The sequence below is a fragment of the Anolis sagrei genome, chromosome 1, assembly GCF_037176765.1.
Source record: "Anolis sagrei isolate rAnoSag1 chromosome 1, rAnoSag1.mat, whole genome shotgun sequence".
In the NCBI taxonomy this organism is placed as follows: domain Eukaryota; kingdom Metazoa; phylum Chordata; class Lepidosauria; order Squamata; family Dactyloidae; genus Anolis; species Anolis sagrei.
The window spans coordinates 174,007,406-174,151,584 of record NC_090021.1 but is presented as its reverse complement, the minus strand read 5'-3'; the positions used below and the strand labels follow the sequence as shown (position 1 = coordinate 174,151,584).

Below are 144,179 nucleotides of genomic sequence, written 5' to 3'. Positions count from 1 at the left end.
CCAATGCTTCCTCTTCATCCTGGAAAGAAGTGACGAGCGGAGTGCCACAAACAGGGCTCTGTCCTGGGCCTGGTCCTGCTCAACATCTTATTAATGACTTAGACGAAGGGTTAGAAGGCAGGATCATCAAGTTTGCAGACGACACCAAATTGGGAGGGATAGCCAATACTCCAGAGGATAGGAGCAGGATTCAAAACGATCTTGACAGATTAGAGAGATGGGCCAAAACTAACAAAATGAAGTTCAACAGGGACAAATGCAAGATACTCCACTTAGGCAGAAAAAACGAAATGCAAAGATACAGAATGGGGGACGCCTGGCTCGAGAGCAGTACGTGTGAAAAAGATCTTGGAGTCCTTGTAGACAACAAGTTAAACATGAGCCAACAATGTGATGTGGTGGCAAAAAAAGCCAATGGGATTTTGGCCTGCATCAATAGGAGCCTAGTGTCTAGATCTAGGGAAGTCATGCTACCCCTCTATTCCACTTTGGTTAGATCACACCTGGAATATTGTGTCCAATTCTGGGCATCACAATTCAAGAGAGATATTGACAAGCTGGAATGTGTACAGAGGAGGGTGACTAAAATGATCAAGGGTCTGGAGAACAAGTCCTATGAGGAGCGGCTTAAGGAGCTGGGCATGTTTAGCCTGAAGAAGAGAAGGCTGAGAGGAGATATGATAGCCATGTATAAATATGTGAGAGGAAGCCACAAGGAGGAAGGAGCAAGCTTGTTTTCTGCTTCCTTGGAGAGTAGGACGCGGAACAATGGCTTCAAACTTCAAGAGAGGAGATTTCATCTGAACATGAGGAAGAACTTCCTGACTGTGAGAGCCGTTCAGCAGTGGAACTCTCTGCCCCGGAGTGCGGTGGAGGCTCCTTCTTTGGAAGCTTTTAAACAGAGGCTGGATGGCCATCTGTCAGGGGTGATTTGAATGCAATATTCCTGTTTCTTGGCAGGGGGTTGGACTGGATGGCCCATGAGGTCTCTTCCAACTCTTTGATTCTATGATTCTATGATTCGGTAGCTGTAAAATGAGGGAGAAAGGAGCCCCTGAAGTTTCCCCTCTTGCAGGGCTGGCTCTCTGAAACTCCCTTAAAGGTGATTGAGTTTATGCCTTCCTACATTTCACAGATGAAAACTGGGACAAATGTGTCCAACCAACATCAAGAGTGGCAAGTTGGCAATTTTTACTAATGAGGAAAAATACACAAGGCAGGAGAGTTTGCTGAAGATGAAGAAATGGAATCTGCCCTCCCTCCCAGCCACTCCTCTACTCCAATAAACCTTTTAATAGCCATATTTCTTCCCCAGGCTTTGCAAATTGGTGGCAACCCCAGCCTGCAAACACCAAATTAAAAAGCAAAGCACAGAAAGAGGATTCATATGAAAAAGCACACTCGTGTTCCATTGAAATTGCTCCCCACAGGACATAGGATGGTGTCTGCCTCCGTTACTGGTTGCATCTACTAGTTCCATTTTTATCCTACAGAGAAAAATATTTAAATTAGAAAAACCTATCAAACACTCAATATATAAATTTATTAATTGACCCATTTACGTCCCTTTGTCCCATTCTGAGAAAAAGACACCTGCTTGTTGCTAATACAAAGTGAAAAGTGTGAACCTTGCAAAGTGTTGAGAAGTTCCAAATTAGTTTGAAACTCTTTTGCTTCTCCATGGAACGGTTTCAAGGAGAAATTGATCGGCTGGGTTGCAAGATGCAAAATAATCCGTCAATTTAGCCACTTTCTAGCTCTTGCCATTTTTCTACTTCAATTTCCAGAGAGCACGTCCTGACTCACTCTTTTGCAGAAGTGCCCTTTGGATTTAGCAATTCATACGGTGAAAGCAGAACTGATGAACCACAAGCTCCTTGTGCTGCTGACTTTAATTAAAAATGCCATGTCTAACTCTAGCAGATGTTCCTGCAGTTGAGAGTAGACTAATAATTTAATGCTATATAATGTGGTGCTGAGTCTACTGCTGCTTAGGCCAAGAACGTAACAGATCGTGGTTTTTTAAAACATCCTTTTGTGATCCAATCCCTCGCTGCACAACTTTTTAAATTTTGCTGTTCTAATAGAGCTGAACAAATTGTGGACTAAACTGAGTTTAGTAAGCAGTGGCTCTTTGAGTTTAACTCTGGGACTTAAAAATCTCAGAACAAGAAGTGCCAAGAACATTTACTCCAGTGTTTCTCAACCTGGGGGTCAGGACCCCTGGGGGGGTCATGCGGGGGTGTCAGAGGGGTCACCAAAGACCATCAGAAAACACAGTATTTTCTGTTGGTCATGGGGGTTCTGTATGGGAAGTTGGCCCAATTCTCTCATTGGTGGGGTTCAGGATGCTCTTTGTAGATGAACTATAAATCCCAGCAACTGCAACTTCCAAATGTCAAGGTCTATTTTCCCCAAACTTCATCAGTGTTCACATTTGGGCATATTGAGTATTCGTGCCAAGTTTGGTCCAGATCCATCACTGTCTGAGTCCATAGTGCTCTCTGGATTTAGGTGAACTATAAGTCTAAGCGTGGAGGAGCCGAGGAGCCTTCTAATCAAGGTGAAAGAAGAAAGCGCAAAAGCTGGGTTGCAGTTAAAAATAAAAAAAACCCAAGATTAGGGCAACAAGAATGATTGACAACTGGGAAATAGAGGGAGAAAACATGGAGGCCTTGACAGACTTTGTATTTCTAGGTGCAAAGATTACTGCAGACGCAGACTGCAGCCAGGAAATCAGGAGATGCTTACTTCTTGGGAGGAGAGCAATCTTTATAAAATAGTGAAGAGTAGAGACATCACACTGGCAACAAAGATCCACATAGTCAAAGCAATGGTATTCCCCTTAGTCACCTACGAATGTGAGAGCTGGACCATAGGGAAGGCTGAGCGAAGGAAGATAGATGCTTTTGAGCTGTGGTGTTGGAGGAAAGTTCTGAGAGTGCCTTGGACTGCGAGAAGATCCAACCAGTCCATAGTTCAGGAAATAAAGCCCGACTGCTCATTGGAGGGAAGGATACTAGAGACAAAGTTGAAGTATTTTGGCCACATCATGAGGAGACAGCAAAGCCTAGAGAAGACAATTATGCTGGGGAAAATGGAAGGAAAAAGGAAGAGGGGCCGACCAAGGGCAAGATGGATGGATGGGTTCCTCAAAGTGACTGGATTGACCTTGAAGGAGCTGGGGGTGGTGACGACCGACAGGGAGCTCTGGCGTGGACTGGTCCATGAAGTCACGAAGAGTCGGAAACTACTGAATGAAGGAGCAACAACATAACTCCAAAACTCTAGGTCAATGCTCACCAAACCCTTCCCGTGTTTTCTGTTGATCATGGGAGTTCTGTGTGCCAAGATTGGTTCAATTCCATTGTGTGTGGAGTTCAGAATGCTCTTTGATTGTAGGTGAACAACTACAACTCCCAAATTACAAAATCAACCCCCACTCCAACCCCACCAGTATTCAAATTTGCGCGTATTGGGTATTTGTGCCAAATTTGGTCCCATGAATGAAAATACATCCTGCATATCAGATATTCACATTACCATTCATAACAGTAGCAAAATGACAGTTATGAAGTGGCAACGAAAATAATGGTATGGTTGGGGGTCCCCACAACATGGGGAACTGTATTAATGGCATTTGGAAGGTTGAGAAACACTGATTTAGTCTAAACAGGACCACCCTGCTTATTCATGTACAACTGCTGGATTTCAGTCTGAAGATGATGTCTTTGATAGTAAATGAAAGACAAATGCCTAAATCAACTGGGTCAACTTAAAAACCCACGGGTCGGGTCCAGCCCACCATGTCATTTTATGTGGCCCTCCAGATGCTGGGACTATGACTCCTGAATTCCTCATCATTAGACAGCATGACTAGACCAGATTCGAGCTGTGAGATAGTAACATCTTAAAAGCTGAAGTTTGTTCTGTTTCATCAGGATCTGGGATTTGCATTTAAATTCACAGCTTGTGGATATGATGTCTGACTTTAAGATGTTGTTTCACCTTTCTCCAATGGCAGAGCCGCAAGTATGGTTGTGTCCCAGTTCTCACTATCCTCAGTCTGCATGGCGGATAATTAGAAGTGATGGGAGCAGTCATTTAATAACACATGGGGATCCAAATTGAGTCGCCTGAGGGCTGAGAAAAGCGGTATATAAATAAATAAAATAAAATAAATAAATAAAAACCGAAAACCACTGACCACTATGTTAAAAAGAACAGGTTGATCCTCTATCCACAGATTCTCTGCCCCCTTCTGCACAGCTGTATAAAATCCAGTTTATCTGTTTTGAATTGGATTATATGGCAGTGTAGACTCAGATAATGTGGATTATCTGCCTTGATATTCTGGATTATATGGCAATGTAGAAGGGGCCTTAGGGGTCTTCTACACTGCCATATAAAACAGAATATCAAGGCAGATAATCCACATTATCTACTTTGAACTGGATTATCTGGCAGTGTAGATTCATATAATCTAGTTCAAAACAGAAAATGTGGATTATCTTCCTTGATATTCTGGATTATATGGCAGTGTAGAAGAGCTCTAAAACTATGGATGCAACTATGAGTACTCAGTCATATAACCAAGGGACCTTCCAGACAGGCCTCATATTCCATTCATCCAATTCTTTTTTTTTCTTAGTAAAGGTAAAGGTAGTCCCCTGACATTAAGTCCAGTCATGTCTGACTCTGGGGTGTGGTGCTCATCTCCATTTCTAAGCCGAAGAGCCAGCGTTGTCCGTAGACACCTCCAAGGTCATGTGGCCGGCATGACTGCATGGAACGCCGTTTTTTTCTTAGCAAGGAGCAAAAGTGTGATATAGCTTCCTGCAGGTGATGGAGGAGCACCATCACCTCCAGACAATTTCACCCTAGGTCTGGAAGCTCTGTCGAACTGGCTACGTGCTAGCAGACTGAAGGTGAACCCGACAAAGACTGAGATTCTCTGGCATGGCCGCCCGGCAGGTCTGACCCACCTTCGACGGTGAGCCCTATCTCCATCGACCACTGTTATGATCTTAGGTGTCGTCCTGGATTCACAGTTGACAATGGAAGCTCAGGTCACTGCTGCCAGCAAACAGGCCTTTTTCCATCTACGACAAGCGAGGCAACTGGCATCCTACCTATCTGACGAGGCTCTGGCAACTGTCATCCTTGCCACGGTCATGTCTAGGCTGGACTATTGCAACGCCCTGTATGTTGGCCTTCCGATGTCTACGACCCGATTATATGGCTCCGTATGGTTCAGAATGCGGCAGCCAGGCTACTCACAAGAACATCCATGAAATGCCATATAACACCAGTGTTGCGGCATTTGCATTGGCTTCCAACTGAGTACCATGGTCTGTATAAGATGTTAGTTCTGACCTTTAAAATTCTTTATGGCCAGGGTCCATTGTACCTTAGGGACCACCTCTCCTTCTCCCATCATCGGAGGTCGCAACGACCAGCCCAACGCAACTTACTCTATATACCGGGTCCTAGAGAAGTGCACTTGGAAAGGACCAGATGCAGGGCTTTTTCTACTTCTGCCCCTGCCTTGTGGAATTCCTTGCCGCCCTACATGAGAGCCATGCGTGACTTAGGGCCTTTTACTCTAGCACTTAAGAGCTGGCTTTTTACTAGAGCATTCGATCTCTGTTAATTTTTAAATTCTGTATGTATGTATTTTATCTTTTATAATTTAGCTGTAAATCGCCTAGAGCATTCTCGGATGGAGGGCGATTAATAAGTAATTAAATATGATGATGATGATATGAAAAATCAAAGTAGTGTTATTTTGTTCTTTGTACAGTTGGCCCTTCACATCTGCAGGCTTTGCTTTTGCAGATTTGATTATTCACAGATTTGATGTAAATGTTTTCTAGGGGCCCTTCCACACAGCTATATAGCTCATAATATCAAGGCAAACAATCCATAATAACTGTTTTGAACTGGAATTTCTGAGTCCACATTGCAGTATAATCCAGTTCAATGTGGATTTTATACAGTTGTGTGGAACGGCTCTCAGTCCTCCAGTGTGACCAAGGAGTCAAGACTTCTGGTCACACTGGAGGACTTGCAGTGTCAGATATCTCAATTCCAACTTGTGTAATTCTGGTGGAGTCTTCTTGGAAGGATCACACAGAGAAGCACAAAGGGTGAAGATATCAATGTGTTTATTGTTCAGAATACAAGAGTCTTGGACTACTGGTCTCCTACATAGTTCTAACTACAATATCATAAATCCCTCACTCAAGAATTCTGGTGCCTGGAGGTTGCCCCTTTCCCATCTCAGAGGCCAATACACTAGCTGGAGGAACCAAGAAGACATGAATGAGGTGCATGCACTAGCATGCTGATATTTCATTCTTGGTCATCCAGGCTTCTGGCCTACTGTTGTGTTGCAGATGCCACAGGCCATCTAGTAGATTTGCAGATGAAATGAGCTCCTCCAAGCCAATGATCTTTTGGTTTAACTAGGATTAACAGTGTGTTTGTTTACTGAACTAACACCCCAACTTTCTGCCAAAAAGGACAGTCAGAGCTTATCTACTGGACCCTGCACTTCCACTTTTAACAACTTGATTTGCAGAAATCTGTAGGGGCTAATTTCACACTTCACAACTGTAGTCCTATGATTGTGTTTCAACTTGCAGCTCTTCATACTAAGGCAGTGGTTCTCAACCTTCCTAATGCTACGACCCCTTAATGGAGGTCTTCATGTTGTGGTGACCCCCAACCATAAAACTACCATAACTGTCATTTTGCTACTGTTATGAATCCTAATGTAAATATCCAATATGCAGGATGTATTTTCATTCACTGGATAAAATTTTGCACAAATAGTCGATATGCCCAAATGTGAATACTGGTGGGATTTTTTTTTTTGGGGGGGGGGTTGATTTTGTCATTTGGGAGTTGTAGTTTCTGGGATTTATAGTAACCCACAGTCAAAGAGCATTCTGAACTCCACCAACCAAACTTGGCACAAAGAACTGGAAACAGGAAATACTGGAAGGGTTTGGTGGGTATTGACCTTGAGTTTTGGAGTTGTAGTTCACCTACATCCAGAGAGCACTGTGGACTCAATGAGGGATCTAGACCAAACTTGGCACAAATACTCAATATACCCAAATGTGAACACTGATGGAGTTTGGGGAAATGAGACCTTGACATTGGGAGTTGTAGTTGCTGGGATTTATAGTTCACCTACAATCAAAGAGCGTTCTGAGTCCCCAATGATAGAATTGGGCCAAACTTCCCACACAGAATCCTCATGAACAACAGTAAATAGTGTGTTTTCTGGTGGTCTTTGGCGACTCCTCTGACACCCCCCTCTTGACACCCCCAGGGGTCCTGACTCCAGGTTGAGAAATGCTGTTTGAAGGATTCCTAGACTGATAGTTTGACCAGAACATCTCAGAAGATCTCTGGCTGAGAATTCAAAATTTCAACTCAGAAACTGCAAATCCATAGGATAGTACCCTGGAAGTTAAAGTGGTATTTGTGGAACTATAATTGTATAGAATGAAAGGCCCTCAGCATTTTGTGGCATGAAAATGAATGTTTTCCTTGTAAATGAATCTCCATGTAGTAAAAAAAAAACCTCCAAAAAAGCACTGTCTACTCTTTTCAGCATAATCAATCCCCCTACATTGCCTAGGGCAGCCTTCTTTAATCTGGTGCTCTCTTTAGATGTGTGACATTACAGCTCCCATTGTACACAACTAACACAGCTATAAAGTTTCTTGTGGTGATGAGAATCCCGCATTGGATTTTTCACACCATTTTCTCAGTATGCGGAATCCATAGCTAGATGTTGACAGAATGGATAATTGATTTAGAGGTTCTGTTATGTCCTTGAACTAGAAATATGAAGGGGGAAAATGTAAAACTGTATTCTTTTTAAAAAGTTTGGGCAGCATTGGTTTCTGTTGAATTAACCGAAGTTTTGCTATAGAGGTCAATGACTATAAAGTGCTCAAAACATACTCATTTTATTTATCCTGTGAAATATTGCACTTTTCAGAGGTATCAGTGTTGTTGGCTGATTCATAATAGAAAAGAACATTGTTTTAAAAATGTTGCTCAATATCTGATTTAGCAACGACAACAAAAACCCCAACCTTTTCCCTTCTTCCACATGATTAGGAAGCAGAAAGCGATTGACCTGTCAAACCATAAGTACTTGCTTTTGTTTATCATCATCTTTCTTATTATACCCTATACTGGGATGTGATAAATACTATAATAACCACAACCTTATTGAGCATCGAAGAACTTGGGGCAATAAATAATAATTCTGGTTGTATATTTGTACTAATTATATGTGTGGCATTTAAGACAGCTACCCTTTTCATTCGAAGATACTGTGCAGTTTCCAGAGGTTGAGCCATTCTGTTTGTTTTTGAAAGAGAGCAAATGTCTTTGTCCCATATGTGCATCTTCATCTCTCCATACCATCTCAGAGCCATTACCAGTACCCAAAGAGGTCCTGTTGATACCTGCCCTTTGCAATGAGGCATAAGCTTTGCACTTGTCACCAGAGGATTCCCTTCATCAAGAACCTACATCCCTGCCTTCTCAGTTGGTACCTGTTGTAGAGAAGTGCAGGACATTCAAGGGTTGTACTCATGCTTCATGAATAGAGTTCACTTTCACCACTAGATCACCACACCCAATCTTGTTTTGATAGGGAATAACTAGTTTTATTTAAATATTTTTCCATTTATTTATTTATTTATTTATTTATTTATTTATTTATTTATTTACAGTATTTATATTCTGCCCTTCTCACCCCGCAGGGAACTCAGGGCAGATTACAGTGTACATATATATGGCAAACATTCAATGCCAATTTTTGACATACAAACATATACAGACATACACAGAGGCTATATAACTTTTTCTGGCCGCCAGGGGAGCTGTTGCTTTTATCGTCCATCTGCGAAGCTGATGAAGCACTTCCGCATTCCCCGCATGCTTCCCCGCTGGAATGCTTTGCTGGAGTCTTCTTTTACGGCCTCATAAATCAGTTAATTTAGCCTCCCCACACTTTAAGGTGGTACCTAATTTTCCTACTTGACAGATGCAACTGTCTTTCGGGTTGCAAAGGTTGACAACAGGCTACACACAATTGGTTGGAAACCCACTCCAACCCGGGCTGGCTTCGAACTCATGACCTTTTGGTCAGAGTGATCTTAATGCAGCTGATACTCAGCCAGCTGCGCCACAATTCCTTCTTTAGATTAAAAATAGGCTCCAGAAAAAACAGAATTGCTTGATTCATGAATTCATGAGGCATAGTTATCTCACTATATCACACCAGTAGGAAACTGTTTTTACTAGCTTTCTGTCACATAACAAATGGATTTTAAAATACTCACGTCTTGTAAAGGCCAAAATTGCTTTGCCTGTGCTTTAAATACTGCATAAACCAAATTTAGTGATCTATTTACTTTTTACTCCCTACTTGTCTCCATCGTTTCCACTTACGCTTGTCACTGCCTAAGATAATTCAGTAAGAGGACATGCCTTGTGTTTTTAATATCTGAAACCTTTTAACCTTATACAATTAGGGGCAATGGATCACCAGAAGATTTTATATTTTTCCTGAATGAAAATGTTTTTTTTTATCTCTCAGCTGCTTTGCCATTTGATTTGTTTTGCATTTAACTTGTGTTTCATGAAAAGGTAAATGCTTTTGCCCAATTAGGAGTAGTCACACATGCAGGACCCCAAATATATTTCTTATTTCTTACCGTCAAACAAAGAGGGCAAATTTGCTTGTTTTATGAATCTCTTTGCCATGCTACAGATCCAAATGCTATGTTTATGAATCTGTGTTACTGTTAGAGACCCTAAATTGGGTCTTCTTAGGTCCGTGCAGTCACGGGAACACGTAAGGAAGGAGACAGTCCCAAAAGAGCTAAAAAAACAAGGTTTATTTTTAATTTCTTCATGAAGAAGAGGGACAGCCTGGTAGCATGCGCAGATGCTACCCTTCAAGTGACTGCCGTGTCGTCTTGGCTTTTGACCACCAAATATATAACCTCAAGTAAACAAGAACATTTTTTTGTCATGGAAAGTACTCTCTTTCCAGTCCCTCTCCCTTGACCTTTTGATGGAAAGTACCTTCTTGTACATGCAGACTCTGCACTTTACTACAACCTTTGAAATTAACCACAACACATCCTGTGTAAGAAAGTACCTTCTTGTAGCTCTACATGTCACATCTTGTTTCTTAAAAGCATTTTCTTCCGTATTGCTCTTTTAAGTCAGAGAAAGGGTATGTCTCTCTTTTGCTGTTAATTTCATTCAATACCCCTTGCTTAGCATCCTTCATTACCAGCATGTTACTCCTTCTTGATATATGGAATGAGTCCTTACAAATTCCTGATCATTATGACAAAGCTTCTTTCTTGTCATTTAGGCAGAAGATGACTCAGTCTTCAGCTTTGCAACATATTTAATTAACTGCTGAAACTGTAAAACTGCTCTCAAAGTAAAATTCAGTATTTGTTGCATAAAAAAGCAAGTACATTACAAATCTCCAAATGAGAGAAATCTTCACAGCACTAAAACAGAGCCAAATACCACTGTAGGGGTTATGTTTACCCTGCTGTTTACAGTCAAACTAAACATGAAGAGGACATTAATGGCTCTGGAGTGGGATCAAAAATAAACAGCAAAAGAGGCATAGAGGTGATGGAAGGTGGATGCTCCGCAACTTTCCAAAGTGCATGCCTTTTCTCCCTGAAACCAACTCAGAAGCTGTATCTAGGCTACAGTGAGACAAAAACCCACAAAAAGTTGCCATCTATATATATATAAATGCTCTGTGCATAATGACTACTTTAATAACAAAAGAACCAATAAACGAAATCACACCAAATTTGGCAACAAAATGTCTCACAACACAAGGAGTGACCATCATTCAAAAATTATGATTTTTTCATTTGGGAGTTGTAGTTGCTGGGATTTATAGTTCTCCCACTATCAAAGAGCATTCTGAACTCCATCAACAATGGAACTGAACCAAACTTGGCACACAGAACTCCCATGACCAACAGAAAATAGTGGAAGGGTTTGGTGGACCTTGAGTTTGGGAGTTGTAGTTCACCTACATCCAGAGAGCACTGTGGGCTCACACAATGATGGATCTGGACCAAACTTGGCACAAGCACTCAATACGCCCAAATATGAACACAGATGGAGTTTGGGGAAAATAGACCTTGACATTTGGGAGTTGTAGCCACTGGGATTCACAGTTCACCTACAATCAAAGAGCATTCTGAACCCCACGAATGATAGAATCGGGATAACCTTCCCACACAGAACCCCCATGACCAACAGAAAATACTTAAGGCCATCCAGTCCAACTCCCTTCACCAGGGAAAGAAAACGTAATCAAAGTCCTCCTGACCAAGAGCCATCCAGCTATAGATATAGATGGATAGATAGATAGATAGGTATGATTCACACACAGAGAGATATAGTATCATAGATTTGAAAGGGACCCCTAAAGAAGGACAATGATATGTTGCATGTTCCAGGGTGGGCAAACCAGACACTCTCTACATCAAAACTGACAAAGAAACAGAAAGATATACTGTTTATCCACAAGCATAAAAGACATTACATATATTAGAAACCAACACTTTCTCAATACTATATTTTCCAGATCAACACACTGGGCCATAGCAACGCGTGGCAGGGGACGGCTAGTACATTATATTTACATGTGAACAAGTTGGACATCAGAGTTGATCCAGCCATTAGGTTAAGTGAGGCAACCACCTCACTTATGTCATTCACTCACTTATTCATATCATGTCTTTTTCCCAGCCCTGCAACCAAATAATGTATAGTTTACAAAAGTTAAAACAGATATGGAAAAACTACTTTAATTAAAAGTGGACCATTGGGAGGGGGGCATGGAAGCATTCTGTAGTTCAGATTTTTTTAAAAATGTGCCTTTTTTAAAACAACAATCCAGGAACAGCTCCTGGCTTTACTGAAGGCTTTACATCAATAAACCTAGAATATCAGTAAGGCTATAGAGATGATATAATAAATATGCATTGTCTGAATGCATCCACCCCTACTTCCCACCTCGTAATCTAAGATCATCCGGGGAGGCCCTGCTTTTGCTCCCGTCAACAGCACAGATGCGCCTGGCAGGAACAAGAGACGGGGCCTTCTTGGCTGTGGCCCCCCGCCTATGGAACACACTTTCAGAAACACAATGACTGGAACGGCGATTCGACGGACGAGACTGTTTTATTGTTTTAATGATTGTTTTATTTCTCATTGATGTATTTTTAAATTTAATTTAGGTCTAATTGTAGTGTATAATTGTAATTGTTTGTACTGGCATTGAATTTTTGCCATGACTTATGTGTAAACCGCTTTGAGTCCCCTCGGAGTGAGAAAAGTGGTATACAAATGCTGTAAATAAATAAATCTATATAAATAAAAATGTAATGTTCATTTTGGGATTAACAGAACTCAAAAACCACTGGATGAATTGTCACCAAATTTGGACACACGACACCTAACAACCCAATGTATGTCCTTCACTCAGAAAAACTGATTTTATCATTTGGGAGTTGTAGTTGCTGGGATTTATAGTTCAACTACAATCAAAGACCATGCTGAACCCCACCAACGATGGAATTGAACCAAATTTGGCACAGAGTTCTCCCATGACCAACAGAAAATACTGGAAGGGTTTAGTGGGTATTGACATTGAGTTTTGGAGTTGTAGTTCACCTACATCCAGAGAGCACTGTGGACTCAAACAATGATGGATCTGGATCAAACTCTACACGAATACTCAATATGCCCAAATGTGAACACTGGTGGAGCTTGGGGAAAATAGAATCTTGACATTTGGGAGTTGTAGTTGCTGGGATTTATAGTTCACCTACAAGAACAGAGCATTCTGAACCCCAGCAATGATAGAATTGGGCCAAACCTCCCACACAGAATCCCCATGTGGGCCACAGCAACGTGTGGCAGGGGACGGCTAGTGAATAATATAATATATACAATTACAATTTTAATAAACTTTTACATGTTTCATAAATTTCAAACAAGTAACTTCTGAAATTATAAATTAAATTATTATTTTTCTCAAATAAGAAATTACAAACATCAAATATCAAATCCAGTTTTCCACAGTTGCTATCTGTAATACAGATGTTTTGTTTCAGGTACCAATGTTAGACCCAGTTCAAGAAAACTGTTTCCTTTTGTGAGAGTGAGCAAAAGCAAATTTTCTCAGATGGCAAAATGAAAGGTTTCCAGCACACTGCACATAAATACATTCAAGAAAGCCCACCCCTTGTGGAGTCCTCCATTCTCATCAGGAGTGAAAAATTCAAAAGATAAGAGGCCACTAAAAATTTATTCATCATGTTAAGTCTCTTCTCTCTTTCGAGGTTGAAACTAGGGAGTGGAACACTTATGGTTATGTATTGATTTATTAAGACAAATATAATAAAGTCTAGCTCTTATAAGAAAAAGCTTCAACCGACTTTGCAGACTAATCTCAGTGCCCCACTGCTATTTCAAAGAGTACTTGCTTACTTTTGTATTCTTCAGCTTTTTTTTGAAGATGTTTTGGAAACTGGAAACCTGTTGTTCAGTCCCAAGGATTGCAAAAAAAAAAAAAAAAGAAAAAAAAAAGATACACTTTCTGAGGAAGAAAGCAAAAGGGGGCTCCAAACTCTTTTTGTCTGCGTTTCTAATATATCATCATCATCATCATCATCATCATCATCTAATTACTTATTAATTGCCCTCCATCCAAGATGCTCTAGGTGATTTACAAGCTAAATTGTAAAGGATAAAAATACATACATACAGATATTGATAAAATTAACATAGATCAAAAGCTCTAGTAAAAAGCCAGGTCTTAAGTGCTAGAGTAAAAGGCCCTAACTCACGCATGGCTCTCATATAGGGCGGCAAGGAATTCAATAAGGCAGGGGCAGAAATAGAAAAAGCTCTGCGTCTGGTCCTTTCCAAGTGCACTTCTCTAGGGCCCGGTATATAAAGTAAGTCACGTTGGGATGGTCGTTGCGACCTCCGATGATGGGAGAATGAGAGACGGCCCCTAAGATACGATGGACCCTGGCCGTAAAGAATTTTAAAGGTCAGAACTAGCATCTTATATAGACCACGGTAATCAGTTGGAAGCCAATGCAAATGCCGCAGCACTGGTATTATATGGCATTTCATGGGCGTTCTTGTGAGTAACCTGGCTGCCGCATTCTGAACAATACAAAGCTTTCGGGTCGTAGACATCGGAAGGCCAACATACAGGGCGTTGCAATAGTCCAGCCTAGACGTGACCGTGGCATGGGTGACTGTTGCCAGAGCCTCATCAGATAGGTAGGGTGCCAATTGCCTCGCTTGTCGCAGATGGAAAAAGGCCTGTTTGCTGGCGGCAGACCTGAGCTTCCATTGTCAGCTGCGAATCCAAAACGACACCCAAGCTCTTAATGGTAGGCGAAGGAGATAGGGCAGCACCATCGAAGGTGGGTAGCAAATGGGTCAGACCAATCGAGCGTCTATGCCAGAGAATCTCAGTCTTCGCCGGGTTCACCTTCAGTCTACTAGCACGTACCCAGTTCGACAGAGCCTCCAGACATAAGGTGAAATTGTCTGGTATTGACGTTGCTCCAGGCTCCAAACGCAGAAGGAATTGGGTGTCATCCGCATATATGAGCCTGCATACAAAAACTTCAGCACATCCTTCATCATTTCACATATCCAAATCAGGACACATATGCTAAGCAGACTCGGGACCTTATCACACTAGGAAATACTTCATTTATGACACTGTTTGAGAATAATTTCTGAATGGGTCCCATCACATGACGTTTGGTCCATTTAGTCAGTGTTCCGTCGGAATCCGTCGTAGAAATGAATTATGAGGCTTGAATGAAAAGTAATGCCTCTACCTTTGTAACTCCTCAACAGATGACAGTACTGGTATGCAGCAGGTACTGGCTTGTTCAGTAGACTCTCCTCTACAGTTCCATTTTGGCAGGAAGCCTTAGCATTGAATGGTTGTGTTGTTAAAGTGCGAAGTATGGAACCCTGCACAGATGGTCGGTCAATGCGACTTACGCAACGTGCAGTCATTGAATTCTTGACATCAGAAGGTGTCATCTCAACATCTTCAAACTTACTTGCCCAATGACACACAGTACTCACATCAACACAATCACCATAAACAGCTTGCATTCTCTGATGAATCTCCTTTGGGGTGACACCTTCTGCTGTCAAGATTTCAATGACTGGACGTTCCTTAAGTTGCATTGACCGACTCTCTGCACAGGGTTCCATACTTCGCACTTTAACAACACAACCATTCAATGTTCAATGTGCTCACTTTGCACCTTTTGTTTTCAAAGGAATGACAAAAGGGAACAAACATTATATGATACGATCCATCAAGATTCGTGTGCAAATGAGGTTTTTGGTTGTGTCAGGAGCAACTTGAGAAACTGCAAGTCGCTTCTGGTGTGAGAGAATTGGCCATCTGCAAGGACGTTGCCCAGGGGACGCCCAGATGATTTGATGTTTTTATCATCCTTGTGGGAGGCTTCTCTCATGTCCCCGTATGAGGAGCTGGAGCTGATAGAGGGAGCTCATCCGCCTCTCCCCGGATTCGAACCTGCGACCTGTTGGTCTTCAGTCCTGCCAGCACAGGGGTTTAACCCACTGCGCCACCGGGGGCTCCTTGCAAATGAGGTAAGAGGCAAAATATCCTTTAATGTGATCAGGTCCAGTGATACCTTGAGTTAAGAGCTTAATTTGTTCTGTAACTGAATTAACTCAAATTTCTCTTATCTCAAAGCAGATTTTCCCACTGAAATGCTATTAATCTATTCCCCCCTCATTTTGTTACATGTTTTTAAATAAGAAAATGTACTTTATAAATAACAAATAGTGTATAAATGCACATTCATATGAAACAATAAAAAAGAAAGATCAAGTTTAAAATGGAAGAACCACAAAGTTGTGGCAAGGAAGCAGCTTTGATGCACCAAAATGTGTAATAGCACAGCACAATCTACACATTCACATGGAACAATAAAAAGGGAAGATCAATTTTAAAATGGTAGAAGCACAAAGTTGTAGCAAGGAATCACAAAGCACAAAATGAGGAGGCAAAAGCATCTTTTTTTTTCATACTGTATTCATTCCAGCCTCCCTCCCCTTCTTTCTCTCTCTTCATGAAGCCAAACATACCAGGAGTAAAAACCAAGTAACCCAAAGTTCCTCAAAACAGTCAGGAGCAAAGTGGACAGTAATCTCTCAAAGCACATAAGAGCACGAGGCATGGAGGCTGCTCCCTTGAAGCCCTAAAGCTCCCTTTGGTGCTAGCTCTTAACTAAAATACTGCTCTTATGTTAAAGCAAAATCTGGGCCTAGAAATAACTCTTAACTCAAAACAGTCTTAAGTTGGAGTGCTTTTAAGTTGAGGTTCCACTGTACTTTCTTTCATGATGATAGGCAACATGGACCAGCTACTGGCATCACACAATTATAATGCCACACTTCTGGATGGGCAGTGTAACTCCTCTTTACCCACTGTGCAGCTTCCACCAGCTTTTTTATTTTCTTATTATTTTTAAGGCACTTAAAGAACAGAGGAAGCCAACACAGAAGCCAAGAGATTTTATTGCAAGGAGGTAGGTCCAAGGACCATAGCTTGATCAGGAGCTTGACAAGCTTTGAGAGCTTCATTGTGGAGAGGTGGCAAACCGGCAATGGATATCACACAATGTTGTGCTGTTTGATAGAAACTATCATCAAAGATGAGGATCTGGTGCTGTGCTGGTTTGCCACTTCCATGTGATAAAGTCCCCAGACAATGGTTAAAGTGGCAAACGTTATTAATGAGGAAGAACACAGTAGGATAGGCTGTAGCAATTCACTTATGCCTGAGTCTTTTAGGAAAGACAAGATTTCTCCCTCCTCACTTCTCCTTTCTCCCTGCTGTGTTAAGTGGCTGCAAACTACTGCACTTTGAACTCACTTTGCAACAACTGAACTAAGCTGAAGACAAAAAGGAAAAGTGCAAGGAAGGGGGGAAGAAATAGGAAACTTTAAGAGCTGCTGAAAAAACCAGATGACAAAAGATTAATCAGGTATGTCCTTGCCAATTTGGGACAATTACAGGGTCTGTATGTGCCTTCATGTTTCCCATCAACTTACGGTAGGGGTTTCTTAGGTGAGGAAAACTCAGAAGTAATTGTAACAGTTGTTTCCTCTGAAATATGGCCTATACCACCTGGTGTTCATAGGTGGTGTCCCATCCAAGTACAGATCCCGTATCCATGGGGGAAAAAAACCCTACTAAAATGAACAATTTCCAGCAAAAGGATACCTGGGAATCCAGAAAATGCTAAAGAGGATATATTTTTTCAGAAGTGTGTAACTGAAATGGCATGTATTGGTCCCATGGATATGGAAGTCACACTGTACTAACCAGAAGTGATCCTGCTCAGCTTCCAGGATCAGATGGGATCTGATGCTTTAAAGTTATGAGATAGCAATCAATGGTCAGACAAAAATAACTACACATTTTCAATGTGTACATTTACGGTGACAATTTATGAAGTTTATATGAACTCACTGCTGAAATATGGCAGTACATACATTTGAAACATATAATATAAATATTATTCAACCCAACTAAACTAAATGGTATTGTGGTCAACCTTAGTTTAAAGATATTTAACATTTTTTTTTTGAAAAAAGAGAGGGAAATATTGAGAAAAATAGGACAGTTATACTAATATCTTAAAACTAGTGAGCATACCCAATGGAGACAATGCCTGCTTCCACAAAATATCTTAATTTCTCATGGATCAAAGAGAAAGCATATATATTCAATCACTAAGACATGGCAGAAGGACCGCATGGTGCAGTGGTTTGAGTGTTGGACTATGACTCTGTGGAAACCTTTCTCAATAAATCTGGCCAAGAAAACCCCAATATAGGATTGCTGATTGCAAAGCATCTAAGAACAACAAGAAGATAATGAACAAAGGTCACACCTCTGCTGAATGGATTATCTACCAGTCACGGTTTTGTACAAGTTTACAATTTCTCAGTGAAACTATAACCTCAACTCATTGGTGATACTATTTACTATTTTTGCACATTATTATTTATCCCAGGATGAAAGACAATTGAATCCACACATTCCATCTTCATAAAACATGAAGGAAGGAGAAAGATTGTTCACAATTTTGTACTTTGCTGTTTACTTCCAGGACAACCTTTGGCTATGTAGACAAATGCTAAAGTGAGAGCTCTGGTAGGTACCCCAAAGAAGAAAGTACTGTATATACAAAGCTATTGTAGCATGGTAGCCTACATGTTTATTTGAAACCTTAATTAGTGTTCCAGTGAGTTGGAGGAGACATGCTTTGAGGCACTATATATATTCAAGGGCAAGTTTAAAGTCAAAATTATGGGGCAACGTCATCAAGAAATCTGCCAATTGAGGCGCGGATTCAAACCAGCCCCCATTTTGACCAATCAGGGAGGGGAGTGGGCAGAGTGGGAAGGTTTGAATAGCTGTCAAGTGTATAAAGTCTTATGTCTCTATATTCATGGGATGCATATATTTTGGTGCTCGCTTTACACGTATCCTTCTGGCTAGATTGAGAATAAACTTTTGTTGCTGCTTTCAACCTTGGTGAGTGTGCTTTTCAATTTGGGAAAATCAGGTTTAGCATAATGCTTGCCAGGCAGGACTCTCCGTAACCACAGTCCTTATTCTAAATTCGACCATGCTAAAAACATGGTTATGTAACCCGTTCATCTATGGTCGCAGTTTGATACCACTTTAAGTGACATGGCTCAATTCTATGGAATCATGGAGGTTTATTTTACAAGGTCTTTCATCTTCTTTGCCAAAGAGTACTGGTCCTTGACCAAACTGCAAGTCCTAGGATTCCATAGCATTCAGCCATGGCACCTAAAGTGATGTTAATTCTGCAGTGCAGATACATCCTTACTCATTAACTACCATACCTATTGATCCCAGTCAGCATTGTAAATTTGGGAGATAATGGGAGCTGTAGTCCATTGGAGGAGATCCTTGAGACAAGTACAAAGGATCCAGCCAGTGTCAAATGATCAAAATCTTCAGTGTGTACATATGTTGACTTTCTGCCCAGAGAGGCAGTGCAAAAAATCCTTTTTTCTACCTATAATTTCACATCAAATTGTGTTCTCGGAGTAAGTTATGCAAATCAGCACACTTATGCAAATAGCTCTAAATCTCTCATTTTCTTACCTTAACTGATTTTGCATAGCAGGGCTAGTTCAAAAACAAGATGATACATTCCAGCGCTTCGTGTGTGAGTGGTATGAAGAATGTAAAGGCTTTAATTTAAATGTTGCAGATAAGGGGGTTTGGCCCACGGAGATTTCAAAGGGAGACCACCTGGAATACATATGTAAGCTTCTCTTGACTCCTTGAATGCAGAACAGGACATAATTCATTTCTTAAAGTGTTAGTTTGAATTCACATCAAACACTCAACACTTTCCTCTTTCAAAACCTTGCTAAACTGCAGATGTTGTTTTGACAAAATACAGCAAGAAAATGGAACTTGTGAACTCCTTCTTTGTTGGATTGGAACTGTCATTTCTCACAATCGGTGATGCTGGATATGGCTAATTATAGACTAATAACTCACTCTTCCCTGTTTTGGAGCTACTAGCAGCTCTGCACAAGGCCCCTTATTTTATGTCAACCTATACTGCATACATGAGAAGCCAAAGAGAGACAAAACCAGCAATTTATCTTGGTGCTTAAATTAGTATTGATACAGTCTCTGTTGTAGTAGAGTCCGTTGGCAACACTGCAACCGGTAGTAGGAGTGTCAGAGGAGGGAAAAGAGGTATTCAGGAGTTAGACGAGGAACAGCAGAGGAAGAGGATCCGGGAGATACTTCTGTCACCCACTGACGAAGAGTCCTTCGAAGGGTTTTCCAAGAATGAAATGAGTGAGGAGGAGGGAGATACAGTAGATGTGAATAGGGGAACTAAGAGGATTACTCGGGAGCAGGAATCAGATGAGGAGCGACAAAGAAGAGGAGGATTTCATGGGTTTTTCTGGGAATTATGGGTCTGGGAGTGATAGGGACGAGGAGGAATTACTGGATTGGACCAACGTCTAGTGACACATTTGCGGGGTTTTCTGGTGGCGGGGATTGGCAATGAACAGAAAATATATATCGTGATTGGTTGGGGGGGGGGGCAAAATACTGCTTGCTTACCATTGAAAATTACGTAGGGCCGCCTCTGCATACAGCCCTAAACAAGCTCTACCGCCCCCACCCCTGATTTTCTGGTCTGTGTGTTGGCTAGAGATGGGAAGTCTGGAAAACAATGAAAAATGGGGGGGGGGGGTTGGAAAATGGGGGGGGGGACATAGGACCCCTCTCCATTTTTTGTTTTTCCCCAGGCCTTCCCATCACACGAAGACTTTAAAGTGGGCAGCCCTGCATTTTTGCTGCCTGCAGAATTCTGGGAAATGTAGTTTGAGAAGGCAAAGAACCCTGTAGCTGAGAATTCAAAAGGTTCCCACCCTAAACTACATTTTCCAGAATCCTGTAGGTGGCAGAAATGCGGGGTTGCTAGCTTTAAAAGCCTGGTGTGTTAATGTACTAAGATTCGTTTTAGTCTGACCTCTTAGGAAGTCACCAAAGGAATTTCCCTCACATGGCTCTGCTACTGTGTGGGGAAATAAGTAACTAGTACAGCCTCTTGTTGGCTGTTTTATATTGGCAAACGTTATGTTATGTTGAAAGGAATGCACAAATTTGGATGTGTAATTGCAATTTATTTATTTATTTATTTATTATTCAAACTTTTATTGTAGAGCTGTAACTATATTGAACTCAATGGTTTTGCATTGATGTGACACTGGGGGCTGTGTGGTTGGAGTGTGGAGGAACATGTGTGCTGGGGAAAGCATTTAGTTTCTTTGTACAATTTACAATGATAATAAAGCTATTCTATTCCATTTTATTTTATTCTATACAGTTGTAGAGTTGGAAGAGAACCTCAGGCCATCTAGTCAAACCAATTCTGCCATGCAGAAACACATTATCAAAGCACTCCTGATTTTATTTATTTATTTATTTATTTATAATTCAAACTTATATGCTGCCACTCCCCTTGGGCTCGGAGCGGCTTACAAGAACAGGCTAAAATCTAACACAATTTTAAAACAATTTAAAACAATTTAAAAACAGCAATATCAAAGATCAAAGGCCTGTCGAAACAGATATGTCTTACATGCCCTGCGGAAAGCTGACAAGTCCCGCAAGGCATGAACTTCAGGTGGCAGAGTATTCCAGAGTGATGGTGCCACTGCTGTAAAGGCTCTGCGTCTGGTTGCTGTTAGATGCAAGGTCTTGACACTGGGAATATCCAATAGATCTTGGTCCTCAGAATGGAGGGATCTCTGGGGTTGGTAGGGGGTGAGGCGGTCCCTCAGGTACATCGGCCCCAGACCATGCAAGGCCTTAAAGGTGAGTACCATCACTTTGAAAGTGATCCGGTGCTCAATTGGTAACCAATGCAGCTGTAGTAAGATTGGTGTTATGTGGCATCTCATCGGAATCCCCGCAAGAAGCCAAGCAGCTGCATTTTGTACCAACTTGAGCTTCCGGATCACCGACAGAGGAAGGCCAATGTAGAGGGCGTTACAGTAGTCCAGTCTTGAGATGACCGTAGCCTTGATCACTGTAGCTAGGTCGTCCATGGACAAGTAGGGGGCCAGCCATCTAGCCTGCCACAGATGAAAAAAGGCGGTTCTGCTAACAGCGGAGACCTGGGCCTCCATCGTCAGCAGAGGGTCCAAAAGGACTCCCAGGCCCTTTACCAACGATGACGGGTGTAGCGCCTCGCCATCCAGGGTAGGCAGCTGGATATCTCCACTGCCTGGTTGACCCAGCCATAGGATCTCCGTCTTTGCTGGATTCACTCTCAACCTGCTGGCACGCAGCCATCCAGTAACGGCCTCGAGGCACTGATGGAAATAATCAGGTGCAGAATCTGGTCGGCCTACTAGCTGGGACTACTAGCTGGATAATTCTAGAAATCTGAGTCCAAAAAGTTACTTTTACAAATTCTATCCCAATAACGCAAAATACAAAGGGAACACAACCGGAATGCCAGTGCTCTCAGCTGGTGGGGTGGCAGGGAAACGTAAAAGGAAGCCACTTGTATATTTTCCTGACAGCTGTTTTTAATGTCTTTTGTCAACCAAATTTTGCTGCTCCACATCATGCCCTTCTTTTATGATGAGGCTCCCTCCAAGAATAACTTGCTCGCTCTAATCACGTTTGCGTAGATTTATGACTTGATGCTTATTCACTGGTAGGACTTTGCGACATGAAATGTCAGTGAGCCTGTTATAAATTGCTTCTGGCACCCCTATTCTATCTTTTATTTGGCTCATAGTATTTCTACCTGAAAGTGATAAATCCCCACTATAACTGCTTTATGTGCTTCAGTAATTACACTCTACAGAAGGGGTGTGTGTGCAGAGAGTTCAACAGACATATCTTTTTAAAAACAGCAAGCAATAAAGAGCAGAGGAATGAGTTGAGCCCTGAAATGTTATTGAGCAAAAACAATGGCCAGTGAAACATCTATGTCACAAAGGTTTGATAAATGAGTGGAATATTGGGGGGTGGGGTGGGGGCTTGATATTATGGAGTCTTAGGAGTTTACACCTGGCACGGGTACTCACATTCACATCCTACACATTAGACAAAGGGTCCTCAAACTAAGGCCCGGGGGCCGGATACGGCCCTCCAAGGTCATTTACCCAGCCCTCGCTCAGGGTCAACCTAAGTCTGAAATGACTTGAAAGCACACAACAACAATAACAACAATCCTATCTCATCATCCAAAAGCAGGCCCACACTTCCCATTGAAATACTAATAAGTTTACATTTGTTAAAATTGTTCTTCATTTTAATTGTTGTATTAAGTGTTTCTTGCAGTACAAATAAGCCATGTGCAGTGTGCATAGGAATTCATTCATGTGTTTTTCAAATTATAATCCGGCCCTCCACCAGTTTGAGGGACTGTGACCTGTGGACACAGGTCACAGGACCCCTGCATGATTAGACCAATCCTTAGAAGTAATTTTTAGAGATGAAATCTATTGCCTGCGGTGAATAAATTATGACTAAACTGCTATTAATCTGGCTTTGGGAGAGTCGTAGATTTCTCCTCCCTTCCCCATGGTTGGTAGAGTTTACCATCCACTTTGGACCCAAGTAGTTTATGCATGCTTATCTATCTGTTTGTACTACAAAGGCTGTTGCTAGGTGTCACTGGATTGACTGTTGCTAGGTTAAGTGGCCATCTGTGATGTCACTGGTAAAGAAAGATGACATGTGCATGAGGGAAAGGGAGGGAGGAAGGATGGAGAAGTATATCCACATGGTATTGTAATTGAGCAATAATGAGTTCTGACTGAAGCACATGCACTTTAGAAGGTTAAAAAATAAATTAGCATTGAATTTTAGCTGCTTTATGAGTATCCTGATACACTGCATGGAAGCTAAAGCTGGGCTTGTGAAAAATATGTTTGTGGTTATATCTAACTGCAGGTTTTTTTATATATAAAAACAATAACTTTCTGCTGAAACACTGGACAAAACACATTACGAACAGTCATTTTGGTGTTATCACCTCTGATGGTGTCACATTTCCTGAACCTTCTAGTGATGTTGGTAATAATGATGATGATGAGAATGTCCCAATGGATCAGAAGGTTCAAGAGGTACAATAGCCTTAAGACCTGCTATATAATCTAGTTCAGAACCTGGCATAGAAGATAGAAGATCCCCTGCTGTTTCTGTTATCATCCACATTTTGTGTGTTGATTTAGTAGGTAGATAAAAATGAATCAGAACAGCAGGGCTACAAATGGATTTAGTCATGCAGCCTTTGGGATTGCTGACTATGACCATTTGTACTTTTATCTATTGTACACAGGGACGGCCCCAGGTAATTTTCAGGGGTAAGCACACCCCTGGAGACTAAAACGCGGAACAATGGCTTCAAACTACAAGAGAGGAGATTCCATCTGAACATGAGGAAGAACTTCCTGACTGCGAGAGCCGTTCAGCAGTGGAACTCTCTGCCCCGGAGTGTGGTGGAGTGTGGTGGAGGCGCCTTATTTGGAAGCTTTTAAACAGAGGCTGGATAGCCATCTGTCAGGGGTGATTTGAATGCAATATTCCTGCTTCTTGACAGGGGGTTGGACTGGATGGCCCATGAGGTCTCTTCCAACTCTTTGATTCTATGATTCCCTAGATCAGTGGTTCTCAACCTGGGGGTCGGGACCCCTGGAGGGGTCGCAAGGGGGTGTCAGGGGGGTCACCAAAGACCACCAGAAAACACAATATTTTCTGTTGGTCATGGAAGTTGTGTGTGGGAAGTTTGGCCCAATTTAATCGTTGGTAGGGTTCAGAATGCTCTTTGATTGTAGGTGAACTATAAATCCCAGCAACTACAACTCCCACAGGACAAAATCAATACCCCCCCCCCCAACCCCACCAGTATTCAAATTTGGGTGTATTGGGTATTTGTGCCAAATTTGGTCCAGTGTATGAAAATACATCCTGCATATCAGATATTTACATTACTATTAATAACAGTAATGTAATGTAAATATCTGATATGCAGGATGTATTTTCATACACTGGACCAAATTTGGCACAAATACCCAATACACCCAAATTTGAATAATGGTGGGATTGGGGGGGGGGGGAGGGGGTATTGATTTTGTCCTGTGGGAGTTGTAGTTGCTGGGATTTATAGTTCACTTACAATCAAAGAGCATTCTGAACTCCATCAATAATGGAATTGAACCAAACTTGGCACACAGAACTCCCATGATGAGCAGAAAATATTGGAAGGATTTGGTAGCCATTGACCTTGAGTTTGGGAGTTGTAGTTCACCTACATCCAGAGAGCACTGTGGCTCAAACAATGATGGATCTGGACTAAACTTGGCACAAGAACTCAATACGCCCAAATATGAACACAGATGGAGTTTGGGGGAAATAGACCTTGACATTTGGGAGTTGTAGTCAATGGGATTCACAATTCACCTACAATCAAAGAGCATTCTGAACCCCACGAATGACAGAATTGGGGCAAACTTCCCACACAGAACCCCCAACAGAAAATACTTAAGGCCATCCAATCCAACTCCCTTCATCAGGGCAAGAAAATGTAATCAAAGTCCTCCTGAGAAAGAGCCATCCAGCCATAGATAGATAGATATGATTCACACAGAGAGAGATATAGTATCATAGATATGAAAGGGACCCCTGAAGAAGGACAATGATATGTTGCATGTTCCAGGGTGTGCAAACCAGACACTCTCCACATCAACACTAACAAACAGCAAGAAATATTTTTTACCCATTGCATATATCAGAAACCAACACTTTCTCGTTACTTTATTTTCCAGATCAACAGGCTGGGCCACAGCAACGCGTGGCAGGGGACAGCTAGTATTTATACATGGCTATCATATCTCCTCTCAGCCTTCTCTTCTTCAGGCTAAACATGCCCAGCTCCTTAAGCCGCTCCTCATGGGGCTCGTTCTCCAGACCCTTGATCATTTTAGTCACCCTCCTCTGGACACATTCCAGCTTGTCAATATCTCTCTTGAATTGTGGTGCCCAGAATTGGACACAATATTCCAGGTGTGGTCTAACCAAAGCAGAATAGAAGGGTAGCATTACTTCCCTAGATCTAGACACTATGCTCCTTTTGATGCAGGCCAAAATCCCATTGGGAAAAGTCCCACTTGCTGGCTGTGGGGATTCTGGGAACTGTAGTCCTTCCCCAAAGTGAGTCATTTCCCCCTCCCACTCAGAAGTGTAATCTAAAAGGAGGCAGTCTTCCGAAAGGGACTCCTTGAAAAGATCAGAGCGGGAAATGGGAATGCTGGGCCGATCCCGCCCTCTTGAGCTGCTTGCAAGTGACTGCTTCCGCCTTGGAGAAGCTGCGTCCTGGAGAGGCGCGCGCGCGGCAAAGTTTGAACCAGTCTGTGCGGGGATCAGAGTCGCGTGGCCAGAGCTGTGAGCGCGAGCTTCTTAAGATGCGTCTCTCGGCGCTCCGGGTCCGCTCCGGGAACCAGCCCTCCTCCTCCTCCCCCTCCGTCGCGCGCATGGAGCAGCCCTGGAAGGAAACCCGGGCCGCTCTGGGAAGGCTCCGCGAGAGCCTGGGCTGCTCCCGATGGTAACAAACCCATGGATGTGGGAGGGCGGGGCTTCTCAAAGGGGAACTCAGTTTGGGAAAGTGTGGCCTGCTTTCAAAACAACATAGATGTTTCCTATCTATCCAGCATGAGCAACTTTGGCCCAACAGACTTCAACTCCCAGAAATCCCAGCCTGTTTACCAGCTGTGAGGAATTGTGGGAGTTGAAGTCCAAACCACTTGGGGGCTGAGGTTTGCCCATTCCGCTATACAGTATTGTAAATAGATAAACAAACAAACCAAACAAGGGGTCCTTCTACATTGTTATATAACCCAGGGTGTTTCCACACAGCCCAATATCACAGAATATCAAGGCAGAAAATCCCACAGTATCTGCTTTGAACTGGGTTATCTGAGTCCACACTCAGATAAAGTGGGATTTTCTGCCTTGAGATTCTGGGATATAGGGCTGTGTGGAAGAAACCTGGGTTATCTGAGTCCACACTGCCACATATTCCAGTTCAGAGCAGAAAATGGGATTTTATTCAGCTGTGTAGAAGGGGCCCCAGGTGATCGAAGCAGATAATCCACATTATCTGCTTTGAACTGGATTATCTGAGTCTACACTGCCATATAATCCAGTTCAAAGCAAAAAATCTGGATGACAATACGACTGACGAGACTTTATTATTTATTGTTTTAATGATTACTTATGTACTGTCTAATTATGATTTATGTTTAATTGTGGTTTTATTATTGTGGTTATGGTTTGGCAGCGTGTCAGTGTCCAATGTATGGCACTGAAGTTTTGTCAGTTATGTGTAAACTGCTTTGAGTCTCCCTAGAGCTGCTGAGCTTGTTGACCAAAAGGTCGCAGGTTCGATTCCAGGGAGCAGCGTGAGCTTCCGCTGTCAGCCCCAGCTTCTGCCAACCTAGCAGTTCGAAAACTTGCAAATGTGAGTAGATCAATAGGTACTGCTCCGACGGGAAGGTAACGGCGCTCCATGCAGTCATGCTGGCCACATGACCTTGGAGGTGTCTACAGACAACGCTGACTTTGGCTTAGAAATGGAGAAGAGCACCACACCCCAGAGTCAGACATGACTGGACTTAATGTCAGGAGACATCCTTTACCTTTACCAGAAGGGGCCAGCTATTAAACTAATGCCCCTTCTACACTGCCCTATATCCCAGGATCTGATCCCAGGTTATCTGTTCTAAACTGGATTATATGTATCTCCAGGAGCCCCCGGTGGCGCAGTGGGTTAAAGCGCTGAGCTGCTGAACTTGTTGACCGAAAGGTCAAAGGTTCCATTCTGGGGAGCAACATGAGCTTCCACTGTCAGCCCCAGCTTCTGCAAACCTAGCAGTTCAAAAACATGCAAATGTGAGTAGAGCAATAGGTACCGGTCCGGCAGGAAGGTAACGGTGCTCCATGCAGTCATGCTGGCCACATAACCTTGGAGGTGTCTACGGACAACGCTGACTCTTCGACTTAGAAATGGAGATGAGAACCGCACCCCAGAGTTGGACACAGCTGGAGAACCTTTACCTTTTTATATGTATCTCCACTGTCAGATAATCTGGGATGAGCAAATTTGAGATCAGATCCTGGGATTAAGGGCCCTTCTAGATTGGCCCTATATCCCAGAATCTGATCCCAGGTTTTCTGCTTGAAACTGGATTGTATGAGTCCGTGCTGCCAGATAATCCGGGGTAAACAAAAAGCCTGGGATCAAATCCTGGGATGATGATGATAAAAACAAAGTATGGATTGTTGATGTTACCATCTGCCTGCGACAAAGAACTGGTGGGATCACAAGTCCGATAAAGTTACAGAGAATGAACATGTTAAGTTACTCTGGACTTCCGAATTCAGACAGACAGAGTTTTGGAGCACAATACACACAACTGTGTTAAAAAACAAAGTATGGGTTGTCGATGTTGCCATCCCAGGCGACAGCAGGATTGAAGAGAAACAACTGGAAAAGCTGACACAATACGAAGGTTTACAGATCGAACTGCAAAGACTCTGTCACAAGCCAGTAAAGGTGGTCCCAGTGGTGATCGGCACACTGGGTGCAGTGCCTAAAGGCCTTGGCCTGCACTTAAACACAATCAACACTGACAAGATTACCATCTGCCAGCTGCAGAAGGCCACCTTACTGGGATCTGCATGCATTATTCGCCGTTACATCACACAGTCCTAGACACTTGGGAAATGCCCGACGTGTGATCCAGCACAACAGCTAGTAGAGTGTTTGCTGTGGACTCATCTTGTTGTGTTTCTAATAATAATAACAATAATAATAATAATAATAATGGAAACAATAAACATCGACAAAATCACGATCTCTCAACTGCAAAAGGCCACCTTACTTGGATCTGCGCTTATCATTCGAAAATACATCACACAGTCCTAGACGCTTGGGAAGTGTTCGACTTGTGATTTTGTGATACGAAATCCAGCATATAGATCTCGTTTGCTGTGACATACTGTTCTTTTGTGTCAATAATAATAATAATAATAATAATAATGGACAGATTAAAACACAGGTCATGAGTTTAAAATTCAGATTCAATCTGGCAGTCACCCAAAGTATCTAAGGCCTCTTCTACACTGCCACATAAAATCCAGATTATCTGTTTTGTACTCGATTATATGGCAATATACATATAATCTAGTTCAAAGCAAATAATGTTAATTATTTGATAATCTGGAATATAGCAGTGTAGAAGGGGTCAAAATCAAAGGTTTGAGTGATTTTATCTGCAGTATTATGTAAATTCCTTACAGTAGGCTATTGATTCATCCCTGTTCTTTACTTGCAGGACAGAGTATGGCTGTTTTAATTGGAGGGGGAATTATAATTTATATTAATACATTGAATTTGTTTAAAATATTAAAGAAACAATGTTTTCTCTAGGTCGTGTTCCACAGATGATTGTAATTCATCTCTGTTATTTTTTTTTCATTCGACAGTGATGGCATTCTGAAGATGCCTGTGAACATAGGAGGCTGTGAACATGTCTTTTGCCTGTAAGTCATAACTATTGAGAAAATGTCTCATCCTGGTACCCTAATACTTTCCCAAACACCTCCCAGTTGTAGTGTGCTTTTTAGTCTGTGATTTTATTCTGCCCATTTCCTGACTGTTTTTAATCTGTGGCTGTTTTGAAACACTCTGCTTCTCTGATTTTTCTTTATTTGTTTATCTCCCCAGTCTTTGTGTGCTTTATTTTAATCTCTGTAATCTGCTTTCTGCATTTTGTTAACAGAAAAACGCGTTATCCTGTTTATGATATCTCAGTCTATGAAATAATCTCTTCCATCAGCCAACTTTTCTTAAAGGCAGTAAAATACGGAGCATCGCTAGGTATACGAATGAATGGTTTCAACAATAGGATGAATTGTTGCAGTGGTTAGCAGCTGACTAATAAATTACATGGATTAGTTGTTGTTTAGCCACTCAGGATATTGCTTAAACAAAGTAATTCAAGTATTTGCATCAAAATCTAATCTAGATTGCACAAGAGTATGCATATTTTAAATCAGTGCAAAATCATTTCATAACAAAATGTGTCAATCATCTGTCTGAATATATTCTTTTTCACATATGTCACCCTGGCTTTTCTGGCCATCCCTGATATCAAACCTTTGATTTATCTATGACTAGCTGTCCCCTGCCGCGCGTTGCTGTGGCCCAGTCTGGTGATCTGGAAAATAAAGTTATGGTTTCTAATATATGTAATTCCGTTATGCTTGTGGGTAAGCAGTATTTCTTGCTGTTTCTTTGTCAGTGTTGATGTGGAGATTGTCTGGTTTGCCCACCCTGGAACATGCGACATATAATTGTTCTTCTTTAGGGGTCTCTCTCAAATCTATGATATTATATCTCCATGTGTGAATCATATATATCTATCTCTATCTATGGCTGGATGGCTCTTTGTCTGGAGGGCTTTGTTGATGTTTTATTGTCCTGGTGAAGGGAGTTGGACTGGATGGCCTTAAGTATGGTGGTTCTGTGTGGGAAGTTTGCCCCAATTCTGTCATTGGTGGGGTTCAGCATGCTCTTTGATTGTAGGTGAACTATACATCCCAGAAACTGCAACTCCCAAATGTCAGGGTCTATTTTCTCCAAACTCCACCAGTATTCACATTTGGGCAAATTGAGGATTCGTGCAAAGTTTGGTCCAGATCCATCATTGTTTGAGTCCAAAGTGCTCTCTGGATGTAGGTGAACTACAACTCCCAAACTCAAGGTCAATGCCCACCAAACCCTTGTAGTATTTTCTGTTGGCCATGGGAGTCCTGTGCCCCAAGATTGGTTCAATTCCATCATTGGTGGAGTTCAGAATGATCTTTGATTGTAGGTGAACTATAAATCCCAGCAACTACCACTTCCAAATGACAAAATAAATTTTTTTGAGTGAAGGACATAAATTGGGTTGTTAGGTGTATCGTGTCCAAATTTGGTGTCAGTTCCCCCAGTGGTTTTTGAGTTCTGTGAATACCACAAACGGACATTACATTTTTATTTATATAGATTTTGGAAGTGTTCTTGAACATGGCATTTTGAGATTCGTTTAAAGGGGTGTGTGAGTGACTACACTAAAAGATAGCGATTAAACCTATTCTCTGGGACATCTGGCAACATTTATCATCACTCCTTTTGTGGAAACTTTCCAGAGTAACTCCAGCTGCAGCTCTGTCTTTTTGGCTTTATTGCTAAATTGGTGAGAGAACACTTTCACTGTGTCCTTAAACTATTGTGCGCTTATATTTGTGGCCAGGCATGTGGGCAGCATGAGAGGTTTGGATTGCCTTGTGTTCATTCAACAGACCTGCTCATGAAGTCATATGTTTGATGAAATGCAAGTTCAGGATTGCCGGTGATCTGGGAAGGTAGAAATGCAAGAGAGATGATGATATGGGATGAGGGAGAGCTGTATTTTATATGAATACTCAATGCTGTCCTGTAGTGACTATTCTGTCGGTATGTTATGAACATAACAACACAGCACACATGCTCATTAGGTCCAAGTGTCTGGGATTCATCTCTGGATATCGGACTCTTCCTTATTAATATTATTATTTTTAAAACCATTATGTTTTTCTAAAAACTTAGGATTCAAAGCTCATGGGTAAATATGGCTGACCACGAAGTAATCAGTTGGCACATCAATATCCCAGTATTCTCTGACAAAAAAAAAGAACATGCTTTGCTTGCTACCAGTTTAGATTTTCAGCAAGATTTTGTCCCTCTAAATGAGGTCTTAACCTCTATTACAAACTCCTGGTGGTACTACAGTGATTTTAAAGCCAATCATTCCAAGGACATACTCAAGGGTCAGAATGTGCCAGGATTCAGGAAGTGTATCATGACTCATGCCTATAGGAAATTTTCAAAACTTACCTGTGGCCAAACAGGAGTGCCAAGAAAATCATTTCCATCCCAGCCTCCAGAAAGAGACCTTGGTGGCCAGAATCCTTATGATCCTGTTACAACCATTGCATTGTTCTCACACAACTCCCTTGTGCATCAAAATAATCTGATCCTTCCCTCCCTTATTCCAGCACATTGAGTACACTCTGCATTGCAATTTTGGACTGACTTCTCTTCAAAAGTAACTGCAGTTGACTGAACTCCCTTACAAGTAGTCAAGAGCACTGCAGCGAAAGCATCGTCAATCGTTTCTAACCACATGAAACTTATTAACAAGGGCAAAGAGCAGAACTGAGCTTTGCTTTCCAGGCCAAGAAAACTCATCTTGTTAGAGCACCTGCTTATTCAACACTGCCTTCTAATGTAACCACCAGGGGACAAATGCACTACAGTCACTTTCCTAAGATATCTGCGAAAAGCAAAAGCAGTCTATTAACAGCAAGCTAAAAAATGCAAGGTGCATAATTATCTGCTGATTCAGGAAGAGAGTGCTGAAGTTGGTCAATCCCTTCCTCAGTTCTCTCCAGATGTTGAACGTTCTCTGAAGGCAGAGAAATTGCATCTCAGGCAACAATTCTGTTTTCATATTAACACTCTTTGAGAACGGAAAGAAATTTCCACTACTTAAGAGGTGCTACTGCTTTGTGAAAAGATATACACCCTCTCCTGTGACAAATGCAAAGCCCTTATTCAGTAGCCTTGATATTTGATTTTATTTATCAAATAAAAGACCTTGAAAACTGTATATTGGAAAATGAAAAGGAAATGAGTATGACTGGGATTTTCAGAGTAAAAAAAGTAAAATGTTTGTGGGTTAAACAGCAAAGTTTTAAAAGTACAAGTTTACTGATTCTAGCCATTCTTCCACTTAATGTACAATGTGTTATGTGACCATTTATCCAATTTCTGCTTGCTTCATCTATAGTGTTGCCCCTATGATGCACTTTCCTCCATCCTAAACTGAAAGCCTACCCCACTGTTTATTCTTTTTGGGTCTCCCTCAATTACATATTTTCTTTCCTACCTCATCCAGGGTTTTATCATTTTAACTTGTCCATTTCACCTGCCCATTTTGGTTCGATTTTATATTGTGTTAATTTGTTTTATTTATTTTATTTTGCTACTGTACGTATTTTATTTTCATGTGATTTTTGTTGTCTGCATTCTGTATTTTATTTTGTTGTATTGTATCTTTGGGCTTGGCCTCATGTTATCCGCCCCAAGTCCCCTTTGGGGAGATGGTGGCCGGGTATAAATAAAGATGATGGTGATGATGATGATTATTAGTGTAAATATGGAGCCCCCGGTGGTGCAGTGGGTTAAACCCCTGTGCCGGCAGGACTGAAGACCGACAGGTCGCAGCTTCAAATCCGGGGAGAGGCGGATGAGCTCCCTCTATCAGCTCCAGCTCCTCATGCGGGGACATGAGAGAAGCCTCCCACATCAAATCATCTGGGCGTTCCCTGGGCAACGTTCTTGCAGACGGCCAATTCTCTCATATCAGAAGCGACTTGCAGTTTCTCAAGTTGCTCCTGACACGACCAAAAAAAAACAAAAACAAAACTCTTTTCACCCCTTCATGTCACAAGCTGATGGTCCTCCATGTGAAAATCCTGTGGTTTTATTTCATTTACAGGACATGTGTGGGTGACTGCATTGGCACGGCTTGTCCAGTGTGTCACATGCCAGCTATGGTACAAGATGTGAAGGTAAACAGGCAGCTGGACAATATCATCAAACTGTACAGCAAACTGCAGAATCTACAGGGCACTGACTTTTCAGGTAAGTGAAATAAATACTGTGACTGTTTGTAATGTGGTAGAGACAGGAAGACAGGGAACTGGAGACTGGGGTGATATAAAGATATATCTGAAAGGCAATCTAACACAGTCCTGGGAATTTTAAGCAGAATATGAATGACTAGGTTCTTCACCGTTTTCAAATCCACTGAGGATCTTCTTTGGAATAGAGGGGAAAGGCTAATGCAGTATTTATATCTGCAATTCACCAGGATCTCTGCTGAATTTAGATGAAAATGTCACGTTTTGCAGGTGTCTGTTGGACTGCTGCTTGACACAGTGCTGTAGAACAACCCGCTTTCCACATTCTTGTGCTTCTTTAAGGTGCCCGGCATTGCTTTCCCCATTACATGTTAAAAAAATGAACTCCTTTTCACAGGTCATTCCCCTGTTGTAGTCATGCAAACCCAGTAGTTAGGTAAGCATATTCTCTATGTTGTAGCCATTTGGATTTTGACATTAGAAGAGTTTATAGATAACTCGGTGTATTATACATCTGGATGTAGGGTTGCAGTATCATATATTCTGGCGTATAAGACTACTTTTTAACCTAAGAAAATCTTCTCCAAAGTCAGGGGTTGTCTTATACGTGGGAGTAGTCTTATACCTGTGTCCGGGAGGGTTTTTACACAATTGAGACTCATGCGCCAACTGCGACCATACCTCGCAAAGGCTGATCTGGTCGGGGTGGTCCATGCCTTGGTCACCACTAGATTGGACTACTGTAATGCGCTCTACGTGGGGCTGCCCTTGAAAACGGCTTGGAAATTTCAACTGGTCCAACGGGCGGCGGCCAGGATGTTAACTAGTGTTCCTTATAGAGAGAGGTCAACCCTCCTGTTCAAGGAGCTCCATTGGCTGCCGTTGATTTTCCGATCCCAATTCAAGGTGCAGGTGCTTCCCTACAAAGCCCTAAACGGTTTGGGACCAGCCTACCTGCATGACCGCATCTCCGTTTATGAACCCACGCGTTCTCTTCGTTCATCCGGAGAGGCCCTGCTCGCAATTCCACCTGCGTCGCAGGCGCGTTTGGTGGGGACGTGAGACAGGGCCTTCTCTGTGGTAGCCTCCCGACTTTGGAACACCCTCCCCAAAGACATCAGACAGTTCCCTACGTTGGCAGTCTTTAGGAAGAACTTGAAGACCTGGCTGTTCCTATGTGCCTTTCCAGAATAGGAAAACTCCAGCAATATGTCCCAGAAGCACTTTATTAGAGTTTAAGATTGCCTGCTCACTGCACTTACCCTAAAATCCGACATACCACCCGTCACACCCAGCACTTTTAATCTGTACCCATTACTTTTGGCCCGGCCCTAGTTTTATCGTGTTCTGCTGTACTGTTTTTGTTGTTCTGATATTGCTTTAATTGTTTTTGATTTGCTTTAAGTTGTGTATTTGTTATGCTATTGTTGTATTGAGGCCTTGGCCTTTGTAAGCCGCATCGAGTCCTTTGGGAGATGCTAGCGGGGTACAAATAAAGTTAATAATAATAATAATAATAATAATAATAATACCTGGGAGTAGACTTATGCATGGGAGTCGTCTTATATGCCGGAAGTTGTCTTAAAGAGCGGGTGCTGAAACTTCCAATCTGGATTGGAGAATCTGTGTTTCCTGCATATTGTGGGGGGAGTTCAAAAATGGCAGGAGCCACGTCCCTGCCGTATGCAGCTACTGTATGAAAACATTAAGGGCGACGCTGTACAAGTACGGTAGAAGGAAATCCATTCATCAGGATTCGTGGACTTAAGGAGGTCCTGATGGTGAGGTGAAGGGGTGCTGCATCGGGAAGGTGTAAGTGAAGGGTGGAACAAGCGGCAGGCGTCTGGGGAGCCCGGGGTATGGAAAAAAGAGACAGAGTGGCTCTGCCCCCCCCCAAAAACTCACCTCTTTTACCTGTCTGACCCGCCCTTATATCCTATTACTATACCTCCTCCTCTGCCTCTCAGATCTCACTCCTGAAGACTGCAGTTAAGTGGTGCAGGTGCGCATGTGTAAGATCTGAGAAGCAGAGAAGGAGGTACAGTAATAGGAAAATTACCATACTGAAATCAAATCAGATACTTTTTAATTTTTTATTTGTTGGAAGAGGGGTAGTCTTATACAGCGAGTATATCCCAAACTCTATATTTTAACTGGAAAACTTGGGGGTCGTCTTATACGCCCAGTCGTCTTATATCCCGGAATATACGGTAAGTAAAAAATGACTTGTAGGCCCACAACAACAAGATATTTCAAGTTATAACATCACTTTCATGAATGAAACATGGCAGTCTGCAAAGTAAATATAATATAAGTCATAATATGACTACAATCAGATTGTAGAGAAAATCTTGTGAAGAAAAGAAAAGTGTTTTGAGCCTTTTTTGGGAGAGATAAAGCGGAGTATAAATAAACATCATAATCATCTTACAGGCAGAGATGCATTCTTGCCACAAACACTTTACTTTCTTCAGTGTATCCAGTTTCTTCATGCATCTTCTGTGCTGCGCTCCTAGTTGTACATGACTTTTGTGGAGAGTGATAGATACAGATCTGTTTACTTTGTTTGATTTGTGATGGAGAAACTGAGTATTATCAGAAAAACTTGAGAAGTGCGGTTTGTTTGTTATCCGTAATAAGAACAGTCAAATTTGCTTGGTAATATCACCAAAATCCTTTTTCCCTATTGCTGCTAGACTGAGTAAATTAATATTGGATAATCCTTCTTCCATTGCCCATGAAGCTCACTGGGTGGGCTTAGTCAAGTCATGCTGTCTGATGAAACAGCCACGCTGATGAAAGGGGAATAATTTCCTGTAATTTGCTTCAAAAGTTTATTAAAGCAGAATGGGTTACAAATACAGAAATGAGATGACGAGGCCAAGTTAAGAAATGAAAGAATTCACTGTACCCCTGAGAAAATATGGTCCGCTGTACTATTCACTTACACAAGTGGGGATTCTACAAAAGTTCACACTCTTCCTATATATCATTTCAGTGGATTAAAAAATAACATATGGCACTTTTGAATATTCAGCATCTTTATTAATGACTTGGATGAAGGTTTAGAGGGCATACTTATCAAGTTTGTAGATGATACCAAATTGAGAGGGATAGCTAATACTCCAGAGGACAAGAGCAGAATTCAAAATGACCTTAACAGATTAGAGAGCTGGGCCAAAACTAACAACGTGAATTTCAACAAGAAGTGCAGGATACTTCACTTAGGCAGAAAAAAAGAAATGCAAAGATACAGGAAGGGCTCAACAACAGTACATTACAGGGAGCGGTCAACCCCCCTGTTTAAGGAGCTCCATTGGCTGTCGTTCATTTTCTGGTCCCAATTCAAGGTGCAGGTTCTTACCTACAACGCCCTGAACGGTTTAGGACCTGCCTACCTACATGACCACATTTCTGTGTAAGAATCCACGCGATCTCTACGATCATCTGGAGAGGCCCTGCTCTCGCTTCCGCCCCCTTCTCAGGTGCGATTTGGGGGAATGTGGGAGAGGGCCTTCTCTGTGGTGGCCCCCCGACTCTGAAACTCACTTTCTAAGGATATTAGGCAAGCCCCCACATTAGCAGTCTTTAGGAGGAGCCTGAAAACGTGGCTGTTCCAGTGTGCCTTCCTTGAATGAAGGAAATAATTCCCAGCAAAATGGCCTCAGAAGCACTTTAACTACTTATGGTTTTTATTGTGTTACTGATGTTAATTGTAATGAATTTTTTTTACCTGTGTTAAATGTTTTTAATGTTTAAATTATTTTTGTACTGTTGTGGGCATCGAATTGTGCCATTTTGTAAACCGCCATGAGTCGTCCTCGGGCTGAGAATGGCGGTATTGAAGCATAGTAAATAAATAAATAAATTCTCATTGGGTTGCTCTCCCTTCTTTTCTTTTAAAACCCTCCTACCAGATACATCCTACCTCTGTTCATGCCCAGCATTTATTTTTAAAATTTTAAATTATTACATTTTGCCTGGCCATAGGTCCTTGCACATTATTGTTTATATGTGAGTTATATTAATTGTATGTTTTTGCTTATTGTATTTTGTTTTATTGATGTGTTGTCGGGCTTGGCCTCATGCAAGCCGCTCCGAGTCCCCTTGGGGAGATGGTGGCGGGGTATAAATAAAGTTTTATTATTACATGTGAAAAAGATCTTGAAGTCTTTGTGGACAACAAGCTGAACATGAGCCAACGATATGATGCAGCAGCTTAAAAAGCCAATGGGATTTTGAGCTGCATACAAAGGAGTATAGTGTCTAGATCAGGGGTCCCCAAACTATGGCCCGCTGGCCAGACCCGGCCCCCCGAGGGCATTTATCCGGCCCGCGGGGTGTGGAGAAGCGGCAGGCAACGCGGCCCCAAAGCTGCGCCGCCTACCACCTCCCCCGCCTTCTCCCAGCTTCAGGACGGGGCGAGACCCCATCCTGAAGCTGGGAGAAGGCAGGCCCGGTTGGGGAGGGGGCAGGCGGTGCGGGCCCAGACCCACGCTGCCTGCCACCTCCCCGCCTTCTCCTGGCTTCAGGACGGGGCGAGAGACCATCCTGAAGCTGGGAGAAGGCAGGCCCGGTTGGGGAGGGGGCAGGCGGTGCGGGCCCAGACCCGCGCTGCCTGCCACCTCCCTGCCTTCTCCCGGCTTCAGGATGGGGCGAGATGAGACTTGAGAAGATACATGATTACCATGCATAAATATGTGAAAGGATGCAACAAGGAAGAGGGAGCAAGCTTGTTTTCTGCTGCCCTGGGGACAAGAACTCAATGGGGCAATGGATTCAAATTATAGGAAAGGAGATTTCACCAGAACATTAGGAAGAACTTCCTGACTGTAAGAATGGTTAAACAGTGGACCTCTTCCTCGGAGTGTAGTGGAGACTCCTTCTTTGAAAGCTTTTAAACAAAGCCTGAGTGGCCATCACTCAGGAGTGCTTTGATTGTACTTTTCCTGCATGGCAGAATGGTGTTGGACTGGATGGCCTATGTGGTCTTCTCCAACTCTATGAGATCCGATTCTCCTTGATTTGGCCTTCCACTCTCTTGGGCACTATAGTGCAACCATCCTTTTAAAGACGCATCTGGGCATTTTCAATCAATTATGCAGCACTTTTACTGCTTATTACAGGATGTTATATTCTGTCCTTCAAGTAATAAATCCCCAGGTTTTTGTTGTGATTCTTTGCATGAGAGCTGACTAATTTGGGAAGGAGAGTTTATGAGACTTATGTGCTTACTATGGAAAGCAGGCTGCAGTTTTTGTACAAATTTCTGTGGTCTGATGTTATGCAATTGAAGCATTCATTGCCATGTGTTCATAAGATAGTCTGCTGATCTAATCTCTGAGCTATTTATTTATTGTGTCAGGAACGAACCAAAACAGTTGTATTGCATTAAAAACAGACAAACAAACAAACAAAACACAAAATTTGCAGACTTGGTATTCTATTAAATGTCCTTTGACCAGTATCTGGCCACTTGGAGTGCCTCTGGTGTTGCTGCAAGAAGGCCCTCCATTGTGCATGTAGCAGGGCTCAGGTTGCATTGCAGTAAGTGGTCTGTGGTTTGCTCTTCTCCATGCTCGCATGTCATGGATTCCACTTTGTAGCCCCATTTCTTAAGGTTGGCTCTGCATCTCGTGGTGCCAGAGCGCAGTCTGTTCAGCACCTTCCAAGTCGCCTAGTTTTCTGTGTGCCCAGGAGGGAGTCTCTCATTTGGTATCAGCCATTTATTGAGGTTCTGGGTTTGTGCCTGCCACTTTTGGACTCTCGCTTGTTGAGGTGTTCCAGCAAGTGTCTCTGTAGATCTAAGAAAACTATTTCTTGATTTAAGTCGTTGGTGTGCTGGCTGATACCCAAACAGAGGATGGGCCGGAGATGTCACTGCCTTGGTCCTTTTACTATTGGTTGCTACACCCTGGCAGATGTCAGGTGGTGCAATACTGGCTAAACAGTGTAATTTCTCCAGTGATGTAGGGCGCAGACACCCCGTGATAATGCGGCATGTCTCATTAAGAGCCACATCCACTGTTTTAGTGTGGTGAGATGTGTTCCACACTGGGCATGCATACTCAGCAGAAGAGTAGCATAGCACAAGGACAGATGTCTTCACTGTGTCTGGTTGTGATCCCCAGGTTGTGCCAGTCAGCCAGAAGTGACCAGAAGCTGAGCTGAGTCTATCCTATTGAGTGAGGCGAGCAGGTTCTTTGGTAACTGAAATTGTATCCTTAGGGAGCAGTTGGTACCTCGAAATACATCTCTGAAATAGTTTCAGAATCAAATAATGGTGGCCACTTACCTTAGCAGATCAAATTATACCTCCTACTAGTAGTATTTTTTACAGGTGAGGCTTACAGAGTCATAATTATATCCAGTAATGGCTTTACACTTTACACTGCATTTACTGCAGTCCTCCATCATATCTCCTATATTATAAACTGAGACAATTGAGACGAGTGCTCTTTGCAACAAACTCCATCCCTGCCTATCCAGGCTTCTCAGTGATAAGGGAAGATAGAAGTTGTAGTCAAATAGCATCTGAAGGATCACATATTGCTAATTCATGTGTGATCCTGCAATCATTAATATCTTCTTTAGAAAACTGAAATGGCAATGCTTTTTCTTCTTTTAGAGTGGTATCCTCTGGGGTTTGGTTCCAGGACCCTTTGTGGATCCCAAAATCCATGGATGTTTAAGTTATATTATATAAAATGGTGTAGTAAAATTGTGTCCCATATATAAAATCACAAAGTCACAGATCTCTGAAGAATTCCAGCCACAGAAGCAGGCAAAATGTCATGAGAAAATGCTACTGGAACATAGTCATACAGCCTGAAAAACTCACAGCAAACCCACAAAGGTAAGTGGGTTGTTGTAGGTTTTTCGGGCTGTATGGCCATGGTCTAGAGGCATTCTCTCCTGACGTTTCACCTGCATCTATGGCAAGCATCCTCAGAGGTAGTGAGGTCTGTTGGAACTAGGAAAAAGTGTTTATATATCTGTGGAATGACCAGGGTGAGACAAAGGACTCTTGTCTGCTGGAGCTAGGTGTGAATGTTTCAACTGATCACCTAGCTCCAGCAGACAAGAGTCCTTTGTCCCACCCTGGTCATTCCACAGATATATAAACCCTTTTTCCTAGTTCCAACAGACCTCACTACCTTTGAGGATGCTTGCCATAGATGCAGGTGAAACGTCAGGAGAGAATGCCTCTAGACCATGGCCATACAGTCCGAAAAAACCTACAAAAACCCAGTGATTCCGGCCATGAAAGCCTTTCACAATCCACAAAGATAAGGTTTACTTTGTGGATTATTTAAAAATCTAGCCATGGATGGTTGAATCTGTGGATATGAAGGGCTAGCCATGTTTATATCCCATCTTTCTCCCAGATTAGGTCTCAAGGCATTAATAACATGTTAACACATCCAGGTAAAAACATGTAAAATTAGGATCAAAGCCATCTTAAATAGCCACAGAATTAAGACTATTTGCAGTGTTACTTGAAAACAAACACTGAAACAGTACAGCATATAAAACGCCCTTTTGTTAAAGTTTCCAAAGGTAACTGGTGCTGGAAAAGGAATGTATGAAGGAGCCAGTCTAGCTTCCCTAGGGAGGGAGTTCCAGAGTGTGGGAGCAGCACAGAGAAGGTCTTCTCCCACGTTCCCACACGCTGTGTCTGTGAAGGCAGTTGGTAGAGAAACATGGCTTTTCTGGAGATCTCCAGAGCTGGTGGAGGCTCATGTAGGAAGATTTTATTTTATCCTGGGCTGATGCTGTAAAGAATCTTTGATCCTATTGCTGCCTGAGAAGACCTAGTAACATCATCACGAATCTCAGGCTCATTCACCTGCTTTCTTCTAATGCAAGGTGTGCTATCACCTACAAGCACAGTGTCTTTGAACTTTCTGCACAGGAAAATTGGCTTGTTCACAGCTCAAAAGGTGCAAACCATGTGATTTTTTAAACACATCATCCAGCAGTCCTAGGCAGCCAATAGTGAAGAGTTGCAATCTAAAAACTCCTTGTTGTTCATTCGTTCAGTCATTTCCGACTCTTCATTACCTCAAGAACCAGCCCACAGCAGAGCTCCCTGTAGGCCGTCACCACCCCCAGCTCCTTCAAGGGCAAGCCAGTCACTTCAAGGATACCATCCATCCATCTTGCCCATTGGTCGGCCCCTCTTCCTTTTTCCTTCCATTTTCTTCAGCATCATTGTCTTCTATAAGCATTCCTGTCTTTTCATTATGTGGCCAAAATACTTTATCTTTGCCTCTACTATCCTTCCCTCCAATGAGCAGTCGGGCTTTATTTCCTGAAGTATGGACTGGTTGGATCTTCTTGCAGTCCAAGGCACTCTCAGAGCTTTCATCCAACACCACAGTTCAAAAGCATCTATCTTCCTTCGCTCAGCCTTCCCTATGGACCAGCTCTCACATCCATAGGTTACTACGTGGAATACCATTGCTTTGACTATGCGGATCTTCGTTGCCAATGTGATGTCTCTACTCTTCAGTATTTTATCAAGATTGGTCATTGTTCTCCTTCCAAGAAGTAAGCGTCTCCTGATTTCCTGGCTGCAGTCTGCGTCTGCAGTAATTTTTGCACCTAGAAATACAAAGTCTGTCACGGCCTCCATGTTTTCTCCCTCTATTTGCCAGTTATCAATCATTCTTGTTGCCATAATCTTGGTTTTTTTTATGTTTAGCTGTAACCCAGCTTTTGCACTTCCTTTTTTTATTAGGCTCCTCAGCTCCTCCTTGCTTTCGGCCATCAAAGTGGTGTCATCTGCATATCTAAGGTTGTTAATATTTATTCCAGCAATTTTTACCCGAGCCTTGCATTAATCAAGCCCCGCACATCGCATGATGTGTTCTGCATACAAGTTGAATAGGTTGGGTGAGAGTATACAACCCTGCCGTACACTTTTCCCAATCTTAAACCAGTCTGTTGTTCTAAAAACACCAGGAGAGCTGTATTGCTCTGCTCAAAATAATGCATTGTTCTTTTGGTAGTGAGCTGAAAGTTATAATGTTCCAACAGAAATAATTGAATAAGAATTAATAACAGAGTGCTTCTGTTCCTTTTGTTGAATAGAGATGGACTTGTCCCACACCTAGAGATGGAAAGACCTGGAAAAATGGGGGGGGGGGATCCTGTTTTCCCCCAATTTTTCCACCCCCCCCCCCAGGTTTTCCCATCTCTACCCACAACATATATTAATTCATTTATTAGTGATGGTTTCTCATATTCTGAATCACAATTGCACGTATTTAATACATACATAATTACATTTGAGCAGTCGGAGGCTACATTTGACACCTCTTTGCCATTTTATCCTTCTCTGTTTTCTCTCCTCTACATTCACATGAATATACAGGGTGTGCGAATGATCTTTATAATTTACTTTCTCTATAGAGATGAAATTGCAAAGATAATTTTTCGGACACACTGTCTATGAGGAGAGGCAAGGAGATGAATCCATACATCAAGTGAAACTAAAATTGCTAGTGTTTAAGATGACGCAAGTCTCTTTATTCTTCCTTTAAAATCATTACAGATCCTATTATGTGTGTGGATAGTAGCCAATGTATCTGATATACCTTTCAGAACTGTTTACTTCAAGATTGATTCGTCTTTGGAAGTATAATCTATGACAAAGCCTGAGATTGAATCCATATCTTTCCTTTGCAGTTGTGTGCTTGTGCACTTTTCGCATTATCGGAATGACATGTTTGACCCACGTATGAGTTTTTCTCTGGCAGAATGAATTAAAAAATGCTGTCTGCTAATCTGAAGCCTCTGTTGAAAATCTGAATTCAGTCGCTTTGTCTCTTTGAATTTGGATGTTACCTTCTTAAGATGACTGCATGGCATCTTGAAAATTAAAGCTGAGAAGTCAAGTGTTAGGAAACTGTCTTCAGGTGACAGTCACAATACATTAATTAAGTAATTGGAACAGGAAGATTTATTTTAATTTACATTTAATTAAATTCAGAGTTGGGCAGATTTAAATGTCGTCCCTGATGAGCTAGTATTGAACTAAAGTGCTGCAGGTTTAACCAAAAAGGCTACGTTTTGTCAAAAATTGTAGCCTGGGTTTTTGCTGACATGAAGGCTTACTTGCCAATGTAATGACTTACAGAAAACGTGCAATTCTGGCTGTACTTCCAATAACAAGAAACCAGAATAGGAAGCAGTGTGTATAACCATCTTTCAAGCTGGTGGGAAAGCCAGCCCAGGTTCAGCACTTGAATGAATGAATATTAGAATGCTTCCAGAAAAGTGAGAATTTGCAAGGCAAATTTTATCACCCTTTAATGGTAGCTTGCAAATCTAGTTTACAGGCAGTCCCCAGGTTATGCAGAAGATGGGTTCTGTACATTTGTTCTTAAGTTGAATTTGTATGTAAGTTGGAACAGGTACATTTTCTAAGTGTAACACCAGTCTCATTCTCTCTCTCCCCCCCCTCTCTCTCTGTGTATATCTATATCTATCTATCTATCTATCTATCTATCTATCTATCTATCTATCTATACTAGCCGTCACCTGCCACGCGTTGCTGTGGCTCACATGGGGGTTCTGTGTGGGAGGTTTGGCCCAATTCTATCGTTGGTGGGGTTCAGAATGCTCTGTGATTATAGGTGAACTATAAATCCCAACAACTACAACTCGCAAATGTCAAGATTCTATTTTCCCCAAACTCCACCAGTGTTCACATCTGGGCATATTGAGCATTCTTGTAGAGTTTCGTCCAGATCCATCATTGTTTGAGTCCACATTGTTTGAGTCTACAGTGATCTCTGGATGTAGGCGAACCACAACTCCAAAACCAAAGGACACTGCTCACCAAACCCTTCCAGTATTTTCTGTTGGTCATGGAAGAACAGTGTGTCAAGTTTGGTTCAATTCCATCGTTGGTGAGGTTCAGATTGTAGGTGGTAGCTGATCAAGGCTGTTAGTAACATCTTACTCAACAAGTCATTCTCCACTTGTCTGTGAGTAACAATTCTTGTTTGACACTGAGAGCTGTTCAGCCCTGGAGTGTGGTGGAGGCTCCTTCTTTGGAGGTTTTTAAACAGAGGCTGGATGGCCATCTGTCAGGGATGCTTTGAATGCAATATTCCTGCTTCTTGGCAGGAGATTGGACTGGATGGCCCATGAGGTCTCTTCCAACTCTAGGATTCTATGATTTATTTATTTATTTATTTATTTACCTTACTTATATACCGCTGTTCTCAGCCCGAAGGCGACTCACAGCGGTTCACAACAAATCCGAACAGCAAAAATTCAGTGCTACAGTATAGAAACAGTTAACAACCTAACACATTACACAATTAATAAACAGTTACTACAATACTCATTCACTGTCGCCTCGTCATCAAAAACATGTTCCAGATTCGTCATCCATTGTTCCATTCCAGTGTTCATTAACCAATCATTGCACTAATTATTGGAACGCCTGCTCAAACAGCCAGGTCTTCACTTTTTTGCGGAATACCATTAGAGATGGTGCTAGTCTAATGTCCGTAGAAAGGGCGTTCCACAGCCGAGGAGCCACCACCGAGAAGGCCCTATCTCTCGTCCCCGCCAGCCGAGCTTGAGAAGCAGGCGGGATCGAAAGCAGGGCCTCCCCGGAAGATCTCAAAGTCCTGGTGGGTTCATAGGCAGAGATGCAGTTGGATAGGTAGCTTGGGCCCGAACCGTTTAGGGCTTTAAAGGCCAACGCCAGCACTTTGAATTCAGCCTGGTAGCAGATCGGTAGCCAGTGGAGTTGGCGCAACAGGGGGTTGTATGCTCCCTGCGCTCCGCTCCTGTTAAAATCATGGCTGCCGAGCGTTGGACTAGTTGGAGCTTCCGAGCTGTCTTCAAAGGCAACCCCACGTATGATTCTATGATCTCTTCTCTCTTCAATATGTCCAAGTCCTCTCCCTCTTTTTCTGTCACCTAGAGATGGTAAACATCTCTTTCAAATTATTGTCATTATTGTATTTGTCATTTCCATGCTCAGCAAGGCTTTTTATTCTGCCATCTTTGAAAGTATCCTTTCTGAGTGAACCTTGTTACCGGCATTTACTCCAAAGTGTATAATTATTGTAATTAAGGTGGGTAATTAGGAAAAAACTTGGTGAATTGAGAGACATAATATGTAGTATCCTGGAGATAAATGAACTCTGATTTACAATAATGTTTCCCTCTCTTTGTGAAATGAGCTTCTCAACAATTTTAGCTCCCTCCAACCCTTGGTTCTGTGTTCTTTAAAGAGAGGCCATTGTCTGCCATGAACTTTTCTGACAACTACTTGCAATCTATCTTATTCTTCATAACACAGCCTTACAGTAGTGAAGTGCTGGGATGATTTTTCTGATTCTTAGACAAAATGTACAGGTGCGGGCTACTTCCAGTTAAGCAGATGCTGGTCCAGGTGGAGAGGACAAAGAAAATTAGGCACTACAGGCATCCCAATTTTGTTTCTGTTGGTTGCGATGCAGGGGCGATGATTTTGACCTCTTTCAGTTACGGATGGTGCGGCATCACATGTGTGCAATAAGGGTTTTCATAATGGCTCAAAGCAAGTGTCTGAATAGCTGGAAATTTCTTCTAATTTTTATTCCCCCAACGCTGAATGCTTAACATACAAACTAATCATTCTTTGGTGAAGGCGCTAATGTTGAACAGATGGTATCAAAGCACTTCCCTTTTGGTTTTTAATAAGGGACTGGTTTGTCAAAGAGATTTCTCAACTTCTGTTCTGAAAACCCATAATAGAGAATAATTTTAGTGATGCACAATGTGCATCATTACATTCTTTTGATACAGATTAATGATCGTTCAACCACTTTTTGTAATTGCTGCTCCCCCTCCCCCCACTCCAATGGCTTGTTACAGGGAAATCATAGAGCAGTGTTATAACTATACATCTTTCTACATCTCAAATGTTGCCTCTTTGGAGGTATAGTCTGCTCTAGACATTCACTGTGATTAGAGGCGCAGGACCGGCATAGAAGTGGAAAATCACAAATACAATGTTGCTATTTGATTTATCTAAGACAGGGGTCCTCAAACTTTTTAAACAGAGGGCCGGGTCACAGTCCCTCAAACTGTTGGAGGGCCGGATTATAATTTGGAAAAAAATGAATGAATTCCAAATGCACACTGCACATATCTTTTTTGTAGTGCAAGAAAACACCTAAAAACAAAGCAATAATTAAAATGAAGAACAATTTTAACAATTTTTTTTTGTCATGTCAGGAGCGACCTGAGAAACTGCAAGTCGCTTCCGCTGTGAGAGAATTGTCCGTCTGCAAGGATGTTGCCTAGGGGACGCCCAGATGATTTGATGTTTTATCATCCTTGTGGGAGGCTTCTCTCATGTCCCCGCATGAGGAGCTGGAGTTGATAGAGGGAGCTCATCCATGCTCTCCCCGGATTTGAACCTGCGACCTGTCGGTCTTCAGTCCTGCCAGCATAGAGGTTTAACCCACTGCGCCACCAGGGCTCCTATTTTTAACAAATATAAACTTATTAGTATTTCAATGGGAAGTGTGGGCCTGCTTTTGGCTCATGAGATAGGATTGTTGTTGCATGCTTTTCAAGTGGTTTCAGACTTAGGTTGACTCTGAGCGAGGGCCAGGTAAATGACCTTGGAGGGCCGTATACGGCCCCCGGGCCTTAGTTTGAGGACCCCTGATCTAAGAGAACATATATCTGGGAATTACAGGAACAAGCTGTCCATAGTTTGGGGAGGGGGGGAGGGCAGATTTGGTCAAGCACTCTTTCCAATACCACTCATGCAGAAACAAACCACTGTCTTTGCTGTACCCAAACCGGATACATTCCTGCTAGCACCTCAACGGTGGTACAGCTGGCTGGGAGTCAGCTGCATTAAGATCACTACTGACCTAGGTAATGAGTTCGAAGCCAACCCAGGTCGGAGTGAGTGTCTGACCAATTTGTGTAGCTTGCTGTCGACCTTTGCAGCCCAAAAGATAGTTGCATCTGTCAAGTAGGAAATTTAGGTACCGCCAACGCGGGGAGGCTAATTTAACTAATTTACGATTCCATAAAAATCTCCAGCAAGCCTGCAAAGAATGTGGAAGTACTTCATCAGTGTCACAAATGGACAGTGAAGCAACAGCTCCCCTGGTGGCCAGAATACCCTCATGAAAAAGTTGGAATGTTAAATTGCCTCTGTGTCTGTCTATATATGTTGTGTGTCTATGGCATTGAATGTTTGTCATGTATATGTACTTTGTAATTCATCCTGAGTCCCCTGTGGCGTGAGAAGGGCAGAACAGAAATACTGTAAATATATAAATAAATAAATAGCTGTCTTGCAACTAAAAAGAGACGTTCAGTTATTTAGTTGAACTCTAGCTATGATGTTGATGTTCAGTACTATAGCTTTTTGGGGTGAGGGCACTTCTATAATGCCAGTAAAGCTTTTCAGTATACTATATTGTTGCCATGTGCTGACTTATTGCAACTATTGAGTTGAGTTTTTCATAAGGATTTATTGGCAAGATTTGTTCATAGAATCATAGAATCAAAGAGTTGGAAGAGACCTCATGGGCCATCCAGTCCAACCCCCTGCCAAGAAGCAGGAATATTGCATTCAAATCACCCCTGACAGATGGCCATCCAGCCTCTGTTTAAAAGCTTCCAAAGAAGGAGCCTCCACCACGCTCCGGGGCAGAGAGTTCCAATGCTGAACGGCTCTCACAGTCAGGAAATTCTTCCTCATGTTCAGATGGAATCTCCTTTCTTGTAGTTTGAAGCCATTGTTCCGCCTCCTAGTCTCCAGGGAAGCAGAAAAAAAGCTTGCTCCCTCCTCCCTGTGGCTTCCTCTCACATATTTATACATGGCTATCATATCTCCTCTCAGCCTTCTGTTCTTCAGGCTAAACATGCCCAGCTCCTTAAGCCGCTCCTCATAGGGCTTGTTCTCCAGACCCTTGATCATTTTGATCAAGAGACGTTCAGTTATCTAGTTGAACTCTAGCTATGAGGCTGATGTTCAGTACTATAGCATTTTGGGGGTGAGGATACTTCTATAATCCCAGTAAAGCTTTTCAGTATACTATATTGTTGCTGTATACTAACTTATTGTAACTATTGAGTTGAGTTTTTCATAAGGATTTATTGGCAAGATTTGTTCATTGCGGTTTTATCTTTACCGTCTTCTGAAGTTGAATGAGTGTGACTTCCCTGGGTTCACCCAGCAATTTCCATGACCAATTAAAGATACAAACCTGCGCTCAAAGCATATTGGGTCTCATTAGAAAATACTAATTGTGAGCACATCTTCTAAGAGAGGACTCGTATGTGGCCAAAAGAGGGCACTAGCCATACACAATAGGGAGTAGCCACTAAAAATGTAAGTAAAAAACAAAATTAAGGGGACTCTTCTATAGCCCTTCTGTAAATGTAGTAGGCTCGGTACATCCAGAGTGTGGCAGAATAGGAAGCATAAAATCTCAGGCATGGGAAATGAAACATAGCTGGCAGTCTGCAGCCCTGAAGAGGAGCGCTTCACACTCAAGTATTTTATTACAGGTCCCACTTGCGATGGTAAAATGCTGGAATTCATCATGAAATGTAACTGTATAAGTGCTGTCATAGTTATTTATTACCCTACTTCTCTTTCAACTCAAAGTGTATCCTGAAGGAAGAAAGGGAAGAGAAACAAGTAGTAATAGTGAGAGTGCTTTTCAAATATCTTGCAGATTTGCAAATATATACCTACAAAATTTGATTTCAGACATGACTTATGCCTGACACCAAATTCAGGTGTTACTCCTATTTGCTTGTTCGTTCTAGCCTCGCCAGTTGATTGTGAAGAAAGGTTTTTCTGTATTGTCGAAGGCTTTCATGGCTGGAATCACTAGGTTCTTGTGGGCTTTTTCGGGCTATAGAGCCATGTTCTAGAGGCATTTCTCCTGACGTTTCGCCTGCATCTATGGCAAGCATCCTCAGAGGTAGTGAGGTCTGTTGGAATTAGGACAATGGGTTTATATATCTGTGGAATGGCTGGGGTGGGGCAAGGAGCTCTTCCCTGCTGCAGTTAGGTGTGAATGTTTCAGCTGATCACCTTCATTAGCATTTGAAGGCCTGCCTGAGCCTGGGAAAATCTCTTGCTGGGGGGTGTTAATCTGTGCCTGGTTGCTTCCTCTCTGTTGTGCTGTTGTAATTTTAGAGTTTTTTAATACTGGTAGCCAGATTTTGTTCATTTTCATGGTCTCCTCCTTTCTGTTGAAATTGTCCACATGCTTGTGGATTTCAATGGCTTCTCTGTGTACTCTGACATGGTGGTTGTTGGTGTGGTCCAGCATTTCTGTGTTCTCAAATAATATGCTGTGTCCAGGCTGGTTCATCAGGTGCTCTGCTATGACTGACTTCTCTGGTTGAAGTAGTCTGCAGTGCCTTTCATGTTCCTTGATGCGTGTCTGGGCGCTGCGTTTGGTGGTCCCTATGTAAATGAACAAAATCTGGCTACCAGTATTAAAAAAACTCTAAAATTACAACAGCAAAACAACAGAGAGGAAGAAACCAGGCACAGATTAACACCTCCCAGCAAGAGATATTCCCAGGCTCAGGCAGGCCTTCAAATGCTAATGAAGGTGATCAGTTGAAACATTCACACCTAGCTGCAGCAGGGAAGAGCTCCTTGCCCCACCCCAGCCATTCCACAGATATATAAACCCATTGTCCTAATTCCAACAGACCTCACTACCTCTGAGGATGCTTGCCATAGATGCAGGCGAAACGTCAGGAGAAATGCCTCTAGAACATGGCTCTATAGCCCAGAAGAACCTAAAGGTTTTTCTGTTTGGTCTTGAGCTTGTTTTAACCAAAGCTCAGCGTCATGCCCGAATTAAGTCACTGGGTACGTAATGAGAGTTTGAAATCTTAAACATAAGCCAATAGATATTGGAGAGATCTCTTGGGTTTGGTGACCGCTGTCTAAATTCTCTGGAAAGCTAAAGAACACCATATCCATACTGCTGGCAAATAAAAACAAAGCTGAGCTGGCATTTCTCTAACAGGATTTGTTTTTCTTCCCTGAGCCGGTTTTCCTCTGTTCAGCTTCATGGATGTGAATATTTATATCAAGGTAAATATTTTGCAATTAATCTTGTCAAAGTGTAAACAGAGAAGAAGGCAAGAGTAAATATCATCTGTGGAGTGTTTTCTTCCTCAATCTGTCGGCAATCAAGCTTTCTAGATGCTATTGTTAGACTAAAATTAGACCTTGGATTTGCACATTGGTGATAGGTTTTCCATTACTGTGCGTGCTTTTGATTCTGTAGCTCTAAGCAAGCTGAGCAGAAGCAGTCTTTTAATGGACAAGCTGCAGCACACTATTAGGATATTTGAATTTTCTCGATTAATTAATTGGCCATCATTTCCTAAGGCTCTTTTTATTTTTGGAGTGGACAATAACTTATTGGTGCAATTTTCCCTCTCCAGACTCTCAAATTATACACTAATTGGAAAAGAATGAGATTTGCATTTAGTCTAACACATTGAATTTCACAGAGGAAATCAAGAAAACTTCAGTTGTGATGCCCTATGCTCTGTTAATTTTCTTTGCAATTTTTTCATTTATATTTTGATAATATGGATTTTTATCTTTCCCCTGCTGGGAGATTTATACATTCTACTCCATCAATTGTGGAAAGGGGTTAAAAACTCATTATATACTTTAAAAAAAGAAAAAAGAAAATTATAGCTGAATTTTTAATGCAGTGAGGTAGAAGTAATGTTAACTACATTTAGTCTCGAGGGCTACAGTTTTTTAAAAGTATTACACATTTTGGTTTGCATGCCTGCTCCCAGAATGTTAAGCATCTAAAATCCTCCTAAGCATAATGTTTCAGCATATCTCATGTTCTTTTTCTTAATTTTTGTGTTTGGAGGATCACTTGGGTGCTCAGAATATGAATGGCAACAGCAGGTGCTCCCTGGAGCAGTACACAGAGTTGTGAGATTTCTCTTGGGTCCCAACTCCTTCCATATTGGTGTTTGTCTTGAACTTTTTTTTTTGGTCGTGTCAGGAGCAAGTCGCTTCTGGTGTGAGAGAATTGGCAGTCTGCAAGGATGTTGCCCAGGGAACGCCTGGATGATTTGATGTTTTTATCATCCTTGTGGGAGGCTTCTCTCATGTCCCCGCATGAGGAGCTGGAGCTGATAGAGGGAGCTCATCCACCTCTCCCCGGATTCGAACCTGCGACCTGTCGGTCTTCTGTCCTGCCGGCACAGGGGTTTAATCCACTGCGCCACCGGGGGCTCCTGACTTGAACTGGATCAAGGGTGTTGAGTCAAAAAGTAACTGGATTTAAATAGCTGGATCTTGTTCACATAAAATAAAAATTGAAGGTTTGGTTAGACCACACCTGGAATATTGTGTCCAATTCTGGGCACCACAATTGAAGAGAGATATTGACAAGGTGGAATGTGTCCAGAGGAGGGCGACTAAAACGATCAAGGGTCTGGAGAACAAGCCCTATGAGGAGCGGCTTAAGGAGCTGGGCATGTTTAGCCTGAAGAAGAGAAAGCTGAGAGGAGATATGATAGCCATGTATAAATATGTGAGAGGAAGCCACAGGGAGGAGGGAGCAAGCTTGTTTTCTGCTTCCCTGTAGACTAGGAAGCGGAACAATGGCTTCAAACTACAAGAGAGGAGATTCCATCTGAACATTAGGAAGAACTTCCTGACTGTGAGAGCCGTTCAGCAGTGGAACTCTCTGCCCTGGAGTATGGTGGAGGGTCCTTCTTTGGAAGCTTTTAAACAGAGGCTGGATGGCCATCTGTCAGGGGTGATTTGAATGCAATATTCCTGCTTCTTGGCAAGGGGTTGGACTGGATGGCCTATGAGGTCTCTTCCAACTCTTTGATTCTATGATTCTAAGGCTCTGTTGTATGGCAATCTGTTTTAAGATTAAAGTAAAGTTGTGTCCGACTCTGGGTGATGTTTCTCCTCTCCATTTCTAAGCCAAAGAGCCAGTATTGTCTGTAGCCGCCTCCACAGTCATGTGGCCAGCATGACTGCATGGAGCGCTGTTACCTTCCTGCCAAGGTGGTATTTATTTATTTATTTATCATTTACATTATTTATATCTCGCCCATATCAGCCCGCAGGCGACTCAGGGCGATCTACATATCGGCACAATTTGATGCCATCAATACATTTTATTTATTTATTTATTATTCGAACTTATATGCTGCCACTCCCCTGGGGCTGAGAGTGGCTTACAAAAACAGGCTAAAATCTAACACAATTTAAAAACAATTTAAAACAATTTAAAAACAGCAATATTAAAAGTCAAAGGCCTGACGAAACATATATGTCTTACATGCCCTGCAGAAAGCTGATAAGTCCCACAATACATTCAAAAAGCAAAAACAATTAAGTGCATTTAGACAAAAAAGACAATGCAATAACAGTTTAAAAAGAGCTATATCCTCTCGTTCCAATCCTCATCCGTGTCATCATCTTGGCCGTTCCTGGGTCATTCTCCATCTCAAGCTTGAGTACCTATTGATCTACTCACATTTGCATGTTTTCAAACTACTCGATTGGCAGAATCTGTTTTAGTGAACCTAATAATTGCCATCTTGCCAATAGCTGATATCTCCTCATTATCTTTATTGTTTGCAAGCTCTGTTATATGTTTTAGGCTAGAAATGCTGTAACTGCGACATGTGTCCGGGGCCAACAACTAGAATTCATGATTTCATAACAAATCCTCTTAAACAACAAACAAGCTCTAATGATATGATTGTGTATTAGTGATATGTTGGTTTTTTCGTTATGGCTTTATTGTAAATTGTCTTTTATACGTTGTACACCGCCGTGAGTCACCCTAGGGCTGAGAACGGCGGTCAACAAATGCAGCAAATAAATAATAAATAAATAAAATAAATAATGACATTCCGTACTGCTCACATAGACCTCAGAGAAGTATTACTATGTATTCAATATTTATTTATTTATTTATTTACTTCATTTATATACCGCTTTTCTCAGCCCTCAGGCAACTCAAAGCGGTTAACAACAGCAAAAATCAATGCAAAACATCATAAAACGATTATGGGACAGTTAAAACAATAGCATCATCCACAATTAAACATCAATATGATAATCATTAGCATCTCATCAGTAAAATCAGAATCCAATCTCATCATCTGTTAATCCGTGTTCCTATATTCATTACACTGCTTAATCCAATGCTTGTTCGAAGAGCCAGGTCTTCACTTTCCTCCGAAATGCCATAGAGATGGGGCTGATCTGATATCTATAGAAAGGGCATTCCACAGCCGAGGGGCCACCACTGAGAAGGCCCTGTCTCTCGTTCCCACCAGGTGCGCCTGTGATGCAGGCAGGACTGAGAGCAGGGCCTCCACAGATGATCTTAATGTCCTAGTTGGTTCATAGGAGGAGATGCGTTCAGAGAGGTAAGTAGGGCGAGAACCAATACACTTTGTTGTCTGCATAACTCGGAAGTTCTGTGAGATATTGATGCTTGGAATAAACTTTGTCTATCTTGATCAGTGGGGTGAGTAGTCAGGACTTGAAAGAAGGTGCTGCAGTTTTGCAGTTCCTTTAGCCAAAGTTATTGTTTTCCTGATCAGTTTCAGGGCTCATTCAGCTCCATGTTTCTCTTGGAAAATACCGTAGGGCTGATATCCCCGCCCTACTCAACATGTAAGGCAATTTACACATAACTTTGAAAGTAAACAAGCCAGCCAATATAATTGTTTGTTGTGGTTTTACCTGCCCACCTTTTAATCTCGTTGGCTGTTCCAGTGTGCCTTCCCAGAATAATGATCCCATAGCACTTGGTCCTCCAAAGCATTTTACATTTCTTTAGGTCTGCTCTTATGCCCTTCCGCAAACACCACTATCTCCTTTTTGTCTATGTCCCATCATTATTTCCAATTTTAACTGTACATTTTGCCTTCCCACTGTTTTTAATTGTGTGTTGTCTTATTGATAATGTTGTATATTTTTATTGTCTATGTTTTTTATTTTAATTTTAATTGCTTGTACTGTTGTTTATTGTCTGTATTGTTGTATTTGGGCTTGGCCTCATGTAAGCCGCACCGAGTCCCTTGGGGAGATGGTAGCCAGGTACAAATAAAGTGTTATTTTTTATTGTTATTATTTTTTTCCTTCCAGATTCAAGAGATAATCTGTCTACTCCAGAAGAGATGCCTAGTGTGCCAGAAACAAAGAAGGAGATCAAAATGTGGTTCAGTCCTCGTAGTAGGAAGATGAGATTTACTTTGGCGAGGAAGCCGCAGAAATCTGAGACAGTCATGGAAAAAGCTAGCCAATCTCATGCCTTGACTTCCACATATGATTTCGTTTCTTCCCCTCCTTCTCAAGAGACTTCCAAAGCGGTTAAGAAATGTCAACCAAAAAAGAAGAAGCTGAGGAAAAAGACTTTAAAAGATGTCAATCAACAGTGGGGACTGCTTGGAGGAGGAAGGAAGGACTGCTCAAGTGAAACCAGGGAACCCTTAGTGTCATTTTGCAGTCAAACTATGGTTATCCCAAGTCCAGACTCTAAAGGCACATCTGAGCAAAGGCCTGTAATGGCTGAGAGCGAGGGTGAACTTGGCACAGGTGGTAGTACATCTGTGATAACTACACCAAAGAGGGACAAAAATAAGTTGTCTAGTATGGGTGATTCCACTGAAGAGTTCTTGACTTCAAAGGAGTGTCTCTCTTCTGGAAACAGTGCAACTAAACGTGGCAGACAACTGATGGCATCTCCTACTCCTTTACCTAAACGTCACAGAAAAAGGGAGAACATTTCTGGGAGATCACCTTCATTGAAAGAGTTGCCAGGGCCGTCACCCCAAAATCTCAGGGGCAACACCTCTCCCACTTTTGATTCTGTAAGATCTTCTCAACTGAGTGTCACACCAACATCGAGATACTCTGAAGACTTTCAACATGCAAGTGGTGAAACATTTCCAGGAACACCATTGAAGTCTAGTAATGCTGCTCAAAAAGGGACACAGCAAACAGAGCCTTTATGCAAGAAATCTCCTCGTAACTTGTCTTTGAAAAGAAATCATAAAGGGGAAACGCTGCTCCACGTCGCTTCCATTGAGGTAAGGCAAACTATGTTTCATTCAAGAGAGCAGAGATCTCTGGAATATGAATACTTTTGCCTTTCAGAAGATTTAGAGTTGAGCAATAGCTCTTAGTGTCTGAATCCATGTACAGATGTTTGAGGAGCATCATAACTCATTTCTAGAAGTAGGGAAATGCTTGTTGTAAGCAATGTACCATTATGTAGTTTAAATACCCAAAGATGAAGTCTGTGTAGCCTGAGCAGCCTTTATCTGGAATTCCAAAATCTGAAATATTTCAAAACTTAAATTATCTATGTGGGCTGCTGATATTTGTTTTCTGGTTGTTTATTTGTACACAAACTGTTAATACACAAAATTATTATAATACTAGCCGTCCCCTGCCACACGTTGCTGTGGCCCAGTCTGGTGATCTGGAAAATAATGAGAAATTTCTTTATGCTTGTGGGTAAACAGAGTTTCTTGCTGTTTCTTTATCAGTGTTGATGTGGAGATTGTCTGGTTTGCCTACTCTAGAACATGCAACATATCACTGTCCTTCTTTAGGGGTCCCTTTCAAATCTATGATACTATATCTTTGTGTGTGTGAATCATGTATATCGATCTATATCTATGGCTGGTGGCTCTTTGTCAGGAGGTCTTTGATTAAGTTTTCTTTCCCTGGTGAAGGGAGTTGGACTGGGTGACCTAAAGTATTTTCTATTGGTCATGGGGGTTCTGTGTGGGAAGTTTGGCCCAATTCTGTTGTTGGTAGGGGTCAGAATGATCTTTGATTGTAGGTGAACTATGAATACCAGTAACTACAACTCCCAAATGTCAAGGTCTATTTGCCTCATACTCCATTTGTGTGCATATTTGGGCATATTGAGTGTTCGTGCCAAGTTTGGTCCAGATCCATCATTGTTTGAGTCCACAGTGCTCTCTGGATGTAGGTGAACTACAACTCCAAAACTCAAGGTCAGTGCCCACCAAACTCTTCCAATATTCTCTGTTTGTCATGGGAGTTCTGTGTGCCAAGATTGATTCAATTCCATCATTGGTGGAGTTCAGAATGCTCTTTGATTGTAGGTGAACTATAAATTGCAGCAACTACAACTCCCAAATGACAAAATCGTTTTTTTTAGTGAAGGACATACATTGGCCTTTCCCAATCTTGAACCAGCCAGTTGTTCAGTGGTCAGTTCTTACTGTTGCTACTTGGTCCTTGTACAGATTCCTCAGGAATGCCCATCCCACCAAGAACTTGCCACAATTTATTATGATCCACACAGTCAAAGGCTTTAGAATGGATTCCTGACGGCTCTTGGGGAGTTTCCCGCCACCTCGGTAGGTGATCATGTCGAGGCCTTGGTCGCTCTCTGGAATGGGGAGATGACCAGGGCAATTGACAGGATCGCTCCGGAACGTCCCCTCTCAAGTAACCGAGCTAAACCAGCCCCTTGGTTCACTGAGGAGCTGGCAGCGATGAAGCGAAGGAAGAGGGTTCTAGAGAGCGTGTGGCGCTCGGACCCAAGCGAGCCAAACCGAACACGGTTTGTGTCCTTTTTAAGGGCATATGCCGCGGCAATAAAAGCCGCAAAGAAAACTTTCTTTGCGGCCACTATTGCGTCTGCAAAAAACCGTCCGGCGGAGTTGTTTCGGATTGTCAGAGGTCTTTTAACTCCCCCTATCTCAGGTGGGAGCCCTGACATCTCAGCAACGCGCTGTGAAGCATTTGCTCGGTTCTTTGCAGACAAAGTCGCTTTGATCCGCTCTGGGCTGGACGCCACATTAAATGCAGTCTCTGTGGATGTGACACAAGCACCTGCTTGTCCGATTTTGTTGGATTCTTTTCAGTTTGTGAAACCCGAGGATGTGGACAAGATACTTGGAGGAATGAGACCCACCACGTCCATCCTAGACCCCTGCCCATCCTGGCTTCTGAAGGAGGCCAGAGGGGGATTGGCCGAGTGGGTAACGGTGGTGGTTAATGCCTCCCTCCGGGAAGGCAAGATTCCAGCGAGCCTAAAACAGGCTGTTATAAAGCCGCTGTTGAAGAAACCATCACTTGACCCCACTAAATTGGACAACTTTCGGCCTGTTTCCAATCTTCCCTTCTTGGGCAAAGTCATGGAAAGCGTGGTGGCCTCACAACTCCAGGTATTCTTGAGAGACACGGATTATCTGGATCCGGCACAGTCTGGTTTCAGACCGGGACATGGTACCGAGACGGTCTTGGTCGCCTTAGTGGATGATCTGCGCCGGGAGCTAGACAGGGGGAGTGTGTTCCTGTTGGTGCTCCTGGACCTCTCAGCGGCCTTCGATACCGTCGACCACGGTATTCTTCTGGGGCGCCTTGCAGAGATGGGTCTCGGGGGCACTGCTCTGCAGTGGCTCCGGTCATTTCTGGAGGGTCGTACCCAGAAGGTGTTATTGGGGGACTCCTGTTCAACGCCACGGCCGTTGACCTGTGGCGTTCCTCAGGGCTCCATCTTGTCCCCCTTGCTGTTTAACATCTACATGAAGCCGCTGGGTGAGATCATCCGGAGTTTCGGGGTGCGGTGTCACCTGTACGCAGATGACGTCCAACTCTGTCACTCCTTCCCACCTGCTACTAAGGAGGCCGTCGAAGTCCTGAACCGGTGCCTGGCCGCTGTAATGGTCTGGATGAGGGCGAACAAACTGAAACTAAATCCAGACAAGACAGAGGTACTCCTGGTCAGTCGCAAGGCCGAGCAGGGTATAGGGTTACAGCCTGTGCTGGACGGGGTCGCACTCCCCTTGAAGGCGCAGGTTCGCAGCTTGGGTGTGACCCTGGACTCATCGCTGAGCCTGGAGCCCCAGGTTTCAGCGGTGACCAGGGGAGCATTTGCACAGCTTAGGCTCGTGCGCCAGCTGCGCCCGTATCTTGGGAAGTCTGACTTGGCCACGGTGGTACACGCTTTGGTCACATCCCGCCTCGACTACTGCAACGCTCTCTACGTGGGGCTGCCCTTGAAGACGGCCCGGAAGCTTCAGCTAGTCCAACGCGCGGCAGCCATGTTGTTAACAGGAGCAGGGCGCAGAGAGCATACAACGCCCCTGCTGTCCCAGCTCCACTGGCTGCCGATTTGCTACCGGGCCCAATTTAAGGTGCTGGTGTTATCCTACAAAGCCCTAAATGGTTCCGGCCCAAAATACCTTGCAGACCGCATCTCGGCCTATGAGCCCACGAGGACCTTGAGATCATCCGGGGAGGCCCTTCTCTCGGTCCCGCCTGCCTCACAGGCACGTCTGGCGGGAACGAGAGAGCGGGCCTTCTCGGTGGTGGCCCCCCGGTTGTGGAACACCCTCCCTGCTGAAGTTAGACAGGCGCCCTCCTTGATGGCCTTTCGTAGGAGCCTGAAAACATGGCTCTTCGAGCAGGCCTTCAACTGAGTGTATCATTGGAACGACTCTGGAATGGACTATGACTACGAAATCGACTATGACCCCAGGATTGGACGAAGCGGATTTTTAGCATAAGTATATGTTATGTAGTAGTAGTTTGGTATGTATTGTCGTGATTTTCTGTACACTGTCTTTTCTATGTTGTTGTTCACCGCCACGAGTCGCCCCTAGGGCTGAGAGTGGCGGTCAATAAGTGCAAGAAATAAATAAATAATAAATAGTCAATGAAACAGAAATAGATGAAATATATAAGATAGGGCCTAAATACTATAACAACACCATGATCAATCTGATCTTGGAAGCTAAGCAGGGTCTGCCCTGGTTAGTATTTGAATATGAGGCCACTATATTCCAGTTTATTTATTTTTTATTTATCATGTCAGGAGCAACCAGACATTTGTATTACATTTTTAACAAAACAAACAGACAAAACACAAAGTTTGCAAGCTTGGTAGTTGATTAAATGTCCTTTGACCAGTAGCTGGCCACTTGGAGTGCCTCTGGTGTTACTATAAGAAGGTCCCCCATTGTGCATGTGGCAGGACTCAGGTTGCATTGCAGCAGGTGGTCAGTAGTTTGCTCTTCTCCACACTCGCATGTCGTGGATTCCACTTTGTAGCCCCATTTCTTAAGATTGGCACTGCATCTCGTGGTGCCAGAGCACAGTCTGTTCAGCACCTTCCAAGTTGCCCAGTTTTCTCTGTGCCCAGGGGGGAGTCTCTCATTTGGTATCAGCCATTGATTGAGGTTCTGGGTTTGAGCCTGCCACTTTTGGACTCTCGCTTGCTGGGGTCTTCCAGCGAGTGTCTCTGTAGATCTTAGAAAACTATTTCTTGATTTAAGTCGTTGACATACTGGCTGATACCCAATCAAGGGATGAGCTGGAGATGTTACTGCCTTGGTCCTTTCACTATTGGCTGCTACTTCCCAGCGGATGTCAGGTGGTGCAATACCGGCTAAACAGTATCATTTCTTCAGTGGTGTAGGTCGCAGACACCCCGTGATAATGCGGCATGTCTCATTAAGAGCCACATCCACTGTTTTAGCGTGGTGAGATGTGTTCCACACTGGGCATGCATACTCAGCAGCAGAGTAGCCAAGCGCAAGGGCAGTTGTCTTCACTGTGTCTGGTTGTGATCCCCAAGTTGTTCCAGTCAGCTTTCGTATGATATTGTTTCTAGCACCCACCTTTTGCTTGAACTATATTCCAGTGAAAGACTGACAGATCTACCCCTGAATATTACAGTCTTTAGAAACTCATGGAGTCATCATAAACCAATAGGCTGTTTGAAGATATGTATAGGCAGTCCCCAAGTTATCAACAAGATAGGTTTGTAGGTTTGTTCTTAAGTTGAATTTGTATGTAAGTCAGAAAGGGTACATTTTTAAGTTTGTGTGTATGTATGTGTATGCATGCCTGCTTTGGATAACAAAGTTAAGAATTAACACCCTTGTGTTTGTTTTGCTATATGTGTCCCTGTTCAGAATATTTCACTTCACTTTCTGTCTCTGTGTTAATTGGATTTTGAAAAAATTGGCTTCTTGTGGAAACAAGAATTGGAGATAAAGTTTCAGTGGATACACCTTTCCCCCATGATAATTGGATTTCCCTTCCAAAGAGTAGATTTCTCTCACTTCTTGTTGTCTCTTCTCCATTCTTAACTATGAGTCATTTGTAAGTCAGGTGTTTTAAACCTGGGAGCTGCCTGTACATCTCTGCCTTCCCTCCTAGATTTGTGTCAAAGAAAATAATCAACAAAGCAAAATAGTTCTTATATTGTCGAAGGCTTTCATGGCCGGAATCACTGGGTTGTTTTAGGTTTTTCCGGGCTGTATGGCCATGTTCTAGAGGCATTTTCTCCTGATGTTTCGCCTGCATCTGTGGCAAGCATCCTCAGAGGTAGTGAGGTCTGTTGGAACTAGGAAAATGGGTTTATATATCTGTGGAATGACCAGGGTGGGGCAAAGGACTCTTGTCTGCTGGAGCTGGGTGTGAATGTTTCAGCTGACCACCTTGATTAGCATTTAATGGCTTGGAAGTGCTTGGGGGGAATCTTTTGTTGGGAGTGATTTGATGTACCTGATAGTTTACTCTCTGTTGTTGTGCTGTTGTAATTTTTGAGTTTTTTTAATACTGGTAGCCAAATTTTGTTCATCTTCATGGTTTCCTCCTTTCTGTTGAAATTGTCCACATGCTTGTGGATTTCAATGGCTTCTCTGTGTAGTCTGACATGGTGGTTGTGAGAGTGGTCCAGCATTTCTGTGTTCTCAAATAATATGCTGTGTCCAGGTTGGTTCATCAGGTTCTCTGCTATGGCTGACTTTTCTGGTTGAAGTAGTCTGCAGTGACTTTCATGTTCCTTGATTCTTGTCATAGATGCAGGCGAAACGTCAGGAGAAAATGCCTCTAGAACATGGCCATATAGCCCGGAAAAACCTAAAACAACCCAATGGTTCTTATAGTTATCTGAAGCTATTGGGTACTTAGCCCAAATGACTAAATCATATTTACATGATCATGGCTCAATACATAAATGCTTTTCCTCTCCAGCATTATAAGTTAGAGTTGTGTAGGGCTGGGATGGTTTGCAACCTAAGAAATGGCTTGTTGATGAGCAGAATAGGGGAATGAATTAATTGTTGTTGAGGAAAGGAAGAGCTTATTGCTCTGGACATACATGTATTTTATTTCCTGAGACCATCCCCAAGATAGGCCCCTTCCACATTGCCCCTACATCCCACATTATCTGGCAGTGGAGACTCGTACGATCCTGTTTAAAGAAGATAATCTGGGATCAGATCCTGGGATACAGAGCAGTGTAGAAGGGGCATCATAGGGATTGTCTCAGTGCATTGGTTCATTTTGCTTAGTGTCTTGTGAATTTTAACACAAGCAACTGTTTTCCCTCTTTTTTTCTTTTGCTTTCTTCTTCCAAGTACTGCAATTCTTACTGCGTAGTTATGAAACCAAACTTTCTGTTTTAAATGGGAGTGGAAGTTGCACATTATTGCATCCAAATTCCCAGTCCGAAATCACTTATATTTAATTAGTGGTGGGGGGATGAAATCATATTGATGAGAAAGCTTTTGCATGGTTGTAATTGCTGTTCCTTAAGTTTATTAAAATCAGCATTTTTTTCATTAAAATGCCATGTGCGAAATATCTCAGGGTACTTTCTATAGGGATATTTGTAAAGGAAGATGTTCAGCTAAATTGTTCTGAAAAACTGACTTACCGTAGCATTTTCCTCCTAATGAAAGTTCCTTTCTTTCAGGTTTGCAATATGCTTGTCTATTTTAAGAAAGGATGTAACTCTGGTGGGACTGAGAAATGAGAGCAGTCCTGTTATCCTTCCAATATTCAGCTTTTTCTGCGGGGGAATAAACATTAAACTAAAAATTAGTTTAGCAAATCAGCCATAAAGTAGGATTAAAGTTAAGATCTGCAATAGGTTTTCTTCCTTGCTTTTCTTTTTTGAGCTTAGATGCCTGGATAATTGTGTCCAATTCTGGGCACCACAATTCAAGTGAGATATTGACAAACTGGAATGTGTCCAGGGAGGGCGACTAAAATGATCAAGGGTCTGGAGAACAAGCCCTATGAGGAGCAGCTTAAGGAGCTGGGCATGTTTAGCCTGAAGAAAAGAAGGCTGAGAGGAGATATTATAGCCATGTATAAATATGTGAGAGGAAGCCACAGGGAGGAGGGAGCAAGCTTGTTTTCTGCTTCCCTGGAGACTAGGATGCGGAACAATGGCTTCAAATTAAAAGAGAGGAGATTCCATCTGAACATGAGGAAGAACTTCCTGACTGTGAGAGCTGTTCAGCAGTGGAACTCTCTGTCCCGGAGTGTGGTGGAGGCTCCTTCTTTGGAAGCTTTTAAACAGAGGTTGGATGGCCATCTGTCAGGGGTGCTTTGAATGCAATTTCCCTGCTTCTTGGCAGGGAGTTGGACTGGATGGCCCATGAAGTCTCTTCCTACTCTATGATTCTATGAAAGATATGGTATTAAATTGGGCACCTGACCTTGATTGAATATGAAGAGCTGGACAGAACATTTGCAAGTATGATTGCCCTTGAAAGTTGTGGTCCACGTACAATTACACTTGGTCTCCATATTTGTGGATCTGACTCTCTTTCTCTAGGAATTTGTAGGTCAGCCTTTATGACTTTATGGTCAACTACTGCTGGTAGTTGATGATAGAATCATACTGAAGCAACTAGAGCAGTGGTTCTCAACCTGGGGTCCCCAGATGTTTTTGGCCTTCAACTCCCAGAAATCCTAATGGATGGTAAACTGGCTGGGATTTCTGGGAGTTGTAGGCCAAAAACATCTGGGGACCCCAAGTTGAGAACCACTGAACTAGAGATTCCTAGAGGGAACATCTGTCTAGGGATCTCTAGGTCTTCCAATATGATCTGGCAGATGTTGATGCTAGAGAAACTAAATATTCCTATATAGGCGTTATCTCAAGCAAAAGCATTTTTATCAGTAGTTTTTCACTTTTGCTGGGATATTCTTGCTCTAACCCCAGATGGCTTACACACAGTGTTTCACAAACACACCCACACACACTGAAGACACCACATCTTATCTGATCTTCAAAGCAAAACAGATTCAACCCAAGTTAGTATGGGTTGAACATTCTATAACCAAAATGTTTGGGACAAGGAATGTTATGTATTTGCTATTCTTGTTTGTTTTCCATTTTGAATGCTTGCATATACATAATGAGATAATTTGGAAGTGAAACCCTGGTCAAAAAATGAATATTCTTATTCGTATTCTCCTTATATACATTGCATATTCTCCTTATATACATTAGTTGAAGGTAGCTTTATACGTATGTCTGTGTACTATCAGAAAACAAAGGGGCCACTATCTCAGCCACCTAGGTGGAAGATTTTGAATTTTGGAATATTTCAGATTTTAGAATGCCAAATAAAGGATGTTTAATTTGTATTTGGAAGGGAGATCACCAAGGAATACCAGGTGTTGTATTTTAAAAGACGCCAATGGCAAACCATTGCTTGAGAATGTATTGTCTAAGAAAATTCTGCAAATTTCATAAGTCAAGAGCCATATATTTTACTTTCAAAAAGCTTTTTTTCCTGTATGTGACCCGTATATAATTGAATTTGCACATGAAGGAAGGGAGTAGAGATGCCAAGGCTATTGTCTGAAATGAGCGGACTAAGTACTTGAAATGTGAACTTCATTCAAGTGGAGGGGTCAGAACAATGCACAGATAAATACACAATACATGGCAGATAAGCCATCTACCAAAATTGTGGTCTCTATGTATGTGATTCATTATTTGACGATTGATAATTCAAAATCTCTTTAACATAACACACACTATACATTGCAACACACGAGAACTGCAGATATTTAGATTTTCTGCTGAAACATGACATTTTTGAGGGTCCAAATGCATGGACATATGGATATCCCTTTGAATCAACCAACACAAGGGAAATTTGGATATCCCTTTGAATCAACCAACAAAAGTATTTTTCCTTGTTCCTATTAGTTTTCCTCATTAAAGTTTTCCGAATTTCTTATCCAATTATGTTTGTCAATTTGTCAATGGACCTAATGGAAACAGTCTTGCGGGAGGGTAGATGAAAATTTCACTTAATTCTTCTGGGACTTCATTAATTATCAAATAAATCCATACTATTTTCATTAGTTTGTGGGGCTTAATACAGCAAACTTAATGGAAGTTAAATGAGTTGCACATTTTGGACTCTTAAAAGAGTATTAACAACACTAGGCATTTAAAATTAAGTATATTGTGTTGTTCCAGATCAATCTAAACTGGAATTGCAGGGAGGTTTTTCCATGTTTACTACTTTGATGCTCTTCATAAACATTTTAAAAGCATATTGGCTCTAAAAAAGGATTTGGAGTTAGATGAGTTTGCTGTTCAATTGTGTTAATAAATTGAAACAATTGGAGCTATTTGCATGGTAAATTGGAATAACACACTTTTTTCTTACTACCCACCATAGTCATTCAAGTAAAATAAAAGTACCCTATAATCTCATGTATAAGTCTAGAAATTTTAGTCGAAAAAATTAACCTGTAAAACCTGGATCAGCTTATCCATGTAGCAGAGTACCTAACACTGAGCAGAGTGGTGAAAATACTACTACTACATTTATTTATATCCCACTTTCTGCTCTTAAAGGAGACTAAAGCAGCTAAACTTTAGTCTGTCCTGGGAGAAACTAAAAGAACCACCAACCTCCTTTACAATGTCTTCTATGGCTCCACTTGTGAAATAGTGGCAGGGGTGGCTGGCCTCCTGAATAGAAGTTGGTGTGTTTTCCTCTTTGAATAATGATCCTTAACATGCTTGGACATCTCAAAGTCCATAATTTCAGTCCCCAAACCTGCCCTCAATTTATACATGAGGTCGACTTATACATGAGTATTTACGTAGATAACAAAAACGTAACATTATGAATCTGGGGAGGAGGAGGTAATTCACACAATTATGAATCATTTAATCAACTTTGAAGTGTGTTTCTTTGTAATTATTTTATTTTCATTTGTGTTTTCCTTTGGTATATAACTTTGCTATGTAACTTTGCTGGAAGGTCTTATAAACTTCCTCTTTTTCATGCAATTTTAATTTTTGTAGTTATTTTCCAACTTTTTTGTTACATTTATACTATTTTAAGGGCCATTTTTCTTTCTGTAAATGGGCAGTTGAATACACTGTTGACAATATAGGTATGCTACTATTGACATCTGCTCTTCCATATGCTGGACTTCAGGGGCACATCTATACCGAATACTTAAATCAGTTTCAAATAATTTAGCATAATTTACCTCATTCAGTTTGAAGCTCGTTACAAACTGCAGTAAATGGCCAGTGTAGATGGGATCCAGTTCCCATTTTCTCTCATCACTGGTTGAGTTGGCTCATACTGACGGTGATATCTGAAGATACTGAACTATTTCTTGATTTTGAATGACCATATGAATCCAGATTCATATAACTTAGCAGGATGTGGGGAGGCCAAAATGAAAAGCCGAGGTTTTCAGACTATGAAGCTATAGGAACCAAGAATTGACATCTGTAGCTATACTATTGTATCAAAATCATCCACTATAAAATGGGCAAATATTTGGATCATTTAAAAATCGTTAGAAAATAAAACTAGTACACATTAAGTGTGACTTATCCAGAATTCCAAAATCCAAATTGCACCAAAATCCCAAATTGTCCTCATGTGTTGCCACGATAGTGTCTGTTTTTTGATGGTTCAATGTAGACAAACTTGGTTTGTTAAAGCATCCCTGCATTCCTTGCAATGATGGCAGTTCTGCATTTGGGGCATTCACTGTCAGTGTTGTCAGTGTTGTCCATCAGTGTCCGTATGTTCCATGTACCGAAGTTCATTTTTCTTTTTTGGCCGCAGGGTGGTGACTCCACTGGATGCGGCAGTCCAGTCAGGGGTAAGAGAGGTAGACTATGTTTAGGGCACCTTTTCTAGCCTCTTCCCCATGTGGGGTGAGCAGAGTGGATCCTCAAAAGGGATGCTCAGTCATGGATACAACTGCCGAACTACTCAATTGCCTCAGACCTTGAGGTAGAACGACTGAGTCCGTATCCACTGCCCATGTGCCAGATGAAATTTCCTTTTTGATAAGAGTTAAGGGACAGTAATTACCCAGATTTTGGGCCAATTTTCCGGTTAAAATTGCTTCACTTCTGTACATAAAGTAAGCACCATTGGTTCAGTGGGCCGGCTATATTGGGACTATCAGTTTGAATTAGTCTCCCAGAGTTTTCTAAGTGCTGTGGGCATATTAAAAGACAGGCTCAGACTCTAATAAGAAAAAAAGGAACTGGGAAATACTAGGAAAGGAAGCTTGGGAATATTGTGGTCCCATATTGATAAGTGAGCTAGAATATTGACTTGGTTAATGCCCTCTCTTTAGGTCATGGCTCACAGCTTTCATACTCATAGCCATGCCATCAAACGCCTTAAAATTGCTGAAAATTAAATGTAGATCCCATCTTCAGAAGGCTTTGACCAATCTTCCCTGGAAGGAAAGTTGCATTTTGCTACTTAATACTTGTTATCTGAAAATTTATAGAGAGTTTGAATACGTGGTAGACATTGAGGCTCGATAGGGAGAGTCCAGGTGCTAGCTTCCCTGGAATGCTAATACATGTTGTACGTTAAAAGTAAGCAGAGTCATCCCTTGAAAATACAACTATCTCCCTGCTTTGGATTTCCACTTAATGTTTTAGTTTATCCTTAGAGAGAATATTTTGCTCTGTTATCACAGGATGGAAATGAAATTATTTGGTTAAAGTAACTGCCAGTAAGATAAGGAGTGCTGGCATCTCAATGCAGGTAGGCACTGAAATATTAAACAGAAACTCTGTATGATCTTTTCTCTTTTCAATATTTTAAATAGTGTATTTTAATATTTTGATAAATGTTTTTAATGTTTATGTATGTATATAAGAATTTGTGTCCCGGCATTGAATGTTTGCCGTATATATGCTGTTCTCACACTTCGGGGTGGGAAGGGCAGAATATAAATGTTTTAAATAAATAAACAAATAAATATTTTGAGCATCCATTTGATGGGTGCAAATGTACTGATTGGCATGTTGATTGATTTTAGAGCTCTTCATTTTGGCTCAAACACATAATAAGGCTCGTTATACTTCTGAATTCCTGCAACTTTAAGATTCAACTCTGGAATTATGAGTAAGAGGTGGATGAATAGTATTTCAAATTCATACATGTTTTATTTGCAATTCAGAAGTAGACTGTTCCCCCTTCCCAGTTAATTCTTTGGTTTAATTCTCCGCCCTCCTATTTTTTTATTTAAAAAAATCACTCATATTTCTTTTCCATTTGTGAAAAACATAATTTCCTTCAGAGAATTTGCCCACCTGGATATGTAGTCATAGAATCATAGAATCAAAGAGTTGGAAGAGACCTCATGGGCCATCCAGTCCAACCCCCTGCCAAGAAGCAGGAATATTGCATTCAAATCACCCCTAACAGATGGCCATCCAGCCTCTGCTTAAAAGCTTCCAAAGAAGGAGCCTCCACCACACTCCGGGGCAGAGAGTTCTACTGCTGAACGGCTCTCACAGTCAGGAAGTTCTTCCTAATGTTCAGATGGAATCTCCTCTCTTGTAGTCTGAAGCCATTGTTCCGCGTCCTAGTCTCCAAGGAAGCAGAAAACAAGCTTGCTGCCTCCTCCCTGTGGCTTCCTCTCACATATTTATACATGGCTATCATATCTCCTCTCAGCCTTCTCTTCTTCAGGCTAAACATGCCCAGTTCCCTAAGCCGCTCCTCATAGGGCTTGTTCTCCAGACCCTTGATCATTTTAGTCGCCCTCCTCTGGACACATTCCAGCTTGTCAATATCTCTCTTGAATTGTGGTGCCCAGAATTGGACACAATATTCCAGATGTGGTGTAACCAAAGCAGAATAGAGGGGTAGCATTACTTCCTTAGATCTAGACACTATGCTCCTATTGATGCAGGCCAAAATCCCATTGGCTTTTTTTGCCGCCACATCACATTGTTGCCTCATGTTTAACTTGTTGTCCACGAGGACTCCAAGATCTTTTTCACACATACTGCTCTCGAGCCAGGCGTCACCCATTCTGTATCTTTGCATTTCATTTTTTCTGCCAAAGTGGAGTATCTTGCATTTGTCACTGTTGAACTTCATTTTGTTAGTTTTGGCCCATCTCTCTAATCTGTCAAGATCGTTTTGAATTCTGCTCCTGTCCTCTGGACTATTGGCTATCCCTCCCAATTTGGTGTCGTCTGCAAACTTGATGATCATGCCTTCTAGCCCTTCATCTAAGTCATTAATAAAGATGTTGAACAGGACCGGGCCCAGGACGGAACCCTGCGGCACTCCACTTGTCACTTCTTTCCAAGATGAAGAGGAAGCATTAGTGAGCACTCTCTTTGTTCGTCCACTTAACCAATTACAGATCCACCTCACCGTAGTTTTGCCTAGCCCACATTGGATTAGTTTCCTTGCCAGAAGGTCATGGGGGACCTTGTCGAAGGCCTTACTGAAATCCAGGTACGCTACATCCACGGCATTCCCCGCATCTACCCAGCTTGTAGCTCTATCGAAGAAAGAGATCAGATTAGTCTGGCATGACTTGTTTTTGATAAATCCATGTTGACTATTAGCGATGACTGCATTTGTTTCTAAGTGTTTGCAGACCGCTTCCTTAACAATCTTTTCCATAATCTTGCCCGGTATCAACGTGAGGCTGACCGGACGGTAGTTGTTAGGGTCATCCTTTTTTCCCTTCTTGAAGATTGGGACCACATTGGCCCTCCTCCAATCTGCTGGAACTTCTCCCGTTCTCCAAGAACTCTCAAAGATGGTTGCCAATGGTTCCGAAATGACTTCCGCTAGTTCTTTCAATACTCTGGGGTGTAGTTGATCTGGCCATGGGGATTTGAACTCATTAAGAGCGGCCAGGTATTCCTGGACGACTTCTTTCCCAATTTGGGGTTGGATGTCCTCCAATCCCTCATCCACTCCATCTTGCTGAGGTTGAAGACTCTCTTTTTGTGAGAAGACCGAGGCAAAGAAGGCATTAAGTAGTTCTGCCTTTTCCCTATCCCCTGTCAGCATTGCCCCATCTTCTCCTCGAAGAGGTCCTATCGCCTCCTTGTTTTTCCTTTTTCTACTGACATAAGAATAGAAGCCCTTTTTATTGTTTTTAATGTCCCTGGCAAGTCTGAGCTCGTTTTTTGCTTTAGCCTTGCGGACCTTTTCCCTACAGGTGTTGGCTATTTGTTTGAATTCTTCTTTGGTGATTTCTCCTTTTTTCCACTTCTTGTGCATGTCTCTTTTGTGTCTTAGCACAGTTAGAAGTTCTTTGGACATCCATTCTGGCTTCTTTGCACTTGTCCTATTTTTTCTCTTTGTTGGCACGGTTTGCAATTGCGCCTTGAGTATTTCACTCTTGAGAAATTCCCATCCATCTGTAACTCCCTTGTCTTTTTGTATCTGTGTCCACGGAATGCTGCTCAGCGTTTCCTTCATTTTTTGGAAATCAGCTCTCCTAAAGTCCAAAATGCGGGTTTGACTTGTCTTAGTTTCGGCCTAATGTAGATTTTGCTACCTCTCAATATCTAAGAGCATACTCATCTTGTCCTACCGTGCCATAGGTATCGTATGGACTCCTGTATAAGTTGACCTCATGTATAAGTTGGGGGCAGATTTTGGGACCAAAATTATAGGCTTTGATATGAGTCATGGATAAGTTGAGGGTTGTTCTGTAGAGAGAACAAAGCACTTGGCTACTATCTCCATTTCTCCACCCAGACATTCAAAAAGGCCAAAAGAGGCACCACGGTGGGGAGAAGATGGTGCTTCTTTTCATAGAATCATAGAGTTGGAAGAGACCTCGTGGGCCATCCAGTCCAACCCCCTGCAAAGAAGCAGGAATATTGCATCTTGGCAGGGGAGTTGGACTGGATGGCCCATGAGGTCTCTTTTAGGTTTTCCCAAGATGGGTTAAGCTCAATCTAGCCTTTCTCCATTCTATTTAGAGAAGAAGGTGGTTCATTTTTTTATAGGGGTTATGATACAGTATTCGTGTTGACTTGTGGATAATTCAACTCCGGTTTTATTTTAGTTTGATTTTTTTTTAAGTATACAGTTCCAGAGTAGTTCCAGAATGGCCAGTGTTTTTTCCCCAAATGAAACACAAAAATTGATGATTCTCAAACTGAATGTAACTGACTAACAAAAAGCAATGATGGTTCAGAAGCACGGAATAATATAATTCTGAGTATCTGACATCCCTTTGGAGACAGAAGGTGTTGTAATCACCTAGTGTAGGCAGAATTTATCCAATAAGGTGCAGAGAAGGATCGGAAACTCCTCATAGTATCATCACATAATCCATGTATGTACTACAACTTTCAGATTGTGTTCTGGTACGGCTGTACCAGGAGCTCCAGCTTATCTTGCTATTTGTTGAGTGTTGCATGTTTTTTAAAGTTCTATGCATTTGCAGTTAGATGGCTTTCCTTACTTTGCAGTTATTGGGCCAATGACCTGTCAATTATCATTAGGTTCCCCAGTTCTGCCCCCTTTTTGGGTTTTGGAGGGAATAGGAGCCATTTTACGTGGGGCTGCCCTCTCTCTACGTGGGGCTGCCCTTGAAGACGGCCCGGAAGCTTCAGCTGGTCCAGCGTGCGGCAGCCATGTTACTAACTGGAGCGGGTAGCAGGGAGCACACAACGCCCTTGTTGTCCCAGCTTCACTGGCTGCCGATTTGCTACCGGACCCAATTCAAGGTGCTGGTCTTGACCTACAAAGCCCTAAACGGTTCCGGCCCAAAATACCTTTCTGACCGCATCTTGGCCTACGAGCCCACGAGGACCTTGAGATCGTCTGGGGAGGCCCTTCTCTCGATCCCGCCTGCATCACAGGCACGGCTGGCGGGGACAAGGGAGAGGGCCTTCTCGGTGGTGGCCCCCCGGCTGTGGAACACTCTCCCGGCACACATCAGACAGGCGCCCTCCCTCATGTCCTTTCGAAAAAGCCTTAAGACCTGGCTGTTCGAGAGGGCATTTAATTAAGTGCTAAGCAACAACATTACGGTAATGAGAACTGGAATGGTATAAGGAAAATGAGACTGGCTATGATTCTACTAAGAGACGAAGCGGATTTTTATGTAGTTTGTATTTGTTATATAGTCATATGTTGTTGATACTGGCCTCTGTAACTGTCTTTTTATGTGTACTGTACACCGCCATGAGTCGCCCGTAAGGGCTGAGAATGGCGGTCAATAAGTGCATCTAATAAATAATAAATAATAATAAATAATAAATAAATTTTAGGTCAGTCCACAGTCACACAGAGAAGTCTTTCTTACAGGACATAAACCAGGACCTCCTGTAAAAGGCTTCATCATTTACAGCTTGGCCAGGGAGAAATAGCCCCAAAGCTTGGCCAGGGATATACAGTCTCAGCACAGCTTACTTTATAGTTTGCTGAGGAAGTTACAGCCTTTCAGCTCTCTTGCTAGGGATCCAGTCCCACAGTGCTTCAGCCAGCCATCACGGGGAAGTGAACATCTTCCTCCTCCTCTGTTCGGTAAGGGTCTCTGTTCGGTAAGGGCCCTTCGCGGCAACCATAAAGCAGATTGGACCAGGTGTAGGGGCCCCATGCCAACAGAAGAGAAGACAGATTGTCCAGGTAGAGGTCGGGGATTTTCCCAACAGTGAAGGAACAGTTGCCTGCCCTTGGGGGCAAGATCGAGAAAGCCAACAGTTTATTAAGAAAACTGAATCCTTGTTACGTGTTCAGTAATAATGATTTTGTTGCATCTTTAAAGACTTTGAAGCCCATCTTTTCAGGAAAATCCCAAAAAACCTCTCTGAGGCAACCCTGGCGTCCCGTTGGGCTCACAGAAATTAAATCCTGTTTATAGTCTTTTATAGGAGCCTAGTGCGCGACAGCACTGACTGACTTTTAGTAAAAACAATAACAAAAATCACAAACCATTTCATGCATGTTTTTGAAGCTAGGCTGGCTTCTTCATCAAAGGATGTTTAAAAATCTTGTAAGAGAAGAAGTGACACGTCTACGTTTTGTTTCTAGTATTGTTAAGTTGGTCTGGAGGGATCACAATGCAGGTGGGGGGGATCTCTCTCCATTTCTGGCCATGTGAAAGATGAGACAAAGGGCAGCAAAATGTAAACTCCATTAGCAGCAGTAAAGTAACTTGGTCCCATTTTCAGCAGGAGCACTCATCAAACCATTTAAGTTTCCCTTATTGTGCCATCTAAGTGTGGGCACTTCTGCCTCTCTGGTTTCTTTGCTTTCTAAAACACCATTAATATTTTTTTCTGAAAACAAAAGGGGCAAAAAAAAAAAAAAAAACCTTGCTGGGAAAAGACCAAAACAGAAAAGCAAGCAAGCAAGCAAGAAAAGAAACCCAAAACAAAGCCTAGAGGAGAAAGTGCTCATATTTACATGACATATTAAACCGTGGAGGAAGAAGATTTGTGGCTCATTTACCTGTGCCTCCTGCCAGTTGGAGCCGTCGGGCAGCATGAAGCAGCACACTGCTTGTAACAAATAAGCCAAGGTTTCTGCTTTTTCTTGGCTTGTTGTGACCTACAACTTCAGTCATCAAGCTATGGTAATTAGATATCTGGTGTTCGTTTTTCTCTAACTATCTGCGGTATTGTTTCTGAAAATTCACTGCTCGGTTGTTGGTATCTCTTGTGATTTGGTTTCAGGACTCTCTGTAGATGCTCATGTCCCTTACTTTACTTACTTACATTGCTTACTTACTTTACTTACTAACTTAGGCTTTTAGTAAAAACAATAACAAAAATTGGGATATTTAGGCGATCCCTTGTAGCTCAAGGATGATTGTCTTCCAGATGTGGTGTCATAGTGATGGGTCCATAGGTGTCTATTCTTGATCTGCATCTTCTCCCGAAGTGAGGACACCGGTTTCCAGATAGAAGGTGGTCCCAGTCAGGGTTGGCTTGATGTGCCTTCCTCTTGGCACGCTTATCTCTCTTGCCCTCCATTCATGTCTCTTTAAATTCTACAGCACTGCTGGTCACAGCTGACCTCCAGTTAGAGCGCTCAAGGGCCAGGGATTCCAAATTCTCGGTGTCTATGCCACAGTTTTTAAGGTTGGCTTTAAGCCCATCTTTAAATCTATTTTCCTGTCCACCAACGTTATGTTTCCCATTCTTGAGTTCGGAGTAGAGTAGCTGCTTTGGGAGATGGTGGTCGGGCATTCGGACAATGTGGCCAGTCCAGCGGAGTTGATGGCGGAGGAGCATCGCTTCAATGCTTCTTGCAGCACATTGACATTTGTCTGCCTGTCTTCCCAAGAGATTTGCATGATTTTTCAGAGGCAGCGCTGATGGAATCATTACAGGAGTTGCATATGGCGTTTGTAGACAGTCCAGGTTTATAGCAGGGTTGGGAGGACAATGGCTTTATAAACAAGCAGCCTAGTCTACCTACAGATGTCCTGGTCCTCAAATACTCTCTGCTTCATTCGGAAAAATGCTTCACTCGCAGAGCTCTGGCGGTGTTGTATTTCAGTGTCAATGTTGACTTTTGTGGAGAGGTGGCAGCTGAGGTAGCGGAAATGGTCAACATTTTCTAATGTTACACCATTAAGCTGTATTTCTAGCATTGGAGAAAGATTGGCTGGTGAGTGCTGGAAGAGCACATTGGTTATCTCGATGTTCAATGAGAGGCCGAACTTCTTGTATGCTTCTACAAAGGTGTTTAGCTTGTAGGTCTTCTTCTGAATGCGCACAGACGACATTGTCTTCAGCATATTGGAGTTCTATAACAGATGTTGGGACTTTGGTTTTGGCTTTCAGTCTGCTGAGGTTAAATAGCTTGCCATCTATCTGATAGATCATTTGCACTCCGGTGTGGAGCTTCCCATCAACAAGATGAAGTATAATAGTAATGAAGATGGAAAATAAGGTTGGGGCAATAACACATCCCTGTTTGACACCTTATTCCACCTTGAATGGGTCACTTTGGGAGGCATTGCTATCCAAGACTGTTGCCATCATGTCATCATGGAGGAACCGCAAGATGTTCACAAATTTGTTTGGGCACCCAATGTTTTGGAGGATCATCCAGAGAGCATTGCGATTCACTGTGTCAAATGCCTTGCAAGGTCAGTGAAGCTCATATCCCAATGGTATGCTAGAATGTGGCCTCATATATAAAATGGTAAAATCACTGGTTGCCTTTTGGGGGGAAATTGAGATATTTTCAGACCATGGATGGAGCCATGGACGCAGAATCCATGGATACATACGGCTGACTCTCCTACGGAATAGTTCGGGAATTCCGCCTTCCTAATAAATTTTCTATATCAACATCTTTCCCTAGAATGTTATTTTTTCCTTGAAGATGATATTACTAGATATTACTAGTTTTGTTTTTTACAAAAACATTTCCTAAAGAATATTAATGCTGTATGTTGTTTTTTTCTTCTTCTCAGGGGAATCTTTCTGCTGTTGTGCATTTACTAAAAAATGGAGCAGACCCCAATGTTAAAGACTATGCTGGATGGACACCACTGGTAAGGATAAGTTATTATTACCTTCATTCTTCCTCATTCATTTCAGTGTGCTTGCTTTCTGGTTAATTTGAAAAAGCTTTTAGCTGGATGTGTAATGTTCGTTCCTTTTGTCAATGTGCTTTTAAATGTGATTTGAATATGTTTTGACTGTTTACTTGATTTTTGTTATGGTTATCCATTTGATTATTACATTGTCTGGGGGAAAAGTGAAGTATAAATCAAATAAATACATGAATATAGAGCCAAAAAGGTACTTTCTCGAGTCAGGATGCCTGTACTGCCGCACCTTTCCTTTTTGCGTCTCCGCTTTAATTGCTCTTGATGAGGATACAATCTTAGTTATTTTTATAACCTTTGTCACTCTTGTAAACTTTGCTACTTGATGTTACTATATTCATTTTTAAAGTTTTTTTTTCATCTAAAGTGAGGGCAGCACCTCAGCTTTCAATGTACTTGTATTGCATTTTCAAATTCAAGGGAAATTGCAGGTTGGAAATAGTCCCTTTTGTGACTACTAACTCTGGAAATATACTTCTGATGGATACGATATGAAAATTGCTCCATTTTGTTTTACTTCTGAGGTAACCATGTTCATGTGAGTTTTTATCCATCACTTATAGTGAAGATCTCTAGAGTTAATGGTTTCCAGTAATTCAAGCTACTTTGGGAATTGGTCTCAGCTGAAAAATGGGGGTGGAACTCTAATGAATAAAATTTGAGATTTTTTATATTTGTCACTGTCATGAAGATCAAATCTGACTTTTTAATGGACTGGCTTCTTATTCACTCTTAGGATTCTAAAGCATGTTTTTGTGTTTTGCTTTGATCCAAACCAACATTTAGCACGAAGCTTGCAATCATGGACATAAGGACATAGTGGCATTACTGTTGCAGCACGGGGCACTCCTGAATGCGACCGGTTATCAGAATGATTTGCCACTTCACGATGCAGTCAAGAATGGACACCTGAGCATTGTTAAACTCTTGCTTTCTCATGGCGCTTCTCGAGATGCAGTGTGAGTAGAGCTGAAAACTGTTTATTTCTTGCTTATTCCGTTAATGGAGATACAGCAGTGAGGACTAGCTCTCTGTGATACCAGGGTTTGTGCTGTTCTTCATGAAAGAAGAGGAGGAAAAACATTCCCCAGTATTCAGATTTCCACATACAGGAACCTATACGGTTAGATAGACACTGATAGATACTCTCTTGACACAGAATTTTCTTTGCATTGGAAGTTCCTTCTTACCCTGAAATATTCCAAATATGAAGATTTAGCTGCAGCCTCAATGGGTATCTACTGGACATGGATTTGCCCTTATAGGAAGAATTGTTCTGGAGGTTGTTGTTGTGCATTCGTTCAGTCGTTTCCGACTCTTCGTGACCTCATGGACCAGCCCACGCCAGAGCTCTCTGTCGGCCGTCACCTCCCCCAGCTCCTTCAGAGTCAAGCCAGTCAATTCAAGGATGCCATCCATCCATCTTGCCCTTGGTCGGCCCCTCTACCTCTTTCCTTCCATTTTCCCCAGAATCATTGTCTTCTCTAAGCTTTCCTGTGTTCTCATGATGTGACCAAAGTACTTCACCTTTGCCTCTACTATCCTTCCCTCCAATAAGCAGTCAGACTTTATTTCCTGAAGAATGGACTGGTTGGATCTTCTCGCGGTCCAAGGCACTCTCAGGACTTTCCTCCAACACCACAGTTCAAAAGCATCTATCTTCCTTCGCTCAGCCTTCCCTAAGGTCCAGCTCTCACATCCGTAGGTGACTATGGGGAATACCATTGCTTTAACTATGCGGCTCTTCGTTGCCAGTCCCTACACTATTTTATTGAGATTGGACATTGCTCTCCTCCCAAGAAGTAAGCGTCTCCTGATTTCCTGGCCGCAGTCTGCATCTGCAGTATTTTTTGCACCTAGAAATACAAAGTCTGTCACGGCCTCCACGTTTTCTCCCTCTTATTTCCCAGTTGTCAATAATTCTTGTTGCCAGAATCTTGGGGTTTTTTTATGTTTAGCTGCAACCCAGCTTTTGCACTTTCTTCTTTCACCTTGATTAAAGGTGAAAGCTCCTCCTTGATTTCGGCCATCAAAGTGGTGTCATCTGCATATCTAAGGTTGTTAATGTTTCTTACGGCAATTTTCATCCCAGCCTTGAATTTGTCAAGCCCCGCACTTGTTCTGCATACAAGTTGAATAGGTTGGGTGAGAGTATACAATCCTGCCGTACGCCTTTCCCAATCTTGAGCCAGTCTGTTGTTCAATGGTCAGTTTTGACTGTTGCTACTGGGTCGTTGTACAGATTCCTCAGGAGAGAGGCAAGGTGATTTGGTATGCCCATCCCACCAAGAACTTGCCACAATTTATTATGATCCACACAGTCAAAGAATCATAGAATCATAGAATCAAAGAGTTGGTAGAGATCTCATGGGCCATCCAGTCCAACCCCTGCCAAGAAGCAGGAATATTGCATTCAAATCACCCCTGACAGATGGACATCCAACCTCTGTTTAAAAGCTTCCAAAGAAGGAGCCTCCACCACACTCCGGGGCAGAGAGTTCCACTGCTGAACGGCTCTCACAGTCAGGAAGTTCTTCCTCATGTTCAGATGGAATCTCCTCTCTTATAGTTTGAAGCCATTGTTTCACGTCCTAGTCTCCAAGGAATCAGAAAACAAGCTTGCTCCCTCCTCCCTGTGGCTTCCTCTCACATATTTATACATGGCTAGCATGTCTCCTCTCAGCCTTCTCTTCTTCAGGCTAAACATGCCCAGCTCCTTAAGCCGCTCCTCATAGGGCTTGTTCTCCAGACCCTTGATCATTTTAGTCGCCCTCCTCTGGACACATTCCAGCTTGTCAATATCCCTCTTGAATTGTGATGCCCGGAATTGGACACAATATTCCAGGTGTGGTCTAACCAAGGTGGAATAGAGGGGTAGCATTACTTCCCTAGATCTAGACACTATGCTCCTATTGATGCAGGCCAAAATCCCATTGGCTTTTTTTGCCGCCACATCACATTGTTGTCCACGAGGACTCCAAGATCCTTTTCACACGTACTGCTCTCGAGCGAGGCATTGTCCCCAATTTTGTATCTTTGCATTCCTTTTTTCCTGCCAAAGTGGAGTATCTTGCATTTGTCACTGTTAGATTTGTCACTGTTTTGTCACTTGCATTTGTCACTGTTAGGCTTTAGAATAGTCAATAAAACAGAAATAGATGTGTTTCTGAAACTGTCTTTCTCCATTATCCATTTTTCACCTAAAGACTCATAGTGGGACTTGCAGGTAATCCTTCCAAAACCAAAATGGAAGTTTTTTTTCTTTCTTGTAGGAATCTTCTTAGCAAAACAAAGTACAAGCTCCTTGTGTTGTGGAAACATTGGAAGTCCATGATACTTCCAAGAACAGACCCCCCCCCCTTTTTTTTTTATATTAAAAAATATCAGGGAATCTAGGAGCAAAAACAAAAAGAGCTTGCAGAGCTTCATGCTGAAACTTGGACCATTCCTGCAGTATCGCAATATTTGGATGGCTTTAGGCTAAATGAGAATTTGAACGAACATTTCTCTGATGTCCCAAAATACTCAACATTGGTATCCCTCTCCCACTATTTTAAAGGGAAAAAAATGTTTTCTGTTCGTGTTGAGTTGTGATTACATTTTCAAAACCACCTTTAAAAGGCAACAATTAAATCTTTAAAACAAATAAATTAGCTAAGTCTAGACAGCCGAAGACCTCTAGTCCCCTCAGTGGGCCTGTGTGGACGTAATGTTCTGTAATCCCTTGAGTCTATTCTAGACCTACATCATGAAAGCGAAGCCCTTCAAATAGCAGTCCGGCTATTTGTAGCATATCTAGCCTTGTGATACCTTTTTAAAAAACTCTTTGCCCTCTTCTGTGTTTATATAAATGGATGTTTCTATAAATTGTTTTCTGATTACTACTGTATGCACCTTCTAGTGCCAATTGTTGCAGACAATGCCACCTAGAAATTTCTGAAATAGGTTTCTAAGTGATTTTCTTCCTTGGTTGCTTCTTAATGACAGTACGAAGTAAATGTCGACACACACTTTGCTTAAATCCCCACTTTTCTATTCCAGTCAGGAAATAATTGCATGGAAATAAAGTCAAACTACAATATGTGAAATGGTGAAAATGTCGTGAGTTCAATAACTGGTCCTTGGTTTTAGAAAACCTGCCAAAGTCACCCAAACATCTTCCATAGTGAGCATCCATAAGTTGGTTATAGATAAAAAGACCAAGGAGAGAATATTAATGCACACTTGGGGATGGGTACATGCACACTCGGGATGAATGTACATTCATATTTTGATACACTTTAGCTTATAGAATTTCTTTTGAGTTTCAAGGATGGGTTTAGAAGTTGGTGGAAATCATTGTAGTGATTTGTGTCACATGCTGCAGACAGAAGAGACAACCTTCATGCATCCAGTATTTGTCTTACTTTGTGTCCAGGCCACAAAGTAAGCTAAGTTTGAAATAGAATGTGGGTCTTCTGTTAATTTTTTTTAGAAAAATTAAAATTTATTAATGTACAACCTGTTAGGCATATTTAAAGCAACTTGTTGAATCCCAGCCGATATATATTATACATAATATATAGGTATAGTTAGACTGTATAATAGGAGGGGAAAACTTAAGGGTTGCGTAATCCCCTCCTCATTGTTTTGCAGATACCTGACCTTATTTTATTTATTTATTTCGAGTACTTCTACCCTGCCCTTCTCAACCCCCTAGGGGGGACTCAGGGCGGCTTACAACCGGCACAATTCGATGCCAACAATTCAACAAGTAAAATACATAGCAGCAGTAATCACAAATAGTTAAAAACAATCAATTAATATAATAACAACTAGAAGAAAAGCCAATCTAGTGGCTAATATTCACCGAGTTCTAAAAATCCGTACGTCCATTCAGCATTATCATAATCTGGTTGTCATTACCTTGTCAGGCCTGGTCCCATATCCATGTTTTCAACTTCCTTCTGAAGGAAAGGAGGGATGTTGATAACCTAATTTCCCCAGGGAGTGAATTCCACAGGCGAGGGGCCACCACTGAGAAGGCCCTGTCCCTCGTCCCCACCAGTCTCACTTGTGATAAAGGTGGGGCCGAGAGCAGGGCCTCCCCAGAAGATCTTAAACTCTGAGGTGGGTCTTAGAAGGAGATACGTTCGGACAGGTACGCTGGGCCGGAGCCGTATAGGGTTTTATAGGTCAAAACCAGCACTTTGAACCTTCCATGCCAGAAAAAGATCACACAAATGAGCCTTTCCTTTGCCAAAGAAAGTTGGCTCTGGCAAAATTTTTTTTGGGAAGCGCTATATTCATTTTAAAAAAGATGCACATGCATGCATGGACACACCATTTTTGGAAGTGGTGCAGTCCACAGTAGGCTGGGGAGGGCAACATTCACCACTGGAGACAACAAACTTTGCATTTTCTGCTGTGTAAAAATGGATAATATCACACCCCTCCTAAACTTTAGAGTACAGAACAACTAATGAGTGGAGACTCCTGGCCAAACCTCTTTTCTATCTCTACCATTGTGGGGGCTCCTGGGTAATGCACCTTTTCCTGGAGCTCAGAGAGTAATTAGTGAGGAGGCAGATGGGAAGAATGAATGACACCTGGATGTACTTGAGCTGCTATTTGGAAGCATTAGCTAAGTGTGCTTTACCCCTCCTCCATCTTCTACATGTGAGGAAGGTGGAGAAGAGACCTTAAACTACATGTGCAGAGAACTCCTAAATATACACGTTAGTATTCACTTCTTTTTTTGCACCCTGAAAAAAGGAGGAAGAGGAGCAAACCTTGGTCTTTAGCCAAGGACTCAGTGATATCAACTACGGACATTATTTGTGACATCATCACAGAGGTTATAACACCATCATAGGCGCTGGTGGAAACTACTCCCTCCACCACATACAAATCATACCTTAAGCAAATATATTGTCTTTTGTGTGGCATACAATTGGCCCTCTGTATCCATGGATTCAGCCAACCACAGTTTAAAAATTTGACCTTCCCCCCAAAAAGAAATTCACCCAAAATGGGAATTTAACATCCATGGATTTTGGTATCCCCAGGGGGTTCTGGAGCCAAACCCTAGTGGTATGCTAACTTATGGACCTCATCACTCCGTTGATAAGCATACTGTATTCTATCACACTCGGTTTCTATCTTTTGAAGATAGTGTGCCTTGATCCATCACACCACGGATGGGCTGCTGTGTTGCTGTGAGTTTGGCCATGATCTAGAAGCATTCTCTCCTGACATTTCGCCCATATCTGTGGCAGGCATCCTCAGAGGTTGTGAGTTCTGTTGGAAACTAGGCAAGTGAGGTTTATATATCTGTGGAATAACTACCAGGTACTGTTTACCCACAAGCATCAAGAAATTACATACATTAGAAACCAACTTTCTCATTACTTTCTTTTCAAGATCACCAGACTGGATCACGGCAATGCGTGTGAGGGGACAGCTAGTGTATGTGTGTATGTGTGTGTGTGTATGCATACATATATATACACATGCCCCTATATATATATATGGTTTGAGGGGGAGGGGGCAAAATACTGTTTGCTTACCATTGAAAATTACCTACGGCTGCCTCTGATTGTATAGATTCAGTATTTAAACATTTAAAATAAATAAGAGAAAATTTTAAATTAATAACCTTCCTGGAGGTTTTTCTCTGGCAACCACTGAAAGGGAAATGTAGGCTGCTTCTGTCAAGAAGAGTCCTGGAGTCATACGAATCCGTCCCTAAATCCACTCCCAAGGAGATGTCAAAGTACACCTGACGGGATGCATATGGGATGTAGAATTACACAGAAAAAGCTGTGCCTTTGATTTGCTCTGAGGTTAAAAAACCATGATTTCAATTCCATGTTCAGTACTCAGTTTCTGAGACCTTTTACAGACAGTTTCGAACGACTTGATGATGAAAGAGAATAAATGTCATGTGATGGGATCCATTGGCAATCACATGCAAAGGGGCTCAGAAACTAAGTCAATGTGATGAGGTCCTATGTCTTGTTCTGATCAAACCATTTTTTGTGGGAAAAGCAAAAACAGAAATGAAGATGTTTTCTTGTGTTTGGGTTTATTCTGATGTAAAGAAATGTGTGTTTCTCTGAGGCTTGGTAGTTGCAATCTGACTCTTTCAACCTTTTCTCTGACTAGCAAAAAATTAAGCTACAAATGGAAAATATTATGTGGACCAGTGGACCTATTAATTGCCCTGTTGGCCTAGTTAATTTTTTAAAAAGTTAATCTCCTCCACATAGCTAATTTATATTTTATAGCTGTTTTTTAATGTTTGCTCTCTTGAATTTCCTTTCTGTCTTGCTTCACAGCCAACCAAGTGACGTGAAAAATTAGCTCTCCGAATTTGCAGTTTCAGTTGTTCATAATGGCATTTACTCAGATGGACTCTCTTGCCAGTTTTTTTCCCCAAGCGCAATAAGCTTAGTATAAGCAGAAGCTGTCTTGCCACCTTATAACTTAGCGAAGTATGATGGGCTCCAGTGAGTGTTTGAATGTGAATATAGCTGGACTGTTGGAAACACTTGCTTATAACTAGATAGCACTTTTAGCACAGCTTGGCCACCGTAACTCATGCATTCATAACCTCTTAGCTCTGTAATGCAGTGAACTGTATGTGGTGAGGCCTTGGTTTGTGAGTTGCTAGGATGCTTGGTGGAACATCTTACCATCCATCCATAGCCTTGTAAAGAAAATATTGTACCAGCTACCTGTTTGCTACCAGTGTGAGTTTAAGGTTTTTGTTCTTGACTGGAACAGTTTGGGATTGAATGATCCAAGAGACAGCCATCTTTTGTAAATCAGCTCTTCATGGAGGTTGTTAAAGGAGGCTGTAGTGAATTTTATGATCTATGTTATATTTTTTGTGTGTAGCTCTAGGTTACAATATGGCTGATAGGGAAGAATTGGCTCAAATATGGTAGTAACAGTGAAGGCAGGATTAATTTGCATATGTGAAGCCAATTGGTTGTATGCAGATGAGAGTATGCCAGGATTTGAAAAGGCCGCTGAGCCAGAATGGCAGTTACAGAACTGAACATTCTAAAGGGGCGGAATCAAGTTTGAAATAAGCAGTTAGAGTTTGTCACTTAAAAAAGAGAAGTGGGGAGCAGTTAGAAACCTCGATTAGAGAGAAGCAGATGGGAAAATAGAGCTCAAGATTTAAGGAAAAATAAGAAGGCGTCAGTGTGGCCTAAGTCAGAAAATAGTTCAGCCAAGGGTATATGAAGAAAGTAACATATTTGTTGATGTGAGATAGTGAGGGTTTCATAAGAAAAGTCAACTGAGTGAATGATATTGAATGTAAGACTTGAGACTGTAACAAAACACAAATGTAACCATAAAGCATTGGAACTTGAAGCTATACATAAACTTTGTTACTTCGTTGCTTACCGGAGTGTCTCAAGCATATGATATAAAGCACAAAGGTTTAACAGCTCACAAGAAAACCCTAGCCAATTTAAAAAGGAAACTGCAGCAGTACAAGGCGGTAAAGGGATTTAGAAAGGAAATTCTTTTTCCCCTCACTGAGTCAAGAAGAAAGGCACTTGTAACAGGACAGAAACAGAGTACGTCCCAGGTATTAAAGTGGCGACAGAAAATTACATATGTGGTGTGGCATTACGTATTCAGTTATGTGCAATGTTACGCCCCACAGAGGCCCTTCTAATTGTGCAGTATTTATCAGAGATATTTCTTACAATGATTGAGAGACATCATTCCTTGTGGTGGCACCCATGTTTTGAATTCCCTGCCTTTCATGATGCAGTGGATATTTATTTATTTATTTATTTAGCAGTTTTCTGTCGTAGTCCCTGTGAATCGCACATGTGATATCTCAGCGCTTGCGCAATAGCTTTCGGAACCTTCTAGAATACAAGAAAAAACACTTGACTCCCGGTTGGCCCCACCCACCTCGCCCCGAGTATAAGTAGCCCGTGGGAGGGGCCAGCCGTCAGTTCTCTTTTCCGCGCTCCACGGATAGCTTGGGAACCCTTGTTTTTGCTCTGACTTGACTCTCTATCGGACTGATTATTCCCTAACGGACTTGGCTTGGCTTAATTTGACGAAGGTATTGGTTAGTGATTTGGACTGCTCCTTCTACCGGCTTTAGACTCGGATTGCCTGACCATTCTCACCTCTCCAACCCCTGATTCGGCCGTTTCTCGACGATCCGATATGTCCACTACCTCCTTCAAGAGGTGTTCTAACCCCTCTTGTCCCAATACCTTCCCCGACACGGACGGCCACTCACTATGCCTGGCCTGCCTGGGCGAGGGTCATCTCGCCCAATCCTGTGCGGTTTGCCTGGCCTTTACCGCGCAAACCAGGAAGAATGGAGAGGTGCGTCTCAAGGCTGCCTTGTATGAGAAGGCCCTTCTTCCTCCGCCTCCCCTTGGCCATGCAGGGCCCTCTCCCGGCCCCAACTTACCTTTTTCGCTTCAAGATGATCCTAGGGCCAAGAAGAAGGCCAAAAAACCCAAGGAGAAGGACGCCCAAGATGGCGGCCGCTCTGCCCTGCCGAAGAAAACGGCTCCTAAAAGAGCGGGAACCGCGGCTAAGACCTCCGCTCCCCCCGCCATCTCTGGGAGAGCCCTGCCAAGTCTCCAGCGGCCCCTGCCGGCCACTAATACCATTGCAGGCTCCCCCGTTGCGGCGCCATCCACCATTGAGGGAACGGGAGGTCTCGCTTCGCCTGGGCCGATGCCCCTGCTCCTGCCTTCTGAAACTGCCCTTCCTCCAGCTCTAGGAGGAACGCCCCTCATGCCTGCCACTCTCTCCCCGGGCCCGAACGTGATCTCGGTCCCGGCTGGGACCCAGGGCTCGTCAAACACCATCGCGAGCCCTGAGCAGCAAGCTCCGCCCCCGCAGGAAGGCGGCACGGACACCCCGCCCATACAGCGCGCGGCTGCTGGAGCCCCGCCCACACAGGGCCCGAGCGTCCCGGCACCGAGGGAAGCGAGCCCCGGGATGGGAGCAATGCCTGGAAGCTTGGCACTGCAGACAGGGAGCCACGAGCCCGCCATGCCGCCGCCGCCTCCTGCTCCCCCCTCGCCCGAGGCGAGGTCGACTAGATCGTGTCGTTCTGCGCGCCACTCCAGTAGGCGCAGGCGTCGCTCCCGATCACCCTCCCGGCGGAGCGGAGGGTCTCGACGCCGTCGACGTCGCTCTCACACGAGAAGCAGGGCGAGTTCCTCTTCATCATCATCGTCCTCCTCCTCCTCTACCTCCTCCTCCTCCCCCCCCGCGTAGAAGACACCGCCGCGGCTCGAGGTTCTCCCGCTCCTCTTCTTGCCGCCCGGGGGCCTTCACACCGGCCCATGTCCCGCCGCCGGGGTGCTGGCAACTGGGCCCAACAGGGCAACTCGTCTATCTGTCGATGCCCCCACAGCTGACGATGCCTCCTCCTCCCTCGGCGGCGCCTCAGCACCCTTCTGCGGCCCTGATTGCCGGGATGGCCTCCGCTACACCTGCCAGGCCTGTAGTCTCCATGCCTGCAACGGACCCCACCCCCGTGATCGGGGCCTTGGACCCCAATTCCAACCTGACTGGGGCCAGCTCATCTGCAGACCTTCGTCGTGCGGACTTGGGAATGTCAAACGGGCCCAACCCTGCTGGCGCACTGGCCCTGACCCATCAACCTGCTGCGCTTTTTCCTGCGCCTTTGCCCGCACCACAGGCCTCCAACACCCCACTGATGGCCTCTAGTGCGGACCCGCCTGACCCGGTGACCCACGACGAAGGGGAACTACCAGACACTGACTCAGACGCTGAGCCACTTGAGGCTCCTCAGCTGCAGGGGGGTGAGGACAATGTTTTGCCCGCAGACTTTAATAAGTTCGCTGCCTTAGTGGAACGTATGATTAAGGCTCTCGAGATTCCCGCCCCGAAACCCCCGGAGCACGTGGAGGACCCCATGTTCCCTTCGGAGGAACAGAACGTGGTTGTGTCCTCCACCCTTCCCCATCTCCCTTACCTTCTGAAGTTGGCTAAAATAATTGATGTACCCCCCTCGTCGGTACCAGCTGTGCCCAGACGCCTAGACTCCATGTATAAAATAGATATGGCTACCGCCAAGTGGGTTTTGGCGCCTCCCAAGGCTAACACAGTGGTGGCCGAGGTGTCTAAACCGAAACGCTCTAAGCCTTCCCAAACTGCCCCTCCCGACAGGGAGGGCAGGAAGCTCGATACACTGGGGAAGAAAGCCTACCTCTCCGCGGGCCTCTTCACACGGATGGCCCACTATGCGACCTATATGTCAGGGTACCAGACCCTCCTTTGGAATCGGTTGCTACCCTACATAGAGGTCCTACCACCTGATGATCAGCGTTTTACTAGAGCTCTGCAAACCGAAGCTCTGTCCCTCGCTAAGCATATGGCGGAGGCCTCCGGCAACTTGTTTGCCACCGCCACCTCCATCAGGCGCCACGCTTGGCTGCGGGCTGCCAATCTTTCGGAGGAGGGGAAGGCCCTCGCTGAGGACCTTCCCTTCCACGAGGAGGGGCTGTTCAATCCCAACACCGATGACCGGCTTAAACAGAAGCAAGACGTGAGGCAGTCCGCTTCCAAGTTCGGCTACACATGGCAGCCCTACCCCCAACAAAAGGGAAGGTGGCAACCGAGTACCCCCTCCTACCGGAGGTCATTTGGTAACTCCTATTCCACGCCCCTTAGGGGCAGATTCGGGGGCCAGTCCAGATTCCAGGGAGGGAGGCGAACCCCCTACTCCCAGAAACCAAGGGCACAGCCCTTCCAGGGAAAAGCCAAAGCTCCTGGTGCCTCAAAGAAGCGTCTTTGACGCCTCTCCCCCCATCTCTAGGCCGGGCACGACCCCAGTTGCACGTTCCGTCGTGGTCCCGCAACCCAAGTTACCCTTTCCCCTCTGTTTGGATGTTGAGCCCCAGGAGGCTCCCTCAGGGCCGTTGCCCTTCTTCACTGACCGTCTCTCTGGGTTCTACTCGGAGTGGGAGAAGATCACCTCAGACCGTTGGGTATTAGCTATCGTTTCAGGAGGTTACGCCATAGAGTTTGATGACACCCCCAGAGTTGGTTTGTTCCGTGAGACCCCATTTTCTATGCAACTCATGCAAGAGATAAAATTGCTAATGGATAAGGGGGCCGTTTCCATGGTTGACCCTGCTTCTGCCCCCTTCTGTTTTTATTCCCGTTATTTCCTGGTGATTAAAAGAGGTGGTGGGCTGCGTCCCATTTTGGATTTGCGAGAGCTCAATAAACATATCAAACCGAAAAGGTTTCGCATGGTGACTCTTGCCTCAATAACCCCGCTTATTCCTAAACGCGCCTGGTTCGCCACCGTTGACCTCAGGGACGCGTATTTTCATATTTCTATCGCCCCGCACCACCGACGGTTCCTTTCCTTTAGGATCAAGGGTCAGTCCTACTGTTTTAATGTCCTCCCATTTGGCCTTTCTACGGCCCCGAGGGTCTTCACCAAGTGTATGGCCGTGGTGATGGCTCACCTTAGGACCAGGGGGGTCACGGTCTACCCTTACATTGACGACTGGTTGATTGTGGCAGACACTTACCTTAAACTCCAAACGCATGTCTCCATGGTCTTGTCTCTCCTCCAGTCCCTAGGTCTTGTCCTGAACCGGGAGAAGTCCGTCCTGGTGCCGACGCAGCAGATCCGGTTCATCGGGGTGCTCCTGGACTCCGTCCACGAGAAGGCCTACCTCCCGGAAGAGCGCTTCACCGCCATCGCAGACCTGATCGAACGGGTTCTCACCGAGCCCCACGTGACGGCCAGGCAGCTGCAAGTGTTATTGGGTCACATGGCGTCGACTACGTCAGCCATCCTGTATGCCAGACTTCGCATGCGCCCACTGCAGTCCTGGTTCCTGTCCGTCTTCAATCCCCTGCTGGACAGCCCGTCAACCACACTATCACCCCCCCCCCGGGTCCGCTCGTCACTCCGCTGCTGGTTGGACCCTGCCTGGGCCTGTTCGGGTTTCTTTCCACATCCCCCCTGCTACGAGAACGGTCACTACGGACTCTTCACTAATGGGGTGGGGTGCACACTCTCAGGGTCTGGTAGCTCATGGCGTGTGGTCAGACCAAGAAAACGAGCTCCACATAAACGTTCTGGAGCTCATGGCCGTCGACAGGGCACTAAAATCCTTCGAGAGGGTGGTCACGGGTCAGGTAGTACAGGTGCTTACCGACAATACGACGGTAATGTACTACCTGAACAAACAGGGCGGCACCCACTCCCCGAACCTTCTGACGTTGTCCTTCCAGATTTGGGAGTGGTGTATAGACAGGGGGATTCATCTCTTAGCAACATACGTACCCGGGGAGCTGAACGTATTGGCGGACTCCCTCAGCCGCAACCCCCTTGCGCACCACGAGTGGTCCTTGAACGGGGAGGAAGTTCACAGACTCTTCCGAGCGTGGGGGACCCCGAACGTCGACCTGTTCGCGTCGAAATTCAACGCAAAGTGCCCGCTTTACTGTGCGAGGGCCCACGCCTCCACGGAGGAAGGGTGTCTGGGGGACGCCTTCCTGCACACTTGGTCGGGTTGGACAACGTATGCCTTTCCACCCTTCCCCCTGCTCCTCCGCACTGTAGCGAAGATACAGAGGGACGCCACTTGCTGCATCCTAGTGACGCCTTGGTGGCCGAGACAACCTTGGTTCTCCCCCCTCCGCCACCTGGCACAGGGGATATTCGTGCGGTTCCCCCCCAGACCCGATTTGCTGACATGTCAACAAGACCAAGTACTGTACCCAGAGGTACACAGACTGAAGCTCACGGCGTGGCGAATCCTGCCCGTCACCTAACTCCCTTCTCTGACCTCCCCGACCCCGTACTTTGAATTATTGAGGCGGCCCATAGGCCCTCTACCAAACGTTCCTATTTGTACAAATGGTCCAAGTTTACATCCTTCGCTAGGTCTCGTGGACTGGATCCTAATACGGCACCGATCCCCGTCGTACTGGACTTTTTGGCGTCCCTTTTGGACGCGGGTCTCTCTCACCCCTCTATTAAATGCTACCTGGCCTCCATCTCCTGGTTCCGCAGGAGATCGGGTATGCCCTCTTGTTTTGCAGACCCATTAGTAAAGACGTTTTTGAGGGGGATCTTAAACATCAGACCCCCCACCACCCCCGTAGTTCCTTCATGGAGCTTGGATCTGGTGCTTAAAGTACTGATGAGACCTCCATTTGAACCGCTGGCGACCATTGGCCTGTCCTACCTTTCGTGGAAGACTGCGTTTTTGGTGGCAGTCACATCGGCTCGACGGGCTAGCGAGCTCTGCGCCCTCAGAGCGGACCCTCCGTATTTGAAATTCCATGCTGATAAGGTTGTCCTGAGGACCGATATAGCCTTCCTTCCTAAAGTTGCTACATCCTTTCACCTATCCCAGGACTTGATTTTGCCCTCCTTTTTCCAGAGTCCTACTTCTCCCCTGGAACAAAATCTTCATCTTCTGGATGTCCGCAGGGCGCTGGCTTTTTATGTCGACAGGACTGCCCCCATCAGGAAGACTCCTAGACTTTTCATTAAGTATCGCCCTGATGTTCTTGGTGGCCCTGTTTCCCCTCAACGACTGTCTTCGTGGATCGTTTCCACTACCCAACTGGCTTACCGCATATCCCGTACCCACTTGCCTCTCCCAGTAAGGGGTCATTCCACGAGGTCCGTTTCGGCCTCCACAGCACACTGGAAGGGCGTCCCGCTGGATGCAGTTTGCAGGGCGGCCCTGTGGTCATCCCCCCTTTCCTTTGTCACTCATTACAAGATGGATGTTGTGTCCAGAAGGGATGCGCAGTTTGGCAGAGCTGTTTTGTTTTCCGCGGTGGCATGACGCCCACCATCCAAGGTGAAGAGCTCGCTAATCTATCACATGTGCGATTCACAGGGACTACGACAGGAAACTATAGGTTGCTCACCTGTAACCATGGTTTCCTGAGTAGTCACCTGTGAATTCGCACATCCCCACCCGTCCTCCCCTCGAGTGTCATGCCCGCGTTCTCTCTGCATTACGGCGGAAAAGAACTGACGGCTGGCCCCTCCCACGGGCTACTTATACTCGGGGCGAGGTGGGTGGGGCCAACCGGGAGTCAAGTGTTTTTTCTTGTATTCTAGAAGGTTCCGAAAGCTATTGCGCAAGCGCTGAGATATCACATGTGCGATTCACAGGTGACTACTCAGGAAACCATGGTTACAGGTGAGCAACCTATAGTTATTTAGCAGTCTTCTCACCTCTATCGAGGGACTCAGGCCGGTTTCCAACATCAATATTTCAGAGTCATTAAAAACATCAAATTCTAAATCACACTAAAACATTAAAACATTAAAATAGCAAAATACAGTCATATAAATTACAATGGTCAGTCGTCATCAAAAAGTCATTGTTCGTCATCATCCACCCATATCATGGGATCGTGGCTCATTGGTCGAATGCCAATTTCCAGAGCCAAGTTTTCACCTGTCTTCTGAATGTCAAGATAGAAGGGGCAGTTCTGATCTCCAGTGGAAGGGAGTTCCAGAATCAAGGGGCCACCACTGAGAAGACCCTGTTCCTCGTCCCCACCAGTCGCGCTTGTGAGGCCGGTGGAACCGAGAGCAGGGCCCCTCCAGATGATCTTAGCAATCTTGATGGTTCATGGGGAGGATACGTTCGGACAGGTAAATAGGGCCGGAGTTGTTTAGGGCTTTATAGGTTAAGACCAGCACTTTGAATTGTGCTCGGAAGCTAACTGGCAGCCAGTGGAGCTGGCACAACAGAGGAGTAGTATGCTCCCTGTACTCCCTGTTAGTAGTCTGGCTGCCGCACGTTGGACTAATTGAAGCTTCCGGGCAGTCTTCAGAGGCAACCCCACATAGAGAGACATCTACCTCAGTGAAGTTTTCTGTTGTTATTTATGTGGACATTCTCAGCTTTAATATTCACATAATTTTGTGTTTTTTATATGGTTTGTTGTAGTTACTGTATTTCATTTATCTTCTAGACTGTCTTGTTAGCTTTTATGATAGAGTCATTTAATCATGAAAGAGATTTGCTTGAAATGCCCCTCTTATATAATAATAATAATAATAATAATAATAATAATCTTTATTTATACCCCGCCACCATCTCCCCAATAGGGACTCAGAGCAGCTTACATGGGGCCAAGCCCGGACAACATATTACAGCAAAAATAAAACCAAAACATAAACAACGAGCAACAGCATCAAAATTACATTAAAAAACATATGAATACAATATCAAAATAACATTACAGTAAACACATTCACAGTGACAGTGGGCGGGCCACATGTACAGAATAAAATGTTTAAAAACTCTAATGAGATAAGAATAGGAGCAAGTTATTTGCAGGGAGCTCATAAAGACACATAGGGTTGTGTAACTAAACTTCCCATTAGGGGGGCATGTACTCCAGTGACAGAAACATTGAGGGGAGCAGTAGTGTCATGTTGTGCACCTACTCACCAAAGACACAGCAGAAGAGCCAGGTTTTAAGGTTCTTTTTAAAGGTTTCTAGTGTAGGGGCTTTCCTGATCTCTCCAGGTAATGAGTTCCAGAGTCGGGGAGCCACAGAGGAAAAAGCTCTCTCCCTTGTGCCCACAAGACGAGCTTGTGAGACTGGCAGGGGTGAAAGGAGAGCCTCCCCCGAAGATCGAAGGACCCAGGTTGGTTCATGGAGAGAGATACGGTCACGAAGATAGGCGGGTCCCAAATCGTTTAGGGCTTTGTAGGTGGTAACCTGCACCTTGAATTGGGCCGGGAAAATAAACTCTTCCCGAACTTTATGTGGTAAGTAGATAAGTCAAGGGTCATTCTGCGAAAAAGGGAAAGCACCAATGTCGCCTCAGTGGGCCATCCAAGAAACTGTGCCACAACAGAGTAATGAGTAAAACCAATGCTTCTGACAGTTTTTTCTGGATGAACCTTGCTCTCGTCCTTTATCACTCCTTTTTTAATGAGAATTAAAGTACAGTACTCACATTGACCCATGGCTAAGACAATCCATATTTAAGGGTTTGAGTTTTTTTAAACTAAAATGTCTAGACTTCTATATGAATGAATATATAGGATAAGTTTAATGTAATGGAATATAGTGTCATTTGTATAGCATTCCATGGTGCCACCGGCATTTGTATTCATATTTAACCTTTGAATCATGTGTAATACATGCCTTTCAGAGCTGTTTAGTTGGCTTCTTGGTCATACGACAGTTTAAAATACACATCTTAATTATTTTTGAACTATGATATCAACATATAACACAGAAATCCTGCTCGATTAAGAGACTGCTGTTGGAAAGATTCAGAAATTACATTGTACGGTTCACCTCATGTAATTTCAACAAATTATTTTAAACTGTTAAGTTGAGAGGTGATAAAATAACTCCACTTTGTCTTTCTGAACATATGCTTTAATTTCTACTCCTGAAAGTCCTTCTTAATCGTATCCAGCCATGCAACAGTAATATCATCTTGCTCAGGCTTTCCTTGCCATGTTAGTTAAACCCATTGACACTAAAATTGCTTCTCTGGGTTAGATTTTAGGTCACGTATGATGATAAATGTTTTAATATTTCTTTATTATGTTTTTCCCCACCGTTACCCATTTTCCTCCAAGGAGGTCATCATTCCCCCTCCCTGTTTTATTTATACAGTAATTTTGTGGAATAGATTTAGTCAAGAGCTCAGGGTCACCTGGTGAATTTTGTGGTGTTAAAATATGGCTCTTCCTCAACCTCCACATTATACCTATTCTCACTTATGATACTGACTCTAGAAATTCATTCCAGTATGCAGAGAAAATATGATACATGTGCCTTTTAATTTCATGAATGCTATTGCTAATTGGTAATATGTGCCATGGTCTCAGTCCGTGGTCTAAGTCCATGCTTATGTGATTCATCTAGACCAGCGGTTCTCAGACTGTGCTTCAGGGAGCCCTTGGGACTTTGCGAGAGATGCTCAGAGGCTTTTCGGACACCCCACGTCCTCCGGGGTTTCTGCTGCTGCTGTTGTTGTTACTATTATTATTATTATTGCAAAGACTGGATGGCCATCTGTGGGGGGTGTTTGATTGGCTCCAAGGGTCTTCCACTGTAATACTGTTAAGTTATGTTGGTTAAATTTGTTCTTCATTTTAAATATTGTACGAGGGGTATTTTTAAAGTAAGGTCCGTTTGAACATAACGAAAGTTATTTCAAAAAAGTAAATTTATTTTCAGAAAGTACATACTTTACTCTATTTTTCGACACAGTTGCCAAACTAGTTGTTCGAACACTTATCATACCTCTGAACCAATTTTAAAATACCCTCTTCATAAAAACTTGCCGCCTGCTCCGATAACCAAGAGTTCACTGTAATCAAAGAAGCGTGACCGGAGCGGTCCTCATCATGGACATTGTCACGGCCATCTTTGAATTGTCGTACCCACTTACGCACTTTGCTTTCACTCATAACAGTATCACCGTACACTTCACAAATCTGTTGATGAATTTCTGCTCTAATAACACAGATATCTATAAATCAGTTGTAAATAAGCAATTGTCTTATTTAAATAAGCTTCAACATAGGTACAAGTTTAAGTAACTTCAATAGTGAAACATACAAAATATATACAGTTTACATAATTTCATAGGACATATACATCAATGAATATATCAAACTTAAGGGCAGTTCACATTGTGTTTAGTCCATTTGAGAATATGTCCATGATGTTACAATTTCTGTAGCAGGCAGGTTCCTTGCTGACAAAAACTGTATCACTGAGCGAACCTCACATGCGGCGGTTGAGTTGATAGTCTTAAACATTTTTAAAGCACAGAACAGAACCGTACAGGTTAGCTACAGAGCGGAAACTGAGCACAGTTGTTCCCGAGGCATGCCGGTACACGAGGCACGCGTTCGTTGTGGTATGCGCGCAAACTACTAGTGTCTACAAAAAACGGACCTTACTTTAAAAATACCCCTCGTAGTTTATTATTCTGCACTGTGTGAATTAGTTAACACAAACACTCTCCATCTATCTGCCACTGGCCCAACCCATGCCTGATATACGTGCAGTAGAGTCTCGCTTATCCAGTGTTTGCTCATCCAACGTTCTGTATTATCCAACGAAGTCTGGCTGCCGTCCGGATCAACAGCTGGTTCAATACATTGAGATGTTTTGGTAATAAACTCGTAAATACAGAATTTACTACATAACATTACCGTGTATTGAACTGCTTTTTCTGTCAGTTTGTTGTAAAACATGATGTTTTAGTGCTTAATTTGTAAAATCATAACATCATTTGACATTTAATAGGCTTTTCCTTAATCTCTCCTTATTATCCAATATTTTCACTTATCAAATGTTTATGTTGGATAAGCAAGACTCTACTGTATATGATACATAATATAATATATATTATAATATATAAACATTTTTTGAAACATTTGCTTCAAAAAGGCTACACGGCTGAAAAAGTTTGAGCTGCGACCGTACCTCATGAAGTCGGATCTGGCCCTGGTGGTCCACGCCTTAGTCACCTCCAGATTGGATTACTGTAAAGCACTCTTTGTGGGGTTGCCCTTGAAGACAGCTCGGAAATTTCAGTTGGTACAATGGGCAGCAGCCAGATTACTCACTGGAGCGACTTCCAGGGAGTGGTAACGCCCCCCCCCCCCCCCCCCCGTTTAAGGAGCTGCATTGGCTGCCGTTCATTTTCTGGTCCCAATTCAAGGTGCAGGTTCTTACCTACAAAGCCCTGAACGGTTTGGGACCCGCCTACCTGCGTGACCGCATTTCTGTGTACAAACCCACACAATCTCTTTGATCATCTGGAGAGGCCCTGCTCTCGCTCCCGCCTTTGCAAGTGTGATTGGTGGGGACGAGGGAGAGGGCCTTCTCTATGGTGGCCCCCCGACTCTGGAACTCACTCCCCAAGGATATCATGCAAGCCCCCACATTGGCAGTCTTTAGGAGGAGTCTGAAAACATAGCTGTTCCAGTGTGCCTTCCCTGAATAAAGGAAACAATGCCCTGCTCTGATTAATTCCCTGCAAAATGTCCTCAGAAGCACTTTAACTACCCATTGGGTTGCTCTCCCTACACTATACTTTAGAACCCTCCTGCTCCTACCTCTGTTAATGCCCAATGTTTATTTTAAAATTTTAATCTATTACATCTGGCCTGGCCATAGGTTTAAATTTTTTGTGTGTTATTGCCTATATGTAACTGTATTGTTTTATTTGCTTACAGCTTTGTTGTTTTATTGATGTGTTGTTGGGCTTGGCTGCATGTAAGCCGCCCCGAGTCCCCTTGGGGAGATGGTGGCGGGGTATAAATAAAGTATTATTATTACTATTATTATTATTATTATTATTATTACCCCTGATCTAGACAGATGTTTACTATTTAAGTGTCTTGATGTGTCAATTGAGCTGGAATCTTATATACCCAGGCTGTATGAAAGCAACTGTGGTATTAGCACTATCCATGCAGATAGTGCAACACAAAAAGACTGCAGCTCATTGACTTGCTTCCCTATTCTCGTCTCTTACTGGAAGGGATTTTCCAAGGCTTTAGAGCCTCCCAGCCCTCTGGCCAAAGATCTTTTGCTGGAGAAGCCTGGGATTGAATTGGGGAATTTCTGTACACAAAGAATTCTCTAGCATTGAGTTGTAACCTCTCTCTTCATTGCTGGGAAAAACAGATCTTTATCTTGCCGACTCTCTTGCCATTCTCTTTTCTTAGAGAGCTTTCTATGGTGATACGTTGACATATTTTAAAGGTAATGCAGCTTTATGCCATTTGTTGTGGTGGTAAAGCCAATAGATTTTATACACATGGTAATATGTTCTTTCTCTCCTGGCTGTAATGTTTAAAGTACGACTGTACCAATGATGATGTTTGAAGTTTAATTATAGCCCTGAATTAACAAGAGACTAAATGTCTGCCCTGGTGATCTATTCTGGTATAGAGGCAAGATGACAGTCCTTGTTGGTTTAGCAGTGAAAGCAGATTTAAGCATTTCTCTCTTCATCAGACACATTAATAAGATACTGGCTTCCTACTGACTGATGCCACTGGAGGCTGACAGTTCTGTGAGATGAGATGTGAGCCAATTCAAGGTAAAATGGGTATGCAGCACAATGCAGGTGATGATGGCATTCAGGGTAAAAAAGACGCCACCGTTGCTGTGGGACTGCAGCTCCCATCATTCCACACTATTAATTTTACTGTGTATGTGATGGGAGTAGCAAGTTTACAGCATGGAAGGTCATGTGAGCCGAGCCTCTGTTGATAAAAAGGAAACTAATTTTAAGTAAACTCAGCTGGTACTAGGATTTTTTTTTCATGTCAGGAGCGACTTGAGAAATTGCAAGTTGCTTCTGGTGTGAGAGAATTGGCCGTCTGCAAGAACGTTGCCCAGGCGACACCCAGATATTTTGATGTTTTACCATCCTTGTGGGAGGCTTCTCTCATGTACCTGCAATGGGGAACTGGAGCTGATAGAGGGAACTCATCCACACTCTCGCTGGATTTGAACCTGCGACCTGTACCGACAGGTCCTGCCGGCACAGGGGTTTAACCACCGCACCACCACAGTACTACTGGTACTAGGATGGCCCGCCCCTAGTTCACTGAGCACCAGGATGGTCCATCCCAAGAGACTTATGGATCCGATTGGCTCTTGGGGATTTTCTTGCCTCCTCGGTAGGTGATTCTGTCGATGTTCTGGTGGGCTTCTGGAACCATGAGGTGACCAGGGCGGTTGACACAATTGCTCTTGAATGTCTCCTTTCACAAAGTGGAGCCAAATCAGCTCCCTGGTTTTCCCGAGAGCTGGTGGTGATTTATTTATTTATTTATTTATTTGCAGTATTTATATTCTGCCCTTCTCACCCCGCAGGGGACTCAGGGCGGATTACAGTGTACACATATATGGCAAACATTCAATGCCAATTTGACATACAATGCATGCAGACATACACAGAGGCTATTTAACTTTTTCTGGCCGCCAGGGGAGCTGTCGCTTTCATCTTCCATCTGCGACGCTGATGAAGCACTTCCGCATTCCCCGCATGCTTTTGCTGGAGTGCTTTTTCTGGAGTCTTTTTTATGGCCTCATAAATCAGTTAATTTAGCCTCCCCACACTTTAAGGTGGTACCTAATTTTCCTACTTGACAGATGCAACTGGCTTTCGAGTTGCAAATTTCGACAACAGGCTACACAATTGGTTGGAAGCCCACTCCAACCCGGGCTGGCTTCGAGCTCATGACCTTTTGGTCAGAGTGATCTTAATGCAGCTGACACTCAGCCAGTTCAGCCACAATCCCGGTGATGAAGCAAATGAAACGGAGAGTAGAACTGCGCTGGCAGAAGTCTTGCAGCAAATCTGACCAAGCACGGTTATGTTGTAAGCTGCCTTGATTCCTCAGGGGGAGATGGGGCAGGATCCCGCCATCATCACAAGCACAGCTGGCGGGGACGAGAGACAGGGCCTTCTCAGTGTTGGCCCCTCGGCTGTGGAACTCCCTTCCTATGGAGATTAGATTGGCTCCTTCACTTTTAACATTTTGGAAAAAACTCAAGACATGGCTATTCGAGCAGGCATTTGCGAATACTGAGTAACTGACATAAGAACGGAATCAACTACAAGGTGGATTGGACATTGTTTTAATTAGTATTTATTGAATTATGTTTTATTACAGCTGTTATGATTTTATTGATGTTAAAGTTTTTATATTGTAACTGTGTTTTTGGTGGTATTGAATTTTGCTTTGTAAACCGCCTTGAGTCACCGGAAGTCTGAGAGGGGCGGTATACAAATACGGTAAATAAAATAAAATAAATATAAATAAAGGTTGTTGCTGTTGCTGTTGCTGTTGCTGTTGCTGTTGCTGTGGTTGTGGTTGTGGTATAAGGACAGCATCTAACCTTCTATGGACACATTCAATTCGTGGTGCTTGTTTCCAAAAGACACAAAATCCATCTTAACAAATTTGACTTCAATTTAAAAAGACATCCTGAGAATATCCATTGTTTTGTTATTAAATGCCATTTCCCAAGCCCTGTTCTAAAATGATCTGATATATTTTGATAGTTTTTATCTGTGCATAGTATTCCGTTCCTAGTCAACAATGCCACCTATAACTCCTAATAATAATAATAATTTTATTTATTTGATCAATCATATGACAATTTCAAAATAGAACATGAGTAAAAAAAACAAGACAAAAAGGTGAGGACAGCAGCTGACCTATCTATAGTCAGAATCTTATTTTCCTGGTTCTTCTTTCAGGAAATCTGCTCTTTTCTTAATAGCTTTCAGAATAAAAAGGCTTACTCTGATTATTCTGGATCTCTCCTGCCCTTGCAAGAGGGATGTCAGAATATCATTTCTGTTGGGGGACCTGCAGTAGGATGATATTGGATGTAAATATCTGTCTCGCAGTTCAGTATATGCTGGACAGTCAATTAAGAAATGTTCAATGTCTTCCACTGTTTGTTCTCCCCATAACCCATTTAGATACCTTTTGGACTTGAAATGTTTTTCTTCTGCAAAGAACAGTGAATACAGTATCTGTACTGCACATTCTACCCCATAAAAAGTTCTGATCAGGGCATAGTGAGTATGCAAATTGTAAATCACTGGCAAAGGACTGGCTTAGTTATAAGCTTTCCATCTTATATACCAAGTCATGCTTTTTATGCTAAATGCAGCTGCTTGCTCTTTCTACACCCATCTGTCTAAAATTTAGTGGTTTAATTGGGTTTTCGTTCATTTTTTCTTTTAAGAAGATGGAAAGTCTACATTGTATCCAGGTACTTAGAAGTAGAAACACATCCTTTATGTATTTAAAACCCATCTGTCTTCATTTTACTAGGAATATATTTGGTCGCAGACCTGTTGATTACGCTGAAACAGAAGAAATGAAGTCGATTCTAATGTTGTCAGCAAAGAATGAATCTTCAGTTATTCAATCTGGAGAGGTAAGTACTCCCCTCTGCCCACCTTTTTGTGATCTATTAGTTAATATTTGGAGGAATGTTTGATACCGTGATAATTTTGAATCATACACAAATCTGGAATGCAAGCAATATTTATTTCTCTCAACCTTTTAGGACACAGCAGAAGTACAAAAAGTACTCATGGCTCAGTGATCCCCCCAGAAACAGAGTTGCAATGTTTTCTTCCCAGAAATAGAGCTGCTACTTTTCTCCCTGGCGGAGGAGGCGGGTGGGATGCTCCACTCTGAAAAGGGCAATGTTAAAGAGCAGAACAGACAGGTAGAAGAGCAGTTAAGGAGGGGAGCAGTTTGATAATGAATTGCAGGAATGATGCTCATCTGCTTATAAAGCACTTCGGAAATCACTTAAATTTTATCTTAAGATGATTGTCATGAACCTTCTATGGTAAAATATTCTCTGAGATCCTCAAGATGTGGAAAAACAAACACAGTGTGCAGGATAAAGCACTGTTAAGAGCCTGTACAAATTACATTCTTGCTGCATGGAGAAAAGAATTAGTGCTTTCAACTTGATTTTAAGCAACAACATAAACCCTGCATAATTTCCCGATTTCTCTGTAGTGCTCATGTTTACTATGTTACTATATTTTTTTTCAAAGAAATTTTATTAAATTTTATAAGAAGAATACAACGGAAGAGTGAGAGCAATAAGATATTAGAAAAGTGAGAAAAGAGAGAGAGGAAAAAAGAGAAAATAAGAAGGGATAAAAATAAGAAGGGATAAAAACTCCCCCAAAAAAAAGGATGGGGGGGGGGGTAAAAAACTCCCACATAAAAGAACAAAAAAACAATAACAAAACAGGAAAAAAGACCACACACACATACACAAAAAGTGACTTCCATTCCATCTTCTTGGCAATAGTCTTTCTTTATAAAAATTAAAAAAATTGTTCTTCGTATTTATTTTCATTTTTGCCAATTTTCTAGATAGTTATCGAGAGGGTCCCAATTTGTCCTCTTTAAAATATTACCTGTATTTTTCTTCAACAAAATATATGTTACTATATATTGATCAGCAACCCAATTGCTTTCATGTGGTCAGTTTTGTCTTTGTCATGCACTTTATATCTCAGAGGACATGTAGTGCAAGTAGAGGTCTCCAAAATGGACCGAATCAGAAATGTTTTAGAGTTCAGATTTTTGCAGATTTTGAAATATTAGCCATTTGTGTACATAAGGAGATAGTTTGAAAATGGAGTCCTAAATCTAAACACAAAATTCAAGTATGTTATTATTATTATTATTATTAACTTTATTTGTACCCCGCTAGCATCTCCCGCAGGACTCGATGCGGCTTACACAGGCCAAAGCCTCAAAACACAATACAATAAAACATAAACAATAATAAGCAAAGCAAATCAAACAATTAAGCAAAATAACAACAATAACTACATCAAGACACTATTAAAACTGGTTCGGCCGGCGCAATGGGGTACAGGGGTTAAAGTGCTGAAATGGCAGGAGGAACGTAGGATTAGAGGTATGGTGTGTAGTAACATCGGTTGTACTAAAGTGCTTCTAGGACTTGGGATGGGGGGTTCCTAATCTGAGAAGGCACATCGGAACAGCCAGGTTTTTAGGTTCCTTCTGAAAACTGCTAAAGTAGGGGCCTGTCGGAGATCTTTTGGAAGGGCATTCCAAAGTCGGGGGGCCGCCACAGAGAAGGCCCTGTCCCGTGTCCCCACCAAGCGCGCTTGCGACGTGGGTGGGATCACGAGCAGGGCCTCCCCAGATGATCGGAGTGAGCGTGTGGGTTCGTAGATGGAGATGCGGTCACATAGGTAGGGTGGTCCCAAACCGTTCAGGGCTTTGTAGGTGAGCACCTGCACCTTGAATTGGGCTCGGAAAATAAATGGCAGCCAGTGGAGCTCCTTAAACAGAGGGGTAGACCTCTCTTGATAATGAGCCCCGGTTAGCATCCTGGCTGCTGCCCGCTGGACCAATTGAAGTTTCCGAGCCGTCTTCAAGGGCAGCCCCACGTAGAGCGCATTGCAGTAATCCATTCTAGAGGTGACCAAGGCGTGGACCACCCCAGCCAGATCTGCCTTCACGAGGTACGGTCGCAGCTGGCGCACAAGTCTCAATTGTGCAAAGGCCCTCCCGGATACCGCCGACACCTGAGCCTCAAGTGTGAGCGAAGAATCCAAGAGGACACCCAAACTGCGGACCTGTGGCTTCAGGGGGAGTGTAACCCCGTCCAACACAGGTTGCCACCCTATACCCCGATCCGGTTTACGATCGACCAGGAGGACCTCTGTCTTGTCGGGATTGATCTTCAGCTTGTTCTTCCTCATCCAGATCGACACAGCGGCCAGGCACTCGTCCAGCACCCGAGAAGCCTCCTTGGAATTAGGTGGAAAAGAGTAGTAGAGTTGCGCGTCATCCGCATAAAGATGGCACCCAACTCCAAAACTCCGGATGACCTCTCCCAGCGGTTTCATGTAGATGTTGAAAAGCATGGGAGACAGAATGGAGCCTTGCGGGACCCCACAGGTCAAAGGCCAGGAGTCAGAGCAGGCGTCTCCCAGCTTCACCATCTGGGTTCGTCCCTCCAGGAAGGACCGGAGCCACGACAAAACCGTGCCCCCGAGGCCCATCCCAGAGAGACGACCCAGAAGGATACCATGATTGATGGTATCGAAAGCCGCTGAGATGTCCAAGAGAACCAGCAGAGTCACACTCCCCCTGTCCAGCTCTCTGCGGAGGTCATCCACCAAGGCGACCAAGGCTGTCTCAGTGCCATGACCAGGCCTGAAACCAGACTGTGACTGATCTAGGTAGTTGGTATCGTCTAGGAAGCTCTGGAGCTGCGAGGCGACCACCCGCTCCAGCACCTTACCCAAGAAAGGGAGGTTGGAGACTGGCCTGTAATTATTCAGCACCGTGGAGTCAAGGGAAGCTTTTTTGAGGAGTGGACGAACCACAGCCTTTTTCAAACCAGATGGAAAAATCCCTTGCTCCAACGATGCATTGACAATCAACACAAACCAGTCAACCAACCCCTCCCTGGCTGATTTAATGAGCCAAGATGGGCATGGGTCCAGAGGTGAGGTGGTCGCCCTCACAGCCCCAAGAACCTCCTCTACGGTTTCAGGAAGAACAAGCCTAAAAGAATCCCACAAAATTGGACAAGCAGATGCCTCCGTCACCTCTTCAGGCACTGCGCTGGAATTGGAGTCGATCTCAAGGCGTATCTGAGCGACTTTACCTGCAAAATGGTGTGCGAAATCGCGACACCGAGCTGCTGGGTCATCAGTGACCTCCTCCACCACAGGTGGGTGGAGGAGTTCCCCCACGACCCGAAACAGCTCCGACGATCTATTTGCTGCAGACGCTATACGAGTGGTCGTGAATGATTTCCTGGCCACCCGTATAGCCACGGAGTATGCCTTAAGAGAGGCTTTAGCCCGTGCTCGATCAGACACGACCCGAGATTTCCTCCATTTGCGCTCTAGCCCCCTTCTCGCATGCTTCATCACAGTCAGCTCCCCGGTGAACCAGGGAGATGGCTTGTCACGACGCAACGAGATGGGGCGTTCGGGTGCGATCACATCTAACGCCCTGGACATCTCCCCATTATAGAGAGTCACCAAGGCGTCGATGGAATCGCCAGGCTCCAAGGCAGGAAGAGCCCCAAGATTCCTCAGGAATCCATCCGGATCCATCAGTCTCCTAGGGCGGACCATTTTAATCTGTCCTCCACCCCTGCAGAGGTTAAGAGTCGCAGCAAGTCTAAAACTGATCAGATAATGATCAGACCATGACACCGGAAGGATGTTTTGATCTTCCACTCTAATCATTTCGTTGTCTGCCACGAAAACAAGGTCAAGAGTATGTCCAGCTTGATGAGTGGGACCAGATATTATTTGTGACAGTCCTATGGTCGTCATGGTGGCCATAAAGTCCTGAGCTGCACCAGATAGGGTGGTCTCGGCGTGGATGTTAAAGTCTCCCAGCACCACCAGGCGCTGGGAGACCAAGGCCGAATTAGAGACCACCTCCGCTAGCTCAGCCAGGGAAACTACTGGGTCGCGGGGTGGGCGGTACACCAGCAGGAACCCCAGACTGTCACGGCTCCCCACTTTCAAGTGGACACACTCAAACCCAGAAGCCTGCGGGACAGCGTATCTGATCATGGCGATGGATTGCCGGAAGACTACTGCGACCCCTCCTCCCCGCCCCCCTTGTCTGGCCTGCTGATGCACTCCAAAACCTGGTGGACACAACTGAGTGAGATTTACTCCCCCAGCTCGTCCAGCCAGGTCTCGGTGATGCATGCCAGATCCGCCCTCTCATCCAGGATCAAGTCCTGGATGGCCGCGGTCTTACCATTAACGGATCTGGCATTAATCAGCAGGACCTTAAGACCAAGGGGGCTGCCATGGAGCCTACCACTACCTACCTTCTCCAGGGTCGCAAGAACTCTGTTGCGCTTCTCCCTGGGATAACGGTGACCCGCTATTCTCCTCCCCCACACAACTTGGATGGCACCCCCTTCCTCTGGAACCCTCCCCCCCCCCTACATGACCAGGATCTGTAACTACTCAGCTCTCAGAGGAAGAAGTCGGGCTGGGGAATAATCTCCCTTGGGCGTTGGGTGGGGATGTTTCTGATGATGAGGTAGATAGTGAAACATCAAGGGAGCTGAGTGGGCTGAATAAGGGAAGTGTTCTCGAGCGAAGGAGTGTAGCTGGTTGAGTGGGGGCGACCGGGACAGATGGAGTCTCAAAATGATACGAACCAGGAGGGGGGGCCCTAACCGGTGAGCTAGTTGTGGATTCATATACACTTCAAACATCTAGCCTTAAGATAATTTTATACACTTTTGTAGGTTTTGTAGGTCAAAACCAGCACTTTGAATTGTGCTTGGAACTGGATCGGCAGCCAGTGGAGCTGACATAACAGAGGGGTAGTATGCTCCCTGTATGACGCTCCGGTGAGTAATCTGGCTGCCACCCGGTGGACTAATTGAAGTTTCCATACAGTCTTCAAAGGCAACCCCTCGTAGAGTGTGTTGCAGTAATCTATTCGGGATGTAACATGGCAGCAGTTTCACAGTGCATAAGATGGCAATGTCATTATATACAAATATGTGTGTTTGCATCCAGATGGGGATAATGCAGTTGTCTAAGGCACAATGTATTTATTTCATACAGTTAAGAGGCATGTTTTATGTTCTTATTATTGCAACTGCAGTGTAAAAGTGTCCTATACTAAGATGAGGATGAGAGTGATGATGAGGATGATGATGTTGATGATGTTGATGATAATGATTTATTAAATTGTCTCATGGCTCCATGGAGCAGTCAGACTTGTTTTGGAGACCCCTGGCTGGCCATCTCTCAGTTATACCTCTGCCATCTATAAACTTTGCTTTCTTGCGTCTCATCATTTTCAGCTGGTTTTGCTGGAAAATTTCCACAGAGTGCCTTATACAAATGGTTACTAGGTTCAGCTTGCCAATTACTCAAAACTTCTTAAGCTGCTGGAAACGGATCATAAAGCTGTTGTTATCCCTTTAGTGCTGTTTTGTCAGATAGAAGCATGGAGGTTGATTAAATCTCTTTGCATTCTGCAATGCTGCTAAGAACTGTGTTCATGTTGAAATCCTTCTTTCTTATTTAATAGAAGTGTTGAGTGAAAAAAAAACCTATATGGAGGATTTAACAGTCTCCTCTTTTCACCCATGTCAGCAAACAAACCGAAATCATCCCAGAGAGGGGCCTGTTGTTCTCCTTGGAAGTGGCCTTGATCCATCTAAGCAACAATTGCTGAGCAAATTAGCACTGGTTCTGAAGGGTAGTGTCTGCATGGAGTTTAACAGCACAGGTAGGTATTCCCACTTCATCTCAGTGTTCTTTAAGTGAGGATTTAAAGCCATGCTCTTTAAATGCTAATCAAATAATTAAATGTTGTCTCAAAGGTGGAAATCATGCTTCCTCATCAGGCATGGTCAAACTTCAGCTCTCCAAGTGTTTGGGACTTCAGCTCCCACAATTCCTAACAGCCGCTAAGCTGTCTGAGATTTCTGGGAATTGAAATACCTCGAGGGTTGAAGTTTGCCCATGCCTGCTCCAAATGTTACTTGATTGTAGCTTCCAAATTCTTCCTGTTGAGAGTTGCAATTCAATATGACCCAGAGTGTCACATTCTTTCCACCTCAGCCTTCTATGGTGTTGTCACTCATTTCTTTGAGAAGCTTCCTTGAGTTTTATTGTGAGCTGTGTGATCAACTAAAAGTACTCTCCATGTCCCAATGAAGTTGTCCAAAGAAGCTCATCATGTTCTTTGCTTGTCGTTGAAGTACTTTTCCAAGCCCTGTGCTTTTCTGGGGAAAAAATGTACCAAGAGTACATTAACTCCCTTCTCTTTTACTATTCCTGTCAATGGGATCAAACACAGTATTTCCCCTAAATTTCCTGAACTCAGCTCTCCTAAAGTCTAGAATGCGTGTCTAATTTTTCTTAGTTTCCCCTTTCCTCTGAATCACAAACTCCAGAAGCACATGATCACTCCCACCTAAGGATCCCACCACTTCCACTCCATTGACCAGCTCCTCAGTGTTGGCTAGGATCAGATCCAGAATAGTTGATCCCCTTGTTGCCTCTTCCATCTTCTGGACAATAAAATTGTCTGTAAATCAAGTGAGAAATTTGTTGAAGTTTGTACTTTTTGCAAAGTTTGTTTTCCAACAAATATCAAATATCAGAATAGTTGAAAACTCCCATTTCAACTATGTGCTCCTAAATAAAGATATACTTACTTACTTAGGAGCAAAGTAGGACTTAGTTCAGAATAAACATTCATGGGACTAGACAGTAAATCCAAAAAAACTGAACCCCACCTCCTCCAAGATGAACTGAACCACCTCAACTGGGCTTTCCAGGCCAATGGATACTCCACCTCAGACATCAGAAGAGCTGCAAGACCGAGAACAAGCCACGAGAGTCAAGACAAATCCACCCAGAGGAAAAGTGTTCTTGCCATACATCAAGGGAACCACTGACCGCATAGGGAAGCTGATGAGGAAACACAACATACAAACAATCTACAAACCCACCAAGAAAATCCAACAAATGCTACGTTCAGCAAAGGACAAGAGGGATCCTCTCACCTCTGCAGGAGTCTACCGTATACCATGCAGCTGTGGACAAGTCTACATAGGGACCACCAAACACAGCATTGCCCAAACACGAATCAAGGAACATGAAAGGCACTGCAGACTACTTCAACCAGAGAAGTCAGCCATAGCAGAGCACCTGATGAACCAACCTGGACATGGCATATTATTTGAGAACACAGAAATGCTGGACCACTCCAACAACCACCATGTCAGACTACATAGAGAAGCCATTGAAATCCACAAGCATGTGGACAATTTCAACAGAAAGGAGGAAACCATGAAAATGAACAAAATCTGGCTACCAGCATTAAAAAAAACTCTAAAATTACATCAGCAAAACAACAGAGAGGAAACAATCTGGGACATCTAATCACCTCTCAACAAAAGATTGTCCCAGACACTGCCAGGCCATCAAATGCTAATCAAGGTGGTCAATTGAAACATTCACACCTAGCTCCAGCAGACAAGAGTCCTTTGTCCCACCCTGGTCATTCCACAGATATATAAACCCTTTTTCCTAGTTCCAACAGACCTCACAACCTCTGAGGATGCTTGCCATAGATGCAGGCGAAACATCAGGAGAAAATGCCTCTAGAACATGGCCATATAGCCCGAAAAACCTGCAACAACCTAGTGATTCCAGCCATGAAACCCTTCGACAATACATTGATTTGCATATGCCTGGTTTCCCCCTTCTGATTTGACATCTTCCAGGCTGCACTGCAGCTTGCTTTCAAAAGTCCCCTGAGTTCTAAAGTTCCATCCGACTCCAGCGTATGAGGTTATTCCACACCCCAGGGCAGTCATGCGAAGAGTGTTCCCTTAGTTTGCCAGGGAAGGCATTTGAAGCAAGGGAGTGCACCTCCCTCCCAAAAATACTTCCGTAGGGGATCCAAGGAATGAATGGCTGGATTGCAGTTAGCGTTGTGTAGTTTTAAAACACAACTTACGGTAATATGCCTCAGACATGATTGCGTGCAGTAATTGCACTTAAGAGGCACTTAGTTTCCTAGTAAGTATGCTTAGTCTGTACGCATTTTTTTCCAAGTGTGAATAATGATGCTTTTAATAGAATTGAAACAAAATAAGACGAGCCTGTGGGAAGGGTGCCTTCAAACACAAAATGCATCATTAACCTCCTCCTTTTAAACTGTTATTATTTGTATATTGCCACAGAAGCTAGAAATTGATGTGTGGTAACATAATCCTGGGTCTCTAACAGAAAATGGGGAGAACCTGAAAATAATGGCACGGTTGCAAATGGCTGTCTTATTTATTTAAGTACGATTGACATCAATGTCCAGAATCTCTCTTCCGGCAAGGCCTGAAATCATGTTGGTTGGAAAATTGCAGAAGCTGAAGACCAAATGGGGAGCTTGACAACCATTTTAGGCAGCCGTCTTCCCACATGTAGCAGCTTTAGCATTTTCCTCATCCAGCTGTAGCCCTGTCATACATTATCCTCAAGCTTCTCCTTACAACAAAGGGGTTCCTCAAAATACGGTAACTTCTATAGCAGCTGACAACACTAGAAGTTATTGTTTCTCTCTCTTCTGGAAGGTTTATCTGATTCAAGGATATTTTCAGGACAGAATTCTTTATTCTTGAGGAACAAGGGAGCCATTGCCCTTTCTCTAAACAAGGAAGACATCTATTTGCATCTCATAGTTTTTCACATTATATCTAACATGAATTACTCAATCTCAGGCACATTTTCTTCTCTTCCAGTGACACACGTGGTTATCCCTGAGCATCTTGTGCGGAGTACTATGAAGTGTATGCTGGCAATTCTGAATGGATGCTGGATCTTGACATTTAAGTGTAAGTAAGCAGGTAGTTTTTGATCCCAATCCACCCACTAAATCCACATGTTTTAGTGAAGAGAGGGGCCAGGAAGGCAGTTCCATCTTGTCTCCTGCACTGTGCTTATAATATAATATAATATAATATAATATAATATAATATAATATAATATAATATTGTCAGGTTTTATAATGTATTGTAATGTAATATAGCTGAGTCATGCACTGCTAATAGGCTTCTATTGGAAATGCTGAGTCATGCATTAACTGTATATAGGGAATCATTTGGGGAATGTGTTCTGGCCTAGTCCAGGTGATTGTGAATGATGTAATCCTGTGTCTGAGTTAAGTTAATGAGTTGAGAACCAATCAGAGATTGCTATGTGTAATTGTATAGAATTGTATATAAGGAAGTCATGTACAGTGTATTCTCTCTCCTTGTGCTGTGATGCTGTTCGTCGAAGGCTCTATGTAATTGATTAAAAGAACCTGTCTGCTAAGACAAGATATAACTGTGTGCTGTGGTAAGTTTGTAGAGTCATCTAGATTGGAGGGGAAAACAATAGTAAAACTGACAATGGCCGGGCATGTGCTCAAGTGTCTGTAAAAGAGTTCCAGAGTGACTGCATTTTGTGGGAGCAGTTGACTGAAAATACAAATATAATATAACATAATATATTGCATATACATATAGTATTGATAATATTCTAATGTAATACAATATACTACTAATACTAATAAAATGGTATTATAATTGAGATTAACTTCACAGTTCAGCAGCAGATCAGTTGCACAACTTCAGCGCTTTCCAGTAGCTTCTTCCTGCACAGTATTTTCAGTCAACTGCTTCCACAAACTGCAGTCACTCTGGAACCTTTTACATACACTTGAGCACATGCCCGGCCATTGTCAGTTTTACCATTGTCTTTCCCCCAGTCTAGATGATATTACAGACTTACCACAGCACACAGTTATATATATCTTGTCTTAGCAGACAGGTTCTTTTAATTACATATAGCCTTCGACAAACAACATCACAGCACAAGGAGAAATATACACTGTACATGATTTCCTTATATACAATTCTATACAATTACACATAGCAATCTCTGATTGGTTCCCAACTCATTGACTTAACTCAAACCCAGGATTGCATCATTCACAATCACCTGAACCAGGCCAGAACACATTCCCCAAATGAAGTTCTATACACAGTTAATGCATGACTCAGCATTTCCAATAGAAGCCCATTAGCAGTGCATGACTCAGCTATATTACATTGCAATACATTGTAAAACCTGACATTAAATGTAATATTACAGTATAATATTATAGTACAATTTAATATATAATATTAATATTGTGCTATGATAATATATTGTATTTACTTTTAACTTGTAAGCCGCTCTGAGTCCCCTTCGGGGTGAGAAGGGCGGTATATAAATGTTGTAAATAAATAAATAAATAATGTTTTCCCGTGAAGGTTTTGGGACTGAATAGTATGCTAAGATTCCTTTTTGTTCAGCCTCCTGTCGTGAACAGTAAATGCTTGAGGTTCTTTGTAAGGTGACTGGCAAGAATTCCAAACTACATCTTACTCCATCTGATGAAAATATGTAGTGCCTCATATTACTGTCAACGAGATGCCATAGAGTTAATCAGAGTCTTTGCTTGTTGTTGATGCAGCTGTTAACTGCTTGCCTTATTAGAAAAATATTGGATCACTTAAATATCTGAAAATAATAAATGTTGGTTGTTGGCAGCTGTAGTAGTAAGTGATCACGGCCTGTTCATCTAGGTGAAAGGAAAGAACATTCACCTCCTTCTCATTTTTTGCAGTAAAGCTCAGCAATACCATGAAATGAATTTAGTCTGCACCTTGAAACCATGAATTAACTCTGAGATGGATTAAAAATTGTCATTTACCTCAGGCTGGATCTACAGACAAACTCGCTCTCAACTCAGCCTAGCATGAGATCTTAGAGAGCTGGATGCAGACATCCTACCTAACTATGGTTACACTACCTAATAAGTCAGATGTTCACTCAGAGGTAATAAACACTGAAGCTACTGGAGATCCTTCTATTTATGACTTAGCAACCAGAAACAATCTCTCTTTGTTCATGCTTACACATAGAAACAATACAAGCATGTACAATGGCAGCAGCTGCATCTATCATGGTCTTGTGCCAGTCCAGGAATGAATCTAACTCTTCAGTCTCTTCAGATACCTTATCAAAAAGATCCTGAAGTCTGTAGCTTTACAGTTTCAGGTAATAGAACACAGGCAGCTTCGAAACAGGGCTATTTGAACCCAACCTATTCTCAGACAGACCACATCTCCATCTTGCTATGACCTATTTACTTATTAGTCGGGGTTCTCCAAAACCCCAGAGACCTCCTCTAACTCAAAATCCTTTGTGACAGCGGACAGAAACTGTAAAGCTAGGGGGTACATTACTGCCCCCCTCCCTGGGAGATCTTGGAAAGCCAAGCCACTCTTCTGTAGCCCTGGGAAAACAATTTCAAACATCAAGCCCTAAATACCCTAGGGCAGTGTTTCTCAACCTGTGGGTCCCCAGATGTTTTGGCCTTCAACTCCCAGAAGTCCTAACAGCTGGTAAACTGGCAGGGATTTCTGGGAGTTGTAGGCCAAAACACCTGGGGACCCCAGGTTGAGAACTACTGCCCTAGAGGCATTTTTGAGCTCCCTTCTCAACCATTTTTGGTACAGGAGAGTCCTCTAAGGTCTCTCCCTCTCTCTCTCTCTCTTTAAAGGCCGTTCTTGGGTGAAAAAACTGTTGGAAGATAAAAATATAGTGATTATCTTCTTGGAACTGGATTATATGAGTCTATACTGTGAGATAATCTGGGATGAGCAGATAATCTGGGAGCAGATCCTGGGATATAGGGCAGTGAAGCCTCACCCTCATGTTTAAGGATAAAATGCTGCAAAATTTATAGATGGCTGCTGCTTTGTTTACAGTGATTTTGGGGGTTTGGAAGCTTTAGATGTTTACATAGAATCAAAGAGTTGGAAGAGACCTCATGGGCCACCCAGTCCAACCCCTGCCAAGAAGCAGGAATATTGCATTCAAAGCACCCCCGACAGATGACCATCCAGCCTCTGTTTAAAAGCTTCCAAAGAAGGAGCCTCCACCACACTCCGGGGCAGAGAGTTCCACTGCTGAACGGCTCTCACAGTCAGGAAGTTCTTTCTCATGTTCAGATGGAATCTCCTCTCTTGTAGTTTAAAGCCATTGTTCCGCGTCCTAGTCTCCAAGGAAGCAGAACACAAGCTTGCTCCCTCTTCCCTGTGGCTTCCTCTCACATATTTATACATGGCTATCATATCTCTTCTCAGCCTTCTCTTCTTCAGGCTAAACATGCCCAGCTCCTTAAGCCGCTCCTCATAGGGCTTGTTCTCCAGACCCTTGATCATTTTAGTCGCCCTCCTCTGGACACATTCCAGCTTGTCAATATCTCTCTTGTATTGTGGTGCCCAGAATTGGACACTATATTTCAGGTGTGGTCTAACCAAAGCAGAATAGAGGGGTAGCATGACTTCCCTAGATCTAGACACTATGCTCCTATTGATGCAGGCCAAAATCCCATTGGCTTTTTTTGCCGCCACATCACATTGTTGGCTCATGTTTAACTTGTTGTCCACGAGGACTCCAAGATCTTTTTCACACGTACTGCTCTCAAGCCAGGCATTGTCCCCCATTCTGTATCTTTGCATTTTGTGTACCCTCACCCTCATGTTTAAGGATAAAATGCTGCAAAATTTATAGATGGCTGCTGCTTTGTTTACAGTGACTTTGTGGGTTTGGAAGCTTTAAATGTTTACATCTCTCTGAACAGTCAGCCTGTCATTCCCAGCTTTTATTCTCAATAGTTTTGTGCAAAGATACTGTGCACAAATTGCAAAGACTCGAACTAAAAAAGAAGAGAAATAATAGAAAAGAAAAGAAACATAATTACTTGCCTTGTACTGGAGGCAAGAACTCTCTCAAGGCTTGAATTTTCTTCCTTGAAATGTCCTGTTGCGTTGAGACATTCTAAATTGATTAAATGAGTAATTTATTGAGTATTCTTCACATCTCTGCTTCTCAAATGGATTGATCACGCATCTTCTAAAATAAGCAGATCTTCTATATTTGATCAGCCTAGTTTAGAAAATTGGCCCATTTGTTTCTTGTGTTTTACTTTCATTCTTTCTGTGGCACACTGAAGGATGTTTTGCATGCTATTTTGACAGTTACTGGTTTGAGTCACTCACTTGTTCAGAACTATTTGACATGCATCATAACAGAGTGAATTGTTTCCCCCCCCCAAAAAAAATATTATTTATTTATTCTTACAAGGCAACAATAATACAATGACACTATGACAACAAGTTTCCCATTCTTCCCAATCAACCCACCTCCCTCCTAGTGCCTCTACTAGTTCACACTGCAAACATAGAGCTCGTAAGAGATTTGATAGAATTAATATTTTTGCAGATGGGGTGCATGCTAAGAATTGAAGTCACTTGTGTAACTTTCAAAAATCTCTTTCGATCACATTGCTGGGGCTAAAATAACTCGAAATTTCCTCTCGTACATTTATGTCTCACTCAACACATGGATAGCAGTTTTCCATGCATGGAGATTTGACATATCATTTGAAACTTGGAAGTTAAAGGACACGGAGCTGTGTTGTTGGGAGAGCAAGTAGAATTCCATCCATATGATAGCTGCCCAATGTATATAAATAAAAATGTAATGTTCGTTTGAGGGATTAACAGAACTCAAAAACCACTGGACAAATTGAAACCAAATTTGGACACAACACACCTAACAACCCAATGTATGTCCTTCACTCAAAAAAAATGTTTTTGTTATTTGGGAGTTGTAGTTGCTGGGATTTATAGTTCACTTACAATCAAAGAGCATTCTGAACTCCACCAATGATGGCATTGAAGCAAACTTGGCACACAGAACTTCCATGACCAGCAGAAAACACTAGAAGGATTTGGTGGGCATTGACCTTGAGTCCAAACTCAAAGTTCACCTACATCCAGAGAGCACTGTAGACTCAAACAATGATGGATCTGGACCAAACTTGGCACAAATATTCCATATGCTCAAATATGAACACAAATGGAGTTGGGGGGAAATAGACCTTGACATTTGGGAGCTGAAGTTACTTGGATTTATAGTTCACCTACAATCAAAGAGCATTCTGAACTCCACCAATGACAAAATTGAACCAATCTTGGGACACAGGCCTCCCATGACCAACAGAAAAAAGCAAGAAGGGTTTGGTGGGCATTGTCCTTGAGTTTGGGAGCTGTAGTTCACCCACATCCAGAGAGCACTGTGGACTCAAACAATGATGGATCTGGACCAAACTTGGCACAAATATTCCATATGCCTAAATATGAACACAGATGGAGTTAGGGGGAAACAGACCTTGACATTTGGGAGTTGAAGTTACTGGGATTTATAGTTCACCTACAATCAATGAACATTCTGAACTGCACGAACGACAGAATGGGGCAAACATCCCACACAGAACCCCCATGACCAACATAAAATACTGAAGGCCATCCAGTCCAACGCCCTTCACCAGGGCAAGAAAATGTAATCAAACCCTCATGACAAAGAGCCATCCGGCCATAGATATCCATAGATATATATGATTCACACACACACACACATATAGTATTATAGATTTGAAAAGGACCCCTAAAGAAGGACAATGATACATTGCATGTTCCAGAGTGGGCAAACTACATTAACACTGACAAAGAAACAACAAGAAATATTGTTTATGACAAGCATAAAGAAATTACATATATTAGAAACCAACACTTTCTCATTACTTTATTTTCCAGATCACCAGACTGAGTCACAGCAACGTGTGGCAGGGAACGGCTAGTTACTTTTATTTTATTATTATTATTATTAAACTTTATTTGTACCCCGCTAGCATCTCCCGAAGGATTCGATGCGGCTTACACAGGCCAAGGCCTCAACACACAACACAACAATACAATCTAAGCAAATCAAACAATTAAAAACAGAATAAAGCAAAATAAACAACAGGCACAATACAGTAAACACAATAAAACTGGGCCGGGCCAGAGCAATGGGTACAAGATTAAAAGTGCTGATGTGACAGGAGGTGTATATAGGGCTTCCAGGGCAAGTGCGATGTGCGATGTGCAGCAATCATTGGTTCTGATAAAGTGCTTATGGGACTTGGTGGTGGAGATTTCCTAATCTGGGAAGGCGCATCGGAAAAGCCAGGTCTTCAAGTTCTTTCTGAAGACAGCCAATGTAGGGGCCTGTCTAAGGTCTTTGGGGAGGGTGTTCCAGAGTCGGGGGGCCACCATGGAAAAGGCCCTGTCCCGCGTCCCCACCAAGCGCACTTGCGACACCGGTGGGATCACGAGCAGGGCCTCTCCAAATGACTGAAGAGAATGCGTGGGTTCGTAGATGGAGATGCGGTCACGCAGGTAGGCTGGTCCGTTCAGGGCTTTGTAGGTAAGCACCTGCACCTTGAATTGGGCTCGGAAAATAAATGGCAGCCAGTGGAGCTCCTTGAACAGGAGGGTTGACCTCTCTCTGTAAGGGGCCCCAGTTAGCATCCTGGCTGCTGATCGTTGGACCAGTTGGAGCTTCCGAGCCGTCTTCAAGGGCAGCCCCACGTAGAGCGCATTGCAGTAATCCAATCTGGAGGCGACCAAGGCCTGGACCACTCCGGCCAGATCCGCCTTTGCGATGTACGGTCGCAGTTGGCGCACGAGTCTCAGTTGTGCGAAAGCCCTCCCAGACACCGCCGACGCCTGAACCTCAAGCGTAAGGGTTGAATCCAAGAGGACTCCCAAACTGCGGACCTGTGACTTCAGGGGGAGTGTAACGCCGTCCAGCACAGGTTGCCACCCTATACCCCGGTCAGGTTTACGATCGACCAGAAGGACCTCTGTCTTGTCGGGATTGATCTTCAGCTTACTTATAAAATGGAATTCCTTAATACTTAAGCTATTATTTAGCTAATAAGTTATACGTTTAGAATCATAGAGTTGGAAGTAACCTCATGGGCCATCCAGTCCAACCCCCTGCCAAGAAGCAGGAATATTGCATTCAAAGCACCCCCAACAGATGGCCATCCAGCCTCTGTTTAAAAGCTTCCATTCATTCATTAGTCTTGGCCCTTCACACTTCCAGCTTACTAAGCAATGTAATTTTCTGAAAACTGAGTGTGACTCCTCCCTGGTGGGAAATGTTAGGAATAACTTGTGGGATCTGATGTAACTAAGTGCCTATAATTAACACCATGGCACCATCTGCTCTCACCAGTCTTCTTCAGAGTCATTACATGTTCAAGATTGTTATAACAAATAATTGGACTCCTGCTGATGAAACATTTGTCTTAGAAAAGTGGGCTTTTTCCTTCTCTTGCCTATTTATCATACCTTCTGTTTGGTGATTGCAAACGTCCACTTAGACATAACCGAGGAATAAATCTCAGCAGAATGCACATATAACATTTTATGGTTCATTCTTAAGACTTTCTCTGCCAGCAAGTGAGGGAGAGAGGACACAGTGAGTACTGCCTAGAGAGACACTTGCAAGTGTCTATTTGAACGTATTAGGTTTATAGCAGTCTCTCTTTTGGTTTCATTTTGTTCTGCTACTCAATTACAGGAGATAGTATTCCAACCTTGATATTATTCCAGTCTCACATGGACAAAGGTATCACATATTGGCTTGGTTCTAGTTTAGGATTGGAGAACTCTTGATTAAACAAATCAACTTTGAATTACATTTCGGTCCCCTGACCTCCCCCCTCCCATGCCAAATATTTTGTTATGTGTTTTTAAATAAGAAAATGTACAGTACTTTATAAATAGCAAATAATGTATAGCAATAACAGATAATAAAAGAGAATGTAAACAAATAAACTGGATTAATTAACTGTACAACAACTATCTATTATTGGACCTCACAGCAGCATTTGATACGGTCGATCACAATCTATTGACCCACCGCCTAGCCATGACTGGGGCTAGGGGGATACCCCTTAAATGGCTGTCCTCCTTCCTCCAGAATCGGGGACAGCGTGTGGGGAGGGGAGGGATAGTTTCCGAGAGATCTCTGCTAATTTGCGGGGTCCCGGAGGGAGCTATTTTCTCTCCTCTATTATTTAACATCTATATGCGACCGCTTGCCCGACTGGTGCGAAGCTTTGGGCTTGAGTGCCACCAGTACGCTGATGACATTCAGCTCATTCTGAGGATGGAGGGCTGGCCGGACTCTGTACCCGAAAATTTCCATCAGTGCCTTGAGGCCGTTACTGGATGGTTGCATGCCAGCAGGTTGAGGGTGAATCCAGCGAAGACAGAGATCCTTTGGCTGGGCCGTCCGGGTGGGAGGGAGATCCAGCTGCCTACCCTGGATGGCAAGACACTACGTCTGTCATCTTCTGTAAAGAGTCTTGGTGTCTTATTGGACCCTCTGCTCACAATGGAGGCCCAGGTCTCTGCTGTGAGCAGATCTGCGTTTTTCCATCTACGTCAGGCTAGGCGACTGGCTCCCTACCTATCTAGGAACGACCTGGCTACGGTGAACCAGGCGATGGCCATCTCGAGGCTTGACTACTGCAACACCCTCTACATTGGCCTTCCTTTGTCAGTGATCCGGAAACTGAAGCTGGTGCAAAATGCGGCGGCTCTTCTTCTCGCCGGGGTGCCGGTGAGGTGTCGTATCACCCCAATTCTACAACAGCTGTACTGGCTACCAATTGAGTACCAGATTACTTTCAAGGTGCTGGTACTAACCTTTAAGGCCTTATATGGTCTGGGGCCGGCGTACCTGAGGGTCCGCTTATCCCCCTACCAACCCCAGAGATTACTTCGGTCCGAAGACCAAAATTTGCTTGAAATCCCCAACATCTGGACTTATCATCTGTCCTCTACTAGGCAGAGAGCCTTCTCCATTGTGGCCCCTTATTTATGGAATGCCTTGCCAGTTGAAACCCGAACCATCCGAGAACTACTTGCTTTTCGGAAAGCCTGTAAAACCTTTCTCTTCCTACAAGCTTTCGATGGGTGAATAGCTCGGGAATATGTCTGTTCTTGTTTTATTGTATTTTAAAGTTAATTGTATTGTTTTAATCTACTGCTGTAAACCGCTCTGAGCCAAATTGGGAGTAGGGGTACACAAGTCAAATAAATAAATAAATAAATCTGTACAACAACTATCTATTATGAAAATTGGTAAGGGAAAAATAGGCAGTGCTTTGTTTCATCCAGCCACTGTGGCAAGGATGCACCTTGACTGCAATAAAATGTGTGTTGACCAGTGTACCAGCAAGGCAGAACCTACACATTCACGTGGAACAATAAAAAAGATCAACTTTAAAATGGTAGAAGCATAAGTTGTGGCAAGGAATTACACAGCACAAAGTGAGAAGGCAAAAGCATCGTTTTCTTCATACCGTACTCATTCCAGCCTTGCTCTCTCTCCCTCTCTCTTCATGAAGCCAAACATACCAGGAATAAAAACCACACAAAATCAAGTAACCTAAAGTTCCTCAAAGCAGACGAGTAAAGCAGACAGTAATCTCCCAAAGCGGACTACAGCAAGAGGCACATAGTCCGCTCCCTTGAAGCCCTGGAGCCCTGTACTCTGGCGTTAGCACTCCCTCTGGCATTAGCTCACAATGCAAAACACGACTTGTATGTCAAAGCAAACCAGACCGAGCAATGGCTCGTAAGTTGGGATGCTCATAAATCAAGGTTCCACTGTATATCCAAATTTCATAGTTTTAAAATGCATCTTTTCCTTCTAAAAAAGCAATAATTATAAGCAGAAAAAGGCTAGCCAATATCATTAATTTATGCTCGCAACAGCTTTTCCCGTCAGCAAACCCCTGCAATGTGTGAAACTTACTCTCCATCCACATGCAGTGGAATAACATTTGCAATTTCTCTCCTCATTGCAATCACAGAAATAAAAAAGCCAATGAAATAATGGAAAGCAATGGAAGATACAGCCCGAGGCAGTGGAGACAGACAATACTACTTCAAATGGATTTTCTAGAAGTTGTTATATTCCCGATAAAGCATTAGGTTTATGTAGAAATGGGAAATAAGGTTTTTGTCTAACCCTTGTAGTATTTTTGTGTCGCTCCTGTTGCTACTGAACCAAACTATCCTTGCTTGATGCATTGCTCAGTTAGAAACTACTTACTTGTTTTAATTTCTTTAATTTCCTTTCTCTCTGAAAGTTCCTTATATAAACCTGGTCATGGTTTTAAAACTATGGAAATAGTGGTATAAAAGCTGTGGGAATTCAGTGCATTCATTCACTGAAATTCTATATCAAGCAGATGGATGTAATGCTTCACCCTTGCTGTTTTGTGTTCTCCCTCCAACCCAGCATCTGTGAAGCCCTTTTAAGGGCTTACTCAAAAGAAAGTGATGAAGGGCAATTCAGAGGAGGAAAACTCTCCTTTTCATCATCTCGCAATAGATAAACAAAAACAGTATATCTCTCCTAGGGCTTGACAGCTATCATGGGCCAAGGAGTTTTTGTAGGTGTACAAAGGGCTAGCAGTAACTTCCAGACTCTATCCTAATGGGTTGTAGGTTTTTTTGGGCTGTATGGCCAGGGTCCAGAGGCATTCTCTCCTGACGTTTCGCCTGCATCTATGGCAAGCATCCTCAGAGGTAGTGAGATCTGTTGGAACTAGGAAAAAGGGTTTATATATCTGTGGAACGACCAGGGTGAGGCAAAGAACTCTTGTCTGCTGGAGCTAGGTGTGAATGTTTCAACTGACCACCTTGATTAGCATACAATGGGCTGACTGTGCCTGGGGCAATCTTTTCTTGAGAGGTGATTAGATGTCCTTGTTTGTTTCCTCTCTGTTGTTGTGTTGTTGCAATTTTAGAGTTTTTTAATACTGGTAGCCAGATTTTGTTCATTTTCGTGGTTTCCTCCTTTCTGTTGAAATTGTCCACATGCTTGTGTATTTCAGTGGTTTCTCTGTGTAGTCTGACATGGTAGTCTGACATGTCAGACTATTGGTGTAGGTTGAGAATCCGTTACCTGAAAAGCTTTGGACCAGAAGTGTTCCATATTTTGGATTTTGGAATGCTTGCCTATATATAATGAGATACTTTGGAGATTTTACCCAAGTATAAAACAATTTTATACACATTTTTGATTTTGTACAATATTTTGTAGTAGAAAAAATTTCTTGTACAATACTGTTTTCTATGCAAACAAGCAATGTTTCACAATAGAAACACTGTACAAAGCTGTGTATTGCTGTATAGCAAAACCACATTGTTGCATAAAAAAGCTGCGTTGAGCTTCCTTGTGGAGAGAAAAAGGATATTAATAATAATAATAATAATAATAACACATGTGACTGCAGTTGTAGTTAGCCTGAGATTCTTTTCCTGCTGTTTTTGATTTGCACAATTTTCAAGGCTGCAGTCACAATTTTGAGCCGTTTGCCATATTGTATAGTGCACGTTTTGTGTACTTTTCCCAAGTATATAACAAAACAAAAAAGTCACAATGTGGGTGAAGGGGTTTTCACCCTGCAGAAAACTATAGTTTTCTGTGTTTCAAAAAAACAACAAAAGAAAAAAGAAAAAAAAGGGGGTTATTTATTTATTGTTTCAGGAGCAAACTAAACAGTTGTATTGCATTTTGAACAAACAAAACACAAAGTTTGCAAGCTTGGTAGTTGATTAAATGTCCTTTGACCAGTAGCTGGACACTTGGAGTGCCTCTGGTGTTACTTTAAGAAGGTCCTCCATTGTGCATGTGGCAGGGCTCAGGTTGCATCACAGCAGATGGTCCGTAGCTTGCTCTTCTCCACACTTGCATGTTGTGGATTCCACTTTGTGGCCCCATTTCTTAAGGTTGGCTCTGCATCTCGTGGTGCCAGAGCGCAGTATGTTCAGCGCCTTCCAAGTAGCCCAGTTTTCTGTGTGCCCAGGGGGGAGTATCTCATTTGGTATCAGCCATTGATTGAGGTTCTGGTTTGAGCCTACCACTTTTGGACTCTTGCTTGCTGAGGTGTTCCAGCGAGTACTTTTCCCAAGTATATAACAAAACAAAAAAGCTACAATGTGGGTGAAGGCGTTTTCACCCTGCAGAAAACTATAGTTTTCTGTGTTTCAAAAAACAAAGAAAAAAGTGAAGAAGAAAAAAACTGTGAGGGAAGGTTTTGATTGCAGAGCCGCAGTTTCTCAAACTCTTGTGTAGTTCCCACAGTTGTGCAATTAATGTGCTGGATTTTTAAAAAATCACAGGAAATTTTGACATGCAAATTTTCTCTCAAGTTTTTCAAGAGATCAGGCAATGAACACATTTATGTTCCAGGCATAGTCCAGGCAACATTATGTCCCCTCTTTAAATCCGGGTGCAACTCAATGCAACACATATTTCTTCATCCTTCTTTTTAAGTCCTCGCTTGGTGTTACCACCTTTCTCGGTATCTCTCCAATGTCATCTCCCAGGACCTTTGCTTACAGTCTTCCCTCATCCACCAACCAGAGGTGTTGATGATTCTGTTGTTTTCTTTCTTCTATAACTAGACTTTCTTTTCTAAATGGGGTGGTACAGAGGGGATGGCAAAATGTAGGTGAGCTCTTTAATTGCATGTTGGCATGTTGCCTAAGCCCTCCAAGGAAGTAACAAGTAAAACTACTAAAGTATGGCTTTGATGCCTTGTTTATTTCTGACTCCTTTCACGGGAGAGGGGTGTTCAAATTTGAATATCTCAGCAGTTGTGTTCTGTCTTTTGCTTCTGCCTTTTCATGCGCTATCGTGCTATTTTCTTGCCTCCAGTCACTTTGACAGCAGCGTGGCATCTAAATTACTGTTAAAAACATCAACTGAAGCTGCTTTATTGTCAAAGTTTCTAGTCATTTTCATTTCCCTACCTGCTTACTGAGAGACGTGAGCTAGACTAGATATTGACAGGTAGAACTGCTCTCTCTGTGCTTTTATTATTATAAATATTCACAGTAGTATTGAGTTTTTAAGTGTGTCCATGCAAAATGTTTTCCATCTCATGCTTATTTATCCAAAATGGTTAAGGCCAGTGTGCCCTACATTTTTGGTAGGCCACAGAGGTGGAATCCAAAGGTGATAGAGCAAATGAGACTTTCCTGGTGGAAAGTGCTATTTTTTTGAATGTTGAAACTACTTGGAAGCTTGCGAGATGTTTCTTACACCATCATTGCAGAAAAATCTGTTCAGCATTACTGAGCTCTCCCTGAAAATATCCCATGATAGAGGAAAACTAGTCATGCCATAGAGGCCACACTCAGATAATTCATGGGGACAGTCATGATAGGTCTGCTTGTATGGTCCTTAAGTCCTTTGCGACCCATCTGAATTCCTGCTTGCGGGAAGCTAGAAGAATCACAGATTTGATGATGTCTGAAAACACACGCACACACACACATATTAGCTGTCCCCTGCCACACTTTGCTGTGGCCCAGTCTGCTCATCTGGAAAATAAAGTAATGAGAAAGTGTTGGTTTCTAATATATGTAATTTCTTTGTGCTTGTGAGTAAACAGTGTTTCTTGCTGTTTCTTTGTCAGTGTTGATGTGGAGAGTGTCCGGCTTGCCCACCCTGGAACATGCAACATATCATTGTCCTTCTTTAAGGGTCCCTTTCAAATCTATGATACTATATCTATGTGTTTGTGAATCATATCTATTTATCTATGGCTGGATGGTTCTTTGTCAAGAGGGCTTTGATTACGTTTTCTTGCCCTGATGAAGGGAGTTGGAATGGATGGCCTTAAGTATTTTCTGTTGGTTGTGGGGGTTCTGTGTGGGAAGTTTGCCCCGATTCTGTCGTTTGTGGGGTTCAGAATGCTCTTTGATTGCAGGTGAACTGTGAATCCCAGTGACTACAACTCCCAAATGTCAAGATCTATTTCCCCCAAACTCCATCTCTGTGCATATTTGAGCGTATTGAGTGCTTGTGCCAAGTTTGGTCCAGATCCATCATTGTTTGAGTCCACAGTGCTGTCTGGATGTAGGTGAACTACAACTCCCAAAATCAAGGTCAATGCTTACCAAACCCTTCCAGTATTTTCTGTTCGTCTTGGGAGTTCTGTGTGCCAAGTTCGGTTCAATTCCATCGTTGATAGAGTTCAGAATGCTCTTTGATTGTAGGTGAACTATAAATCCCAGGAACTACAACTCCCAAATGACAAAATCATAATTTTCTGAGTGATGGTCACTCCTTGTGTTGTGGGACATTTTGTTGCCAAATTTGGTGTGATTTCGTTCATTGGTTCTTTTGTTTTTAAGGTACTCATTATGCATAGAGCATTTATAGATAGATAGATGATAGATAGATAGATAGATAGATAGATAGATAGATAGATTGCTTTGTAAATTAATTTTTATTGGTATAGTATATAATTACATGGAAAATAGGGGAATATTGTGAAGAAGATAGAAAAGTAGGAAAAGAACTAGGACATAAAGTGGCAATATATATATATATATAAAAAGAGAAAAATGAGAAAAAGAAAAAAGGGGATTTAGTCCCTAAAGTGGATGAGGCCCCACCCAGAAAAATGGGGGAGGGAGAAAAGAAAAAAAGAAGGAAAAAAAGAACCCCAAAAGGGGGTAGGACTTCCATCTATTTTTTGAAGATCTTTTACAAACTTTTTCAGCTATGGTGTTAAGAGTAGCTTCCCTATTTTAGTTCTTCTCTTATATCATTTTACTCCTTTCAAGAAATGATCTCTATTTTTAGTTTTTCAAAATAACTTTTTACCAAGTCCCAGTTTAGAATTCCTTCGTTCGGCCAGTAAGTTAATTCGTCCATGTTCATTATTTCCAGTATTTTATTTTGCCATAGCATACACAGTTCGGGCTGCGGTGGTTAGGTAATTGTAAATTATATCCTTGTTTTTCTCTCCTTCGAAATCAAGCATTCCAAGCAGAAAGGACTCTGGTTCCTTTTTTATTTGTACTTTAAGAATCTTTTGTATGTCATTGTGTACCATGTTCCAAAATTCTTTGGCTTTTGGGCAGGACCACCAAGTGTGAAAGAAAGATCCTATTTGCTGTTTGCATTTCCAACATTTATTAGAGGCATTTGCCCCCGGTGGCTCAGTGGGTTAAAGCACTGAGCTGCTGAGCTTGTTGATCGAAAGGTCGCAGGTTCGTTTCCGGGGAGCAGTGTGAGCTTCCGCTGTCAGCCCTAGCTTCTGCCAACCTAGCAGTTCGAAAACATGCAAATGTGAGTAGATCAATAGGTACCGCTCCAGCGGGAAGGTAACGGCGCTCCATGCAGTCATGCCGGCCACATGACCTTGGAGGTGTCTACGGACAACGCTGGCTCTTCGGCTTAGAAATGGAGATGAGCACCACACCCCAGAATCAGACATGACTGGACTTAATGTCAGGGGACTACCTTTACCTTTACCTATACCATCTGTGAATCGTTTTGAGTAAATTTTCTTTTAGGTTATAGGAATAGGTATATTTGATTTTTTGATTCCAGATTTTCTCCCACTGGTTCAGTTCTGTTTGGTGGCCTACATTTTGTGCCTACTTAATCATAGGTTCTTTTATCTGTTCTGTTTCTGTAGCCCATTCTAGAAATTTTTTGTAGATCTTTGTAATTATTGTATTGTTTGTCTTCATAATATTATCCCAGAAGCCATCATTGTCTGGAAAGTTTATTTCCTTATCTATTTTGTAGAAGTCTATCAGTTGTCTATAATTTAGCCATGATAAGTTGGCAAAATTTTCTTTCACCTCTTTTTCTTCTTTTAACTCATATTTTCCTCTCACTTTCTTTAGGACATCTCTATATGTAGGCCAAGACTCCCAGCCTGTGAAATACTTCAATGCCAGAGTGGAGTGTTACTGTATAATCCTTTTTTGTATCTTTCCCAGATTTTAATTAGTCCCGCTCTTATATAATGGTTATTATTGGGTTTTTTTCTATCTTGATTTTGTCATACCACAAATAGGCATGCCAACCCCATCTTAAATCAGTGCCTTCTGATGTCAATACATTTCTTTTTTTGGGTAGTCCAATCTTTTATCCAGCTAAGTCCACAGGCTTCGTAGTAAGTTCTTAAATCTAGGAGGCCAAACCTACCCCCTTATTTTTCATCAATTAATATTAGACACTTTATTCTTTGCTTTCTTCCTTGCCATATGAATTTCGAAATGTCTTTGTTCCATGTGTTGAAGATGTTCAGATTTTTTATTATTGGCAGGGATTGAAATAAAAATATCATTTTTGGCAAAATATTCATTTTAATCACCGAGATTTAGGCTAATAGAGATAATTTCATATTTTTCCAATTGTCCAAATCTTTCTTGATTTCCTTCTGTTTTTGTTGGTAATTGTTTTTCATCACTTGAGAGTTTTTGGCTGTCAATGCTATGCCCAGTATTTTCTCTGTTATTTGGAATTCAGTTAGTTCTGAGAGTTCATCTTTTTTTCTTTTTCGATATTTTTTGTTAATACCATTGTCTTTTCTTTATTAATTTTCAAGCCTGCTTCTTTTCCATATTGTTCAAATTTTATCAACCAGTTCGAGATATTTTCTGCTGGGTTGTTTATAATGCAGATTATAACGTCTGCAAAGGCTCTTATTTTGTAGTTTTCCTTAGTAATTTAGAGTCAGCTCTTATGCTGTTTAATAGAATGTCTAGTGCCATTATAAATAGAAGAGGTGACAGTAGAAATCGGGCTTAATATACGAGGGGTAGTTTTAAAGTAAGGTCCGTTTTGTTGTAGACACTAGTAGTTCGCGCGTATACCACAACGAACGCGTGCCTCGTGTACCGGCATGCCTCGGGAACAACTGTGCTCAGTTTCCGCTCTGTAGCTAACCTATACGGTTCTGTTCTGTGCTTTAAAAATGTTTAAGACTATCAACTCACCCGCCGCATGTGAGGTTCGCTCAGTGATACGGCTTTTGTCAGCAAGGAACCTGCCTGCTGCAGAAATTCATCGACAGATTTGTGAAGTGTATGGTGATACTGTTACGAGTGAAAGCAAAGTGCGTAAGTGGGTATGACAATTCAAAGATGGCCATGACAACGTCCATGATGAGGACCGCTCCGGTCGCCCTTCTCTGATTACAGACGATTTGGTGGCTTCAGTTGAAGCGAGGATTTGTGAAGAGGGTATTTTAAAATTGGTTCAGAGGTATGATAAGTGTTTGAAAAAACTTGCCAACTGTGTCAAAAAATAGAGTGAAGTATGTACTTTCTGAAAATTTACTTTTTTGAAATAAACTTTCGTTGTGTACTTAAGTTCAAACGGACCTTACTTAAAAAATACCCCTCGTAGAACTTCCAATCCCACCACCCCCCCCCCCCCCCCAAATCTAAAATCTAGAACACTTTGGATCCCATGCATTTTGAATAAGGCTTCCCAGCCTGTAATACCTTCCATTTTAGTAGATACTAAATAACTAAAATGTTTGTTGGTATATTTTGCAGTTTGTGTATTTTACAATTTATTAGCTTTGCTAGCAAAACTTTTATTTCCTTTAGGATATATGTCATCATACAGTAGGTAGGATTTTGGCAGCATTCCTGGTTTTTCATGTTAGGATTTATAGCTCTATGTGTAACTCTGAATAAGATTTAGTTTTTAATAACACAAACAAAAGTCTGAAAATCACTGATTAAGGAAATGAAATATTATCTAAGCAATAGGGTGTTTATTAATTCCTCCCTCCTCCCATTCACACCTAGGGCAGCATCAAGTAGAAGGAATTAAACCCATTAAGCTTCTTGAGTGAGCTTTAGCAACTTAATTGTTCACTCCTTATGCTTGGGTTTGCCATGCATTTTTTTATAATAAGTAATATTTGTGTCATGTTCCTACCCGTGTAACATCTCCTACTAACCAAAGTCTGGTAAGAATCCTATTTAGCTGGCCAAATAATGGCTATTAAAATGGGCGTAAGTCTCCGGCACAGCTTAGAATTTTTTTTTAAAAAAAAATCTCTGGTCATGGGCTCAATCCTGTTCAACATCTTTATTAATGTCTTAGATGAAGGGCTAGAAGGCATGATCATCAAGTTTGCAGACGACACCAAATTGGGAGGGAGAGCCAATACTCCAGAGGACAGGAGCAGGATTCAAAACGATCTTGACAGATTAGAGAGATGGGCCAAAACTAAAAAAACAAAGTTCAACAGGGACAAATGCAAAATACTCCACTTTGACAGGAAAAACGAAATGCAAAGATACAGAATGAGAGACAATGCCTGGCTCGAGAGCAGTATGTGTGAAAAAGATCTTGGAGTCCTCGTGGACAACAAGTTAAACATGAGCCAACAATGTGATGTGGCGGCAAAAAAAGCCAATGGGATTTTGGCCTGCATCAATAGGAGCATAGTGTCTAGATCCAGGGAAGTCATGCTACCCATGCTCTATTCCGCTTTGGTTAGACCACACCTGGAATATTGTGTCCAGTTCTGGGCACCACAATTGAAGAGACATATTGACAAGCTGGAATGTGTCCAGAGGAGGGCGACCAAAATGATCAAGGGTCTGGGGAACAAGCCCTATGAGGAGTGGCTTAAGGAGCTGGGCAAGTTTAGCCTGAAGAAGAGAAGGCTGAGAGGAGATATGATAGCCATGTATAAATATGTGAGAGGAAATCACAGGGAGGAGGGAGCAAGCTTGTTTTCTGCTTCCCTGGAGACTAGGACGCGGAACAATGGCTTCAAACTACAAAAGAGATTCCATCTGAACATGAGGAAGACCTCCTGACTGTGAGAGCCGTTCAGCAGTGGAACTCTCTGCCCCGGAGTGTGGTGGAGACTCCTTCTTTGGAAGCTTTTAAGCAGAGGCTGGATGGCCATCTGTCAGGGGTGATTTGAATGCAATATTTCTGCTTCTTGGCAGGGGGTTGGACTGGGTGGCCCATGAGGTCTCTTCCAACTCTTCTATTCTATGATTCTATGATTCTGGTAGCTGGCCAAATAAAGGCTATTAAAATGTGCATAAGTCTCCAGCAAAGCTTTGAATTTTTTTTTAAATCTCTCGTCATGTTTCCTGGAGGATTCTGAGAGTTGTTGTGGGGGGAAAAAAGAAACCTTTCCAAGCTCTGGTCTTGAGTTTTTCTCTCTTATTTCAGCCAGTCAAAATCTGATCTTGTTTTTTTTTTTGGTTTTTTTTTTGTGAGAGCGGTTTTCCTAATGTTCATTGACTTTCCTAAAACATTCATGGTTTACACTAAATCACCAAAGTGTTCTTCCTTTGCCTTCCAAATTCCAGGGGTAGAGGTCTGCCTTCAGACAGGAGCCAGGGAGGAAGAAGAGAAGTATGAAATAGACGGAGGCCCACGACAGAGTCGGCTGAACAAAGAGCAGCTGGTAAGGTTCATCTTTAAATTCCCTTATTCCACTTTTGGAGGAATAAGGAAGTGTGTGTTTCCTTCTGAGAAGTGATTGACAACCGCTAACTTCCAAAAGCAATTTCAAACTGTTAATGGATTTCTGTTGTCATATATGCCACTAAATCTTTTCAGTGCTTTTGAAGTATGTCTTGGAAACATGCATTAAAGATGTTGCCTGAAATACAAGGGTGAAAGTTTTTACCTTTCATCAACCCTTACTGCTTTTGGGGGTTGTATGTGTCTGTGTTGTTTTCCAGAAAAGTACCAGCTTTCTCCTCCTATCCAATCTGCAATCGGAAAACTTAGTTTAAACTTCCAATTTAATCTTCAATTGGCATTTCTTAATTGTAAGATCTTCTGAGATTACTTTGTAACCATTTTGATGTTGTTCTTATTAATTGTGACAAGAGAAATATGGGTTAGCTGATTATTTTGACTCATGATAAACATTTTAGACATTGCCAGGCTTCCCAAATTTCACCAAGTATGATTTCCTGTTCCAGAAGCCTTGTATGTATTTTCCCTACCTCCTTTTGTCTCCTTCCTGCACTACAAACATGTTTCCTTCTCCTAGTGGCACTATGTGATGTTTTCTCCAACCACCTTCTCTCTGTTCCTGTTCCTCCACCTACAAGGCTTCTGGCTCCTTCATCTTGGTCCGCCTGGCTTCTCAGAGCGGAATTCGTAATGACTTCTCGCCTGCTTTTTCATCCAATCCTGCTTTAAGTTCCTTTTCAGTTCTGCTTCCGCGCTTAACAAGCTTGCTTTGGCACTCTTTCTCTCACATATTCTGCAGTCTGCCTGCTAACCCTGGGCTATTATTTTTATTGCATCGCACTTACTTTTAATAGCATGTAGTCCTTCTTGTCAACTGAGCAGGCATGAAACACATTGGACCCTTGATATCCATGGATGCTTAAGTCCATGCAGAAGTGTAGGAAAATAGTGTCTCTTAGATAATGGCAAAATCAAAGTTTGCTTTTTGAATTTTTATATATATATATATATATATATATATATATATATATATATATATATGCCGTATGTTCTGGCATATAAGACTACTTTTTAACCCAAGAACATCTTCTCAAAAGTCAGGGGTCGTCATACGCGGGAGTCATCTTATACAAGGGAGTCATCTTATACGATGGAGTAGTCTTGTGCATGGGAGTCATCTTATATGCAGGAGTAGTCTTATACGCTGCTAGTCATCTTATAGAGCGGGTACTGAAACTTCCAATCCGGATTGGAGAATCTGTAGTTGCTGCATATTGTGGGGGAGCTAAAAAATGGCAGTGGCCGCATCCCTGCCGTATGCAGTGACTGTATGAAAGCATTAAGGGTGACGCTGTACAAGTACAGTAGAAGAAAATCCATTCATCAGGATCCGTGGACTTAATGTGGTCCCGATGATGAGGTGAAGGGGTGCCTCACTGGAAAGGTGTAAGTGAAGGGTGGAGCAAGCTGTAGGCATTCAGGGAGCCCGGGGTGCAGACAAAAGAGATTTATTTATTTATTTATTATTTACATCTTTTATATTCCGCCCTTCTCACCCCGCAGGGGACTCAGGGCGGATTACAGTGTACACATATATGGCAAACATTCTATGCCAATTTTTGACATACAAACATATACAGACATACACAGAAGCTATTTAAGGGTTTTTTTTTCTGGCCGCCAGGGGAGCTGTCGTTTTCATTGTCCATCTGCGACGCTGATGAAGCACTTCCGCATTTCCCGCATGCTTCCCTGCTGGAATGCTTTGCTGGAGTCTTCTTTATGGCCTCATAAATCAGTTAATTTAGCCTCCCCACACTTTAAGGTGGTACCTAATTTTCCTACTTTACAGATGCAACTGTCTTTCGGGTTGCAAAGGTCAACAAGAGGCTACACACAATTGGTTGGAAACCCACTCCAACCCGGGCTGGCTTCGAACTCATGACCTTTTGGTCAGAGTGATCTTAATGCAGCTGACACTCAGCCGGCTGCACCACAATCCCGGTGCTCTGGGCCCAGAAAAACACAACTCCTTTACCTGTCTGGCCCACCCTTGTATCCTATTACTGTACCTCCTCCTCTGCCTCTCAGATCTCGCTCCTGAAGACTGCAGTAAAGTGGTGCAGGTGCGCATGTGCGAGATCTGAGAGGGAGAGAAACAAGTCCAGTAATAGGAAAATTACCATATTGAAATCAAATCTGATGTGTTTAAATTTTTATTTGATGTGTGTTGGAAAAGGGGTAGTCTTATACGGCGAGTATATCCCAAACTCTATATTTTAACTGGAAAAGTTGGGGGTCGTCTTATACGCCCAGTCGTCTTATATGCTGGAATATACGGTAAGTTGTTGTTCCTTAACAAACTATTTCCAAACAAATGTACTATTTATCCATATTCAGTTGCTAACCCTTTCCTGTGTTGAATGTATATTGACATCACCCCACATCATCTGTATGTGGTTTGCCAAATAAGTTATACATATTCTGGCTACTGTATTATGCCTTCATTTTAATCCCCCAGTTATTTTATGTGAACACTTTCTTCTTTGTTTTAGTTGCCAAAATTGTTTGATGGCTGCTACTTCTATTTCCTTGGAGTGTTTAAGGAGCACAACAAAGATGACCTGAAAGAACTGGTGAAAGCAGGTGGAGGACAGATTCTCTTGAGGAAACCCAAATCGGATAATGATGTGACACAGACAATCAATACTGTGGCCTATCATGCTGAGATTACTTCTGACCAAAGTTTCTGTACCCAGTATATAATCTATGATGGTTCGTCTAACTATACCCCAGAGAAAATTCGTCAAGGAAAGGTCTGGGAGGTGCCATCTAAATGGCTTATAGAGTGTGTGATGTCATTTCAACTATTACCTGTTAAGCAATGAATTTCCCAGCATTGTGACACCTGAATCATTTGTGTCGCCTCGCTTTTTTAAACAGAAAGTGAAACTTCGCTCTTCAGTTAAAAAATAACTGCCAAGTCGCAGATTGGTTTTGTTTATAAGCTGCAAATTACTGAGTCGGGGTCAAGGGATAAATATAACCAGAATTTGGTTGTTGTTACTATTATCTCCAAGTGTCCAAGCTGGTGGGTTTTTTAAACATATGAATAATTTGACTTATGACACTTATTTCTATATTCTGTTTGTGTTATTGCAGGTGTTGTTTTTTTTAAAAAAAATCTGCTTTCCTTGAATGAATTCAATTTAGGATTGTGATCTAGTAGAAAACACTTGTGTTTGTCCAAAGATTTTCCCTGTCCCTCTGAATCTCAGAATATTCTGAAATAATAGGAATTTTGAACAGAATGTGCATATTTCTCAGGAAGCATCTTCCAGTGTCATTCTGGGTATTATAATCCCTTTATATAGGAAGCAATATCAACTACCTACGTACTAAAGCTTTTTTTTCTGTTTGAACATAATGAAACTGGCACTGTTGTTTTGTTGAGCTTGTAAATAGCATTTTTTCTGTGTCTAATCATGATATCTATGTTTTCATATGTCGTTTTAAATGTTTCAGATTATAATCAGTGATAAATCATGACTTGAAGCATTGTATTCGAACATGTGTGTATTCTATACTGTTGAAAGGTGGGTTTGTTGGAAATGTAGTACATGTCTACATCAGCCTAGTCCTATAGGCAAATACTGAATTGAATCAGTGTGCTTTAACAGTCCGATGAGGCTTAATCTAGAAATGCTATTTATGTGAAATGTCATTAAGATGTGTCTCATAGCTTGTTAACAATTACAGTGTTTCTTTATGGATCAGACAAATTGTCCCTCTCAAGTACTGCTTTAGATAATAACTCCCATCACTATCAGCCAACATGGTCACTGATAATAGTTATTGCAGTTTACAACATCTGGAAAACTTTTTCTATCTTTGCTTTGTACCCTTTGCCTTCTCTCCCTTTTCCATTTGTTCTAGTGGAGCCCTACATTCAGTCCCGTACTGTCATGAGAGCTGAATGAGCTTCTGAATTTCACTATTTATGTATTTATTTATCAATTTTATATACCGCCACTCCTGGAAGGCTCAGAACGGTTTACAATATACGATGGGTATTTTTTAAGCAAGGTCCGTTTGAACATAAGTACACAACAGAAGTTTATTTCAAAAAAGTAAATTTATTTTCAGAAAATACATATTTCACTCTATTTTTCGACATAGTTGCCAAGTTTGTTCAAACACTTATCATACCTCTGAACCAATTTTAAAATACCCTCTTTATAAAAACTTGCTGCCTGCTCCGATAGCCAAGAGTTCACTGCCGTTTTCACGTCGTCGAAGGGCAACCGGAGCGGTCCTCATCATGGACGTTGTCATGGCCATCTTTGAATTGTTGTACCCACTTACGCACTTTGCTTTCACTCATAACAGTATCACCGTACACTTCACAAATCTGTCGATGAATTTCTGCAGCAGGCAGGTTCCTTGCTGACAAAAGCCGTATCACTGAGCGAACCTCACATGCGGCGGGTGAGTTGATAGTCTTAAACATTTTTAAAGCACAGAACAGAACCGTATAGGTTAGCTACAGAGCGAAAACTGAGCACAGTTGTTCCCGAGGCATGCCGGTACACGACACACGTGTTCGTTGCGGTATGCGCGCGAACTACTAGTGTCTACAACAAAACAGACCTTACTTAAAAAATACCCCTCGTACATATGCGATGCATTACATTTAAAATCAAAGAAAAATTTCAATCAGCAAGATTCAAATGCCAGCCTAAATAAATAAGTTTTACAAGCTCTACAAAAAGATAGTAAGTCTCTGAGAGCTCGTGTTTCCGCTGGCAAGGCATTCCACAGGTAAGGAGCCACCACCGTGAATGCTCTACGCGTAGTAGACATCAGATGAAAGGTCCTAAAATTGGGAACTTCAAGGAGATTCTGATCATCTGAACGGAGTGATCTCGGGCGTTGGTAGGGGGTGAGGCGGTCCCTCAGGTACTCCGGCCCCAGGCCATATAAGGCCTTAAAGGTAAGAATCAGCACTTTGAAGGTCATCCGGTGCTCAATCGGCAACCAGTGCAGTTGCTGCAAGATTGGAGTGATATGACACCTCTCTGGGACCCCTGTGAGAAGCCAGGCAGCAGCATTTTGCACTAGTTTATGTTTCTGGATCACCAATAAAGCAGGCCTATGTAGAGGGTGTTACAGTAGTCCAACCTTGAGATGACCGTAGCCTGGATCACCGTGGCCAGGTCGTCCCTAGACAGATAGGGAGCCAGATGCCTAGCCTGACGCAGATGGAAAAATGCGACTCTGCTTGCAGCGGAGGCCTGGTTTTCATTGGGGGTTCATCTAAAGTGCATCCAGAGGTTTAACTCATATTTTCTTTTGACTTGGCTTCATGCGCTTTAAGCGCCTTCATTCATGCTGCAGTGCACTTTGGCAGCATACTTTTCCTAGCCATTACAACTTGCAGTCTGCTTGAAGGTGCGTTAAATGGTCAGTGTAGATGTGCCCCAAATGTTACAGTCAAAAGTCATTCATCAACAAGAAATCATTCTGCTGTCCCATTTTCCCACTCATTTGGCTGGGCAAAGTGCAGCCATGAGAAGCAAACACTCTGGAAAATAAATCGTTGTAATAGTTTTTAATGATCTGCCTCAATTATATCACAAGCGGTGATGATATATTGTCAGTCTCCTTCCATGATACTGTCAGATCAGTGTTGAAGCTTAATGTATTGAATTCTGTTGCTATAAAGTGTAATGTTTCATTTTACCAGAGCTTTAACAAGTGTTAACTCAACCTTAAAATAGCAGGATGCTCTGTATGTGTATGTGTGTGTAGGACTGTTTTCAGAAAAAGAAAATCTTAACTTCTCATTTCTGAGTGGGAAGAAGCAGTTTCTATCTCAATCTAACTCCCAGCGGGAGGTCAAGTCTGATGTATCTGAGAAATGTCAGAGCCTGCTGGGAGAGGTTGGGGAGGGGGAAACAGTAGCGCTGTGCTGCATGGTGATGCCGAAATGGTGACATGTAACAAGCTGCCACCTTTTATTCAATGCAGCATTTTATTTTATTCTCTAAAGCACTGCAGAAACATGTGTGCTTTGTAGGTATGAAAGGATGCCTGTAGTTTCGCCGTAAGATTTGAGGAGTATGCTTTGTCTTGGCAAGTTCCATACATTAGAGGACAGTGCCATTCCTTTGAGCTGCCGTGGATCTCATGCTGTGGGAATGGTGAAATATACATACGGTGAAATAATAAATGACCTCCTTGGAACATTGTCAAGATGCCATTCCAAGTCAGCTTTGGTGTGCTACTTACTAACAAGAACCCATATTGAAGCCTCTTCCTCTTTGAGAAATCTGATTTAGGAGCCTGCACATTCTGACATCAAAAAACCCAAGATTATGGCAACAAGAATGATTGACAACTGGAAAATAGAGGGAGAAAATGTGGAGGCCGTGACAGACTTTGTATTTCTAGGCGCAAAGATTACGGCAAATGCAGACTGTGGCCAGGAAATCAGAAGACGCTTACTTCTTGGGAGGAGAGCAATGTCCAGTCTCGATAAAATAGTAAAGAGTAGAGTAGAGACATCACACTAGTCAAAGCCATGGTATTCCCTGTAGTAACCTACGGATGTGAGAGCTGGACCTTAGGGAAGGCTGAACGAAGGAAGATAGATGCTTTTGAACTGTGGTGTTGGAGGAAAGTTCTGAGAGTGCCTTGGACTGTGAGAAGATCCAACCAGTCCATCCTCCAGGAAATAAAGCCCGACTGCTCATTGGAGGGAAGGATACTAGAGACAAAGTTGAAGTACTTTGGCCACATCATGAGGAGAAAGCAAAGCCTAGAGTAGACAATTATGCTAGGGAAAGTGGAAGGCAAAAGGAAGAGGGGCCGACCAAGGGCAAGATGGATGGATGGCATCCTTGAAGTGACTGGACTGACCTTGAAGGAGATGGGGGTGGTGACAGCCGACAGGGAGCTCTGGCGTGGGCTGGTCCATGAGGTCACGAAGAGTCGGAGACGACTGAACGAATGAACAACACAGTCAAAGACCATTCTGAACCCCACCAATGATGGAATTGAACCAAACTTGGCACACAGAACTCTCATGACCAACAGAAAATACTGAAAGGGTTTGGTGGGCAGTGTCCTTTGGTTTTGGAGTTGTAGTTCACCTACATCCAGAGAGCACTGTGCACTCAATATGCCCAAATATGAACACAGATGGAGTTTGGGGGAAATAGACCTTGACATTTCAGAGTTGTAGTCACGGATTCACAGTTCACCTACAATCAAAGAGCATTCTGAACCCCACGAACGACAGAATTGGGGCAAACTTCCCACACAGAACCCCCATGACCAACAGAAAATATTTAAGGCCATCCAATCCAGCTCCCTTCATCAGGGCAAGAAAACGTAATCAAACCCTCCTGACAAAGAGCCATCCAGCCATTGATATAGAGAGATAGATAGATATGATTCACACACACACACAGATATAGTATCATAGATTTGAAAATGGACAATAATATCTTGCATGTTCCATGGTGGGCAAATCAGACACTCTCCACATCAACACTGACAAAGAAACAACAAGAAATACTGTTTACCCACAAGAAATTACATATATTAGAAACCAACACTTTCTCGTTACTTTATTTTCCAGATCACCAGACTGGGCCACAGCAACTCGTGGCAGGGGGGACAGCTAGTCATTTATAAATCATTCACAAATCGTTTGTGTTTTAATGTTTGTATATTTTTAGATTTTAATTGTATTAAAATGCCTATAATGTAAGCTGCTTTGAGTATCCTTGTGGAGAGAAAAAGCAGGATATAAATAAACACCATCATAATAATATGCCTAAAAAATTATACCCAAAGGAGTTTCTCTCTTAAACTCCCACTAAACTGTTCCTTGACTGTGGCCGAGGATTCTAGGTCCCAGCCACATCTTTTATTCCAAATTGTAATTATGTTTTCTGGCAAAGTTAAACCATATGTGTCCAGAGGAGGGCGACTAAAATGATCAAGGGTCTGGAGAACAAGCCCTATGAGGAGCGGCTTAAGGAGCTGGGCATGTTTAGCCTGAAGAAGAGAAGGCTGAGGGGATATGATAGCCATGTATAAATATGTGAGAGGAAGCCACAGGGAGGAGGGAGCAAGCTTGTTTTCTGCTTCCTTGGAGACTAGGACGCAGAACAATGGCTTCAAACTACAAGAGAGGAGATTCCATCTGAACATGAGGAAGAACTTCCTGACTGTGAGAGCCATTCAGCAGTGGAACTCTCTGCCCCAGAGTGTGGTTGAGGCTCCTTCTTTGGAAGCTTTTAAACAGAGGCTGGATGGCCATCTGTCAGGGGTGATTTGAATGCAATATTCCTGCTTCTTGGCAGGGGGTTGGACTGGATGGCCCATGAGGTCTCTTCCAACTCTTTGATTCTATGATTCTATATTTTTCAAAACATATCCAGGCTGAATTACATTGAATTTCATTCTGCTTCTCAATTAAACAAATGCCTAATTTTGTCATATTTACATCAGTTTGCCACACCCAATCAGAAAATGCTATGTATATGGCACACTTTTCCATTTGCTGGATTACACCTCCCATCATCCCCATCCAGCATAAAATGTTGGATGGAAACAGTGTTGGATGTTGGATGGAAACCTGGCAAAAAGAGATTTCCTGGGTTGAATTCAATTTCCCTCCATGTACATTATTTGATTTACTTCCTTGGAATCATGAAGTATTTATAGCATCTCTGGCATGATACACCTTATGTGCTGCTGACTCTTATAAGCAGAATGTGATGCAGTAAGGTGTTGACCAAGGGTGAGGGGAAGTGCACAGCCCGGATGTGGCTTAATGGTTAAAGGATCTTCCCTTTGGCCAAAAGTAGACTGAAGCTACAATCCAAACCGTGCTTGCTGGAGAAGCAAGCTTCAGTTAACATTAAAGGTAAACAGTGCAGAGATCCACACCTTCAGAACTGTCACATCTATATAAATAAAAATGTAATGTTTGTAGGATTAACAGAACTCAAAAACCATTGGATGAATTGACACCAAAACTGGACACAAGACACCTAACAACCCAATGTATGTCCTTCACTCAAAAAAAATTGATTTTGTCATTTGGGAGTTGTAGTTGCTGGGCTTTACAATTCACCTACAATCAAAGAGCATTCTGAACTCCACCAACGACAGAACTGGGGCAAACTTGGCACACAGTTCTCCCATGACCAACAGAAAATACTGGAAGGGTTTGGTGGGCAGTGTCCTTTGGTTTTGGAGTTGTAGTTCACCTACATTCAGAGATCACTGTGGACTAAAACAATGATGGATCTGGACCAAACACTACACAAATAATATGCCCAAATGTGAACACTGGTGGAGTTTGAGGAAAATAGAATCTTGACATTTGGAAGTTGTAGTTGCTGGGATTTATAGTTCACCTACAATCACAGAGAATTCTGAACCACACCAACGATAGAATTGGGCCAAATCTCCCACACAGAATCCCCATGTGGGCCACAACGACGTGTGGCAGGAGATGGCTAGTAGAATCATAGAGTTGGAAGAGACCTCATGGGCCATCCAGTCCAACCCCCTGCCAAGAAGCAGGAAAATTCCCTTCAAAGCACCCCAACAGATAGTCATCCAACCTCTATTTAAAAGCTTCCAAAGAAAGAGCCTCCACCACACTCCAGGGCAGAGAGTTCCAATGCTGAACGGCTCTCACAGTCAGGAAGTTCTTCCTCATGTTCAGATGGAATCTCCTCTCTTGTGGTTTGAAGCCATTGTTTCGCGTCCAAGTCTCCAAGGAAGCAGAAAACAAGCTTGCTCCCTCCTCCCTGTGGCTTCCTCTCACATATTTGTACATGGCTATCATCTTTCCTCTCAGTCTTTTTCAGACTAAACATGTCCAGCTTTTTAAGCCGCTCCTCATAGGGTTTGTTCTCCAGATCCTTGATCATTTTAGTCGCCCTCCTCTGGACAGATTCCAGAGGAGGGTGACATATTCCTCCAAGACTGTGATTTCAAGAACCTGTCTTGTTTAGTTGACAATGGGGAATTGTGGATAACAATGAAATTGTGTCAATGATAAATTCAGGCAAACATGGGAAGATTTCATTGTATAGTAAACACAAGTATGAGATTCCATTAGGTGAAATGTGATTCTTTCGTCGATGAAATGAAATCAGCCAGTGTACTGGATTATGAAACCCTCTCCTAGATGCTATGTTTGCAGACTACGGGGGTTCCTTGTGTAAGTAGAAGTTGGTTAATCAACATTCAAGGTATTTTAAATGATTTGAGGGGCTTTAGTTGCTCATTCTTCCCCAAACATGTTTGCACAATCATATTTCAGTTAATTAAGCTGAAATATGCCATCTGTACTTAATGTTTTATTTCTGTTATGCTAAAAGTAAATGTATGCAATCCAAAACCAAAAAGGAGAAGTTTTGAGGAGAGATTCGAAGAGATGCAAATCATTAAGTGCATACTGTTAAAAGCAATTGGGCTAGCAATTTATTTCCAAGTATATTGTTCAGCTTCTGTGTTATGAACACTGTAGCAGACATACAAAAGCTTCTAAGCGAATTAACTACATGAAGAGCCAGAGTCTTATTTCCATTTTGTAAATTGCATCTAGTGTTGGGGTAAACTCCTCCCCCCAAGATAAATTGCCTGCAAGGGCCAAAGACAAGCCCATTATTTTACCTTTTATTTCCTCATCAGTCAGGTGAAGGACAGCAGCATTGTCAGCATGTGGGCTCATTAGTGCTGTTGACATCAGGTACTCCTTGGTTGCTTCCCCAGTCAGAGCAAGCTCTCTAACTCTCCCAGTCTCAATGCAATCCTAGTGCCATGAATATTCATCTGTTCCCGTATCTTTGCAGTTAAGCAGATAAAAGTACAACTATTCAAATCTCACAGCTATGAATTGAACTGCAAGTGGTGTTGCCTCTCATGCATTCATTTCTAGGAGGCACTCACAACTGTATTGGAAATCAATCTATTTAAATAAAAATTTAATGTTCGTTTATGGTATTCATAGAACTCGAAAACCCCTGGACGAATTGACACCAAATTTGGACACAAGAGACCTAACAACCCAATGTATGTCCTTCACTCAAAAAAAATTGATTTTGTCATTTGGGAGTTGTCGTTGCTGGGATTTATAGTTCACCTACAATCAAAGAGCACACAGGGCTCCCATGACCAACAGAAAAAACTGGAAGGGTTTGGTGGACATTGACCTTGAGTTTGGGAATTGTAGTTCACCCACATCCAGAGGGCACTGTGGACTCAAACAATGATAGATCTGGACCAAACTTGGCATGAATATTCCATATGCCCAAATATGAACGCAGATGGAGTTTAAGGGAAATAGACCTTGAAATTTGGGATTTGTAGTTACTGGGATTTATAGATCACCTACAATCAAAGAGCATTCTGAATCCCACAAACGATAGAATTGCGGCAAATTTCCCACATAGAACCCCCACGACCAACAGAAAATACTTAAGGCCACCCAGTCCAACTCTCTTCACCAGGGCAAAAAAATGTAATCAGAGCCCTCCTGACAAAGAGCCATCCAGTCATAAATATAGATAGATAATGATTCTCACACACACAGATATAGTGTCATAGATTTGAAAGGGACCCCTGAAGAAGGATATGTTGCATATTCCAGAGTATTATTTATTTATTTATTTACTTTATTTGTATACCTCTCTTCTCAGCCCTTAGGCGACTCAGAGCGGTTTACAGCAGTTTAGATACACACAATACAAAATTATTAGGCATTTAAAAACAATAGCATCACAAGTCATTAACATCAGCATCAATACATCAATATAACAAATCCAGGTCTAATCAATGAAATCACAATCCAAACTCGTTATCCATTATTCTGTGTTCCAATAATCAGTCAATCAATCACACTGCTTAGTTGAATGCCTGTTCAAACATCCAGGTCTTTATTTCCTCTGGAATGCCAGCAAAGAGGGGGCCGATCTAATATCTGCAGGAAGAGCGTTCCACAGCCGAGGGGCCACCACTGAGAAGGCCCTGACTCTCGTCCCCGCCAGGCGTGGTTGTGAAGAGCAGGGCCTCCCCAGACGATCTTAATGTCCTAACTGGTTCGTAGGAGGAGATGCGTTCGGACAGGTAGGTCGGGCCAGAACCGTTTAGGGCTTTAAAGGCTAAAGCCAGCACTTTGAATTGTGCCCAGTAGCAAATTGGCAGCCAGTGGAGCTGGCGCAACAGAGGAGTGGTATGCTCCCTGAGTGACGCTCCTGTTAGCATACTGGCTGCCGATCGTTGGACCATTTGAAGCTTCCGAGCAGTCTTCAGAGGCAACCCCACGTAGAGAGCATTGCAGTAATCTAAATGGGATGTGACTAGAGCATGGACTACCGTGGCCAAGTCAGACTTCCCAAGGTACGGGCGCAGCTGGCGCACTAGTTTTAACTGTGCAAATGCTCCCCTGGTCACCGCTGAAACCTGGGGTTCCAGGCTCAGTGACGAGTCCAAGATCACACCCAAGCTGCGAACCTGTGTCTTCGGGGGGAGTGTGACCCCGTCCAACACAGGCTGTAACCCTATACCCTGTTCGGCCTTGCGACCGACCAGGAGTACCTCTGTCTTGTCTGGATTCAATTTCAATTTGTTTGCCCTCATCCCAACCGTCACAGCGGCCAAGCACCAGTTCAGGACCTGAACAGCCTCCTTAGTAGTAGGTGGAAAGGAGTGACAGAGTAGGCAAACCAGACACTCTCCACATCAACACTGACAAAGAAACGGCAAGAAATACTGTTTACCACAAGCATAAAGACATTACATATCATTACTTTATTTTCCAGATCAACAGACAGGCCCACAGCAACAAGTGGCAGGGGACAGCTAGTTTCATACTATAAATAGTAGAAGCCTTGGAGGAACGGAAAGGAGGAAGTGGGGGGGGGGGGGGTTGAGCTGGAGTCTTTCTCCCTGGGGTACTAGATTTAATTTAAAGAGAAAATGAGACTGCTAAGCTATGTGATGGCTCTAACTATAGGCTGAATGGTATATTCCATTCTACCAGCTGATTCAACTGCCTGTGTAGATTTGTGGCTCTTGTAAAGTTTCAAGAGAATTGTGGGTGGCCAATTAAATTACATTTATTCCTCCTTTGCCAACATTCTTTCCCCTAAAACTATCATTACTTGTGAGATTGAATCATAGTTTCTTCTTTGCCTGGAGGGAAATAGATCTATCTTTTTAAAATTTTACAATATTTGATCACTTTCAGTGACATGTACCAAGAGCAGAGTAACAAAAGCCTGTTATAATTAGTCCTGGGGGTTCAATTAATAATGCATAAGTGAACTATGGCTCCTATCAGGACACCCTGCTATGTATTATTGTAATTAAAAATAGTATGCCTTAGCAATTTATAGTGACTATGCCAGGACAAAGTTTGTGAGGAATTTTCCTCCCAGAACCACATTCTTAAGTTTTAGAAAAGCTAAGTGTTGTCAAGTCAATCCAGAGAGGGAGCAGCAGTTTTGTGCATGCTGAACTATTTAACTTGTTTTCATCCATTTCAGTCTTCATGAATGTTACTTGGATTTTGATCCTGTATTTATTTTCACCCAGTGAGATGTTAGGTAGATGTCACTACTAGGCATGGTTAGGTCCAGTCGGAACTTTCATTCGGAATAAAGTCGGAAAGATTTTCTTTTTGAAGCGATTTTGAAGATTTTAAGAAAACCATAGGAAAAAAAATGGAAACCATTTTGTACGATCTGTACATTGAGCTTTTACTGCATGGCAGAAGGGGGTTGGACTGGTTGGCCTCGGGCTGCTCCTGTTGTTGTTGTTGTTGTTGTTGTTACAAAAGCTGGATAGCCATCTGTTGGAGTGCTTTGATTGTTCTTCTCATGCCTGGCAGGAGAGCCTTGGACTGGATGGCCCCTGAGGTCTTCCACTGAAATACTGTTAAGTGTATGTTGGTTAAAATTGTTCTTCATTTTAAATATTGTATTCTTTCTATTTTGCATTACGAAGAGATCTGTGCAGTTTGCATATTAATTTGGTCATTTTTCCAGTTAATTCACACATACATTCTCCATCCATCTGCCACTGGCCCAGCCCATCTGTCAAATGTTTAAACACTATGCAGCCCCTATGTCCAAACATTTTCCCATGCTAGATAGATAGATAGATAGATAGATAGATAGAGACATTTCTTGGGGCCCCATTTTTCATTCAAAAAGGGCTCTGCAACTGAAAAAGTTTAAGAACACCTGCTCTAGGATGTCACCCCAGTCAGGCCTTGGTGGCTGGCCGCTCCAACAAATTGAGGAAGCTTTAGTGCAGTGGTTCTCAACCTGGGGTCCCCAGATGTTTTTGGCCTTCAACTCCCAGAAATCCTAACAGCTGGTAAACTGGCTGGGATTTCTGGGGGTTGTAGGCCAAAAATATCTGGGGACCCCAGGCTGAGAACCACTGCTTTAGTGGGAACTGAACAAGTTTAGCAAAAAAGATCTTTGGCCTAAGAAATCAAGCTGTAAAAGGTTTTGCAAATAGTCTGCACAGGGGCAGAGAATCCCATATCTATGAGTTTACAGATGACCACTCAATAACCACGGTTACAGGCAAATCTTATTCCTTCATGAAATTCCTTCCTCTATACTGTCTGTCCAGCAGGGCAGAGAGAACAGAATGTTTAAAAAATCTTATGGAGCCGCATATACATGCATTTTTTCACCTAAGGCAGCTTGATCACAGAGTGTTTTTGTTCAAGTGGAAGTTATGCCCAAACAGCTTTGCACATACTGACTCTTTGCAGTGTTTCATTCATATAGAGATTTCATATTAGAATGATTGTTGTCCCTTATTTGAGAAAATTGGTACCAAATATGTCCTGCACATGTACAATGGTGACTCAGTTGGCAAACAGCCTGTCCCTCTCCTTTATTTATTTATTTGCAGCTTTTATATTCTGCCCTTCTCACCCCGCAGGGGACTCAGGGCGGATTACAGTGTACACATATATGGCAAACATTCAATGCCAATTTTGACTTACAACATATACAGACATACACAGAGGCTATTTAACTTTTTCTGGCCGCCAGGGAAGCTGCTGCTTTCATTGTCCATCTGCGACACTGAAGAAGTACTTCCTCATTCCCCGCATGCTTCCCCGCTGGAATGCTTTGCTGGAGTCTTCTTTATGGCCTCATAAATTAGTTAATTTTATCCTCCCCACACTTTAAGGTGGTACCTAATTTTCCTACTTGACAGATGCAACTGTGTTTCGTATTGCAAAGGTAGACAACAGGCTACACAATTGGTTGGAAACCCACTCCACCCCAGGCTGGCTTCGAACTCATGACCTTTTGGTCAGAGTGATCTTAATGCAGCTGACACTCAGCCAGCTGTGCCACAATCCCTGTGCCATAACTCCTTGCATTATGTGCAGCAGTCCTTCACAAATAAGAGTCCACATTTTGAGATGGAGATGTTTGTGCCACAAAGCAAGTACCGTATATACTCAAATATGAGCCGACCCGAATATAAGCCGAGGCACCTAATTTTACCATTAAAAAACTGGGAAAGCGTATTGACTCGAGTATAAGCCAAGGGTGGGAAATGCAGCAGGTACTGGTCAATTCATAGATACCAATACAATTAGATACCAATACAATTACATTAATTGGGGCATCAGTAAATTACATGTTTTTGAACATTTACATAGAATTGTAATATAAGATAAGACTGTCCAACTCTGATTAAACCATTATTCTCACCTTCTTTGATGTAAATGTGCTTACGTATCTTTCCAATAATAGAGTAAAATAATAAATGCAATAATAACAATAATAGAGTAAAACAATAATTGTAATAATAACAATAATAAAGTAAAATAATAAATGTAATAATAGAGTAAAATGATAAATATAGTAATAATGAATAGAGTAAAGTAATAAATGTAATAATAATAATAATAATAATAATAATAATAATAATAATAGAATAAAATAATAAATAACCTTAACTCAAGTATAAGCCGAGGAGGACTTTTTCAGCCTAAAAAAAGGGCTGAAAAACTAGGCGTATACTCGAGTATATCTATATATATAAAAAGGGAAAGGGCAATCAACGGGACAGCAAAACGCAAAAAAACCCCGACGAAAACTCACCAAATTTGCCGTGCACATACCTCAACCCACAAGGTATGCACAACACTCATCAAAATTCCAAAAAACATTTCAACAAACTCACAATTACAAAAACCAACTGAGCATGCGCAGTGGACAGGGGAGGAAGTACACACGCAATGCACTCTGGGAACTGTAGTTCTAGAATGCAGCCTACCCGCTGACACTGAAGCCCCGGCCTGGGAGTTGGAGCTCGGCCAGCTGTACTCGCAGGGGGCCAGGATGCTGCATGACCTGCGGAGGCTGCCCGGGAGGCCCCTGCTGCGCACCTTCCTGGCCTGGCCGGGAGAGGCCGCAGCCCGGCTCTGCCGAGGACAGCCCATCGGCAACCGCAATGCCCGGCCCAGGCCGCCCCCGCACACCGCCGTCTGGCTCCGCCATCGGTGAGGAAGGGGAAGGAGGGAAGGAAGCAGAAGAGGG

General features: G+C 42.8%; 2 protein-coding genes across 2 annotated transcripts; both read left to right on the top strand.

The window, feature by feature from the left end:
- Positions 1-26,047: 26,047 nt before the first annotated feature.
- Positions 26,048-131,126, top strand: BARD1 (BRCA1 associated RING domain 1). Its single transcript, XM_060781355.2, has 11 exons — positions 26,048-26,318; positions 29,261-29,317; positions 33,361-33,506; positions 54,687-55,630; positions 75,063-75,143; positions 75,987-76,159; positions 99,071-99,176; positions 104,908-105,043; positions 108,066-108,158; positions 127,446-127,543; positions 130,119-131,126. Exons 1-11 carry the CDS (start codon positions 26,179-26,181, stop codon positions 130,449-130,451), a joined length of 2,307 nt encoding a protein of 768 aa, XP_060637338.2. The 5' UTR covers positions 26,048-26,178; the 3' UTR covers positions 130,452-131,126.
- Positions 84,021-85,603, top strand: LOC137095859 (proline-rich protein HaeIII subfamily 1-like). Its single transcript, XM_067463182.1, has 2 exons — positions 84,021-85,268; positions 85,313-85,603. Exons 1-2 carry the CDS (start codon positions 84,387-84,389, stop codon positions 85,601-85,603), a joined length of 1,173 nt encoding a protein of 390 aa, XP_067319283.1. The 5' UTR covers positions 84,021-84,386.
- Positions 131,127-144,179: the final 13,053 nt, after the last annotated feature.

Bases quoted from the DNA above. Each gene is read 5' to 3' on its own strand.
- LOC137095859 (XM_067463182.1), top strand. From the start codon at position 84,387: ATGTCCACTACCTCCTTCAAGAGGTGTTCTAACCCCTCTTGTCCCAAT. The intron at 85,269-85,312 runs GCGAGGTCGACT...CCACTCCAGTAG, and splicing joins CTGCTCCCCCCTCGCCCGAG to GCGCAGGCGTCGCTCCCGAT.
- BARD1 (XM_060781355.2), top strand. From the start codon at position 26,179: ATGCGTCTCTCGGCGCTCCGGGTCCGCTCCGGGAACCAGCCCTCCTCC. The intron at 29,318-33,360 runs GTAAGTCATAAC...TTTCATTTACAG, and splicing joins TGTGAACATGTCTTTTGCCT to GACATGTGTGGGTGACTGCA. The intron at 99,177-104,907 runs GTAAGTACTCCC...CACCCATGTCAG, and splicing joins CAGTTATTCAATCTGGAGAG to CAAACAAACCGAAATCATCC.